Source organism: Caretta caretta, chromosome 4 (genome assembly GCF_965140235.1).
Source record: "Caretta caretta isolate rCarCar2 chromosome 4, rCarCar1.hap1, whole genome shotgun sequence".
NCBI lineage: Eukaryota > Metazoa > Chordata > Testudines > Cheloniidae > Caretta > Caretta caretta.
In genome coordinates, this window is record NC_134209.1 from 94,415,882 (window position 1) to 94,560,060 (window position 144,179).

The 144,179-nt window shown below is 40.7% G+C and overlaps 1 long non-coding RNA gene across 1 annotated transcript; it reads right to left on the bottom strand.

Moving 5' to 3' along the window:
* Positions 1-64,531: 64,531 nt before the first annotated feature.
* Positions 64,532-105,178, bottom strand: LOC142071776 (uncharacterized). Its single transcript, XR_012667970.1, has 3 exons — positions 105,153-105,178; positions 104,977-105,037; positions 64,532-64,604 (listed from the first exon to the last, which is right to left on the bottom strand). It is a non-coding gene; the product is annotated as an uncharacterized LOC142071776 (long non-coding RNA).
* Positions 105,179-144,179: the final 39,001 nt, after the last annotated feature.

The following is a 144,179-nucleotide window of genomic DNA, read 5'->3' on the forward strand; positions in this document are numbered from 1 at the left end:
CAACGGGAGTTAAGCCAACACTGAAGTTAGTAGTAAAACTCCCATTGTGAATGTCTTTGGTAGGAATTAGGAAACTGTAAAAGTCTTTGCTAAGACTTGGAATAAGAATGTCTGGTGTGATTTCTAATGACGGGAGTTGTTCTTGGTTTGGGAGAGCCAGAGATAAATCTGGCCAAGAATTTCTGGGTTTAGTCCCAGGACAGTAAAATTAAGATTCAAGAGTCTGTATCCTGTTTTCCATTATTTTCAAACAGATTATCATACTGTTTTTTCTTAAAAAAAAAAAAAAAACAACAACACCCTCCATTTTGGCCACATTCCTCTACCCCTTTCTCCAATCTCTTTCTAAGCTGTCTAGTTCCTCCTTAAAATTTTTTTTAACTGATGCATAATAGGGGATTATGCTACCTTTCAAAACCAACCTCCTGGCTTCCCAAAATGTTGCTGGAGAGAGTTACTAATATTCATATTTTGATATATTTATCCACGGTAAGCCAATTAATTTATGAAACCTGGAGAATCTACTAACTGATTGAGGCTGTTCCATTATCTATTTGTAGATGCAGAAAATAAGGGCATGGTCAGAAAATGTGGTGTTCCATATTCTAGCTCCAGAGCTAAAACTATATGGTGAATCTGCTGAGCAGCAAACTTACTATTAGAGAGGCAATGTGGCTGAGGTAATATCTTTTATTGGACCAACTTCTGTTAGTGAGAGAAGTTTTCGAGCTACACACAGCTCTTCACTCATATTCACACTTTTTGGGGCATCCTTTGATATTTGTCCTTACCATAACCAGCTTCTGGTAATTTCCTCTAATTCCCTTTTCAGATGTGAGAATTTTTCCCCCCCGGTGTTCTTCTTTTTCACTTTGAATCCATCATCTTACCCCATCTTACATAAACATTAGAGCAAAAACTGATGCATTTACAAATTGTCTGTGATAAGCTTGAAGTGCCAATCTGCAAATGAACCAAAAGAAATGCGAGTCATTCCAGACAGAGGTGACATGCCTCCTCACTGATTGTGTGCTGAGGTAATTTCCACTGAGGAAAAAAGTGGAGAGGGGAAAAGAGAAAAAGTTGTGATAGCATAGAACCAGACAACTCCTCCGCTACAGAATGTTTTATCAGGCTCTTGCTCCCATTACAGGTTCATTTATGGGTTTTCCAATATTGCAAAAATATTGTATAGGTTTGGTGAGAAAGGGAAACTATTTCAATGATTATTAACAGGTTTCAGAGTAACAGCCATGTTAGTCTGTATTCGCAAAAAGAAAAGGAGTACTTGTGGCACCTTAGAAACTAACCAATTTATTTGAGCATAAGCTTTCGTGAGCTACAGCTCACTTCTGAAGTGTATAGATTCACTTCTGAAGTGAGCTGTAGCTCACGAAAGCTTATGCTCAAATAAATTGGTTAGTCTCTAAGGTGCCACAAGTACTCCTTTTCTTTTAATGATTATTAAAAATGTGATTTGCATTTACAGAGTTAAAAAGGACACTTATGACCGTTCCGGTCTTAGCTTACCCGTGTTTCAAAACCTCTTTCATATTAGTCAGATGCTAATGCTTTTGCAATGGAAACTTCTTTAGAGTGTCTGATTCCAGAGCGAGCCCTTTCTCTGGAGAGGATGCTCTGTCAGGTGGCAAACAGGAAGCTGAGCTTGAAAGCAAAAGCTGGAGTGCTGCTGGAGGAGAAGGAAACTAGTAGGGGAGAACAGGCTTCAGTAGAAGCTGAGGAGCCATGTGCAGCATAGGAAGCTGAGCTGAGAAGCAGTAGGAACTGGAAAACCACGTGCAGAGCAATCATTGAGTGACAGACACTGCAGCAGCTTACAGAACTTGTTGAGAAGCGGCAGAGAGCGAGCAGAAGCCCTGCACCCCTGAAAGTTGTGTAGATTCATAGATTTTATGGCTATAAGGGACCATTATGATCATCCAGTCTGACCCCCTGACTAACTAGGCTTGGAAGGATTAGATTTGTTGGTAAATGTTGATTTCACCATACACACAAAGACTAAACAAATATTTCCATTATAATAATTTTAGTTTACAGATATGCAAAGAAAAATGCTGTTTGAGAACTTAGAGTTGATTTAAGGATGTTTATGTAACCCACACACCTCCTGGGTGTGGTGTTCTGACCCATCTAGTGGCACCGAGACCACTTACAGAGAGAGTTAAATGAGTCTGCTCTACAGCCTTAGTTAAGAGCCAGTTGACTTTTAGCTCATGCACTGAACTCCAGAAATCCCAGGTTCGAGCCCACCCACCAATGACTGCGGTCTTTCGGCGTTACACTTACTTTGTACGTTTTGACAATTTGCCTTAATGGTTATAAAGCTTGAACCTTAATGTCTATTGTCATTACACAATTACTGATTGACCTTCTCCGTTCTGATCCCCACATAATTTCCCACGGCTGTGACAATTTAAATCCGGTTTTAAAAGGCTTAAAAAGACACAAAACGTACAAAGAATAGAAAATCAAGTTCTGCCAAGCCTAATTTGTAGAATTTCACCAAGTGATTTCTGCACCAAGCCCATAAATTTCTGCTTGAGCTAGATCTTTTAGAAAGGCACCCAATCTTGATTTAAAGAGTTCAAGTGAAAATCTACCACATCAGTGGCTATGTTGTTCTAATGGTTATTACCCTAGTAAAAATTTGCCTTTTTCTAGTCTGAGTTTGTCTAGCTACAGATTCCTTCTATTGAAACTTATGCCTTGCTCTGGAAAATTAAAGAGCCCTGAAGTCTTGTACCCATATGAACTTGGATCAAGTCACCTTATAACCTTTTTATTCAGTACCATAAACCACACAGACTGAGCTTCTTTAGCCTTTCACTGAGAGGCAGGTTTTCCATCCCTAGGGATCCACCTTCCCCTCCAAAAAGCCTGAAAGGAACTTTTGGAGACACTGAGCCAGCTAACCCAGACTTTTAAAGGGACAGCAGCATGAAGAAGACTATCCATCATACCCAAAGCATGAAAAGTACTGATAAACAGCACAAATGGTGGAACTATTTGACAATCCCTGCTCAAGAAAATTCCAGGATTGTCCTACACAGTTTTGACAACGTAGAAAAGGATGTGTGTGCATTTTTGTAATATTTCTCAGTGAATTCCAGAACACCATTGGGTTGTTGCTGGAACATCAAACACACTGTATCAACCCTGCTGTCTTCTATGAAAAGACAGGTTTTGGAAGATATGTTAAAAACCAAATCACTGCAATGGCAATGAGGCACTCCAACCTGCCCTGAGTTGACTGGCAGGGTTTAATTTGAAAGCAGCAACCCATGTTTTCTCCGTAACTCAAGGGTTAATATATTTTATTATTGCCACTGGGGAATACAGCAACCTCGAATTTTCATGCCACTACAGTGCCCCTTAAAGTTTAAATTTACTCATGAAGCTTTAAGTGGTTTCTGTGTGTGTGTCTGATGTGAGATATAACAGCAGTAAAACCTACAATTTTATTATTTGCCCCACAGAGATAGGAGTCTTTCAGTCTCTGTGTTGACTGATCTTTTTAAAAAAAAAAGTCTTCAAGAATAAAACACTCTGCAAGTGTCTTTGATGCCCATTGTTTGGGTGAGGAGTTGTGGGGAAGCATTTAAAAAGTGCTCCTTTGGAATCTCCTTTTCTCTCTTTTATTTTTTCAGTTATGAGCATTTTGAGGTGCATAGATTTACCATGTGGAATTTGAGGCTTAGAACAACATTTTCCCCGCTCTCTGTTTCCCTAACATGCCTATGGAAGGAAATGGGACATAACCCGCTAGGATGCAATGTTCTGGGACCTTCACTTTCGAAGTACTCACCTCTACCTACAAGCTTTACTGATGATAGAAAGAATTTGCAAAGCTGCTTAGCTGAGCACCAAGATGTCGTTATAGGTGGCCAAGACTGGTTGTCCATGATTTTAAAGGAATTGTTTAATAGAATATATTGCGTTCCTATTTTCTCAGAAACATCGGGCCTAAATGTTAGGTGTTCTTATATCCTTGTTCCCTACATCTCTGAGCTCCTAGAAAGGAGCTTGTTGCCAGGATAACCAATGTTCTGGTGACCTTAGAACAGTTGGAGTAACTCCTCTGTTTCATGTTCATTAGGTCATTCTTTAGCAAGTCACAAAGGCTTTGGATAGCATAGTGATGGAGCCTATACTTCTAAATGTTCCCCTGCTTGATGAGACCCAAGAAGCTATAGCAAGTCTGGTAGACCTCGTTGGGAAGTAAAACTTGTTTTCTCCTTCCACAGCCTCCTGAGGAAGTAGTGGCCAAACTTTGTAGGCTGCTCCAGGGCCTCCTCCCCTCCTACAAATAAGGATCACAGTCTCTCCTCCCTTCCTTACCAACAAGCAATTCTTCTCTCCTTCCCTATAGCAATCTACCCAGATCCTACAAGCTGCTTCCCCAAACCTCCATCTGACTGTCTAGCTGTCTTTACCAATATGTTAGGTCCTCTGCCTGTCTTGGTCAGAGACTCGCTCTTGGGCTTCCTGTTTCAGTTGATGCCTCTTTCGTAGCTTAGCTGCTGGCTTAGCAGTTAATGGGTAGCTGATTTTTAACCCACGTCCTTATATTTAATGCAGTATGCCCTGTCCACAGCTAGTGTTCAGGTACCACTCCATATAGCCTCCTAACCATTATGAAAATCCCAGTTGGCTGCTTAAACCCTTGTCTGTACTACAATGCCTAACATCTATGCACTGCCAGGCCTATACACCCAGAGGTCCTGGCCCAAATTTAGTGCCCTGTAAAGAAAAATCTCGAAACTTTCATCAAGTCAGCTATGTGCTGGATAAGTGTTTAAAGTCCAAGTTCGGTAGCTACAGATCTTTGAATATCCAGGCAATGTCAGTCCTATGTATTGGAGTATTCACACAGCACTAACTAAATCCCCAAAGTTCTATGCCAGCATGCACTGATCTTACTTTGATTCTCTGGGCACAGCGGGTTTTGCAAAGTCCTGCTCAAGAATCTGGAACTTGGGGGCATTTGTTTTAATTAATTCACACATTCCAATTCCTCCACTTGCGAGTCTGGTGTTTTTTGGCTACAAACTGCTTTGTACTCAGTCCTTGTTCCCTGCTATTACTTCCAACTGTAATTAATTCTCTGACAGTCACTAATATGAACCTTACCTTTCTTCACACCTTACCCTCCAAAAAAACATATTTAGGTACCACAATACAGTGATCTCCCTCCAACCATCAGCTTTCACTAAATTAGTTGTGTTGATTCCTTTCTTTTTCACCGTGTAAGTTTCCCGCAGTTCAGCGTTGAACTATTTCACAGTTCCTTTAGGCTTTCCCTTTGTGGTGTGCCTGTTGAGTACATTTAGATTTGCAATGAGAAGATGACATAAACAGTAGACAGCTTGTGAGCTAAAGCCCTTGAGCTTTGAGGGGCTTGTCTGCCTGAAGGGAAAACATAGTTCACTGTAGCTTTACTAAAGTTCCATTTTGTTAATAAGTGTATAACATGTAGTAGGCTAAATGAAAAAAAATGAAACTCTGTTATAATTCCTAAAAGGACCTCAGGGATGTGTTAGACTGACAGGACACCAATTTGTATCTTTCCTTGGACATTATACTGGTGGAACATTAGAATCATTTTATAGGGGTGAATACTATAAAGTTCACAAGCATTCTCTCAGCTGGAATAGATTTTGGAATGTAGTTACAATGAAAGCACAAATTTTACCCTTTATCTATCTGTTATTTCTATCTTTTATGAACCTGGGAATAGACTGATATTCCTAAAATACATCAGAGCAAAAGCAATTCTCAACTCAAAGGAATGAATCACTGTAGTGTAGAAACCATCGTAAAACCCACCTCACTTATTCTGTTCTTAATTAATTATCATGCTTGAGTCTACTATTCTCCTATTTTGTATAATAAATTGCATATCATATCCTAAACATATTAATTCCTTCTTGCTGATTCTTTTAAACTTTTTTTTTGTTGTAAATTAGTTTTGGCACAGGAGCACACATACACTACTCCCTACCCCCATCCAAATTTCAATAACTAATTACTATCTTTGTTGCTCTGCTGTTTGTATTATCAATGTTAATTCCTGCAACAAAAAAACCCTGGGTCTGATCCTGTCCTCAATAGGAGTTGACATTGACAAAAGTTATTTAATACCTGTGGTAAGAGAAGTAAGCTTATTGAAATTACTAGTTATTATATTATTTGTTTGTTGGTGGTTTTAATGGGTCCCACTCAGGATTGGGACTCTATTGTGCAAGGTGCTGTACAAACAGAGACAGGGAAAGTACTTTCACCAAAATCCAAATAATCTAATTTGAAAAATAAAAGATGCAAAAAACAACAGGAAGGACTGGTCTTAGATTGCCCCCTCTTTGAGGTATGTAATGAGTGTGTTTGTATCATGCCTAACACTATGGGGCCCAATGCACATGGAGACCTCTGGGCACTACTGCAAAACAACAAACATGAGCTCACCCTGACTATTGCTTAACCCAGCCACTCTTAATTGGCTGATTTATCTCTATTGTGAGAGAAATGGAACATTAAAAGACATTTGAGGGGAGGGTAATGGATATAAACACATAGAACATTCAAACTTATTATTTAATTTGTCTTGTTAAGAAATAGTTCAGATTATACATGACAAGAAATACACAGTTAATGAAAAAATCTTTTCACCTAAACCAAAGCTAGTTCCAACTTTATTATTTTTTCTAGCAGATGGCATGTATAGAATGGTCACATCCTTTCTCAGTTCTTTACAAATGACCCCAAAACAAAGAACTGAGACAAGGCCAGCCTGTCTGAGGAACAAAAAAATGTTTTTACAAGAAAGCACTGAAGAGTGAAGAAATAGTAGTAGTACCATCATTAGTTATTATTGTTTAACATTTGTATGTAAGTGCCATATGTGTGCATTGCACTTTATGCAGAGAGTAAAAGACTAAAGGGTTTATATTCAAAGGTTCTGATTCTGCAACTGATTTAGTAGAAGTAGATTGCTGGGCTCATGGAGGGAGTCATTACAGGATCAGGGCTTATATCTTTAGCATTGCACAGTTTAAGAAACATAACATAGTATAGAACAATAAATTAATGCTTTTTCCAATGGAAATTTCAGAGGCTATGTAGGTAACGTACTTGCCTAATTTAGGAACTAGCCATGGCACCAAGGTCAAGATCCTTCCTCAAGTGCAGCTGAATATTTAACAACCAGTAAATAATCAGAACTTCAGGTTTAGGTCTCCTTCAAAAGACATTGCCTTATCACCCACTGCCACTACCATGGGGGATTTATTTAATAAGGATTTAGAGGGAAGGGTTCCACTTGATGAACTCTAGTGCCACTCTCTGCAACAGACAAGTACGCTTTCCAGGTCTCCCATCCACAGACTAGCCCAGCCTGACCATGATTAGATCTGACATCATTACAGTTCAAGGTGGATTAGCAAGATTAGTAAGGTAGCCAGTTATTAGAAGAAGAAAAAAAAAACTTCAAAAAAAATTCTAAAAAAAAAAAGAGAGTTCTATTAAACACTTTAGAGAAATACTTACAAAGCTCTAGACTTAGTACCCCAAAAACCTTCAAATTTTCTTTTTTCCTATCTAGCTCCCAATCCCCATATTCATTCTTTGTCTTCTCCTCTTCAATTTCAAAACTCATCAGCATTACTACCTTCAGAACCTGACAGGAAAAGTTCATTTGGGGCATTTTCTATGTTATCAGCTCAGCTCATACAGCTGCAAGCACAGCTGGAGTTGCAATTGCCACTGATTTCCATTAACAGTGTGGAATGCTCACACGTGGTGTTTCTGCGGTATGTAAAATCCCTATATTCTCTCTTGTTTTTTAATTAACAGAGGACAATTTATTTGTAATGTTGAAACTTAGTTCCCAGTGCCCATTCAAGAACAGCCAAAATTAGTTAATGTTTATAGTAGCTAAATTCTGACCTCAGATCAGATGGGTAAGTATCACAATGTAAAAAATAGCTACTGCTCATTACCAAAAATGTACTCACATGTATGAGCTCGGGAGACTGGAAATAAACCAGAGGAGATTCTGCCTCAAGATTATGGTTTGAATATGGACTAGATCAATAATAAATGGAAATTGTTACTAGCCAATAGCTGTTAATTGATCTCTGTAGAGTGGGTTGGTGGTCCTAGTATACATCTATCTGCATAATACTTGGTACTAAATGTTATACTTTCTGGAAGACTCAGAAGGAGATAAACAATGGAACAGTCATAGGGGCTAAGCTACCCTATCAAGCTCAGGCCTTGTCTACACTAAACTTATAAAGGTATTTGAAAATATTTTCAAGCACACTTGCAAACTATAGCAGTTTCTGTCTGTGATTTCTCTGGTTGCTAGCCATTCACAAAATGGTGGATCTTCTCAATTGAGAGTAAAATTAATTAGTTTTTAACTGCACCAACTGACCCTATGGTTAGCTTCATCAGGGATAAGGCTGACTCCCTGAATCCCACTATAATGTTGGGTAATATTTTCTAAGAGTGGTCATGTTAGAATCTAACTCTCTCCCCTTTTTTATATTACTACTGTTATTTCTGATAAAACAGACTCCACAGGGTAGGAAAATAACATATAAAACTATCATTTATTTACCATTTGTGACAGGGTGTTGGACAAGGAATGCTTAATCAGCCCTGTGCCATGCCAGCCCCAATTAAGGGGAATAGATTGGAACTGGCTGAATAGACCTGTGCCTGCCTGGCAACTAGAAACAGCTGCCAGCCTAATTAGCCAGGGTCTATAAAGGTTGGAGGGAAGAGCCAAGAGGGCTTGGTGGCTCTAGTTTGCTGCTTGTGAATACTGGCTGCAAAATTCTGTATATAGCTAGTAAGCTGGTGATGGTGGGAAATAGATATAAATAAAGTACACTAGTGATTGTAACAACTGGTTGGTTTGTGAGGGCAGCAGGGTCAGAAGCAAGAGGGCCGCAGCTGTGCCTTACTACAACATTAGACTCTAGTAGAAATGTATATAAAAATTGGAAGGGAAAATGCAAACTAGGCTTGAAAAAACAAGAGATATTACTAAAGGACTCAGTAAAACCTAGATTAGCCTCAAGCATTTAAAACCTACTTAAGCACAGCTGGTAATATATAGCATAGGTTTAGCTAAGACTCTTATGTCTTATCGGATATCCTTCATGTGGAAGGGGAAAAGCACTGTTATGTAAATCCCATCCTCTGGGGAGGAGGGAGTAAACTGACTACATAGGAGTATTCACACATCCCCAAAACTAAGTAGGAGACTCAGTTTCTTTTCAGGTCCCACTCTCTTGTCAGCTGAAGTGCTAATTATGACTGAGGTAACATTCTGTTGTCCCTGGTGCAGGGTTGAGAGGGAGCACACAGGAGACTAGAAATCATTGGCACCTCTGTTAATATATTGTTGATAGTGAATTTCCTGGTAACTTATTGCCCACTGATGTAGGCATGTAACTCCCACTCTCTAGCAAGAGCAGCACTGCTTCAGGGAAACTGTCTCCAAGATGGCCTCCTTTCCCTGCTGATCAGCCCATGAAAGGAAGGGAGAGGACAGGGAGAAGCAGAGCACCAGTGGCTGAAGAGGTTTCCAGCCCAGGAGAAGAAGCTACCACAAACTTGCCTCCACACACTCCTCAAACAGAATAATTCTCACTGTCTGATGTTCCTGCTCTGAGGCAAGTCAGCAGAAAAAAAGTAGTCAGCTGCTGGTCTGGGTGTCGGGGGGAACGCAGCTCTGATCCATCCTCAGCAGTTCCTGAGGCAGCAAATTGAGAGCAAAACACATGGAGGAGACTGCCTCCTGCCGAACCACCAAAATACCTGATGAATGGACCATGGACAGGGAAGTGAACAAAAGGGGGGTGAGGAAAGAGAAAGATCTAGAGTAAAAGGAAGGAGAAGCACATGAAAGAATTGTAGGCTGGTTGAAGAGAGGAAGAGACAACAAAGGTAGGAGCTGGAAAAGGAAGGGAAGTAAAATGGATCTATTGCAAGTTACAAGAAAGGGCATGTGTATGGGAAAGGGGGGTTAGAAGTGGACAGACTTTTAAGTAGAGAGGTCGCACTTGTAATTTGTATTTGAGGCTTGTCCATATATTATGAAACCCTGAACTGATGGGGCCCCCAAAGTTAAAGAGCAACATCTGCAGTTCTGGAAACAGAGATTATGCCTAAATGGGAGGAAAGGAGTCAGCAAGCAGGGAAATAATTTTGGAATGATTTGTAAACCAGGGTAGAAACTGAATTTGATTCAGGAGTGGGCAGGTAACCAGTGAAGATAATGGATGAGATATAGTCACCCTTCCAGGGAGAACTGTATCAGAGCCATGGAAATTTAGACTGATGCATTTAATTTACTGCATTAATATGCAAGTACAATACCTATATAAAAAGTAGAGCACCTACCTTAGAGGTAATGCCAAGTCTCTTACCATTATTACAAGCATAATAATGCTCATAGGAGGGGTCATATAGCCAGTTTATCCAACACTCAGGGACAGTAGCAATGTTGAAAGATATGCAAGCGTAGGTGTAAATATTATTAAAATATCCTCCAAATTCAATATTTTACTGTACATTTATTTTCAACTTTATTTTTACAATAGCCTTTAAATAACATTCTTATTGAATTAATAGTACATAATCTTCTATCAATTACAGAATTATTCTGTCATACATTTATTTTTATATATATATATTTGCATTGTCAAATGGACAATTGTAGTGTTAGGCACATCATAAATCCTGGTCTGGGTCCAGGCAAAAACTTTTCTACAGGCAGTTGATTTTCAAATTCTATGTTGCTTTTTAGAGCTGCACAGCTCCTTTTCAAAACCTTCAGAATATCTATAACAGAACACTATGATAGGAATAATGTTGGTAGGACATGTGATCCTTTACTACCATAGGTGTTTAAAAAAAGACCTCAACCTCATAGAAAAACCTACCCATGGCATTTTTCAATTCTAAGAAAATGGGAGAAAAAGAAATTAAATGTAATGTAGATCCCTCTCTTTCATGGTCTGCTGAACATGAATATACAAGTAAAACAAACTTTTGTATAATCAGCTTAGTGATTGAAACTGGGGGGCGGGGCAAAGAAATCATTTCTAGTTGTGACAAATACTCCCCAAATCAAAATGAAAGTCAAAATTCAGGCGAATATCAGCACTGAACAAATGAAGGGGTCAGCCTGTGACACATACCCTTAGAGCCTGCTGAGCTTTCATATATCTAACTCTGCCCAAAAATCTGTCTAAGAGGGCCAGGGATCAAAGCAAAAAAATATTTTCCAGTCTTAGGGCCTGTTCCTGCAACATGATTTCTACAGAGAGGTGCTGAAGGCACTCAACTGTCATTAGCTACACATTATGTCAGAATCTTACAGAATCCAGCCCTTAGAATCTTCTTTCTTTGTAATATTCTGCTTAACATGTTCTTCTGTATAAAACAATTCATTTCTAGAACACAGGGACAACATGACAATTACTAGATGTAACCAGAGCTGAGTAAATACCTAAATATTCCACTGATATTTGCATGAACTTATAAACAAATGCACTTTGCCTTTGCTTGCATTCATTTTGTTTTTTCTTTGTGGTTAAAAGTCACCCTGTGCAATGAATCTCTTTTAGATGTTAAGTAGGACTGAAATGAAGCATAGGTTCTGAGCTACTGTTTTTTGCACTCTTTTGTGGGTGAATTTCATCTTCTTTGAATAAATATTTTAACAAATGAGTTTCCTGACAGATATTTGTACAAACATATTTTCACTGAACATTGGAAAATATTCACACAAAGAGAAATTTGAATGTTTTAAATATGAGCATTCATACCAGAAATCAGATTCCCCTTCCCCCATCATAGTTATCTAGTCAGAGAACAGAAACAAACCATGTGATATAACTATTCTTTCAACTATGCTGGTCAGTTTTGATTCATAGAATACCAGGACTGGAAGGGACCTCGGGAGGTCATCTAGTCCAACCCCCTGCTCAAAGCAGGACCAATCCCCAATTTTTGCCCCAGATCCCAAATGGCCCCCTCAAGGATTGAACTCACAATCCTGGGTTTAGCAGGCCAATGCTCAAACCACTGAGTTATGCCTCCCACCCACCCCAAATGATTGTTCAGTCATTGAATAGTCACACAACAAACTTCTCATGAACAACCTACAGGTCAAGAAGTACTGACAGAAATTATCTGAGAGCCCACATCTGCCAACCTTGCTCATACTGAGTGGATACTTTCTCTATGCATAGTCCTCTGAATTGTCTACTGGTAGATTCAAGTAGTAATCATCCTGGATAAGACTGGCAGAATTGGTCCCTTTATTAATACAACTGATGAATGAATTCAAGAGAATGTTCACTTTTCTCTCTGAAAACTGTCTATAAGTAGTTTAAGTAAAATTCATGTAATTATTCTGTATGAACTATTCACCCAATTATATGTATGCAAATGCACCAGTTTCATTTTTTGGACTTGCATTTGCTGCTTTGACTGCTCAGACATGAGGAAAAGGGTGTGTGAAAACCCTAACTTTCATGAATGCAGATTCTGAGTGTGTATAATTGAGCATTTGAAAATCTGGGTCTAATTCTAGTAAGAATTAAAATGCATTTATATAGGATGGGCAAATCACAAAAACATCAGAGCACAGGTTTGGATGAACGTCCAAATTACATCTAAAATACATCCAAATCTAATTGATCTGTAAAATGGTGTAGGAAATATCCTGGGACAAGAAATGGCTTTCTCATGATTTTTGCACTTCTACTTTCAGACCGAAAAAGAAAATGAAAACACACATTTCAGGCCGCCGCCCTCCCCCCACCCTCCCCAACACACAAAAGGTTCAGTTTGCATTTGAGTGTAAAAATGGGCTAAAGTTTAGGGGATTCTACTTTTTTCTGAACACCTTCATCTATCCCTATTGTTTAACTAAAATAGTTAAACATCTTGTTTCGTGTTTATTATGCGTTTCACAAATTAATGCATTAACAATCAATAACAGAAAAGAATTTCTCATAGTATGAGTAATTGTTGATACCTCTTCCAACAGAAACTGGAGGTGTGATCAATACAGGGATCTTAGAACTTTTCTAATCCCGTAGGAGGATCTTCACAGTTATAGAAGTTATTATGTTGGAAAGGTTTCAGAGTAACAGCCGTGTTAGTTTGTATTCGCAAAAAGAAAAGGAGTACTTGTGGCACTTTAGACTAACCAATTTATTTGAGCGTGAGCTACAGCTCACTTCATCATGTTGGAAAGGATTTGGTAATGGGCTTCATTTCATGTTCAGAGATCAACATGGAGAACAGGATTCATGGAGAAGTGAATTACTGAATTTATTGACTAGAGATGGGAGTTGCAGCACCTTCTGTCTACATAACAGAGATGCTGGTATATTATGTTTTGCTGCAGTGTGAGATGTTCCTCCCGTACGAGACCTTTGAAATATTCCAATATAGGACAAATGCTGGCCTTAGACAAGGTATGTGATATGTAAAAGGTACGTTTGATACTGTGACTTGATGTTGTTGTTTTCATTGTGAATAATACATTCTGTTGTTAATGGATGGGGCAGAGACTGTGGTGGTGTATTGTTCCTGAACAGGCAGGTGCTCATTAACTTCAGGCATAGGTATTAATAAACCTAAGAAAAAGCCAGTAGAGAAAGCAGGCAGGTAGGGTTAAGGCATTAGGGGATGTAAAAGAAAATGTAGTCTGTCTTGAAATAACAATTAAATTTAATGTTTTGAATAAAGGGACAATCTTAGAAAGATTAGCTTGACTTAAATAGTTCATTTAAATGTTTCAGCTCTGTGATCCAAAGGTTTGACAAATGAAACAATAACCATTGGCTTCAGTTTGCAAGTGTAATGTTTGCACTGATTTTTCCCTTGCTCTAATGCTCACTATTGAATGCCATAATGGAAACTGCTTTATTCCTTCATGTTTTCCACCCTAAATTTCAACGAAAAATTGTGACCGAAAAAGAGATGCTGTCAGCAGCTATTTTTCCAGCCACAGACTTGCACATGTACCCCATATTTATTATCCATCTGTGTTTGTCTGTCAGTCTGTCTTGAAAAATAACAATTTATTTTTGAACTGCTTGTAGCAATATTTAACCACTGAACCCTTTAATTACTTAAGCTGCTGACAAGAAGGGCTCATTCAAATGCAGTGAGAAAATAGCTTTGTAGATGGAAGCTGAATTAAAATGGTAAACGAGCAAACGTTTCCCTCTTTGATATGCTGCCACTTTTACAGCAGAATGTGAGTAGCCACAGCCAATTTCATAGATGCTGAAGTTACCCAGTTTATACTTGATGATGATGATGAATAGTTTACCAAAGAGATCTGGCATGCTTAAAATTCAGTTTCTAGAATTACCTGCACAAAAGGTGTCTGTTAAAACTATGTGTTTCACAACCAGGAAGAGGGCAGTCAGTCTCTATGGTTGGAGCAAGAGTTGGGAGTCAAGCCAAATCCGGTACCAGGAGGTCAGATTCCAGGACAAGCCTGAGAGCAAACCAAGAGTCAGGCTTCAGGAGGCAGGCAGGGTCAGGTTACCAAGAAACCAGGGTCAGGTACCAGGTTATGCACCCAAGTCAAAGAGCAAAGTCAAGTACAAACCAGGGTCACAATCTAGGGTCTATTACCAGCTGAAGTAGAGACAGACAGGAAGATTTCATTGTTGCTCAGACAGTTTCCCATCATGGCTTCCTGGTTTAAGTACTGATACGAGCCAATCAGTGGGATATGAGGGGCTGCCATACAAGTCCTGCTGGGCAGTACTTCCTGCCAATCCCAGCATCACAGGGTCCTCCCGTGGGAGGTTAGCCTAAACCTCTGGTGGTGATGTGGTAGAATCAGCAGTGTAGAGCCCTATGGTCTCAGCTTCTGGCCCTGCTGGTTCTTACAGTAGGGAATAAGCCTATATATATTGGATGGAACTGGTTAATCAGATGTCATTCTTCTGATTGGTCCTTTGCCTCTTCTTCATAATTTCGAGTTTGTGTCAGCTTTCTTCAGTGTATTGATCATCCTCCATTCAATTCTAGCTTTCAGTAGTATGCCACTTCTATGCATGTGCAGTGTGTAACCTAACAAATTTACCAGTGAGTTGGCTAGTAAAAATTAGTAAGTGTTCCTATTTCTATGTCCATTTTAATTATTTAGGGGTCTAGTATAAGGTTGAATCCATCATTTTTCACAAGCACTTTATTCTTAGTACAGTTAGATGGATAGAGCACAAGTATTTCAGATCTAGACTTTAGTTTTGAGAGATTTACTTAACCTTACCATGAGTGGATACCTTTATCAAGTTGTTCCACAGAAATAGTCCATACACTATATGTAAAGTGCAAAGTTTACCCACTTGCTAGAGTTTGGTTTTATCAACAAAGACATCAATCTGGTAACATAAAATTCCACTCAAATCATCTTCCCAGGCTCTGCAAATTTCACCCACAGGACTGCCCAGCCCATACCCTAGATCCTCTCTTCCCAGAGAACTACACCATTATATCCATATGGAATAACTATCATGTGCCTTAATGTATTGTCAAAAACCACTTAATCCTTTCCCAGCAAACTGCTAATGGGGTGGAGCTTTCAAGCAAACACTGCAAAACTATTATATAGCTCTCCCAACTCCCAGAATCGTGCCCAAGGCAAGCTCTGTTTTCTGCCTATTGACAATTCTTGTGGTGTCCATATTATTGTTAGGTCTCCTCTTTCAGCCATCAGTTCATCCTATGACCTCCTGGGTTCCCCTGGAAACCAAGGGGAGACTGAAGATGTATCCAGTCTCATCTCACAATAATGGCCCAGTTTAGTGAGAATGCACCGCACGCTGAGTCAGCCTCACTTATACCCACTCACAAGAGAATTACTACTGATGGATATGTCCCACAGTTCTTGCAGATGTGATGAACCTGAACAGGTTCTGTCTCCATGAAAGCACTCAGTTTGTACCAAACCTATGCAACTTCACTCCACTCTGCTGCTACCATTCTCTCCTCTATTTGTATGAGCACAGCACATCCCAAGTAACGTGGCCTCCCTCAATTGTGAAGGGAATGCTGCAAGCTGCCTGGAGGGCAGAGCCAGGGGGGCCATGCCCCACACCCCAGAAGCAGAGGGGTGGAAGAGGAAGTATAAAAGGCCGGCCCAGCAGCTCAGTTGAGAGGCAGCTGCTGAAGGAGACAGATGTTTCTTCCCTACTGCTGGAGTGGGATGCTAAGGAGAACTGCTGCCCTGTATAGCAGCCTAAGCTTCCAGAGAGCCCTGCCACTCCTGATGCTGAGGAGCTGCTGCTTCTACCCTTGGCAGTGTATCCTGGGGAGACTGAGGATGACCCCTGGATGCAGGAACACCCAAGGGACAAAGTAGGAAGCAGCCCAGGGAAACCAGGCAACAGTCTGGTTGAGAACTGGCCTGATATAAGGTCAGTGTGTTGCAGGTGGATTCCCGTTGACCCAGTGGTGTACCACTCTGCCACTGTTAGGGCCCTGGGCTGGGATGTGGTGGAGTTGGGAGGGGGTGGCGTGTCCTCCTTCCCACCCCATCCCTGGGGTGGCAGTACTCTCCCACCTTAGGCCAGGAGGCCTGCACTCCTTTGGCATCCCTACCTCAGTCCCATAGACTGGACTGGTGCTACAGCTCTGCCTTGACTGCTTGCTGCCCCACCCTGCTTAACGGCTGGGCAAATAAACTACTACTGCTCTGCATGGGTTGCAGGCCAGAGCCCAAACTATTTACAGCCTTGCCCTGCTAGAAGGCTGGGGCCCATTCAGAACCGCTAATTCCCCCCCCCCCTTTTTTTTTCTTTGTGTGAAGACTCTAGCAGATCAAACTACAAGGAGATGTGGCCTCCCTCAGATGCAGACTCAGAGGGCTGGCCGTTGCAGCTTACAGAACCCACAACACCACATTTCTACATTAACATGCCCCAGAAAATAATGCTTTTGTATGTGCCCCCAGCTTTTACACAAAAAGCAGACTACAGAAGGAGCTGGGTGGCTTTTCTCTAGAATGTGAATCAGTGTTCTATGTGGCCTTGCTGAGGCTAGGACCACAGATCTCCCCAATGTCACAGTCCACCATGGGGCATCATTTTTATAATCCCGTTTCCTACAAGCAAGGCAAACTTCTTCCTAGAATCTGAGTGAAGGTCCTTTGAGTCCTTGAGCTCCCCCTTAGAGTCCTTGAGTTTTCGCAGGGTTGGTTGGTCCATCCCATAGGCTGTCCAGTGTGGAATAGCTACTGTGTTGCTTTCGTGGCCTGCCTAGTGGCTCAGATTTCACAGAGTCTTCATGTGCCACACACATACAATCCGTCAGCATACACAGCTGGGACCAGCACACACTCAGATCTGCACTCTTGCAGAGAGATTGTCTAAAACTGGTCCAGTACAATGAAGTCTATCATTTCTCCCACTGACTGAGACTGAACCCATGAGTTGTACAGTTAATCAACCACTAGGCAAAAACATGCGGCTGCACACCTAAAGAAGAGGCCTCACTCTCCATTCTTTATTACTTCTGAGATCTCCAATCACTACAGAGGATGGCAGCTTCATAACTGTGGCACAGGGCCCAATACTCGTTTGTTTCGTGTTTTAAAAAGCTGATGATAAACGGATGGCCTAGATCTATTTCTACTGATCAGGAGTGGCTACCCTTTCAAGGATGACCAGGGAGGCTTTGGTCATCACCTGATCCCAGAAGCACTAACTGGTACCCAATTAGTTAAAATGAATGCAGATTTAATGAAAATATTTGAACCCTTTAATTAAAAGATTCTAAATTCCCCTATTTCTCCATAGTGATCTCACTGAAGTCTGTCTTATCACAGAAAGGCAAATATTCTCTTTTTACCTGTCGCTGCTGTGGATTCTTACGTATACTTTCTTTAAAAAAGGCACAGCTGGAAAGACTTTTGGAATTAAGCACATTTAAAGTAATTTCACCTGGAATCTATTTATTACCTAAAATGAATCCGATTAGTTTTAAAACAACTTCCTGGGGCCTGCTTGTCCTTCAGTCAGCTTGGGTGCAACCCCTATGTGTGTGAAACAAATACACAAGTGCACACACATCCGGAGAGATAGCTAGAATCAAAGTTGAACTATCTTCATGATAAAACTTTTAAAAGTCACATTTTACACTTTTATATCCAACCATTGATATGTTTGGATTTTTATGTTCCAGGCAATGGTGCACCCCATTAGAAGAACTGGCTAATGACTCACTTTCGATGTTGTAACACTTGTTATAGGAAGATATTTTAATTAAGCTTTAAAACTCCCAGTAACTAGTGAAAGAATATTTGGGACCAAATTTTTGAAAAATAGAGTTCACAATTTGTATATCCAATATGAGTTAAAATGCAGACATGGGTAGTTGTGTGGAGAGGGACTAGTATATATGGTTACCCATTTTGACAAGACAATTGTCTGTTTGTTCATGCAGGCACCTATTTTGTGGGTACAACTCAAGAGTTTGTTTTTAAAATACGGCCCTTGGTTTCTTAATCATTAGTTTTAGATGCTGAGATGTGTGAGTCACCCTTCCGTAATATGCAAAATGTCTAGCATTATATATTGCACAATGTCCCTGCCCAAGTTAAAAACCATAGGAGGAAAGTTTTCATGAGGAAACCACTGAGCAGATTATCTCACTTTATGCTATCATGGGGAAGCAAGATTCCATGCCTGCACCCATGGACAAGCCAAAAATTCCATAGGATCCTCAATGCAAAGGCCCTGAAACCCCAATGAGGTTCTGACCCATGGCATCTTCTCCTGCTTTGCAGCAGCAGCTCCTGAGAGACGTAAGGAACAAGATCCATGAAAAATTTGCTACTTGAAGCTATATTAACACTTTCAAAGAAGTTGCACAGGGACAGAGAAAGGAACAATGCATCTCCCCAAGTTCAGTCCCCCACTATTTGCAGATCCCAGACTGTATGTGGAACCCTCTAAAAGACCTGGGGACTGAAAAGGGAATCTGCCATGGAGGAACTTGACTCTTTCTTGCAAACAAGTGGAGATCCACATGTATAGCAAAATGTCATGTGTGGATCTGAGTTGTCACAATGTGGTCTATTACCACCACATCTGATATATATCTTTTACTAGTTGAGAGGGACTGAGTTTTGTTCTATAGAAATTAACTTCTTCTACAACTGGAAGAAGGCAGAATTCAACTAAAATAATAATACTAATAGCACAAACTTTTAAACCAAGATATAGCACACATACTGCAAAGTGAATTACTTATTCAAGCAATGCTTAGTAGTTAATTACAGAATCTTTTATTGGTTTGTTTTCCACTATGCTTTGTGTGAAATTCATTCACTGTATCGGTCTATGCACTATTCGAGTCCATTTAAATCTTGACCTGGACTGCAGCACAGAAGTACATTTCACTCTCACAACTTAGTCTGAACTTACTGTGAGCTCTCTATCCTCCGGCTGGCACTCATGAGTTTTCAACAACATTTTCTATAGAATTCTAATTGGTGTATTCAGAGTCAGCTCTCTTCATGGGTGGAGGTCCAAAGGGAAAGCATTAATCCATGTATGCATTTCTATTTACCTATGACCATACTATGTATGTATAATATCTGTTCTGTACATGATGCTGTCTCATGCTGACTGTAGATTTCCCTAATGTTAGGTATCTACTGTTTTAATTACATTCATGACCTCAGCAGAAACAAGTATAATTTATACTTTCCCTGCTTTGTTGGCAAAGGCTTATCTGTAATCTTTTATAATCTTTTGTTTCCCCACTCTGGGGTCCTATGTAAGTGAAGAAAGGGTGTATATGTCATATTGGTAGGTAAAACCTTCAATCCTTCAGGTGAAACATTGAAAGATGGGTTTATCACCATGGAAGATCTTAAAAATAAGGTGTACACCTGAAATTTGTCTCATTGTCAACAGAAGTGTCTGCATGTACCGGGATACCAGGAGGAAACACCAGGCCAATGGGAGCTGCTGGAAGCAGCAGCCAGTACGTCCCTCGGCCCGCGCTGCTTCCAGCAGCTTCCATTGGCCTGGAGCAGTGAACCGCTGCCACTGGGAGCCGCGATCGGCCGAACTTGCGAACGCAGCAGGTAAACAAACTGGTCTGGCCCGCCAAGCAGTGGAACAAGTTTGGGAACCACTGGTATAGATGTTTGCCTGTTGTCCACAGACAACAGGAAATCATCTATCAGCACCACCACTTCTATTTCTCTTCCATCACATAGCCTGAAATTAATTTGGGAAGGATCTAGCATACTGGCTTTGGATAGATCTACTTGGAGATGGCTGTTCAGAAATGCTCACATATGGGTGATTGCAGTTAGCAAGATCTGTCATTTTCTTTAGGATTGTCCAGACTATAATGTGCTTTAATCTGGGCAGTAGAGCAAGAGGGCTGTCTGGTTAGTGGCAAATTGAGTAGTATTCTCTCTGTCACATCTAGTCCACAGATCAGGTCCACGGTATGTCCAGTTATCTGAGTTTGATAGTCTAAATGTGAGAGTCCTAAATGAGTTAATGCTCCTGTTGCTTGTTGTTTCATCTTGTTTTTATAATCTGAAAATACTGCATTTTTAGAATAACAAAAGTGCAGTCTGAGGTTCTGTTGTGAAATGGGTTAAGGGGACTAGTAATTTAGGTGTCCCTTCTATTTAGACAAAACAATAGAGGAGGAGAAAGAGAATACAAGCAGGGGCTGATGAAAATCATGTAACTGCAGGGATGAATACATATCTTTCTCAGTTCCTCCCACATCCCTCAGAAGGGCTCTCAGAAGCCAGAGCTGAAGACATGTCTTCCTTCTCACCCTTGTAACTGAGGGTAGTAATAAGACATTGCCACAGGAGCACTTGCAGCTAGAAGGGGTGAAAAGGCCATCTACCAATACTCCCTGAAGTTATGGGGTATTTAGAAAGGACATATGGTTTTCTGCTAGTCCAGGATAAAGAAGTGAAACAGTAGATTCTCTTTGACCTGAAAAAGAGATTCCCACTGGAAAACGAAACTGCTTTCTGACAGAAATTGAAGAACTTGGATACCAACAAGGTAGTCTCAGGTTATAGTCACTCTCCAGTAATGGCTTCATTATACAAGAATGTGTATTATAATGGACTCTTCAGGCAACCTGATTGTATTTTTAGCCATTTGACTAAATAGCTAGATGTTTTATCTGTTTGGTCAAACACATAAGTGATATTGTCATTTGATAGCATTACTGAAAGTTTCAGATATTTACCTTGAAGCTGGTTTGGCAGGACTGAAACATATATTATGTAGACACCGATATTTGTATGCATACCAATTAGTGATGGCTGAAAATGGTGACCATTTTTTCATGATTTTTTTTTGCCAAAATATCAAATTTTTGAAAAATGTCAGCTAGCTTTAAGACCAATGACAAAATTAGCAAATAAAGGGCACAAGACTAAACAAAGAGAGCCTAGAATAGGACCAGACTAAGTGTAGCCATTGGTTTAGTCCCATTTATAATCTCTGTGTATAGGCAATCCTGTATCACCGTCTGTTGTTACTAAAAGTCACTTACTGTCTCTGGAAGGCTATATTTCCACAAGCATTCTTGAGTGTGAATAGAAATGTGTTTCTCCATGTGACATTGCCTGATGCACAAACATAAGGCATAATTCAGTGCTCAGCTGTGAAAGGATGCTTCTGCCATTGCTGCAGGGAAAAATAAATAAACTGCAATTATATGGCTGTTGATGAACAGAATGATGTTTTCAGAAACAATCTAGTAAAAGAAACCTTGGGGTGAGGGGGGAAAATATCCTTTCAGAGAGTCTTTAGAGCAGGATGTCAAATTGCAAAGAAAGAGCTAGACTGAGACCTTAAGTCACAGTCCAGCAGAAGCAGGTGTGACAATGATTATATATATATACACTACTAGCAGCTCCTGGAGGCACCAGCACTGAGGCTTCCAGAATATCTCTGGGAATGCTGTGACAGAGTCAGCTGTTATGACTTCCATGAAGCCCCATGCCTTGGTGACACCTCCACTTCTTGTGAGCCATGAGTTACAAGGAATGAGACTGTACCTGGCTTCCACTTAGGTGGCAAGGAGGTGGGACAGCACCTAAATATTTAGATATTTATTTTATTTATTCTTTTTTAAATGCACCCATCAATGTGCCCAAATGCTCTGGGTGCATGTTCATTTAACGACAATTTAATCTCTACCAGATTGCTGATTCTCACAGAAACTCCTCACTTGGTCTCCCATTACTGTGCCCCTTATCTCACTTAGAGAGACAAGGTGAGTGTAGTAATATCTTTTATTGGACCAACTTCTGTTCATGAGAGACAAGCTTACCTAGAGCTCTTCTTCACTTGACAGTCACACAGGGTGAAGCACAAATTAACTCAAACTGAGAAAATTTAAAAATCTAAACTAAAAGTGAGAGACCCAGATTTGATCTCTTGCTTCCTGTCATCCACCTCATGCCATGGAAAAAAAAGTATTGTAAGTGTAACATAATACGGTATAATATAATTTACTAGTTATCGTTATATAGTTATGTAGGTGATGTATTAAGACTACTGCTTATCATGATGACTAACATCCTGACCCTCCACCTCCATCTGTCTGTATCCACCTGTTACTCGTTGTCTTATACTTAGAGTGTAAGCTTTTTGGGGCAGAAAATGTCTTTTTGTTCTGTTTATACAGCACATAGCCCAATGGGGCCATTGTCTCCTAAGTTCTATAATAATAAAAATAAAAAAATAAGTAATTATAGTTCTTCGGGCCCCCCCCCACCGCCCTTAGGTGAGGTGTGTTGGGAGGAAAGTACCTGAAAAGAAAGACAAATGAAGGAGAGGGGATATTGCTGGGAAAGAGAAGGGTGTGGGCAGCGGGGAGAAGGGGAACACAGAGGATGGGTGGAGGGAGGCTGATGGGTAAGAGAAGGGGTAGGAGGGAGCTGGAGCAAACACCCAGTCAACACAGAGGGAAAAGTCCAGAGTAAAGGCTATTCAGACCAATCAGAAACTGATGATGGGTGCTGGCCCAATTTGTATGTGGGGGGGTGCTGAGAGCCATTGAACCAAACTGTAAACCTTGTACAGAATCAAAACTGTGTCAAGCCAAGGGATATGGCAGCACCCCTAGTTCCAGCACCTATGAATCTCGGGGGAGTTGGGGGAAAGGTGTAACTGCAGTGGTGTTACTACCTCCTGTGATGCAACTGTACCTTCTACAAATGCTTGTCTCTGCTCCTTCTGACTTTCTGGATGGCTCCTGCAACCAATTTCTCTTATCCTAGAGTTCAGCTGGCTTGGGGAAAGAACTGGACTGCATGCACCATGGTGCCCCTACAGGAGGGGTCTCCCCTGCACATTTCTCAGACCACGGCCTTCAGAGGAGGTGTAATGCCAGAAGAATCTCAGCTTCCCCCTACCACTTCAGTACAGCTTGTACCTGCTGCAGCTGCTTTAATCCATAGAAATATTTGCACTGGCACAAAAGGAAGGCTATAAAATAACATTCAGCCCAAATCCTTAGGGCCAAATCCTCATTTGAGTAAATATGCATGTGATGACACAAGTAAGTTCTATGGTGGCTGACGCTGGAAGGAATTTGCACCATCCAGCCATGTGGCTTGCCTCTGCTGTTTCTACTCTGCAGTCTTAAGGTTGTAGTAGCCCCTGCTACTGCTGCTCCAAGCCCTCCTTTTCCCATGTAGGGGAAGGGACTGGATTGTGGATCTGATTTCTTTTAGATGCACCACACTCATTCCCAAATATCCCCTCTGCAGAGGTGTCTGGTAGGGTGCAGGAACCATACTGATGCCACGACACTGAGACCCCTCTGCTCCTGCATTGGGAAGCAAGATTTGTCCCTTAACTGGGAACAACATATTTTTGAGTGTTCAAAGTCGGTGTAATTGGTATTAATGGGATCAGGAGTCCGGCTCCTATTCCTAGGCTATAAGGAACTTCAAACACAGGTATTGGCCAGGTACTCAGAATGCTTGACCTACCCCAACTGCAGTGCTATATTTTGCCTAGTTACATCACATCATTCTGGGGATTACTCAACCAAAAAACAAGTGATGTCACTTCTAGACTCTCACGAGGTTGCACTTCCATAGCAAACAAGCTGGTAACTTCCTGACACGTGCCATTTATGGGGTAAATCAAATGTTCATGAAGTAGCTGCTGACAGCAGGGTTTTCAATCCTTGTTCTCCTCTAGTTTTTAGTGCTCTTGGGAACAGGACATTAATAGCAAAACATACCATAGCACAGAGAGTACACTACAGAATGGAACTCACTATAGTTTAAAATAAGAACTAGAATACAAGGCTTCCCTTACACACAACAGCACTTTGAGCCTCGTAGGCTCATATGCTTCATAAAACCATGATATCCTCCCTGAAGACAGACACACACATACTTTTATTTTTATTTCAGAAATTCATCTTTTATTGTAAATGACTGCATTTAAGTCCATGTCACTGCAATACTCATGGGTCACTGCCAACTATAGACAGGGATTAGCTTGGAACACAACTTGATATTTAAGAAATATGACAGCATTCTAGATTTTAAACAAAGGGCGTTTCATGTGAAAACAATAGCTCAGGAAGAAGGAGTAGTTCACAGCAGCCATGCTGGAATGGTCACCCCACTATATCTGATAAGAGGAACTGAGCACAAGGATTGACTCAACAGTCAATCAGTAGTAAACACAGAATAAAAGCTGTCTGTTGCAATCAGCTGCAGAGAGCTTCTAAATAAAACCCTTATACATCATTGAATAACGTAGAATACACTGCTGACCATTCTTTTTTTTCCTGTGCATGTCCTTGATCGCCGTTGACTATTACCTGAGCTGATTCACAGGGGGGAAAAAGGTTGTTGATATTTTATCCATCATGAGTGCCAGTTAGGTGCTGTTTAATTAGCCAGGTAAAACTAAAACTAACTCAACTTCTCACCCAGACCTCAAACTAAGTTAAACCAAGCCCAAAACTTCTACAGGAGATTATCGGGAGAGTGACATATCAGTGTTCCTTAATCAAACTAGTTTGAATTTTAGTAAAACTTGAAGACTTTAAACCATGATTTGAGGACTCCAGTTACTCAACCTATGGTTAGGGGTCTATTTCAGGAGTGGGGAAGGTTCTATGGCCTGCAATGTACAGGAGGTCAGAGGAGATGATCACAATGGTCCTGCTGACCTTTAAAGTCTATCTATCTATGAGTAAAAGTTTGGACTTTGTTCTGTTTGGGAATGGGTCAAGGTTCAGTCGAATCTCATTATAACCAAACCAGGTTATCATAGAATATCAGGGTTGGAAGGGACCTTAGGAGGTCATCTAGTCCAACCTCCTTATGCATCCAGAGTTGATAACATCCCACACAGTTTACTCTGTTCTAAGTGTAGTGGTATCTAAAGGTTAGTCTATTGTAAGATTATTCTAGGGGAGAAATTTAAACAGATAAATTTAGCACAGTTCTTCCTGCAACAGGCAGAGCTCCCTTTTGGCTCACCTACAAGACCCACTGTTACTGAACCATAAAGATCCCAGTTCAAGTCTAGACTGCTGTAATATGCCACCTCACACCGGACGATTGCAGCCCTCAAATGGGGGTGCTCTATTAATTGATGAAGTCTGATATAGTGGAAGAAAAGATGGAAGTTAGGTTGATATAACTGTGTCAGTCAGGGATGTGGATTTTTCACACCTCTGAGCCACGTAGTTATATTGATGTAAGTTTATAGTGTAGACCTGGCCTTTTAACTTTCTGCTTCATTTCACTCAATAAGTATTGTTTTGGGAGTTACTGGGATTTTTCCCCAAAATTGTTTATTACTAATTTAAATTGTAGTTAGGAAGAATTCAAGCATCATGAAATGAAGAAAAAACAGGGCAAAGGATCTGTACAGTAACACTATAGTCTAAATTATAAAAACTGATGGGTTTCAATTGCTGAAACCATATTCCGTCCCATTCCCTTTCAGCTCCAGATCTCATCTTCCACCTACAAATTGATAAATAGAACAAAATAGATAATTAAATAGTTGAAAATGAGATCTTAAAATGTCAAATGAGATAATATACTATTCTTTGCAGTGTACTATGCTACACTATTACTATACTATACTATACTATTCTCAACAAACATATGTGTGCTAAATTTCCCAAAAGTATTAGAATTTCTGGCTAACTTTGGTACTCATTAAATCTGAAGATACTTTATCATCAAATCTGCACCCTTGTGTTGGAGTCAAACTGTATATGATGATCTCAGAGAAATACTTACGTGGTCTATTATATTCTGCTGATTTACATTATACTCAGTTTTATACTATATATTATATTTTGGATCTCTAGAATCCAATCAGCCCAGAAGCAAATTGTATTGTATAATTAAAGTGGGTATTGTGTACGTTTTGACTTAGTGAGTTTAAAATCCACAGATTAATAAATATCTTCCTATCCATCTCAAAAAGCATAGTTAAAAGAAGCTAAACTGTCTTATACTTCATAAGTGGATCAAATTGATTTGAAATAGCAATTTCCTAAAGCTGTGCAGAACTGATGTAAATCAATTATTCCAGACGAATGAAGCCCACAAACTGTTCAGCTATCTTGCAGCTATCTGTTCAGCAAGAGAAGTTCCTAATTTATTATCATCAAGACCTGCTTTGAACTACGATCTCCATTTTTTTTGCCAAATTGTGTCTGAATGGCATATTATTAGGAAGAAGTCGGAGGTAAAACTAAGCTATTACTTTTGCTCTGGTTTCGATCTGATATTTGCAGATGTAAATTGCATGGTACATATCAGATTAACATGTTGCTTCTCAATAATAGCTATATATTTCAAAAAGAAAAATGTGCTTCCCACTATTCTCTGGGTGGCGAGGGGAAACTTTTGCCCCAAGTGTCATCCCTAGGAACTTCCACTGGAGTCAATAGGTGCTTCACGCATGCATCAGAATCGTCACTTAGCCCTAGATGCTTTCCCAGTACAAGCCTCTGTCAAATAGTTGTATAATTTTAACATATATTTTCAGGAGGATGGGAAACTGTATTGGTGTAGAGGATAATCTGGCTGAATATTACACAGGGTGTTTAGTAATGGTTGGCTATATGTTGTGAAAGAAGAAGAGGCAGACTGGGCAGAACTGAGGAGCACATTTTTCTTTTCTGATTAGAGATGGATGAGAAGAGAGAATTGGAGGTTCTGGGGTGCCTAGATCTAGGTACAGAGACGAGGGACCAGAAGATGCCAGGGTACGTGACCATGTGGGAAGACATAACTTGAGCTATTGTATTTTGATATTGTTGTAAAGTGTACTGCTTTGGCAACATGGTGAGAATTTTTCTAGTTTTATTTAGGACACGAAAAAGGCCTGATCACACCTGTTTGTCCAGCCATTCTATCCCCTCTGGTGCCAGGCACTTATGCTGGCACCTGTCTGGGGGTCATCTTCCTCTGGCCAGTTGCCAGCTCTGTGGCCTGATTCTTCCAGCAATACTGCACAAAGAAGTCACGCTGCACCCAAGGCAAGTACCATTTCTATCTAGCTCCAGTGTTACTGTACTATTGAAGCACACATGCAGGCAATTTAGATCTGGAAAGCATTCTTCACGGTGGATTTATAGTGTATTCTGCTTTTCATGTCTCCCTGATCCCAGAAGCATACCAAATTTTCTTTCTTGTTGTTGTTGTTGTTAGTAAACCAACAAAACCACTGTAATTCCAAATTCCTGACATGGATGGGAAAGCCCCCTCTGGAAGTCAAAGAGCTGTAAGTCTAAAATAACTGATGATCCAAATACTACCATATAGGAATATCAAATTTCATTGTGGGCTTGTGCCTCTTGGTGTTAGTTTGTTCCCAGTTATCTTGATCCCTGATCCAGTGAGTTCATTGAGTTCCCACTGCTCTGATTTGATTCCCAAAAACTTACTCCCTACTAGGGCATCTTGTCTCCTCTCTAGGCTTCCGTGACTATTCTTCTAACTGTTTCCATAAATAATTAATTTATTTTTAAAATTATTTTTAATAAACAGTCTTTATTTAAAATGAGGTAAAAGTGGCCCCATAAATTAGTGCATCGGCCTATTAGTGAGTCTGATCTTGTTCTCATTCAAGTTAATGACAAAGATCCCATTGACTCCAATAAAAGCAGACATAGGTCTAGTGATAGTAAAAGATCAGTTCATAATTACTGCACTGGCCTTGATTAAGCTCATGTCTGCTTAGTGGTCTTTTTTCAGAGGGTTCTTGACAAGGAATCAAGAGATATGTGGTACAATAAGGTGCCCTAAATATTTTGTTTATAAAGAGAAGAGAAGATGCCCGCTGGCATTTCTAATCTTCAAATATTCTTTAACACTAAAACATAGAGATTGAGGTCAAAATTAATCCTGACATTGGGTGTCTAAACACCAGAACCTTTGCAAGCAAGTCACAGGGTAAGCAATTATCAGGTCCCATCAAACTCATTGTTACCTGGGTTCTGAGAGGATCTTCTCAAAAGATGCTGGGCAGTTATCATGATGAGACCACAGCTTTGTTTGGGTCACCACTTAAATCTCATAGGACTTTAGGGACCTGATCCTGGAAGCTGCTAAGCACTTTGAGGTTCTGGGACTCCTCAACTTCCATTGAATTCAGTAGAGCTGAGAGTGCTCAGAACCTTGCAGGATAGAACCCTCAAAGGGTGCAATGTTTCAAACACCTTTGCAGCTGTCTGAAGACGCCTAGATACTGATATCTCAGCAACTCTGTTTCATTCTTCTTCTTTTCTTCTTTTACTGAAAGTAGGATCCTAGCCAAAAGCACCCCAAACAACTTCTACCAGTCCCCATTAGGCTGATAGTCCTTGGCATATCCAATATATTCTCCCTGGTTGATATCAATCTCAGAGGTATTCGTTTTTTATGTCTTCCCTGCGTCCTTTCTTAATTATAGATGACTCAAGAGGGGGAAAGGTACAAAATCATATATGTTATTAAAATAAACATCTGAGCTAGGAAAGAATTAAAGCTAATGAGAATAACATCTGGTATTGTATGAAGGGTTAATAGCTCAGTACTTAAGACAACTACTCATAGGTGAGCAGTTAGTTCTTCACCTTGCATTTAACCTGAGGTGCACTGAATTCAAATTTACCTCCTTCATGTTTCAGAGCAACTATGCAAACAGGGATAGCTCACTTCCCAGAGATCACCAGACATATTGACCCCAAGCCCAGGGAAGTTGAGTGGCATATGGCATCTGCTTGGAAGCAATTGTGACAGAGCCCATGCTCCACCAAAAGGATTGTAGTGAAGCTTCAGAATGGCTGGGAAATTGAATACAAAACTGGCTTTTCTGGACTTCTCAAACTGTTGCTAAGATGTAACATTTGCTGCTGCAGTTGCTGTTATTAGCCGTCCTTGCTCAAGGCAGTTAATGGGAATTGTGCTTTAAAAAATAGGCTATTATTCATGTGTATTCACTCATAGTTCTTCTCTCAAGGAAATATCCCATTGCTACATCCTGAATCTTTCCTAGTACCGAGAAACCTTGACAATACTATGGTAGTTTGTTTGCTGCCTGTGGCTACTTCCACCAGTTCCAAGTTTCAAATATGAAAGATTTTCTGTGAGATTTGCAGTTTCCTTTACATTTCCTGAATATATCACATCTCTTCCTATATTTTTATCAGGATTCAGTTTTTTCTAATTTACTATTCAGGAAATCTTGATGCCCTACAGTATTTCCCACTGTTCCCAGAATATTATATGTCTGTTACTGGCATCTGCCCCTAGAATTAAATAATTTTTAGATATACAGTATCGCCCTCTTGTGTTCAAAAATTTCTCCTACCATTTTTAGAAGTTCTAACTTCTACTCCACTGACTTCTTGGTTCTTTCTGCTTAAACAAAAATGTATATTTTTTTCATCCTTAAATAGGTTTTCTCATTACTTTTGTAAGTCTGTATATCACTTTCTGTACTGCCTCCCAGGAAGATGAGGTGTAAATTTTGTGCCCAGATTCATATTTACTTTTACAGGCAATCTTGTGCCTCTTGACATATGCTGTCTTCATCGATTTTTGAAGCACTTGGAGGAGAGGAAGATGATCAGAACAGTCAACATGGATTCACCAAGGGCAAGTCATGCCTGACCAACCTGATTGCCATCTATGATGAAATAACTGCCTCTCTGGATATAGGAAAAGCAGTGGACGTGATATACCTTGACTTTAGTAAAGCTTCTGATATGGTCTCCCACAGTATTCTTGCCAGCAAGTTAAAGAGGTATGGATTAGATGAATGGACTATAAGGTGGATAGAAAGCTGTCTAGATTGTCAGGCTCAACAGGTACAGATCAATGGCTCAATGTCTAGTTGGCAGCCGGTATCAAGTGGAGTGCCCCAGGGGTCTGTCCTGAAGCTGGTTTTGTTCAACATCTTCATTAATGATCTGGTTGATGGGGTGGATTGCACCCTCAGCAAGTTCACAGATGACACTAGGCTGGGAGGAGAGGTAGATATGCTGGAAGGTAGGGATAGGATCCAGAGTGACTTAAACAAATTGGAGGATTGGGCCAAAAGAAATCTGATGAGATTCAACAACGACAAGTGTAGAGTCCTACACTTAGAGTGGAAGAATCCCATGTACTGCTACAGGCTGGGGACCAACTGGCTAAGGGGCAGTTCTGCAGAAAAGGACCTGGGGATTACAGTGGACAAGATGCTGGATAAGAGTCAACAGTGTGCTCTCATTGCCAAGAAGGCTAATGGCATATTGGGCAGCATTAGTAGGAGCACTGCCAGCAGATTGGGGGAAGTGACTATTCCCCTCTATTCGGCACTAGTGAGGCTATGTCTCCCGTATTGTGTCCAGTTTTGGGCCCACAACTACAGAAATTATGTGGACAAATTGGAGAGAGTTCAGTGGAGGGCAACAGAAATTATTAGAGAGCTGGGGCACAAGACTTACAAGGCGAGGCTGAGGGAACTGGAGTTATTTAGTCTGTAGAAGAGAACAGTAAGCGGGAATTTGATAGCAGCCTTCAACTACCTGAAGGGGGGGTTCCAAAGAGGATGGAGCTAGGCTGTTCTCAGTGATGGCAGATGACAGAACAAGGAGCAATGAATGGTCTCAAGTTGCAGTGGGGGAGGTCTAGGTTGGATATTAGGAAAAACTATTTCAATAGGAGGGTGGTGAAGCACTGGAATGGATTATCTAGGGAGGTGGTGGAATCTCCATCCTTAGAGGTTTTTCAGGCCCAGCTTCACAAAGCCCTGGCTGGGATGATTTAGTCGGTGTTGGTCCTGCTTTAAGCAGGAGGTTGGACTAGATGACCTCCTGAGGTCTCTTCCACCCTAAACTTCTGTGATTCTATTATTCAGACCAAGCCCATACAATGCAGAGTAATAGTGAGGTGATGACTCCTTGGCCTTAACAAATTACAGAAACAGTCCAGATCTGAGCGTAAGTTTAGTTGAAGAAAGACAAGCACATTAAAAGGATACAAGCCAGTGAAGTCCCACTAGATGGCATTTTAACTTGAATAACAAAAGAAAGATGTAAGGATAAGTGTATGAACAAAAACAAAATTACATGCATCTAGGTCTATGTAACCCTTCTTCCAGGTGGAGCTAGCAGCAAACAGGCCCAGGTTCAATATCTAGGGGTTCCTTTTCAACAATGCAGCACAGAACACTCGAGCCCCTACCCAGTAACCTCGGAAAATTACACACCACCCCTGGGTGCCTCTGAGAAGCAACACTTCCCCATTCACAAGCATATAGTCTGAGTGTAGAAAAGAAACTTTTAATGAAAGGAAGGAAGTCACCTAACATTAATTAGGGAAAATGCCACAAGCAGGATTCATAGTCATAAAACTGTGAGCAGGACACCCATTCCAGAGTCCGTGAGGCAGTGTCCTCTGCCTCATGTTCTTGAGTTCTGCAATCAAAAGTTCCTTTTCTGTGCCCCTCTCTGCTCCCTACCATACCCCACTCACAGTGGTTGTCTTTGGTTAGTGAGGACCCAGGGTTCAGAGGTTCATCTGCATGAGTTCATCTCCCACCTGGGGAAGAAGGCACCTTGCTTACTCCACCATCTGAGCACTTGTGCTGGCTGGCCGCATTGCCACCTGCTCATTCCTCTCCACTGAACACCCTGCCAGCTGCTCATTTGCCTGGTGGCTGCTCACCGTCCAACTGTCAGTCACTTTTTACTGCCACCTGCCTCTCTGCTGTGTCCGCTGCAGGTCAGTCTCTTAGTGATTTTTCAACTCTTTGCAGGCTGGGCAGAAATGCTGTCCCACCACAAGTGATTTCAGCTCTCATTTGAGTACTTTAAAATAACAAAAGGCGCATAATGAAAGCTATTTAGTTCTATCTTTGAACAGTGGGAAGGAACAGGTTAAACCAGACCAGGGACCCTTAGGGAGAGTCCACGCCTCCTGGCTGGGACATCTGTCCCCACCCCTCTTACTTTATCAGGGGTTTGATGTTCGAGCCTCTGGCTTAACGAGGTCCTTTCAGCAAAGGGTGACTCCTCATTTGGGACAGGTTAAGAACAGTTATGCTCCCCTTTAGTCATACAATAAAGACAACAACACTGATAACATTTCACTACCCCTGCATTCAGTTTTAAAGTGATTTGTAACCTAACATCAGCCAAAGTTGATCACTTTGAGTACCACCACTGTATCTGCTGCCTATATAACCAAAGTAGGTGTGTTCATGTAAATACAGTTTGCTCCTGACTGTCTTGTATGGAGGACCATAAAGAACACCACCCAGTAATCCTCTAGGCCCTGTTTTCTGGTAAATTCAGAAAACTCTGGATCTTTGGGAACGCTTGGAAAAGAATCGCTCTTTTTCCTTCCTCTCCATTACCAAAATGATTCTGGAAGACAGAATAGGTACCCCAATGGTGGGATTTGAGACACATACTGGCCAGCACTGAGTTAACTGCAAAGCCATGTGGAAATCTATGAACCCTTTTGCTCAGTGCTAGGTCACGTTAACTCATCTCCCTAGAGCTGTGTTAGTACAGCACTATCCTGATTAAAAACATAAAATAAAAATAACCATAGCTGTGTACCTTCTCTCATAGCCCCCTTTCCCTGTCTACAACCAGGTAACAAGATTGGTTAACACACATGAGCTAATATTAATAAGGGATTTTAACTTCCCTGATGTCTGTTGGAAGACTACTGCAGCAAAACATAACACATCCTGCAAATTTTTAGTGTGGATAGGGGACAGCTTTCTGATTCAGAAAGTTGAGGAAACAACTAGGGGGTCATCCACTTTGGGTCTGATTTTGACCACCAGGGATGGAAGTTGGGAGGAGGTGATCATGATCTTACCGAATTCAAGATCTTATGGAAAGCAGGGATCACCACCTCAACATGAGTCAGCAATACGATGCTGTTGCAAAAAAAGCAAATGTAATTTTAGGTGGCATTAACAGAGGCGCAGCATGAAGTCACAGGAGGGGATAGTGCTGCTCTAATCAGCACTGGTTAGGTCGCAGCTGGAGTACTGTGTCCAAATTTGGTCACCACTGTAGAGAGAGGATGTAGCGAAACTGGAAAATATCCAGAGGAGAACAACAAAGATGATCAAAGGGATGGAATGCAAATATATGAGCAAAGGCTGAAGGAATTGGGTGTGTTTCCTTTGGAAAAGAGGAGATTAATGGTGGATATGATAGCAGTTTTCAGACACAGTTTTGAAAGGCTGCCATAAAAAGATGGAAAAAAGTTGTTCTCTTTTACCACAGAGGGTAAGACAAGAGGCAATGGGTGCAAACTACAGCATAGCAAATTTAAATTAAATCTCAGGACAAAAGTCCTAACCGTAAGAACAGTAGAACAATGCAACAGACTGCCTCGGGAGGTTGTGGAAGCTTCTTCATTGGAGGTATTCAAAAGAAGGCTGGATAGCCATCAGTCTTGGCTGGTTTAGACACAACAAATCCTGCATCTTGGCAGGGGGGGTTAGACAAGATGGCCCTTGTGATCCCTTCTAACCCTATGATTCTATCTCTGATGCAATTCAGTATAGGGGCAAGTCAGGAAAGTAGCCACTACCTCCAGCAAGAGGATGGAGTATTTTCTATTCTCGAGGTGAAATTCACCCCATGCAGAAGGCAACACAAAGACTATGCACCGTTAAAGGTTGGTGAGTGCTTGTACTCTGATACTCATTTACATTAATGCCTCTTTAAACCTAGCAGTATAAAGGGACCTTAGTGCAAATTTCTGCACCAGGCCCTGTTCAGGCTTTGGTGAAATGCCCTAAAGACAGTTGTGCCAAACATAAAATAGACCACTGTCCAATAAACTTACACTCAAAAGATTTAGCAGTTAAAATACAGCATAATACACCCAATTTTTCCATAAGAAAAGAGCATATACATATAGATTCATTTAGAATGAACTCTATAATTTGGAAGAAATCTGAAGCTCTCCATGGCAGAACACAGTGAGTGTGTCCCCATTGTAGCATGTGGCATCTGAACACAAAATAGCAGCTCAACAGCAGTGAGGGGGACATCTCTTCATATATATACATTACACAGGAAACAACTCAATACAGATACAGGGTGCTAAGAGAACAGCTGGTCTTCTGTTTGTAAATAGAAACCTGAAGGCTGAATAGTCACATGTACTGCCTCAAACAGCTGTGGGGCTTATACTGAGGTCCTCCATCATATGAGTGAGAGACACAAGACCGTGATCTTTGCTTATGCTGTTTGTGAATCAGGTATTATCTCTACCCTACTCTTTTTTTCTCCCCAGGTCAGTCAATTGGCCAGGGAAAGTCTTGATATTGGTTATCCTTAACTTTCTTCATGTGTTTATATTGACTTAGATAAGTTAGCAAGAGACTGTGTATAAGTTAGGGAAGCATCTAGCAGTCAGGGGGGAAGTGGTTGAAAGTGCAAATGAATTAAAGGTCTCTAATCTCTGGTGATAGTACATTTTCCAGTAAGAGGCTGGGATTTAATTTATTTTGTTGTTGTTGTTGTTTCCAATGAAAAAAGCAAGAGTCCTAATGACAAATATTTTCAAAGCAAATCAGTGAAAAACTATTTGTGAATGTGGAATGGGACCAGGAGTCATTCAGAAACTGAAAAGTCAGATTTCAAAGTGAATCATTAACATACTGCAGATTGCTTGTTTAATCCATGGTCTTTCAATGTGTTTGAAATTATGCATCTAATTTTGGTTTAAATGAAAAACTTGGATTAAAGTTATAAATATAAAAATAGCAAACATTTCTTATTGGTATTCCTAAAACAGGCAAGTTTGGGGAGAAAGTCAACGGAGGGAAAGACGGTAATCAGGCATTTCTTTAAATTTTATTTGTATTGGATTTTAGTTAACACTTAATGACAGTGCTTCCTTGAGGCACATGGCTTCTGCAAAGTGGTCAGATAGGCAAGATGCTGTGGTCCTTAATCAGAATTAAAGTTAATGGGTTAACCCGCTGAGCAAGGGTTGCAAGAAAGAACACCACTGTACAGACTACTAAGGGCGAGAACCTGTGGCACTGTGTTTTTTACGATCTCTTACTTGTGCCTTGTGCTGTTGAGTGGCTCCATTTTGGGGTGCCCAACATGAGTCCCCCTCTAAGGGGCTTGATTTTCAGAAAGTGAGTACATACAGTCTGAAAAATTGGATCTCTCCAAGTTGTCTCAAGTTAGCTATCCAAAAATGGAGGCACCCATAAAGGCTAAATCACTTTTGAAAATCGTGGCTTATGATTTTATTGGTCTTGTATTTTGTCAATCACTTTGGGACATATTACACCATGGATTCTGAAGCAGAACTCCCTTTTGGCATGAGTTATGAAATCCATATGATGTGATATAGCCCTATTTTGGCACTTAACAAATAATTAGTAATAATGATGAAATGACACTTCATGGGACCACTACATTTTTCCAGGTTCAGAGAGAGGCATTCTTTGATACTAATGTACAAGTATTTTTCAAGATTGAAAGCGGAGTGTAACATTTTTATTTAGACGTCATGCTACTTTTGGTCTTGAGATCCTACAACTTGTACAAGTAGTCACACTGCAGTTAATGAGACTACAGAAGTGAATAAGATTTATTCACGTAAATATCACTGGACTTAACACTGGATTGTTTGAAAATGCAACTAAGTTTATAGAAACATAGGATTTATGTAGTATTCATTATAGATCTTCAATTAAATGAGTTAAATGTCCTTTCAAGATACTTTTTTCATTTGTTTTCATGGTATTACATATATAATTATTTATACAGATGTTACAATTAATAAAATCTTGCCAAAAATCATACAATATATGTTGCCACAGTAAGTACTCTCTGTAGGTCAAAGTTCTCTGGAGTATTTTACTCCAATTAATGTCTTAAGAATATTACTGTCAAGCTATATTATTGTCAAAACGTTTTTGAATCACAACCAAAACTAATTACTTTAAATAATCCCCTACATATATTTACCATGTTTCACTTGCAAGATATATACAAGTTTCCATACATTTCTCAGCACTTTGGTATTTTCAACAAAATGATGGATTGTACAGAAACACAGAAGCAGTTTAAATGTCTGTAGCCATGGTTATGTTTATAGAAACATATATTGGGATACATAAGACATAGCATTTCCCTTGTTTATTGATCAACAGCATGATCATTTCACACTTATACGACTACCCGTACTGTAGGTTTTCACTAATAAGGGTTCTTCTTAACGTTCGTTTGAAAGAGCCATGATTCAAAAGTTTTTAGGCACTTAAACAGTGAATTATGTAAATATATTCAGCATGAGCATTAAAAGTGGGTATTAAAGTCTTCATGAGAAAATATTACTGCTTCTTATGATAATGTAGCTGAAAAGGTTCATATTCAGTGAATTTCCACCATAGGTTATGTCATAAGGGATTAACCATACTTCTGATAAAACTACTTGTTGACACTGAATCAGGTATCAGTGTAAATCCTTAATACAGTCATAACAACAGTTACACAGTCATTGCCACATCCCTTTTGATTTTACTGTAATAGGTGCTAACAGATGTAACATTAAACTAAATTCGGCTCAGGTAACATGGTCATATGTTATGTCATATGTCTAGCCAGGGGAAGACAATGTGGGCATTTATTTTCTTTCTTTCTTTCTTTCCTTTTCTTTTGCCAATTTTAAAATAATCCTACGTGTTTTTCAAATATGCATATATCATCAACATGCGTAACAGATTAAAATGGACTGATTCTTGGATTTCACTGGGTCATTGCTGCAACAATAAGCAGAATACTGAACTGCTGATTAATTTGCATTATGAGTTTTATAGGCAAAAGTCCAATCAAAACCCTCCCTGTGTAATTTCCTAAGGAAATACTTATACAGCCACAGCTTTGTCAACAGTCTGATTAGAATGGTTTCCCATACTATAGCAAATATTTAGTGGGAGACATTGTCTAACCAGTGAAATTGACATGATGACAAAAATAATTCCCTTCTGTAAAAAATTGTATTTTACCACACATTTTACAAAAAATAACACCCACCCACACAATGGATTTTAGCATAGTTACCAGTTATTTCCAGATAAAGTTCCTCTAGAAAAATGTAAAATTATAGTTTGTGCTGCTTCTTACATCGATATTATACTCAAAATGAACATTTTGAGATCTAGAAATTAAATGAAACAATGTAAATTACATATACCTAAAATAAATTCATTCTAACATACAACTGCCTTTCAAATTTGTGGCATAACCCAGATAGTCTATTGCAGTGGTAGGCAATCTGCAGCTCATGGGCCACACACGGCCCATCAGGGTAATCCACTGGCGGGCTGCAAGACAGTTTGTTTACATTGATGTCTGCAGGCACGGCCGCCCGCAGCTCCCAGTGGCTGTGGTTCGCCATTCCTGGCCAATGGGAGCTGCAGGAAGTGGCAGCCAGCACATCCCTGCAGCCTGTGCCACTTCCCACAGCTCTCATTGGCCGGGAATAGTGAACCGCGGCCACTGGGAGCTGTGGGCGGCCGTGCCTGTGGACAGTCAATGTAAACAAACTGTCTCGTGACAGGAAGATTACCCTGTCGGGCCACATGTGGCCTGCAGGTTGCCCACCACTGGTCTATTGGATTCTAAACAACTTGCTCTTTATGACTTTATTTCCTGTCCTAAATATTTGTATATTTTTGTTGTGCTCTAGAAAACACCTGCTACACTCCCCTCAGGGTTAGAGTGGGCTGTTATGCGGATTTCCACAATACCAGCCCTTTTTAAAGTCTCCTTCAGTTTCCACAGAATTTAAACTTTCATTTTAAAAAGTCCTTTGACGTTTCCAACCTATCATACATCTCAACCTGCTAAGGCCTAAATGTGGGATGCAATATCTAACAAAGACCAAAAATAAAGGAGGCCCAAAAACTTTTCAGGCAGTCAACATTAAATGCTGTTGGATTCTTTCCTTTGATGTAAATAACTCTTTCTATACTCTCCATTTCATGATTCTTAGTTTCTGACCTAAAACATTTTCAGTGATAAAAGTTAGGGAGAGTCACAGCAAATTACAGAAACACACATAAATTTGAAACTGGATTGAGTGGCATCCCTCAAAAGGAAGGACACTTGAGAGGCCTGGCACCAGCAGCAATTATGATGGCAAAGATAATATCCCAAGAGTAAACTGACAGCAAACTGTCTGTTTGGGACTGTGAACTCACAGTCTGAGACACAGTGGTTAGGTATTGCCTATGTGTAGATGGTTTTGTTAATGAAGGAGTTTAGTTAGTTGTTTTCGATCATTTCTGTTCCACTGGCAGAATTAGGTTAGTTGCTTTGCTGATAGAATTGATTTACTTTAGTCATTGTACAGTCCTCAGAAATATATGTTTTAAGTCTCCGAGACTAGGGCCTAGATTTTTAAAGGTATTCAGACATGCTCTGCTCAGCATTGCAAGGCTTAAGTCCCATTTTCAAAAGTGATTTAGGCAATTAGGAGCCTAAACCCCATCGGTTTTCAGTGAGACTTAGGTATGTCTACATGGCAAAAAAACACAAAACATGGCAGAGAGTCAGTCTGGATCTACATGGCTCTCACTAGAGCATTAAAAATAGCTGTGTAGATGTTTGGGCTCAGGCTCTGAAGTGTTTGCAAATAGGATGTAACCGTCTAAGGGACGTTTACATGTACATACTGTGCAGCAAGCAGGGGTATAAATCAATGGAGCTTCAGCACGTCACACACTAACTTTCTGTGTGGCCCCTGCTGCTGCCCACTGGAAGTTCCCCAGTGCACTTCCAAACTGCAGTATGCCAATGTGCCCTAGGGAACCTTTAGTGTGCAGCAGCAGGGGCCAAGCAGACTGTTACTGCACTACATACTGGAACGCTATAGATATATACCCCAGCTTGTTGCGCAGCAAGTGTTCAGGTAAGCATACCTTAAGTCACTTAGGCCTTGCAACCCTGAACACAGCAATGCCTAAATAACTTTAAAATTCTGTGCCTCGTTGTATAGGAGTTCTCTAGCTGAGTGCGGGGAGGTTGTGCCAGTTGCTAATTGGTTGTTGTTTGGTTAATGGAGGGAAAGGCAGAAACGGCCCAGTTTATCATATTTTGTATGTACATACCATTTTTACCATTGTTTATTCATAGAAGCAAACTGCAAGAGATACTTTCCATTTTTTCTTCCCACAGAATAGGTGTGTGTTTTTATTTCCATCTTGTAAGATGGGAAGGACACAGACGCACTTCCCTATGTGCAATAACTGTACAATACCTAAAGTAAATCAATCATCCCAAGTTTGATCAAATCTTTGTAAGAGCCAAGCTAACCAAGAGATGCAAAGATTCAGACTTCGCACAAAAACATTTAAACAGAGTTAAATTAATGACAAATCAGAAAGAGGTCATTTCCATTAGCATCATTCAAACCACTCACAATAGCTTTACTTTAGTACAGTCCTAAATAGAACAGGCAAGGATTTGAGAGGCATAATCGCTTCCCATAACACTCAGTGATTCAGCAAATACGGAAACCACTGCAGAAGGAGGGCCAAACCACAGGATCTGTAGCCAGTCTGTCTGTAAATGTTTTGGAACTATTTAAATAATGAATAATAATAAACTGCCAATGGTGGCAGTAATGGTTCCTGGAGGAAGAGGCTAATTATAGCCCACTCTCCCCTGTCAGGGAATTGTTTTACAGCTTTGGGGCATTATTGATGTACTGGAGTAATGTGTATTTAAAGATTAAAGCCAACTATGAAAGCAGAACCCAGGGGGGCTTAGCAATAGAAACTCCAGGAAAGATTGAGACTATGTAAACTTCTCATGTTTATTCATTTTGGGCCTGATCCTGTGAAGTGTTGTGCTTCATTAACTGCTTTGAAGTTGATAGGAGGTGATGGCACGCGACACGTTGTGAGGTTGCTGGAAAACGGACCTGGAAGCACTGTGGAACTCCATGGATTCAGGACGGAATGCACCACTTCCGATCTCTAAGAAGATTATTATAGTGTATGTTATCAAGGTAGCTCTTTTATGCTAACAGTATTGACAGCCAAACAAAAAATACAAATGCTGCTAACAATCTGTCCCTATTCTCTTATAATTCATATTGCTGTGTTCTGTAGTGATGGCCCAAAACACTTGCAGTTTACTGTAGGGTTATGCTTTGCGGCATTGTGCTCTTGTAGTTGGGAATGGTAAAAAGATATCTAGAAAACTTGTTAGTTAAACGTTTTTGCAATTGACAGCATGGTTAATACTCCCAGATTTTCCAGCAACAGCTCATTTCTAGGCATCCTTTCTGTTGATTCTCAGCTTTTCCAAAGCATTGTTTTTTCTATGCTGCATTGTTGTCACATCATATGCAGATTCACTACATTGGGAAAACAACATGCATGATTTACTAGGGTTTACCTGTAATCCTTCTAGAACCAGATGGTAGCAATTAATCTTGACAGTAACCTGTACTACAGCTTGGTTTGGAATAGAAGGGCAACTAAGCCTTCGTATTTAATGTCAATGGTACAACACACACAGTTGTCTAGATCCTCCACTGGTTTACATTGGTGTACCTCAATTGATGTTAGTGGAGCTACGCCAATTCACACCATTAGGTTCTGACCCTTCAGTTCAATCGCTGAACTGCACAGGAGTATGCTTATTTTTAAACACGCGCCTACTATAATGCAGGAAATTTTTGGTGACTTAAAGCCATTTTTTAAAATAAGACAACCCACTTGAAACTCCCATCTATCTAACACTGTCACACTGGACATAAACGGTGTTATTTTTTGACTATTGAAATAAATTGTTTCTAGAGTGGAAGAAAATTGATAGTCACAGCATTGACTCAAGCCAAGTTAGAAAAGAACATAAACTATTACCAACTATGCATGAACAACCTTGATGAGAATCTTGGTATTGCCATGACTATACCAAGCACTGAAAATGTATTCTTTAGGTATGTGCAGAAGCAAAAAGCATACTAACAAAACATTTGTAAAAATTGGTTTACATTTTATGGTGTAGTTTTTATCCAGGATGCAGGAAAACTCTTGTTCTCATTAGTTTTTATTTTAGAAGAAGAAGAAGAACACAGAAAAAGCTAGTCTAATTTTCATAAAGTTTCACATTCATACAAAGAGAACATCTCTCCAACACGTAAAGTCCATTGGCTGGTAGATAAAGAGTAGATAAACTAGCAGCTAAAATGTCTGTTTTATAGTGCAAAGGCAGTGATTTCCAATCCCAAAGATGTTGTGCTTTTATTAGAAATAATTCATATATTTTATTCTCTGTCAAAAATAACACAATATGTTCACTTATCTTGATCATCTCCAAATGCTCTGGATTTAATTAAACTATTTAAACAACTATTTTCTTTATTCAAGAAACAAAACTTTAATATACAGCATTACATCTGTTTTTCATAAGATCTTAAATGCATGCTGATCTTGCTCTGTACTAGGGAACACATTATAAGCCTCGTTGTCAATGCTGTATTATTAGCATTATTTTAATACTCAGTATATTTCTGTTGTATCATTCGAATATTATGAAAGCTTTCCACACATCTGAACATCTAAAAAATCCTTGGGATGATGAGCAAAGAATGCTTTATCTATTGATCCACTTTGGCTTCACCCTTCATTCAAGCGTTATTTGAAAAGTCCCATGTTTTATCTTGGCTGTATTAATTTATTGACTCTTTGGGAATCATATAGTTTGTATGTTCTGTAATGTGGGTTCATTTATAGTACTATATTAATCTGTATTAGTAATGGACCTGGTTCCCAGTCATTTCTCAAGCAAAATTCCCATGGAAGACAAGGGCTCAATAACTAGAGAGGGCAGAATGTTTAGGGACAGATTTTACCTGGACCTTCACAGTGGGAGAGAGTGAGGGTATGAGAAGCACAGCAATTGGTCTCCCTACCTTCCTGGGGCCACAAATCACCCCAAGGGCCAAGTCTCAACTTCCTATCTGCACCAACCCTCCAAACCAGCGAGCTGCACAGATGATGCATAACGTCCCATCCAAAGGGATGGTGAAATGTGTGCACTTCTCTCATATGCTAAGGAACTGGGGAAGGGATGATGCCTTTTTAGGCACAATCCCTCCCAATGCTTTCCCACTGCAATGCAGCCATGCACCATTGTAACAATGGCCTGTCCTTAACTGCAAAATTTGGCCCTTGCTGTCTTACATTATAAAGGTAGGGAATTCAAATATCATTAAGCTTTTTCCTTTATGAATAAATGACCCCAATATTCCATCAATGAAGTCATATCTGTATTAATTCTTGTAACTTTTGTAAACGTAAAAAATACCTAATTCAAAACGTTTAATATATTTAGAGTCAAATTAGTGAAATAAGTTATCACATCTTTACTGTATGGAACTATCTCTAGGAAGAGTTACATTGTAAAGATCTAGCCATGCAAATGGCCATGTTTCCTTGGCTTCCCCGTGAGAGTTCATAATCCACACATGGTAGTTTTGGATTAGGGAAAGGACACCAGGTTAGAACTAATTGTGTCTTGTCTGGTTAAAATGATGCCGGACCCCAAACATATAAAGGGTGATTAAAGCGTGAGGTTCAAATCTCTATTTGCTGTCAGATAAAGTCACATTGCTGTAGCATCCTGGGACAAAAAATTATCTCTCTATAGCGAGGTAGGAGTCTTTGCTAAATCCTCTCTCAAGCGTAAAAAAAAAAAAAAGGCAAAGGAAGCAATCAATGAGTTCAAATACAATTCAAAACCCTATCATTTGGCATGTACCCTCCATTCATATCATATCACAGCAAAGATTAGTACCAGATTCCACTATTTTTCAATTATTTTATGGGCATTTCTAGGGCATTTCACTATTGGGAAAACATCTTGTTTCATGCACTGGATTATCAAGATGCTAATGAAGGCCTGATGTTGTGAAGTTCTCCAGAGAAGTGCTGAACCCCTCCAGTTGCCATAGTAGGGACTTCATTGAACGTCAATGGGGCTTAAGCTTCTAAGTCCCTGAGGCTCTTTTGAAAACATTACCCACAAAGCACAAGTCAGGAGGGCGATGCAAAGCTGGCATAAATTTATTTTTGCATTCCCCCAATTCTGAGTCACTTTGCACTGGGCCTCACGCCAGCATAAGTTATGCCAGTTGCCAATGACCCCAATACAGCAGCTGGGGAAGCCAAGTCACACTTTCTATGCTGACATGAGAGGTGATGTAGAAGCCGCTACAATGGCTATATCCATAAAAGGATCCTTTCTGAACTGGGATGATCTGAATGCAGCCAGATTTCCCTGTTTCTGTGGCACAGAGTAGCTGCACCATAGCCAAGAATCTGACCCAGGGATATTAAGAATACAAGATAATTCAGATCAATACTATTAAATGCACCACACTTCTTAGTCCCTATCATTTACCAAAGTTCAGGTTAGTTTCCTTACTTTTCTGTGAAAAATCAAGTTTTCAAATCTCAGTCTCGATGGAATCTAACTTCCAAGCTTATTATTTTCACCATGACAAACAGGGATATTGGCTGAGTTTAGCAGCAAGAAAACCTGAAGATAATTAATGATCATTAATGAGCTCTGTCCTCATTGGAACCTGCCTGTCAGGGACAATGGCTAGGACTTCAGGAGGCAAAGAAAATTCTCTTCTCTGATATTTTCATTACAGCAGATAATTCAGGATCACTTTTCATTAGTTGAACTGGAAGGTGTCACTTGAGCTTTTAGAAGTACTATCCTCATTATGTTGGATTCTACTGGAGAGGTGTTTTGCATCAGTGAATCCCCATTAAAGGTCAACTGACAACACTGAAAAGTTGGCGAAAGAGATATCATTAAATGTAACATTATTGATCAGTGTGTAATTGTCCCATTAAAATTCATGAAGTTGCCAATGATTGCTCTTCGCCAATAAAAAAAACTTACTGGGGGAGTGTGTATTTGATGTTATATCATACATCTGGGACTTTTACAAGCAGTTGCTTTTTTAAACAGAAGTTAACTTTTATCCAGGGACAAGGCAAGCATGCTTATCCAGCTTATCTGCTTATCCAGCATTTCCACCTTCTAAAATAATTTGCAGTGAAGCTGTAAGAATCGAAGCATGTGCTATTTCTCACAAAACTTAGCTTTGGGTTCTTGCCTCCTATAAGCAATGACAGAGGACAGCTAGTTAAATTGGGATTCATAGGACTTTCACCTATCAATATTTTTATGCGCCATCATCTTCCCCATGAAATCCTGCCCTTCTTTCCCATTTATATGCCACATTTGCTCCATGATGCTTCATCCCATTGCCAGGGTGACAGGCAGCCTCCCCATTCTGTTGCTCTTAAACAAACTGCTTAGTGGGGCTGCAAAGTGATTCATCACAATTCTCCTCCCCCAGGAAGATCTCAGCTTGTCCTGTTCTGATATGTGAGACCCTAATAACAGCCAAGAATCTGGGTGTCTCTCTCTCTTACTTTTTTTTCCATTTACTCTTGAAAGAAAATTAATCATCTGCAACTCATTAGTTTTTCAAATATTTCTAATGTTCCTGGACTTCCCAAGTATTTTACTTCATTTCACGCAAATGGATACAATTAACATGCTATTTACATTGTGAGTGAGGAAGACTGTAAAATTTCTATGCTGTTTCTATTCCATAGCACTGGAATCAATGTAGCTGACACCATTAAAAAGTTTCTAAACAGCCTGTGTTTCTCCTTGGGCCTGTCAGTGCCAACTATAGGGTTTGAAGGCAGCTCATGTCATCATTGACCTCATTTTGTAGGCCACAAAGGCTAGAGTAAGTTATCGAGCAATCTCAAGCTAATGCCTATTTTTCTTCCTAATTACTTGAAATTTAGTCCATTGTCTAACTAGCCCATTTTGTTCTTTTTCCACTGTGCTGCTTAAAAGCCTTGCAAGGGTAAGCAATGGGGAGGAGCAAGAGACTTCAAACAGCAGCAGCTGTCTATGGAGATCAGCTGCTAGAGGTGAAAGAAACATGCCCTGCATACACCAAAAGATATCTGCTAGCTGTGGGAGGGAGAAGATTCTGTATCCCCACCAAGGAATCTTCCAGGTCAACTTGGAGAAAAGCAAAGGGAGCTATGATGATTTAGGCCAGCCAAGAATCTGATACTCTTAATGCCCCCCGCCCCCCCTCCACTTCAAAGAAATCCAAAACTGGCAAAGCATTGAGGGAACAGGGAAGCTATTCTGGGAAGATCAGCAGGCTGTTGTTTTGTCCGACCAACTCACTGAGCAGTGTTCCATCCACAGGAAGAGCTGCCAGTCTGCCTTTCTCCCTTTGAGAGAGGAGATGAAACAAGACTGACTGAGTTGCACTAGCTTCTCTCTTTTCCCCACTAAAGCATGATGGGATGGAATCCACTATTCTGAGGGGCTTCCTGGTGTCATTTTAATCATAACTGTTATTTTTTTTTTGTTCTTTGCAAAGCTCAGCTAATGTGCTCAGGCGGTCTAGTTTCATCCCATCCTGTAGCTGGCAGATTTTGATAGGGTTTCCTCCCCTCCCCTTCCCTCCATAACAGTTCTTAGACTGCTGAGCCTGACTTCAGGCAAGCACTGCCTACCTCTGCTAAGGAGAGCTGTGAGTATGAGGCATCTCTCAGAATCAGGTCCAAAGTGAAGATCAATAGGGAGAACTGTCCAACTTGCTCTAAAGAAAAGCATCTTTAAGGAACTATCTGAAACAATCTCAGAACTGTTAGCAATTACCTTTGAGAACTCATGGAGGACGGGTGAAGTCCCAGAGGACCAGAGAAGGGCAAATATAGTATAAATCTTTAAAATGGGAAACAAAGAGGACCCGTGAAATTATAGACTAATCAGCCAAAATTAAATAACTGGAAAGATACTAGAACAAATTATTAAACAATCATTTTGTAAGCACCTAGAGCAGCGGTAGTCAATAGGTGGACCACAATCTAGTCCACTGCCAGAGGCTTTTGACCAGACTGCAAAACTCTGGGAGGCTGTGGGCAATTAGTGCAGGGGGAGAAGAGTGACTGGTTGGTGCTGGTGGGCTTGGGGGAGCTGGTGCCCAGGGCTGACTCATAACAGGAGGGGGGAAGGTGTCCCCCCTGCCCTCCCTAAATGAAGCCCCACCAGGTGCACTAAGTGGGCTGGGGCTGCAGGCCCGCTGGAGGCTGATAACCGTTATCAAATATGTTAAGGGCTGTTATAAAGAGGATGAGAATCAAGTGTTCTCCACGTCCATGGCAGGCAGGACAAGAAGTAGTGTGCTTAATCTTCAGCAAGGGAGATTTAAGTTCAATATTAGGAAAATTTTCAAAATACGAGGATAGTTAAGCTCTGGAATAGGCTTCCCAGGGACGTTATGGAATCCCTGTCATTGGACAAACACGTGTCAGGGATACTCTAATTTTACTTGGTCCTGTCTCAGAGCAGGAGACTGGACTTGATGACCTTTCAGTATTGCCTCCTGCACAACATTTCGATGATTCTATCCTTATATCCTGCTTTAAATAACTTTTATTTATAAATGTCTTGACAGCTTTCTATATTAGAAAGATGCAGCTATACTGTAGGGAAATCCCGCACATCATATTCAGTTTCTTTACAAGGACAAAACTACAAGTAGAAAGTGAATTCAGGATTTCTGACTGGTATTTTTTTGTTTAAATCATACAGTATATCATACCCTGGGATGTTAAGGAATATATTTATTTTTGACCGCTATTATCCTAGTTCGGTAGGTTGACAGACACCTCTAATCCAGTCAGACACATAATGTAAACTCTAATAGAATATAGGAGTACAAGCTTTGTGCTTCATGAAAAGCTTTTGTATCTGTATTAGTTTACTGCCAAATTGTAAATTCAGGCTGATTCATAGTATCATTCTTCAGTGCACGAGCAGCATCAATCACTCAAGCTTTATTGCATCAGCTTTTGTTGTAGCACAGTTATATATCATATTAAAATACACAACAAGAATGCACAATGGAAGTACACAAATCCATAGTATAATACACAATAAAATATATCATAAAAAGACATCACTCTACTGTATGGATAGGGCTAACATTGCAAATGCTAGGTAGCAGCACTGTTGAGCATATTTCACCATTATCTTACTAGCATTCTCCATAGTCTTAAATTGCACTATTACCACTCAGGACTTTATATCTATTTAACCTTTCAAGTTCTGCTAATAACAAACTAATAACAGACATTCTTCACTTCCACCAAGTAACCAGCTAAACATTTCTTTCCTTACTCATATTTCCATATTTACCAGGAAAGTATTCAACCAGTTTCTCCTATAGATGATCTACCACACTGTCTCTTTTCACGAAGGTGTTCCTTCAAATGGCATGCTTTGCTTATATCATAGATGAATGAAAACAAGGTTGAAGAAGACCTGCTTCTTCATTTGTACAGTTGCTGGCTATTCTGTTTTTGTTTTGTACTTTAGTTTCTCCCTTTGATCCTTCATCCTCAGCTCTGAAAGCTGTGGGACATACTTGTCCTAATTTCCGACAGTCCTCTTTTGAAGAGGAACACACTGGGGCCACTCCAGACATTTTGTACTTCTCTGGTGGTGTAAAGCAGCTAGATACCTGAGACCTTCTAGAACCCTGTGTGGGACTATTTTTGAATCCCACTCCCACTATTACAGCAGTGGGTGCTGCCCAGGATCCCCGTCCCACACAGGGCTCTACTACTTTCCCACCACCACCACCTGTGTAGGAGAATCCCTGGGTGGCACAGTGCCAACATAGCAGCTCCTGCTCTATTTCTGCCCTTCCTCACCCCTGCCCAGGCGACATTACATGGGGAAGGAGGGCATAGCTGGGGCATCCTTCCATCCCCAGATGTCAGAACACCTCTCCTAGCACTACAGGCAGTCAAATTTAAAAGCTACTCTATTTTACACCAGAGAATGAGTAGGTGACAGATGGCCTTGGGAGCTGGGGAGCATAAAGCTGGAGTAATATAATCTTTGTCTTACCTTTCTGGTCCTACACCAAGCACATCTCAGCTGAACCAGAAAGCCTATGCCATAGATTCAGGGGTATAAGTCTTTTCAAATAATTCCAACAGCAGTAGTGAGGAGTGCTTACTTATCTATAGCATACCTACAAACAAGGCACCTGATTCAGATTTCACTTACTCCACTTCACACTGGTGTAATTCTTGTGGTGTGACAGAGTTACTGATAATTTTCACTAGTATGAGATCAAAATCCAGCCCAAAGTCTCTGGAGCTGTGTTTTCCCTGGATTGATTTGCTACAGGATGTTGTTTATCATATTTGTTTGTTTAAACAAAAAGTAATAAACATCATACTTGAAGTTTTTTCCCCCATGAAAAATTCTGTTTCTTTGTTATAAGCTCACCTCTCTTTTACTGTCCATGTGAATTGCATTCTGACTGTATGCCTTTATTTGCGTGTGTGTTACACCGAAAAATTTGTTGGTCTAGCTGCTGGTCCTGATAATGTCTGAACACTAGACCCATTGGACCAGTTGCTGTACCTCAAGAAGCAGCCTTGGCAGAAAACTGCGCTATCAAATACTGTTTCTTATTAATTTTTTTTTTTACTTACAGTAGATAGAAAAAAATCACTATCTAATTAATGTAATGAACAGCTTGCCATAATATATTGCCTCTGAAGAATAATAAAACATTGATTGTTATGTTCTATAGGAGTTAAAAGGCTACTATCAAGATATTTTTCATCCTTTTTAGTCCATTTTTCCTCTCTGTTTTATAATACTTAGAGATGAGAGCCGAAGTGTTCAGTTCTGGATCTAAATCTTCTCAAAATGTCACAGTGTGTTTTTTAGCTCAGCCCACTTTTAAGATAGAAGCATCCAGAACATTTGCATCCTAGCCCGGATCTATAGTTCAGAAGCTCATAGCTGTATTGACCAAGAGCTTGGGGTTCTCCTATTATAGAGAAAAGAAAAGAGGCAGCTGCAAAAATTTGGATTTGCAGCCAAATCTGGATTCAGACTTATCTGTAATAATCATCCTCTTGACACTTATTATTGCTGTGGTTTTGTGGGATTGCTCATGAACACTAGGGCTGCTGAAGTCTTTCCCAAGGAGGGGTGGAGAATTAGAAAGAGCACTGGAGCATTTGTTTTATGTAAGTAATATAATGATTAGATAGATTTTGTGAGGGAGTATAAAATAAATTAGACTTTAAAGTATTAAAAGAATCATAGAATAATAGACTTATTATTTTAGATAGGTTTACTCTGAAACGGAGAAAGGCAGAATTGTAGGTAAAGCACTAGACTGGGATTCAAGAGCCATGAGTTCAATTCCTGGCTTGCTGCAGATTTTCTGAGTGATTTGGGACAAGTCAAGTGCTCACGTGGTGCACTTCAGTGGAGCTGCGTGGAGTTACTCCAGTCAAAAATCTGTTTTTTTAATTCCGCTGTGCTTAAATTCCTCATCTGGAAAATGGGAGTAATAATACTCTCTTGTCTCTTCCTCCTACCCTTTGTCTTCTATGTTTGGATCACAAGTCCTTTGGGTTGGGGACTGTCTCTTGCTATATGTTATATAGTGCCTAGCTCCATGGAGCCCTCATCTCACATGAGGCCTCGAGTCCCTACTGTAAATACAAATAATAATAATAATAAATAACAATTCTGTGAATAATACTAACCCTCTTATTTGCTTATCCCTTTCCTACATTTACACATACACACACATACAATCCATAGAGGTGTCTATTCCATGACTGGATAGAAAAACAGATTGAGGAGAAAACTGCCCTTTCTCCAACCTGTTAATATACCACTTTGTTCAGGTATGCACTGTAGTTTTCATTGCAGAATTTCTACGGAATCTGAACAAAATTATCCCTTAAAATTATCATGCTTCAGTCGATTAACATAATGCAGCAGGAGCGAGGGACTCTGCTCTCTGCAGATATCAGACCCATTACCCAACAGAAGCTTCTGTGGTTAAAGCAAACCACAAGTAAAAGCCTAAGCTGAACATTTTGTAGAGGTTGCTTCAAATTAAGCCTGAGGCAGCCCTCTGAACTCAGTGAGCTGCTACTGGATCATACTACACATTATAGTCTTTCCATGGCATAGGACTATTGGATCTTGTTATGTGCTCACAAGAGACCTGCTCCTAGTCTTATGCACAGCAGTGTGAGTCGGGGTAGCACCATTTAAATCAGCAGCATTACACCTATGCAAGGCTGCTGAACAGTAAATAAGATCACAATCATGCCCAAATGTTCAATAGGAACTAGTCTGTTCATTATTTTCAGAGATGATTGATGAGATATTCTGTTTTGAAATCCCATTCTTATTGTCTGTGGCATAGCAAGTGATCCCAGCCTGAAATCTGAATTCAGCTTTTATCAGCGCTGTAGAATAGTCTCCGTTTTAGAGAGCATTTAGGGACCAGAGATTTGCTTATGGTATGCAACTTCACCAGAATGTTTAATTATTTAGCATATATTCATGGGATTATTGGGGTGCCACTGTTATGGAAGGATGCTCCCCATCTGCAGAATCACACAGCGCTTAATCCTTTGTGTGCTGCAACCATAGAACATGTCTAGGACCTAACTTTTCCTGGAGGAGGGCCCTTTGGTTTCAGTAGCTTGTCAAAACACAGGGCATATGGTCATAGCACTACACTTCGCTGGATATACCCCAGATGTCCAAAGGCAGTATAGTAGTTAAAAAGTTTGTCACTACCCATGCATGTAATTGGAACTAAAGAGTGACCTGGGAGCATTTTTTTTAGTATTTTAATTGAGTTTTTTATTTGTATGTCAGTTCAAATGAAAGCTGCACTACATGAAACTTCAGATCAAAGCCCCTTAGTTCTGGATATGATAAATTAAGGTGGGCTTTATTATCTCAGAAAGGCCACCTAATAAAACAAGGGCCCAAGTAAGCTTGATGGGCCTTAATTTTCTAGCTCAGGCCTTAATTGCTTGCAGTCAGAAAATAGTTTCTAAAAGTTGACAGTAGTTAGTGAGGCTTTAGATGTACTTTTCCTTACTTTGACAGCTTAGAATTGTGATGTGAGGAGACTGCCAAGATTCCGTAGTGCAATTAAGTGACAAGCAAACTTTAAAGGGATTTAGAGTCAGGCTCTAAGTTGAAAACCAGGTTCATGTCTGGATTTAGATTTGATTTCAATGGTATGCCTTCCTGTTTGTCTGCCCTTGAGCTTTGGCCACTCCAGCAACAGACACTGAAATTAGATTATAAAAGTTAAATTCTATAACAAGTTCACAATGAAAATTTTTACAGGACTCTGGAGATTTTCTTCGTTATCTTTGAAGTAAAGTAACTTTCCATATTTGTGACTTTTTTCCCTATTCTAATAATTGGATTGTCACTCCATTTTGCTATCTTTACTTTTGTATATACAGGTTTGCACTTCTTACATTTGCAACTCTTCATTTCTGTGGGTTGGTTTGTTTGTTTGTTTTTTGTCTTTGTCTTTTGAGCCATGTCCCTATTCGATTTTCCATTTCTCTCTATTTTCCATTTCCATTCCAGTCTAAGTTACTCATTTAACAGCTCTCCTTTTTCCTACTCCTTCAATTCTTTCTTTCTATCTCCATTCCAAACCCTGGCAGACACTAACTTTTTTCCAGTTGCTCCTCCCATGTCTCCTTTTTCAGTTTTGACCTGTTCAGCCTTTTCTTTTACTACCTAGCTGATCAACCCATGGAATTCAAAGAAGGAAAGAAAAGTACAACTATCTAGGATGGAGCATTTTCCTGTGCTTGAAAGGCTTATTTCAGAAAGGTAATGGTTTGCCTTCAGTAGTATGTTTGTCTGATCTCCTCTTAGCATCTGTCTATCACATTTCTCCTCTTTCATTTTGTCTAATTAGTAATCATTTTAATAGGCGTACACACCTATGTACAATTGTTGAACTATGGCAGAAAACAACAGGTTCTCACCCTGGAGAGTTTACAATCTACTGGATGCTTTGTATGAAAATGTTGTACATTGAGATCAAATAGGTAAACAGCAATGATGAAATCCTGATTCCACTGACAGCAACAGCAAAACTCCTTTTGACTATAACGGAGCCAAGATTTCACCCTAGGAGCCTGGGGGTGACACTCAGGGGCTGTTTCTACCTCCTTATGCTGCCAGAGCAACAGCAGCAACAAAAACAATCTAATAGAAAATTAAGCCCTAACAATTTGAAAATTCAACCCATTCACTTACTGCAAAAAACAGACAGACATGATCCTGCATATGGAAATGTTCCAGGCAGCCAGATTCTGCCTGCTTCCTTGTGATAGAGTAACTGAGGGTTCCTTTCCTTCTGTTCACTGACAAAACAGTCTGCTATGATTTGATATATTAGTCTTAGTCTCTTCCAACATCCCCTGACTAAAATGTTTTTGCTTTGAGTCAAACATGTCATTTCTCTTTTAAATACAAAGATAAATGAATAGTATGTAAATAATTATGGCAAACAGTGCTTACTTATTGAAATAGGAAAGTCATCCTCCCTTGATAAAAGGATTATATTTAGCAGACAGATTATCAAAGACTGGAAAAGTAACACCTCTCTGAAGTAAAGGGATTGTATGCGTCACACTGCACTGCAAGTTTGCGTATTTAAGACAAACAAATGCGTCAAATATTCTGAGAGTCACTAAAAGCAAAATAATGTGAAGTGCACATGGGATCCCACAGAGAGGCTTGTATAATGCTTACTGAACCTCAGATTATAGTACTGTGAATCTGCTCCCCCCCCCAAGAAAAAATCACCTTTCACTTACGGCACTTAATGCTACTCTGCCCCTTCTGCTTTTAACCTGCTTTAAGAATTAGGGCTTGTCAAAATTACAACTGTAATTGAGTCAGGGGACTCAATTCCCATCTGGTTGCTCCCAATGCCATTACAGCATGGTTTCAAAGTTAGCTCCCATCTACTCTATAATAGCTCCACTGCAGCTCATAAACCATGTTGTAACTGCATCATAGGCCACAGAGCTTGGAACCGAGTCCCTTAACTCAGTTATAGTTGTAATGTAGACAGTGTCTTACTCAGTTAGAGCTCAAGCTAAAATAGCTGAATCCAGCTACAGCAAATTGAGATGCTGTACCTCCTGCTGATGATCTTTTGTATTTAATATCATTACAAAAATTTGTTTGCTTTCTATGTCCTCTCTATTTCCCAAACATAAATATACAGTATTCTAACCCAAGGGAGGAGAAATGTCCTCTTTATTAATTAGGCTCCCTGACTCTGAACTAGAGAGATTCTGGGCTAGCCATACTCCAGTCCGTAGCAGAAGGATCCCAATGGTAGAAAGACTACTTGGGAGAGTGGGAGACTCAGTGGCACAAGCAATCTGCCAACATCCCCTCCACCAAACCTGCCAGCAGCGGCTGAGGAGGGGAAGTGATGCAGCCTTTTAGCAGCATCCACTGAAAAGACTTCTCTGGAGCTCATAATAAAGACCCTTTACATATGTAGATAGACTGAGTATTTGTTAATGTTGCTGAGCTGGTAATTAAGATTTTGTGTTATAAAATGAGGGAGATTGTGGTATTTCCCCTTATCTGCTGAAGGCTAAAGAAAGTTCCTTGTGAAGATGCAGAATCTGTCACTGTCAATAGAAACATGCTGTGTGGGCAATAGGGTAAGAGGTGTCTCATGACTTGCCTTTTTTTGTAAGAGTAGAAGAATTCATAGAATCATAGAATATCAGGGTTGGAAGGGACCTCAGGAGGTCATCTAGTCCAACCCCCTGCTCAAAGCAGGACCAATCCCCAATTTTTGCCCCAGATCCCTAAATGGCCCCCTCAAGGATTGAACTCACAACCCTGGGTTTAGCAGGCCAACGCTCAAACCACTGAGGAGTTTGCACTGAGGGAATGTCACACCCTTGCAGATAACCTGTGTGTGGAGGTGGGGGGACTTATGGTTACACAGGATGGAATTTCTGCTTTTCTAGGGCTCCCTGGGTTTTTTTTTAAACCGATTTATATACTTCAGCCAGTAAGAATTTGCTTAACAAAAGGTTTTATAGTTAAAAGTCATTATAATCTGTCATTTACAGCACACCAGACAACAAAACCAAGACGGTTGCACATTTTTGACATTTGTCAAAAGTTTCAATTCCTTGTGTCCCGCGCCAATGGGTTTCAAGATGGAGAGCTGTGCAACAGCGAAATGAGGGCACCATCCCTGTGGGGAGGCTCTGATTCAGATCCATTAAAACAGTGGGAAATGGCAGTCATCTTTACTAGGGACAGCCTCACAGCAAGGCTTTAGCAAATAGCAGCCATCTTCCCTGACGACAGTCTGTCATTTCAATTCTACTAGACACGTACTCCTTTCATATCCATATCCATATCCACAGACCAATTCAAAAGGCCATAATCTGAAAGGAAGTGGCATTAGTCATGAAGAACAGAAATCTGCTGAAATTTTCTGTTTAAGCACTTTCCATTCCCACCACCAACATCTCAAAAGGGTATGATTTGACCCTTGTCACTTGTCCATTTATCAAGGTTTCACAGAATTGACTTTTGGGCTTGGGTCATGTGGAAGTTTTATAATATAGTACAGAGGAAGACAGCAAGACTTGAATCGAAAATGTTTTCAAAAGGGAATTTAAATATGCTGCACAGGATAGAAGGAAAGATTTTATAGATGTTCTTCATGCTGGGATTTCCGATCCAGGATGTTCCTGTCATAGGTGCTGGAGCTAGGGGTGCTGGGTCAACTGTTGCACCCCTGACTTCAAGTGGTTTCCATCATACACAGGGCTTACAGTTTGGTTCAGTGGCTCTCAGCAACCCCACTATACAGATTGTTCCAGGACCCTTGGTTCCTGCTAGCAGAGTCATTCTAGACTTTAATTTCCTGTCACTGATTATGGGCCAGGTTCTACACTCCTTTCTTGAACTGAGCAATGTTTACTCACATGAGTAAATTCCCACTGTAGTGAGTAAGAAATGCAGAGTCAGGCACCAAATTTCTGTCCTTACTTACTAACTACTGTAATTTACTAGTTGTATTAATGTCTGACTAAATTTAAAAGCCAAGAGTCTGTTTTCATGGTTAGAGATGAAAGTGTAACTATCCATGAATAGGACATACTACAGCTAGGACAGCTTGGGAAAATCCACTTTGAAAGCAAACTCTTGATGCAAATGAAAACTTGCCAAGTGTGTGAGCCCTCTGGGTAAGCTTAATTGAAGATTATATCAAGCCCTACTGTGGAAAAAAACCCATAGGAAGAGTGATTTTGTGTGGGAAATTTTTTTTATCAGAAACTTGTGGAGTTTCTCCACACATCATATGGTCAGAGAATAGGGTTTACCTCCCTGCATAGTGAGACAGGGTGAGGCCCTTCAACCCTGGAAATGTGCTGAAATCTGCAAGGAAGTTAGTTATACAGTTCTTGGGCCACTACAGAGGCCTGGCCTATTTGCATAGAATGTCAGCCACTCTATATTACTCTCTAGATCCTACCACCTCCTTGTGGTAGCATATGCCTGCTCTCTAACCCCACTTCCAAGATGACTGGAGTTCAGAACAAGTCCTCATAGGAAATAATGACAGTCAATACTAAATCCCATGTAGGATGGTTCTCCTTGGGCCATGATCCCCTGACCCTTGCAACAGACTGGGGATGATATCTTGGCCTCACTGAAGTCAAAGGGAGTTCTGCCATTGACTTGACTTGAATCCGGATTTCACCTGAGACTCTCCCACGTGTTATTTGCACAAATGGGATTCCATGGACTTAGAGGGGGGAATATGCTGTGTAAGCTCATATCCTCCTCCTGACAGATTTTGCTCCATTACTGTAGACTACTTTCACATCCTTCACACCTGAAATAGGCAGTAGTGAGTTCTGCCATTGGGATATCTAGAGCATCACTGCACTTTGAAAAATATAAGGAAATAAAGTCAGAAGAAAGCAAATGTACGTTCATCCCAATTCCATGCACCAGAACTCATTCACAAAGGTCTCAGCCACCTGTAATCCATTCAATTGTAAATTTAACCAATTTTCTCCAAATCTGGTAGCTGGATGTTCACAATTAATTGGGCTAGAAATTAAATTTTGCCCACAATTGACTGAGCATACAAAATTGGGAGCACAACATTAATAAGTCAGCTTGAGGCCCATTTTAAAATGGGGACCCATCCCATTTACTGCTCTGTTGGCTGCCTTTCAGAGACCTGGAAACAGACTGGCAGCTCAGCAGTACAGTAGAATAATTTTCATCATAAACAGCACAAGTAAAGAGCAATGAATAGGTAATGTTAGAGAGGCTTACACGTTCAGTGTCACATTTTGGTAAACAACAAGCTGCAGCTCTGATAGACCTATTGGATGTCTACTGTAAATTATCAATGTTTCTCCATAAGAAGAGTCAAGAGATTCAAAAGCTTGAATGGCTTCAGACAAGGCCATAAATATTGGTCTGTTTATTCCACTCTTAACCAGTTTTTTAAAACAATCTTTCTCTTGCCCACTTCAACCTTCCTCATACCCAATACTTCTCCCTCCTCCTTCTCAACACACCCAGTTACAGTACTTCATCTTTCCCTTGACTACTTTTATTTTCCCTCCAGCTCTTCATCTTGATAGGCTTGATACTCATCTCTTATTTCTCTTCTGCCAGGCTAGTACAATCAGGTTTGAACTCATCATTCTGGCTGGGACACGATGATTCCTATTTCCCCCCCCCCATTCCCCACCCCACCATGGCAGCGCTTCTTTTTCATTTTCAGCCACCCACTAACTTGATCTATGATCTGTTTTGCTCTTACACCTTCAAAACTTCTTTTGATGATATCCAACAGATCCATGGTGTTGGTTTCATTAAGTTTAACAGCTTTTGCTGGGCCAGCTAATTATTTCAAATGTCATCAACCCTGGGGTTTTGCCTCAAAATGAACAGGTATTCATGATTTAAAGAGAGCAGCCATACCAGATGAGTGCACCAGATCTACAGAACCCAGGCCTTAAAAAGGATTTGCAAGATGATAAATGTAAAGGTAAGTAACAGTAAAAGGCACTTTCAGGAAGCCAAAAAACTGATTGAAAGGAGTTCTTGTCCAAAGAGATTTGAGCCTTCAAAAAGGTCTGTCTTCTTTTCAGTGCTTTGGTTTTATTGTTTTTCTAAATTGGTTCCTAAAGTGGTAGGTAGTGTTGCCATGCACCGTTACACATTTATTTCGTGTTGCCCCAGAAAGAGCTGCGTTTAGTGGGCCCTGAAGTAACTCCTAAATTTATGCTGCAGTTTGCAAAGCATTTTTATATTCTTCCAGATGACAAGTGCTATATAAATGTAAGTTATTATCATCCCCAGGCCAACTTCTCAAGTATTCTGAAGAATCACGTATTTATGGTTCAAGCAATAAAACTGTCTCTGGCTTTTGAGTCTGATATAGGTGGGGGCCCATTCTAGCTAGGTATGGCTTTTTGGTCATCTCAACCCAATATGTGAAACCTTTTTCTCCCAAACTGCAGAGTAAATAAATTAAGAACTCCTCCTTCTCTTGAGCCATCACCTAAAACTTGCATTGAACTGGTCTTTTTTTAGGTCTGGAAGCATTTGGAATATCTATAGCTATATAGATATTAGTGGGCAAGGTTCTAGCCAAGACCAGAAGCAAAAATGCAGAAATGCCAGAAGAGGGACTGTGTTCATTATATTTCTAGTCAAGCTGGAAGCAGAATTATTAGAGATTTCACTGGAAAGCCTTTTCTCATCACAATACCTTCCCTTTTCTGCAGACTCAAGTGGTTCAGAATCTTAATGTAAAGTTTGATTAAAGCATCTGAATTTTTGGGCGCTTAACTGAGCTGAATCACCCAGTGTTTTTAGGTTCACCCATTATTGTCTATTAATAAGCCCTTTAGAACAGTGGTTGTCCTGTTTTATGTAATTATATTTTAAAACATTTTCAGCAGATGCAGTCCTTGTCATCAGCCACATGCTTTTCACTACCCTGCAACATCTGCATTGGTGAAACTAGGCCACAAAAATGTCCTCTGTGTTCCAAACCTTCACCACTGCTATATGCATGCTGTGCAACAGCATCTCATAGGCTGTGAAATAATTAAACTGCTGTTCAAATGCATAAACTTTAGTGGCACAACAGAAAAATAGCAACAAAACTGGAAAACAGACAACTGTCTGTTCATATAAGCTATTTAAAACCTATTTCTTTTTTGTAAATAGAAGTATTTTATCTTATTGTGTTTATCTACACTGATTAAAAAGAGTGGAAAAATATAGTCAGATAGCTTTGGAAATGTAAGTACTGTGGGACTACATAGATTCTCTCTCCTTAAAAATATGAATATGTCCTCCTAAAGAACTTACCTTGGAAGGGAGGCCTTGGATAGATTTTTCCTCTTTTCTGGGCTTCCGCTATAGAAAACCCTTCTCCCTTTGTAGAACTGTTCACACTTGATGGGGATCGTCTCTTTGATGAAAGCATGAAATCTTCAAGTCTCCTGTTCCATCTCATCACAGTTCTTGATGAATTAGCATTTTTGTTGTTAAAATACAGTAGTGTGATTTTTGTCCCACTTGAGTTGTAGCTACCTAGGAATATAAGAACTGCCATACTAGATTAGATCAACTGCTTATCAAGTCCAGTATTCTCTCTGTCTGACAATAGCCAGTGCTTTGGAGAAAGGTGCAAGACATCTCATGATGAACTACTATCACCTGCCCATATGAGAAGTTTCTTCCTAACTATGTCAGTTAGTGATAGGCCCTATAGCATGAGGGTTTATATCTCTTAGCCACATAAGTGTCCAGTACTTGTTGGAATCATACTAAGCTCTTGATAAGATATGTCAATGTGATGTCATGATAATAAGTTCTGAAAGTAAATTAGGTACTGTTTGGGAAAGTATTTCGTCTTTTTTCAGCTTTAAAATTTGTGGCCTTTCCCATTTTTTAAACATCCCCTCATTCTTGTTTCATGGAAAGGAGTACATAAGAGTATCCTATTTCTTTTGTCTAAGGACAAGTACCTATGTGGTTCTAGTTAATTAAACTTTCTTTTACATTAAATTTCTAAAGCGCCAATTTTGTGCTGATTTGGGGTGCTTCTCTAGCTGCTGGTTTCATGGTGTCTCAGACAGATTCTTTTTATGATGCAGCTAAAACTGATTCCCTATATAAACGTAAGATGTTTTCACTGCATCTTTTAAAAGTGGTGTCTGATTTGACAAGGAGCATAACCTAGCTATAAAGGAAGTCTATATTAGTTACTTCAGTATCCATAGTAGACTCTGAGCACAAGTTTGCAAGCCCCCCAGATCACTGTGTTAGTTACTTCACAGTCACAAAATAAATATCCTCTGCCAAGAAACATTTTTATTAGCCTAGCTGCTGTATTGAAAAGCAAAGCGAAAAAAAGTAGAAACAAGGTACGTGACCTAGATCAATATTTGGATTAATGTCTCCCATTCCAGCTAACAATTAGACAAGGCCATCAGCAGTATGCAAAAAAAGAATCAAGTTTTGGCAATATCAAATAAGATTTTTCTTACTTTTTATCCAACTGAAATTTACAGAGGAAGAATATCCGCACAAACTACATACAAACCATTTACTTCATAACATCACTGTTCAAGGTCATGAAGTGAAAAGACTGTCAAAAAAGATACAACTGATAAAGTTGCTACAATACAGCTATGTTGCATATAAGAACATTATTGGTTAATATACCAGTTTTGATTTCTTGGGTAATTTGAAAGGCATTTTAGCTACTTATATTTATCACACAAGGTATGCGTAAAACAAGGGACAATTTTGCTACTATTTGCTGCTATTATCAGTCTGGTATGTAAAATATGTTTGGCCGTTTTTTAAACAAGCATCAGTGCAGACATTCTGACTGCATTTGATTGTAAGCACTTAGATAGTGGTGTTCTGAAAAGGAAGTATGGGTCACACTGCGGCCAGATGAATGTAGAGCTAGTATTACTGGATGTGTTGCCTGAATGCTTAAAATCATAAAAAGTAACACGTCTTTATGAGGCTAAAACATATAATTAATGGGCCAGATCCTTGGTTGATCTATATCAATCATCCTAGCTCTGTCTATTTACAACAGCTGAGGATCTGGCTCCAACACAGAGAGTCTAAAATCTATAGTCCTCAATTGCGGAAAAACTCCCATCAAAGTCAATGGGCGTTTTGCTCAATTCAAGACCACAGAATTTGACCACACATCTTTAAGAAGTCTAAAATCTGTGAAGACTCTGGACACTATTCCACACAGTTCCATCTCCTCCAGGGTGAATAACTTACTGTCATTGATTTCAGTGGGAGTTACTCAGATTTTGCAGGGGAAAACAAGGGCCCCCAAATGTCTCCATGTTCACCTGTTAGAGAAATGTACTAATGCCTTGCCTAAGGGTCTCATGTAGCAATACCCTCTTAGGTGGCAGCAGACTCTGATAGGTTCTTTGTGGAGATGCCTCTGCCTTCTTTCACTGGAGGTAGTATTTGCTCTTTAATCCCTGCAGGAAAATGAGAGGATCCGGACCATAAAAAACTAAAGATTCCCTACGATCCACGGGGTGAATACAGGACCACCTGTAGAGAAGGCTGTGCCTCTGTAGCAGCTCTGGGCGCTTGAGGTTCTACCCCAACTCCCTGACACTGTTGCTTGGGAGCCATGCTGTCTGGCCCTCTCTTGACCCACAGCTCTTCATTGCTTTTAACACTCAAAAAACAGAATGTGCAAACAAACAAGTAAAATCTTGGGGCTTCACCCTGGAAATATTTTCAGTGCGCACATAAGTAACTTTGCTCACATGAGGAGTCCACAGCGGGTATAATCACCCGAATAAAGCTACTTATGTGTGATTGCAGGATCTGTTCTTTACACAATAATCCCCCATTCAGAAACAGAAAGTGCATGAAAGCACATATAATGAATCAAAGACATAGAGTCATATTATGCAATAAGTTTTAAGCAATGGGGAAATTGGTGTCGCAATGTAGTCCAGATTCAAGAAATGTATCTTTTTAAGGGCCTTCCCACATCCAAAAACTGCAGCTCATTAGTTAAGTTTATATCCATTTTTCTATTACTTAGAATGTGTTTGAAGTCTTACTAAATATGCTGATAGAAAATAATCACTAGAAAGAAATTCTGGGTTAAAGTGTGATTATTGTCAGAAAAGTGACTTTTTTTAAAATGGCATCTTTTTATGTATCTGTTCCCCATGAGCATTAGGATCACGTCAGCTTACTGACAAAAAAATTTTTTTACTACTGTTAGCACTATAAAGAGCTAGGACAGGGTGAGTTGAATACTATTGTGTCTTTCCCAGAATTGCTAAATAAATTCCAACTGCAATTTCTTTATTATTGATGGTGATGTAATAGACAAACACACACACAATTCTCGCTTTTCAGATACCAGATGGAATTCTGAGTGCAGGCATTTAGGAAAATCATCCTCAGACTTACAAACTGAACAGATTTGATATGGAAGTCGTTAAGAGTGAATAACGAGGGGTCTTCACAATGACAGCTTTACAGTCACTTCAGCAGCGTCACTTTAAAGTTGAAACATACATTTTGTCTTACAGCAACTGGGGCATGTTTCATAAAATCTGGTGCAAATACTTTTCTTGTGAAGTTTTGTGCTTTGCTTTTAGTTTCTTTATGATGTATTCCTTTGTTACAGGACACTCTCATTTTGTTCCTAAATCTGTCTCTTGCCTATGTGCTTGTTCTGTGCTCTTGTTGTTTTCCATGCTGTTGTTCTCTGACATGCTTTTCTTTCTCAGTTTCTTTAACTTTTCTCTCTCACTTCCTTTTGTTTCTTTGTTTTATCTTTTACATCCTATTTGTCTGCCTTTCCTTTGTTTGTCTTTACTCGCAGGATACAGAATATGGCATTTCTAGGATCCCAGAGCTGGGCTGTATTTGTTTATAAAGAGTTAAATCCAACTCCAAAGAGAGGGCAGAGGATCAAGGCCTATCACATCATTTAAGCCGCACAGAGTATGTCTACACTGCAGCCGGGAGGTGTGATTCCCAGCATGGGTAGACAAACTGGAGCTAACTCAGCTTAAACCAGCACGTTAAAAAATAGCAGCATTGATGTTGCGGCACTAGTGGTGGCTCGGGCTACCTACCTGAGCTCAGACCCTGGGAGTTGGGCTGGCCTGGATTTGAGCGGCTAGAGCAAGCTGCTACCCAGTCTGTCAACCCTACTATTTTTAGCATGCTATCTTGAGCTGTGCTAACACAAGTCTGTCTTCCTGGGCTGGCAATCACAGCTCTCAGCTGAAGTGTAGACATACCCACAGAGTGTTGCACAGGACAAGAGGACAATAGGCAAATCATCTAGGCATGGTCTTGTGGTCCATGGAGAAGTTCCTCACTAGTTCTGAAAGTCTAGCATGGAGATTTTGGGGGCAAGCTGGAAAACAGTTCCCTGGATTCTCAATGCCACATCGCCAGTGACCTCAAACACTTCATAGAGGCTGTGTAAGAATTCTACTACCCGCCTCACAGTCTTCCTAGGGCTTGAGGGATGACTTCCATTTCCTCCATTCTCCCCAAACAATTCCAGATGCTTTGGTCTGTTCATGGGAAGGGGCAAATGTCACCCTAACAGACACACATGAATTTACATTATCAATAAAGAGCCCTGTTTGGTTAGCTGTGACAAGACCCAGTTTAGGAATTGTTATCTATTGGTGTTTCCACCAAATTTTTGAAAAATAATAAGAATTCAATAATAAAACCTCATTATTAGCAGACTAAATAATAAATGTTGCCATCATAACATTTCTCCCACACCATAAACAAACACTAGTAATTAAATAATAATATTAAGCAATGTCTCATATTTCATTAGAGTGATTATATATATATATATATATATATATATATAAAATCAGTCTAAATAGACTATATATATATTGTACATTGCTTAATATTATATATATATATTCTCACATTGAAAATCGGCAGAAATAGGTTGACCAGCAAAAAAACCAGATATATTATCTAAAATTTTCAACTTTCAGGTGTCTCAACCACTATGCACCAAATGTTCCCTTCCATCGCAAGGTAAGAAGGGAAGCAAATGAATGCAAATATGGGTGGAAAAGGCCGTGAAAACAGCAGGAGGAGAAGTAGAACTGGTCAGCAATGTTTCAAGAAAACAGTTCTGTCAGAAAATGCCAAATTGTAGAACAAAATGTTTTGCAGAAATATCTTGAGTTTGATGAAGATTCAGCAAATCAAAGGAAATCTGCCTGGGTTCCTGCCAGCTTGCTAGGTGGGCTGCTGGGGAACCTGGGTTTTTGCGGTCTGTAGCTCTGGGGCAGACACTTATCTGAGCTGCCCTGGAACTCGGAACTCTGATCTACAAGGCTCCATAGCTTTGGAGCAGACATCCATGCTGGGGCTTCCAGGCTCCCTGCTTTGGAGCCAGAAGCCTGACAGCCCTGAGTGTCACAGCTCTAACTTGGGCTTGACTCCCAGTTCCACAGCCGCAGGAAATGCTGAGTACCCCAGCTGAATCTGGGGCTTTAGGACTTCCACACTTTCAGCTGTGGAGCCGGCGGCTTTGAAGTCCTGAGGTCCCCTGCCTGGCATAGTCATCGTGGCAAGGCTGCCCTGAAGCCCCAGACTCTTGGATCCCTGTCAGGGGTTGAATGAAAATGACATTCTTCTCAATTTTACCACTGTTAGTAGCAGCAATTAAACAGACAAAAGTATCACTTCCACTCAACCACTGTCATGGTCCTGGGAAATTAAACCAAGTCTAGAAAAAGCAACATTTCCTGCATACTGGAAATCTCACATTTTGGCCAGCTCTCGTAGTAGGTGCACAGAATGTACTCACCTCCCCAGGAGCTTGTGGAAGCTCTCTGTGCAAATACTCTTTATACGATCTGTGGGCCTTTGGAGGAAAATGGAGCTGGAGTGTAGCCGCTCTGCATGGCATGATCCCCTGGTAGAGCAGTGCACTGCAAATGGCAAAGTGTGTACTCTTTAGTGCTGTGAATGAATCATGCCTGTTAAGAATGTTAAGTCCAAAAATCTGAAGATTTTAGGCAAATGACAACGTCTTTGTGTATTTGAAGATGAATATTAAATGTTTCTTTCATAAAGACAACAAAAATTGTCCCAATTAGCAGAATTTATGGCCAGATTTTCAGAGATATTTAGGAGCCTACAGATGCAGATAGGAGACTACTAGGATTTGCAGAAAGGCCAAAGCAAGTTAGACTCCGAAGTCTCACTGAAGTCAATGGAAGTTAAGCAATTTAGGTGCCTTTGAAAATCCTGTTAGGTGCCTATCTGCATCTTTAGGCTTTTAATCCTTATAATCAAATCTGTCCGTTATCCTGTACATCAAAATATCCTTGTGAGAAGGCCAGCAAACATGTTTTAGTCTTCAAAGTACTGAGACTAGTGTTGCACCAGAATACCTAACACCTTCTATACTGGAGAAAGTCACCCTGCCACCCTGTAATCCGCTAAAGTTATGTACTTCCTTAGAGTGCCCCTCATCACCAAGATCTCACTGTTGCTCAGCATTCCTCCAGGTAACACGTGGAAGCAGTGCTCTCTAGCACCCTCTTGGGCCTAGATTTTTTTAAAGGTATTTAGTGATTGCTCCGTTCAGCGTTGTGAGGCTTAAAGGCCAGAATTTCAAAAGTACTTAGGTGCCTAAAGATATAGATAAGCATCTCATAGGATTATCAAGAGTGCCTTGGTGCCTAACTCCCATACAATTCAGCCAGACCCCAAGACCTCAACTGGCCCGCAAGGTACGGCATAGTGTCAAATGTAAATCTCCATCTGAGTTGACTGGAACTATGAATGAACATATGTGTGTAGGATTAAACCTGTAACTTTGATGTGCTCAGGTTACAGTCAGGTTCATTAAAGATATACCTTTACTCCCACAAAATCTTCCATTGTCAGAATCAAAGCTGCAATTAATTCTGCTGGTAATTAGAATTTAGCACCACAATGCATCTCAAATTGCACTTTTAGACCTCCATCCCTTATTATAGTGCCACTATTTATACAGTAATAATTACCGGAGTAGCTATATTTTACTCTTAAATTATAAGTTATTTTAGTGTATCTGGGCCCTGTATGTGTGTTGTGGAGAGACAGAGAAATTCCCAGTTGCAGCTCGCAAGTGGCACATTAATGAAATAAATGGAACACTGTTAGGGGCAGTGATGTGTGTGTGTGTGTATAAAATCTTAAGTATAAAATCAACCTTATAAAATTCTATTTGTCCACTCATCCACAGCAAGTACATTGGTTTGTTGATTTTTTTTTGTTTTGATTGGGTAAAATACAGAGGGCAAGATGAGAGTTGGCCCTCGTGTGGTTGCAGAGTTGGGGGGACTAAGGAACCTCACTGCCTGACCCCCGTCTGAGCAGCCTGTGTAAAGAGCTGAGCAGAATGGGGCTACTGCCAAGGTTATCTTTCCTCCCTCCTGGTGCAACTCACCTGAAAGGGAACAGGAAAGAGTTGGAGTAACCAGCATCATGGCCACATCCCACCCTCAAGAACCAGGTAAGGGAGCTGGCCAGCCATATGAGGTGGGGATATGTGCTTTTCTTCCTGCCCTTTCCTACAAAAACTCCCATGTAGCAGTGTGGTGCTGCAAAATGCCTTTCTACAGACTGCTCCTAAAAAAGTCTGCCCTGCAAAATTCATTATCGATCATCAGGGTAAAGGGCTGGTAAGTAAACTTTGTGCCTAGACTGGTAATTTTTCATGAGAGTTTTCCTAAGCTGTCTTAAACCCTGTTTTGCCGATAATTGATTCATAACTATTACAATATAATAAACAAATAATATCATAGAATAGTATATGATCACTACAAAGGGGATCTTAGGAAGAAGTAAAACAGGCTGCAACCTTTCATTGGCCCAGAGTTTTCAGTTTCTCTATTTATTTTCAGTAACTCATTTCTGACTTAACATTCTGCAACTGAAGCAACTGAGCTGTTACAGTTCATTACCCCCATTCCCTAGACATCCACGATTCATCCTTGTTTATTACTTGGCCATACAAATCGGCTCTTGGTTCACATTTGGAATAAACTGAAGGAGCATTTTTTTAAGTTATAAAAAGACTCTATGATCCAGGAATGTACAAAAATAAGAGATTTGCAGGTTTCAGACCCTTTCCCCCCATTCCTTCTACAACCCCCCCCACACACACACACCACACACACACCCCACACACACCTTTTGTCATAGATCCATAATATGTAGAGCTAAAAGGCCAAACAGCCACTTAATGTGGACAGTGATTATTTTTCATAGAAATGTTCCTTTTCTTATTATTAACCTTGAAACTTAAGAAGAATGGAAGGCCTGTTTAGAGCCTGAGCAGCTAAACCAACCTGAAATTCCCAATTGCCTACTTCTTTATAGCTAATTTCAGAAAAACATTTGGCAAAAGACCTCTAAGCTGGTGACCTCATAAGTGAGAATGTGTGTTCTGTTTCTCTAAACCTGTAGCAGAAAGCCAGGCAGAAGGAGGTGGGAGAAGGTGCTAAGCAAAATCGGTAGAGTGAATCAGGGTAGCTTTAGAGATAATACTGTTATTTTTATCTTAATAAAATACAATATTAGAAGACAGTTACTTTCTATGTTCCTTTACCTTTGTCACGTGACACCGTGCGTACTCAGGAGTAGAACTGGGTGAATCAGATATTTCAGTTTGGTGGCAGTTCCGAAAAATTGGGGAAATGTTCTGTTAGTGAATAAAAAATGTCCCGTTTAGACCTGTTCTAGAGCAGAGATGTCTCCCCCATGAGTCCTATAGCTACTAGGCTAAAGCTAATAAGGGTGGAAGGAAGGGTACAACAGTACTACCACCTCCTCCTCTGCTGGCCGTTTTGTGAACACCTGAAGCGATTAGTGTCAAATTCATTAATAGTTCTGACTGACCAAAACTGCATTTTTCATCAAACAAACTCTGTGTGAAAATTTTTTTCCAGCTCTACTCGGGACTTGAGAAAAGACCAAAACAATAATGCAGAATGTAAATGATATAACAGACTTGTTGTCAGATTTAGTTTATCATGACCCAAAAATGAACTCTCCCATACCCTCCCAGCTCCCACATCCATTCTCTTTTCCTATTACCACCACCACCATTCAGTCTGTCACTCAGGCATGTAATTGAGGAGTCATCCAAGCCATGTACAAATCCTGCTGCTCCATCCTCTGCAACTTTCTTAAAGATCTGTCCTTTTCTTTTTGCCCCTACCAGGGCAAATCCCTAGTTCAGAATGTCAATCTCCTGTCTCATTGCCAGATTCTCCCTTACCTCCATGACACCCATATTGCTCCACTCCAATCCATGCAGTATGCTACCTTTAAATTAAGTTTCTTTGTCCATTGCCCTAATCATATACCTCCCTCTCTGAAACCCTGCATTTGCCCCTACTCTTCCATCACATCAAGTGTCTTTTCCTTACATTCAGAGCCCTATCTAACTCTGCCTCCAGTACCTTTCTGATTCATTTGGTGTTGTCCTCTCACCTCTACCATTCCATTTTCTTTCTGCTTTCTTCCACTCTGCCCCCACAGATGGGACATCATTTTTGTTCTGATCCAAAAGGCAACTACCCTCTCCCCATTCAGATCCCTCCTGAAGACCCAGCTCTATTGCGACAACTACAAGAAGTTAGCTAACAGTGATCAGACTGAGGTACAACTGAGGATAATGTACAAATCTGAAGAACTACTGAGTTGTGTTATCAAACATTATATTATTGAAATTTGGCTAATCTCATCATGATGAATAACTTGTATGTTGTAACTTGTTCCCTTACCCTTCACTGTCTGTCTGTTTTGTCTTAGATTGTGATGTCTTTGAGGCAAACCATGTGCCTCTTAGGTGTGTACAGCACTCAGCACATTGTGGACATTATTGGAAACATCATAATAATCTTCATTCCACGCCACAGGATAATCAGTCATCAAGCTCAGCCATAAAGGAGGACATCTCTATAACTATCCAGGACTTGGAGAAATTATCACACCCACTTGGGGTGATCTAACGCCCACTGAAGTCAGTAGTAAAGGTCCCATTGACTTTAATGGGCTTTTCATCAAACCAAAATTTGGTCTCTGAAGACAGTCATTTTGAAAATGAGACTGAAGCCATCAAAAATAATGTGGAAGTTACTACCTCAAATTTCCATTGTCTTAGAGAGAAACCAAATTGCTGGAAAATCAAATTTGATCCTGGGATATGCTGGCAGTCATCACACAGTACTGTCTGAGAAAGAGGCCTTGGAAGTGACTACAGTCCTGCGGAAAATCCTCTTTTGTTTATCATTTATAATTAAAAGATAATTTAATTTATATTGATGAATACAATTATATTCTACTAATCTTTCCCATATGGAAGTTACATCATTCTCATTTCCTGGGTACCTGAGCCCCTGCTACCTGGGTACCTGATATTAGTGTAAACAGGGTCTGAATGAGCTCTCCCCAACTTCTAGTGATGCACTGGGGGAAAAAGATCTCAGGAGCAGACCCTATTTTCATACGGCAGCAGCAGAAATGTATTTAACCTGCCCTGATTGAGGGTATCACACTAATCAACTGAATAATAAACTGAACCTGACTTGCTAAGCAAGGGTAGGAATGCAAAGGTGAGAGAGCGGCGGGGGCAGGTTCTGATTATGCCTAAAGAAGCCTAGACACCAGTGGACCGTCCCCTCGCCAATGTTTAAAAATACACTGAGTGCACTCAGGTAAGAGTCCTTGTTTCTGTTCAGAGATTACTAGAGGTAAAGTCACTGATGAACAGACCTGGGGCTAAACCTTCAGCCTGATATGAGGATAGTGTTGCAGTAGAAGACAATGAAGAGGCAGTAGCACAGAGGTTCCCCACTACGCAGTGAAATCACCAAGAGCTGGGCTCAGGGGGGGAACCTGAGAATGTGGCATTCCAGAAGTGGCCGTGAGCAGCAAGCATTAGCTGTGAACAGTGGCAGAGATGCTGTTATCTCTGCTGGCCACCAGTGAACAGTGGCAGCTGTGAGCCAGGTGCGGAGGGGGTAGCAGGAATGGAGGCACTGCTTGACACACATGAATGCATCTCTGAATTCTGGGTCTTCACTGATGAAGAACAAGCACCTGTGAATGGGGTGCAGCAGAAGGAAAGAGGAATGGCATGTCAAAAGAGGAATGGGGTGCAGCAGAAGGAAAGAGGAACATGCATCAGACTTTCGCACTGCCAGGTGGGGAACTGAGACAAAAGGACACTGCTCAGTGTAGTGTGGGGTGGGTGTTCTCACTTTCAAATTGAGCTTGTGGCATTTTCCTAAATTAATGCTGGGTTCCCTTTCAATAACAAAGTTTTCTTTTGTTACACACAGACTCAGTGCTTGTGAGTGAGGAAGACTTGCCTCTGAGAGGGACCCAGGGTAATGTTTATGTGTCCCAGATTACTGGGTAGGGGCTTAAATCAGTTCTCTTTTGTATTGTAAAGAGGAACCTCTAGATATTGAGCCCAGCTCTTGTTGCTGCTAACTAAACCTGGCAGAAGGATTACATTAGCAACTGTAAAAGGATTTAATGAATGTCTATACAAAAACAAAATGTCCAATCGGAAGCTCCATGCTAGTCTACTTCATGGATATCAACAAAACTGGACAATGACAAAAGAAATACATTAAGAACCATACCTAATTAGGGGTCAGTGTGGAGTTGCATCATCACACTAAGAGCTCAGGCAGGCCTTTGCCCAAAGATCAGTTTTTATACCACCCCTTCAGAGGTTACAAAAGGCATTTCCCCTCTGTGGTCAGCCAGCTCTGTTTGCTAGGACTAAAGGGTTGGAGTCATGGCATCACCTACATCTCTCCACTTTTGGGCAACAGTGCCAATGTTATACTAATAAAATAAAAACCAGCAGGATCTTATTAAAGGGAATAAGGCAAAATGCCACATTTATTGTGAATACAGAAAGAATCATAGTAAGCAGTTATAGCTATAACATTCCATTGAATTTCATATTTATTCACACATTCATTCATACACACACAGAGGTTCTGCAAGGTTGTTATCTTAGTCACCAGCCTTAGAGTTGCTTGTGCCAAGCCACTGGCCAGGTGGCCTGGACACGAAGAGGGAGCAGGGCCTTGTCAGATGCTCATCCGATGCTCCTGGAGGTTGGTTTGCAGAATCAGACTCCAAAGTTCTCAGTTTCTAGTCCATTTTTATAGGAATTTATTCCTATTATAGTCTATGGGAATTGCTTCATCACGCTGTTGCTGAATCATTCAGCAGATGGCACATTCCTGATGGCTCCATGCTGCCAGATGTTATCTTGTTCTTCGGTTCTCCCATCCTTGAGGCTGTTGGGTGGATTCCAGTCTACCCTCCAGGGGTCCTCTGGTTGTTTCCACTTGACGCCTTCTTCGGCCAATCGACACTGGATTCTTAGGCTAGCACCTCCCTGATGATTCATTTATTATCCACACCAAGCATCCATCCACATACATCCTCTATCTCTATTTTAATCACAATTGTTAACAAAGCGAGATGAATACAACAAAAGGGCGGGGAGTCTCTGTGTGCTGTTTCTGTTGTTACAAATTATTGCTTTGAGATTCTCTCTGTGTGAGTAGTTGTTGTTACAAAGTATTGCTTTGAGAACAGACTCTGTTTTAGGAACTTGCAAGTTTCACACAGAGAGGGAGAAAAACAGTAAAAATAAAAGAGACCAAAAACCAAGAGACCTGTTAATTAGTAATACCCTGGTATTTCAACTATGGGGAATCAAATTCATTTGTGATTTTAATACAGAACTTCTTTAATATGATCCAACATAACACCAATTCAAATATTTCTTGGTGTGGGGAGGAAATTCCAGTCCCTCAACAGGCAGGGACCTTGTTCTGGTCCCCGCTCGCTCCCTCCTCCTCTTCCCAGGGGGACCCAGGGCCTCTCTGAGCTGGGGAGTCTCCCCTCCCTCTTACCCATACAATGAACAAGTTGGGGCCTCCCCTGCGTTCCACAATACAGGAACAGACTATCCGTGTGCCAGATTGCAAAACCATTTAACCTGGCTGGTTGGACAGAGGGGCAGCCAAGCCAAATTTCAATGGCGTAGCAACCCCGTGCACCTAGTCATAACACCACACATTGAAATTTGGCCCAGCCACCCCTCTGTCTGTATGGAGGAGCAGCTGGGTCAAATTTCAATGGCACTGCAACCATGTAAATGGGGCAATACTCTGAGCCCTTATGGCAGCACCTGTACTGATTTAATATGGGATTACAGTTTAAGAATGGTTGGGCCACGGACTTCCCCTGGTTCTGTGGCCTATGGAACTTTGAACAAACGCAAAAACCTTGCAGGAGGCATTCACTTCCCCAGCCCCCACAACTGGTAACCCTGCTTTTGGAGTGGCTTGCATACCATGCAACACTAACAGGGAGTTATACACCTATTCTAAGGGGAATACAATTTTAACTGGCCTCTGGGTGCAGACCACTGTGCACACCCACGCCCATCTAGCAAAGAATGCACAAGGTACAGTGCTATATCTCACTAAACCCTGGATTACCAACAAACAAAGCAGTGAGTATTTTTAGAAACATATGGCTCATAACTTACTTTATATCTTGTGCATTCTTGCTATTATTGTATCATGTTAAATTGTTTCTCTATGAAAGATCCATCTCACATATTTGATTATTTGAATCCAATTTTAATTTAAAACTTGCTACTAGGTTCCTTTTTCCTTCTATCACAATTTATAATTTTATTTCATTTATATATAATAACAATGAGTCCAGTGGCATGATCAATTTAACAGTCTAAGGTTTCTAGACTGCAAAATCAGACAAGTAAATTAAGCAACACATTGTTATTTGATGTATCTATAGAAAAATCTACGGGAATCAAATGGAATGAAGAAACTTCTATCCAGAATTAATTTATATCAAAGACACTCTGAAGACTGTTAATTTGCTCAGCAGCATCCTCTAAGAGGCACCTACTCAGCCCCATTAAGTCTGCTTTGTGCAGCTCCAGCAGTACAAAGCAGCCTGACAGCCAGCTTAATTAAGCATTTGAGGATTCCACTTTTATATGGGAATCCTCCTGTGGTGTACATCTGAAATAGGCTTAGCTGTCAGTTGGTTAGGGAAACAACATGTGCGTCTATGCATCTACATTTAGGTCATGCCCGCCTGACGTACAAATTGATTAATTTTGTTTCAGTATATTTTATTTTAACTTAATAATTAAGAATCAGATTGTGATCCCCTTATTCATGTTGAATAATACTTTAATTCCATGATCAATCCCTTTGCAGTCAATGGAATGGCTTGCAGAGAAAGATAGTATATCTAGTTTGATGAATGGCATCACAATTTGGCCCTAAAGACATGGATTATTCCTTCCACAGCTCTGCGCATAAAAAGAATTTCAAAGATGGAAGTATGGAAGTTTCCTGAATAATATGTGAAGATCTATGGGTCTAGTCCTAAACTAGTGTATGTTGGCATAGCGCCATTGAAATCAAGTACTCCAATTTATTTCAGTTTACACATGTAGAAAATCTGGCCCACAGCATTTACCAAAGTGTGTAGACCAGTGTAAGAAAAACCTTTCAAGTGTGTAAAAGAAATTATGGACAGGAGGTCAACATTTAGGTCCTAATCCAAGAATATAATCCATTCAGACAGAGCCGTGTCCACTGCCAACTCCTAATTAAGTCAATAGAGGTCCACCTTAATAGATTAGGATATTATACGGTGATCTAAACAGTAAAGTTGAGTTGAACAGGACAGTTTTTGGTCCTCTAGTTAACAGAGAGCGTGCTTTCAAAAGTATTTTTAAAACATGATTTTTGTAAACAGAGTAAAAGTGAAGATTTATGAAACCATAGCAACAAGGACAAATACACGAACACATTTCCCTCGCTTTAGGTATGTCTCAGAGTTCTATTTGACGGACACTATTTAATCATTTATATTCTCTTTGGAGGTCCCTTTTATATTAGGTCCATTTTTTCTTGTCACAAAATGCTTTTTGAAATTTCAGTAAAAACTATCACAGTATGTGTTTCAATATAGCCACTCAGGAACAGTTTTGATTCTTTACACGCACACATTACAAGAGTTGTCACAGTTATATTTAGTACTGTGGTTCATTTCTGGACTCATGAACAGGCAAAGCAAAGACTTTACTCACAAGATTTCCAGCTTTCTCCCACAATGATACTGTGCACATAATATAGTACGGAGACTAGCACAATAGTCTTATGTTAGGTTTTGCATTATTATTATAAAAAAGAGTGTATTATGCTTTCATATGTCATCTTACAGGTGATTAATATTTATATCAGCCATGCATATTACATTTCCATTTCTTAGCATTAAAATTGGCATTAAGATTGGATGAAATAACTCATTTTCTATTGAAATTTGACATAACTGCACATTAACTACTGTTATTGTTGTAAACATGTAAATCATTGTAAGAGTGTTTGTTTTCATTGTATATTATAATATATTAGGCACTTTATATTCAGCATGTGTTGGATTTGAATATTTAATTTAGTGCTTATAATTCCTGATGAAGTATAGGGAATTTGAACCTTTTTAATTTATTTTAAGATTTAGTAATATAAAGTGACAAAAACATGGTTATCTTTAAAGGTTGCTGATTTACATTCAAGTTTATATATCAAGGAAGTTTACAATTATACAAAAAAAACAAGGGACAGATTCTCCATTGTGTTCTAGCTCCTTTGCACTAATCTGGAACAAAGAGCAGCTGGATCTGGCCAGCTGAGAATGCCACTAGCATGAGAGAGTTCTCAACTAGTGCAGACCCTTCATAGTCAGCCAATCCACCACCCCTACTGGGGCATGGTACATTGGAGCCATATCAGGGGCAGAGAGGAGCATGAAGAGTGTGGAGCACTTCTGGGGGAAAAAGTGTCATATGGGCCACTGAAGACTGTTGGCAGCTTGTGTAGCTTAGAGTAGGAGATAGGGGTCTTCGTAGACATTAGAGAGTCTGTGGCACTTTTTGTAAGTCCTTAACCAAAATTTACTTTCCTTTCCCGCACTTTTGTGCAGTATGTTGTGTGAGTTTTGCCATTCCCTCCACAATGATGATGGGGATGATGACTTGACAGCAGTATTTCAAACTGTCTGCAACCCATATTAAAAGGAAATATTGTTGGTACCTTTTCCCTTCTTTCCATGATTGATATGTACATAATGACTACAAAACATAACAAAAACAATTTGGCAGCTAAAACTTCAAATGCTGTTGAAGAGCCAGCTATTGACTCTCTACAAAACACTAAGAAATAAGTAAGAAAAAAACAGTGAGTGTAAATTAAATTGACTTGAGTTGCATTTTATTACCTCTTGTGTTGAAACAAAAAGCTTTACAAGCTTTAAATTAACTATACCACACTCTCACAACTGCCCTTTTACCAAAGATCAGGCCAGTTATGTCCATCGGCTGACTCACTGTATGGGGCTGGTAACATTGGTTATTGCTTGTCTCGCTGATAAGAAACTAATTTTTATATCCAAATTGTTTAAAAAATTAAATCTATAAAGAAGCATTTCAAGATTAAGAAACAAGGTAATTTGTTATCTTATTTATGGACTTTCACAGCAACTATTGTTTCCCTTCAATCAGACTGGTAGAAGAGTTTACCCTCCCACTGCCTCTGCTAAGTGGTACCTGTGCCTACAATTGCTAAAAAACAGATACATTTTTTGCAAACATTTTCAGAGACATTTTATCCTGCTTTTTGCATCAAAATTTCAAATTTTGAATTTTTTAATCTGCTCGACCCCTGTGTTAAAGATCTCCGCCATAGGCTAGTTCTTTTTGTTTGTCAACCAGACCACTTCATTTCGTTTTGCTGTGGAGAAAAAAGCTTAAGCTATTTATTTAATTAATTGGATTTATTTATTCCTATCAGTTATCTATGTAAGTTCTGGGTGCTTTATGTAAATGAAATGCATACAAAATAGTATAAATATTTACATCCAAAGATTTCTCTCCCATTAAGAATTCTTCCCCTTCAAACTATCCAGCATACCCCCAAACCTTTTCCTTCAAATTTCTCTTCCTCAACCTCTCATATCAGAAAAAAAAATAGAAATAGTAAGACCTTGCAGTATGTCCTGAAGGTCATCAGCTCCAGGATCAACAGAGGAATCAAACTCCAGAGTTGAGGGACCTTTGCAGAAACAAACCTACTACCAGCCCTCTCCCGTTTAAACTAAGACCTGTTCACTTGAGCACCTCTGCTGCTAACAGTTGCTGTGGAATCAAACAAGGAGAGAGGGAGTCATTTACATAGCTAGGACCCAAACTTCTTTGAGAAACCAGCTGGTAGCCAATACAGTTTGGGTACAATACTAGTTAGTAAGTGCACAGCTTCGTTAGGCACCAGTGGCACTATGCAGCATCCATTCACTGGATAAAGCAGTAGATGAAGCTTCCAAGTGATCTCAGGTTGAGCATTAAATAATCCAACTTTGATGTGACACGGGAAGGGTTAGTCATAGAAGTCCAGCTGTGGAGGAAAGAGATGCATCCTTCTTCCCAACACACATGAAATCATACCCTTGGTTACCTTGCTTTCTGGACATCTGAAGAGCTAAAAAATCCCCATTATGCTGAGTGACAAGTGGAGACATACTCCCCCAGTCATGGAAGCCAGTACCAACTTTGCCATTTCTTCTGGTTGCTCCCCAGTCCAGAATCAGTATCACATTCTTATTTGGGTGGAGCTAACCGGCTAGGCCTATTTCCTCAGTCTCAGGCAGACATCAGGTAAACTGCTCAACTGCACCAACTAAATGTGGAGAAATGAAGTCACCTTTGCACCCATTATATTTCCCAACAAAAATCACTGCCACCAGCAGCCCCTTTTTATATTGGCCTAGTCCTAATATTGGATTTAACAGTAACAGTTGTTGACTTTTATCTCCACTTATTTGGAAGGCGGGGGAGGAATGGCACACCAAAGAGCCACCTCAGGCACCCACATAGGCAAAGGGAAACATCCCCTTAAATTATTGCTGGCACAATTGGCTGCCCTTACCAACTGACCAACTACAACTTAACAATTGTTGTGTAACACAATACAGCAATAAATAGTAAATAGAACAGGCTGCACAGCAAGCATGTAGAGTTTGGGATTACAAAATGCTCTCTTACCCATAGAAAAAGCAGTAATAGCCCAAGTGGGTTTCCTTATCAAATGAATCTCTCTGTCTACCACTTAGTAGTAGCTCTATGATAGAGCCTAATAGTAACTGACAGTAAATGTATAGTAACAGGCAGATCTAAAGTATACTGCCTTTTGAGGAGTATTTCTGGACTCAGGAGAAGTTGACTTAACTAAGCAGCAAATGGTGGCTCAGAACAGGTGACACACAATGTGGTGTGTTTTTGGTTTTCCCTAGAGCGGATTGGAGGAACACAGTTCCCACTCGTGTGTGCATGTGAGAGAGAAATAAATGTGTAGGTTCTCTGCATGCACAGATACATCACGAAAAGAAACAAACAACCCCACACCAAAACACCCTTTAAGAATGGGAGGAGGCAGCATGTACACGAGGCAGCCTCATGATTGCTGTGGGAAAGCACCTATATTCCCTCAAAATCTGGGGAGGACCTGAGAGAGATCCTTGGCCCCATGACAAATTGGGAGGACAGACCCTGGAATGCCGTCCCAGCCCACCCCTACTCCCTACCACTGGAGGCAACACATTTAAGCTATTTTGTGTAGGCTACAAGTATACCTTAGCTTATGATACAGGCCTCCTTTTTAAAGCACGTTGAGATCTACAGATGAAAAGAGCTGAATCAGAATTCAGTATAATTATTATTACTAAGGAGTTCAGAGGGGCACTTTTATGCTATGAAGTAGATTGAGTAAGCAAACTCCAGGAGTAGAAGTGCTCTGTTGTCTCATTGCCTTGGAGAGGAGTAATGTGGTATGATATTACTGATACTGATTACAACATCAGTTGTTGGGAAAGAGTGGAAGTAGATACACTCTACTCATAATCTGTGTAATTGTTCTTTTATAAAGCACCAAATCCTGCCCCCTCCTGTGTGAGTGAAAAAGGCTTTGAACCCCCAGACACCATGTGCTACCACTTGAGAAAGTAGGTATTGGGATTTGAGCAACTCACACATCTCTGCTGCCCACAGAACTCTTCTCTGCAGGGGCTCCCTGTGCCCCAACACACAGAGGAGCTCAGAGGGAGCAGCAGGCTGAAGCAAGAGGTGGGGAGGTTAGATCAGGGACTTTGTGGGACCCCCTGGCAAAAAGGGAGTGCCTCTGCTGCCAGAACTACTGCCCTCCTGAGGCTGCTGTAGAAGATCCTCCTGCCAGTCCAGGGCCTTAGGGGGAAGAAGTCTTTGTCCAGAAGCTGCAGAGAATAACAGCACAGTCACTTGGCCAACATTCTGGGGCGAGGATTTGTCCTAATAAGTGCAATATCAAATCTAGACTTTTTCTTCTGCCAGAAAACTGGTAACAAGTAAAAAAGTGATCTTGCAATAATCTTACATAAGTTCTGCTTATGGCCACGTGCATAGATTTCATGTCATTGGCAATGTGAGTGATTACAAATAAGTACTTTTCAAAATTTCAAATGCAGCACAATGATTGAAATAACTGAAAAACTTTTGGAGCCTATCAAGAAATGACTGGATCCTTTTCGGTGCCATGCTTTATGAATTGGTAGGTTTTTAGCAACTGAAATACTTCCTGAAGAGACAGGAAAAAACTCTAAAAAAATTAAATATCTAGCCAATGTTTGCCTGAAGTGATATGACATAAATCAAGCACATAGGACTTTGCCTGACATTTAATGTATTTACACTATTTTGGGCCAACAGCTTTAAGCAGTCCCAGCTCCTTGTCACATTATTTCTGTGGGTAATGCAGTTCGCGAAAACTTGTTTGAAGAGGTATTGGTGTATAAAGATTGGAGCAGGAGACTTACCTCTGCCAAAGCCTCACTGTGCAACTTTGGCACATTAGATATTGTACATCTCTAGATACCTCACTTTTAGCGATTTGCAGAGAGGGTATACTTACCATACAGATATTGTGAGTTTTAAAGAGTAAAAAGCTTGTAAAGCACCTTCAGATCATTAAACAAAATGTACACTATACCCCTAAAAATACTACATGTTCTATAGCAATAACCCAGGAATATCACTATTTTAAGTTGTCATAATTTAGACTATTACTGTAGGATACTGTTATATTTTTTAAAATAGTAAGTACAGCGTCTTATTTGTAATTTTTAAAATTTGGAAAATATCATCTATTAATCCTGACATAGTGGGTTCTATTCTCCTCTCCCCCTCCCACTGAAACTGGCTCCTTTGCACTGCTGAGGTGGCACAATGGAGCCAGAGTCTGGTCACAGCTGGCTACCCCAGCACAGGAAACAAGTTAAGGAGAACAGTAACATGTCAAGGGTGGAAATGAAATGCAAAGTGTCATACCAACTCTCAGCTGGCATTCAGTGTCTTATGGACCACAGCCATCTGATGTAAGTTAGAGAGGCCCCTTGGTGCTCTAATTTACACTAGAACTAACACAGATCAGACCATATAATCAGAGAGTCATAACTGGCTCTTTAATGGCTCCCACTCCCATTATCCAGCACCAAGCAGAAGCAGGACAAAATCTGGCCCAGTGTCTTCACAAGAGTGTGTCACAGACCCTAGCGAGCGTCCCTTACTGTTATGAGGGAAATCCAAGCCTCTATGCTCTGATTCCCCAGGGTGTCTCATGCCCCTGGAGCCTGAATGGAGTCCAGCCACTGTCCCAATTTCAGGACCCTAGGCACACTTTCAGAGTACAAACCTTCCTCCTCTCTGGCACCTGCCTGTGAATGTTAGAACCCACTGTCCAACCACCTCTGACCCTTCAGACTCCCCAGTAATTGAACTCCACCCTAAAGGTGTGAAGCTTCTGATTTATAGTTTAATACTTTCAGGAGCATGCAGGAGTTGTACAGCATACATGCATTTTACAAAGTGTGTGTGTGTTTGTGTGTAACATCTTCGTGCTCTTTACTTAACATATAAAGCATCAGAGAGTACAAATCATACAAAACAGTAAAATGTCCTAAATGCAATGTCCCTCACTAGCTTACCCTTCCTTTGGGAGATTGTCAGTGAGATCAGGCAGGTCCTCCACCCCACTGCCTACCCTGTTCTGCAGCAGTCTCCCGCATCTTAATCTGGTGCAAAATGGCTCTCTCCCCCCTGGAAAAAATACCCTTGTGCCAGCACCAACTTCCTAATATGAGCACAAACCCCTGCCTTTGTTGCCAAGGTAACTTCACCTCTACCAAACAAGTTCTTCTGGGCAGGGACCATCTTTTGTCTACAGTGACTAGACTTCCAAGGACTGGTTATTTAGGAGTCAACTACCCTCAATTATTCTTTTGCCACAAGCCTTTAGAATTTTCAACTCAACATGGAGGCAAACAGACAATAGAGAAAGCAAAAGGGTGCCTGTCTGAAATGGAGTTTGCTGCCTGATACACACACATATAGGGTTCATAATCTCACACAGAATTCAGAAATTGTACAGATATATTCCCAGTTCATCACAGCATGCCACATGCAACAACATAAGATCCTCAAGGACTTTCTTATTTTATTTTTATTCGTACATTTTTTTCGGGTCAAATAATTAATAAAATCTTATTACACCTAACAAAGTCCAAAGTAAGTTTCCATCAGCATGATTTGCTTGAAAAGGTAGCAATGGTTGCAATTTTACTTCAGCGGGCAATTTATTTCAAACATAGGCTGTTGTAGTTAAAATTGTTTCTGCTGCCTGTATCTCTACTTTTAACTTAGCACATTGAAAATCACAACATTCAATGATGATTATTCATTTAATCTATTAATATGAAACCGTGACCTTCCACCCAAACTGAGATCCTCTTCATGGATACTTTTCCTCTGGTCTTTGATCTTGAACCAAAAATAACATTTGATCTTGGCAATATTCAAAAATAGTCTATTTTGTATTAGATGAGAAGAGACAATCTCCTACTGTTTGAATAACTCTCTGGTCTTGATTACTCAAAAAAAATCTGCTGGATTCAAACATTTCATTTTCACTAAGCTTGCTCTGTCCTTTTATACTGCAGAAGCTGCTAGATGAACTGACAGCAGCTTTCACATCAACATGAAGAGTGTTACATTGTTTTATGTTGTGAACCATTGTCGGGCAATGTGATTCACCTGACTGACAAAATGCCATCTCTCCCTGTAAACAGTTTATTAATGTGAGAACATCTGTTTTGTGCTGAAAAGGCTGCTGACAGCTTCTGCATCTTTAGCTGCTACCAGATTGAGGGGAAAATATGATATCAATGTGAGTACTTATGTCCTATTAACTTTAATGGAAATAGCAAGCATACCATAACAAGGGAAGAATAGGCACAAAGAAGATTCAAACCAAATCAGAATGGATTTTAAAAGTAAATCAAGCAGAATGTTCCAAGAACAAATGAATAACATCTGCTCACGTTCTGAGACATTTTAGTTGCCCTGCCCTCCATAGCTGAGGAACTCAAGGATGAGTTCAGCTGTGCAATTCTTGACATTTTATCACATAGGACTCTTGACCATCTAAGTTCACAGGGATCCCATCTAACTGTCTGAAGACAGCTTTTCTACTACCTGAGCCAGAAGAGAACCTCTGGCATTAGGTATAAGCTGTGCTAAGTTTGCCTCAGCTAAAAACAATTTCTGAACATATCTTACTCCCCTCAACTTGAGGCAACGTTATGCCTTTTCTTATCAAATGCTTTGCTGTAATCAGTGCATGTTAGACCATTCTATTGAGCTTATTCCTTAAACATAAGTAAATCAGTTGCATCATTCAGCAGTGCAGTTTTTTTAAGAATGCTAAGGATCAAAGCCAAGCAGCTTACTGAGTTGAATGCAATATTATCTAAGGCAGTTGGGGGGTTAAATCTTGTCATTGCATATAACCTGTGATCCAAGACATTTGTTGCGACTGGCAAGATAAGAAGTCCATAAGTGTTCACATTATGTACATTTTCAGTTCGATACTGAGAAAAAAATTGCTATTTGTTTCCAACATGAGATCTGTTGACCAGATTGCCCATGAATCCATTCCAAACGCAGGTGCACAGTCAAGGTGCAGCCAGTTTCGTTACTTTTGTATCAATCATCTGCACCTGGCTTCTGGTTCATATTTCATGCCATGATAAATTTAAACACCGTATCAGTCTTCAAGTTAGAAAACACAACATTTGATAAAATTGACTTGAATAAGATGCAGAGAGACAAATTCATCCCTGGTATAAAACCATTTACTTCAGTGGAAGGATTTGATTTAGCCCACAGAGTAAGGCTTTGATCTTTTGTACATGCATGTATCCATTTCCCAGCAGATTATCTAGGCTGGGCTCTATTGTGATCTTCAATTATAGAGTTTATAAGAATCATGCAGCAGGTGGTGGTTAACTCAGTGTGAATTTTACCTCTCCTACAGTCAAGGGACAGTGCCTACTTTTCACCTTTATAATGCACTGTGCAACTTGGTATATATAACCTTAATGGGTCTTTTTTTCTGAAAACTATAAACACATCAAATTTAAGGGTCATTCTCTCAGAGTTTTCTATGAAAAGTTGAGCAACACTGAGTTTGTCTTTAAAATTGCCAGTGCATTCTATCCAGCTTATGCTACTACTCCTTCTTGTGGTCAGGAAGTTACTGTTGCATCAATACCTTGTGTGATGGAGATGGATACACTCCAGCCTTTTATATGGGTTTGTTGGGGAATGTAATACAGAAGATAAGGAGGCAGCTGAGCATCTCAGGGGTATCCAGGTAGGTTTTTAAATAAAAAAAAATTGACAATCTGATTTCAAGATGGTGTTGAGTAATGGATAACATACAGCTTTATAGTGATAGCGAATGTAGCATCTTTTGATGCAGGATCATCATGAGACAATGCTGGTCAGGCAATGGACTAGCAGGGATTGATTTGAAGAGATTACATTCATTCTCTGCAGGAGGGTTCCAGACAGGTATTTTTTAGGGTGTGTATATTAATTGTTATTAAATGTGCATAAAGAAACTGGGAGAGCTGATAGGGAGGCAACAGCATCAATATGCTATTCATCATATAGATAATGAAATCCAGAATGGTGTTACCATCTCATCTGATCATGGCAAGTCAGTCTCAGTGCTGTCCTGCTGCTAGATGAAGAGTGAATGGGAAAGAGGTGGTTGAAACTCAGCCCAGATTCCGTGGACATAGAGCTCAGAAATCCATTCGTAGTGAGTACTTCAACCGATAAACTCAGCCTTTCTTTTCTTGTTGTGAATTGTCCATGAAAAAGACTTTGATTTTTATTAATATGTTTGCAAAAAGAAAAGGAGTACTTGTGGCACCTTAGAGACTAACCAATTTATTTGAGCATGAGCTTTCGTGAAGTGAGCTGTAGCTCACGAAAGCTTATGCTCAAATAAATTGGTTAGTCTCTAAGGTGCCACAAGTACTCCTTTTCTTTTTGCGAATACAGACTAACACGGCTGTTCCTCTGAAACCTGTCATTAATATGTTTGTTATTCAAAATTGCTCAATTGTAGCCTTGTCTATGCAACAAAGATTACCTGTTGCCAATGTAAGATGTCAGAAGTGGGTAGAGCTGAACTGGTTCAGAGCATTGTTTAGATAATAGTAGAGAAGGGGCAAACATTTTGCAATGTTTCAGTAACTGAACAGAAGAGGAGGCAGTTGACATTGAGGGCCTGTGTGACTCTGGAAAGTTTTGGAAGGACAACTATTATTGCATGGAGGAGCAACTCAAGTCAATGTAAAAAAAAACAAAAATAAAATTGTGTGAGATACATAATAATACTAAAGACCTTGTAATGATCTCTCTAAGAAGTTTGTGTAGTGTATTTGGTGTAAGTATTTGAAAACACATGAGGGAAGTCCAGTAGACCAACTTACTGCATTTAGGAGAGAGGAATTCTGCTAAGAAACAGAAAGGGTAACACTTGGTAGCACAGACGCCATGATCCAATGGATCTGAAGCATGGACAAAGAGCTGTGAACCAATAGAAGGCTCCAAGAGAACATGGGAACCAACAACAGAACTTACTATGATCAAGAGACATTGGAAAAGGTGGGATGAGGTCCAGAATCCCCAAACTTATTTATATTTTTTAAATGTTCCTAAGCTAATGAAGCTACCAAACTGGAATTCCTTTTCCCTTAACTAAATGCAGAACTAGAAAATATCAGTTTACTCATGCCTAGAAATATCTCTTGAGACCTGCAGTACAATATGAACCAGGCTCCGATCAGGCAAATGGAAATCAAGTCATTAAAAATATTAAGGATGGACCTGTTTTCCTTAATCTTGGACCCACTTAAACTTGAATGATAGAGATAACGATTTGTGTTCCAGTGTGGAGACATTTTGAACAAAGTTGCTGAAAGGAAAAGAGAAATTATGACAACAAATTCAGCACTATCTATATTTATGGTATACACTTGTGCCTGCCTAGCTTTTGAAATATGTTTTTCTAACCCTTATACAAATACTCAGTTTCATTTTGCTAGAAAAAACAAGGGTGGTTTTTCGTTTTGTTTTTGTTTTTAAAGTGAATCACCTTGCAAAAAAGCAAACGTTTAAATTGCAAGACCAAAAAAAAAAACCCCCCACACTTGTTAATTAAAGCTGGTTTTGCAAACACAATGGACTTGCTAGTTTCATAAAACTTAACAACACAAGGATTGCCTCCAATGAAAGCTCCATGTTGGAATGAGCCTCTGAACCCACTTGTAGTCATTATTACAATAAAGGTCCTAAGCTCTTATACAAACAAAAAAATTAAAACACTATTTATATCACTTCCAGTTATGAGTCTGCAAAACTCCATTGTTGTCCACATAAGTAAAATGACTTTAACTGCAGATTTATACAGATATGATAGCACTCTTCTTGCTGTACTTCCAGGGACCTGTTGATATTGGTTTTGCACACTTACATTTCCTTTATTCCCGCACAAGAGCATGGGTATTGGATGATGTTTTGGGTTTAAGAGTGGTTTATGGTAGGAAGATTAACCCCCTACGTTTACTGAACGGGTACCAAGTTTTAGTCTTGCCACTCTCAAAGTTTAGGGGAAAGTGTTTTGTTTTGTTTTTAAAGTGGGCTGTATCTGTACAAAGCATATCACATAAGTTTTGTGTATCTCTAAGCCTTTTGATGCTGTGTTTGTATATCTGTTCAGGAAAGTTCCTATGGAATGTAATATAGAATAAATCAGTAAGTGTCTATAAAATGAAATAGAAAATGATAGCCTTTCTATGTTTTTTTAAATCATCCTATAGAATTCTGTAGCAGAGGTATAATTCACATGGTGATTAAAAAATCCATAAAAAAGGAAATACGTTTCTATTGAATTCTATAGGAATTTCCCATAAAAGTGCTTAATAATTCTAACAATAGTACCTGCTCTGTTTAACTCTTACCATATTATGGTTCTCTGCTTTTTTATATCAGTTTAGTTGGATGGTTTCACAATTTCTTAATGATATTTGATGATTGGGATAATCCCAAAGGTATATTTGCAGGTAATTGCAAGTCTTGTGTTTTTTGCTCAAGTGTAGTAATTACTAATATCTCCATGAAGCATTTTCCCTTAAGATAGGATGATTACAATAATTATCTTCATCTATGAAATTACTACTCATTAACTATTTGGATAGCCATATCCCCTCATTTGAACCTAAATTTCATTCTTTTATTAACTGCCTAATAATGAAAAGAATGTCACAAACTACATCTCTCTCCTCCTTTGGAACGGCTATGTAGAAACACCCCAAAGACCTGCAAGTATGTACTGCTACCTAGACAAACAAACGGCTTTGTTCCAAAAATGTTACAGCTTCATGTGAGCTGCTAATGATCCATCTATCTACGCATGCAATATGACAGCTGATTTACTTGGAGAGGGTTTAGAGGGCAAAGACTCCACTAGAAAGAGGGGCAATTTCAGCAGTGATGTATAAGGTGGCATAAATCAGACCCTGTAACAGGTTCTAAGATTCTGTATAGGAATGAAGGGCTTTTCTGTCAAATTACACTAACCTCAGATACTAAAACTATGGATTAAAATTCAAGATATGAGTGAAGCTTCTAAAGTTAGATCCAGTTAGCTTAACTGGGATATAAAAGGGGTAGAAGCAATGGCAGATTTGAATGCAGTTATTTTTTTGTACATAATTCTACATTTGTAAGTTCAACTTTCATGATAAAGAGATTGCACAGCAGTACTTGTATTAGGTGAATTGAAAAATGCTATTTCTTTTGTTTATTTACAATGCAAATAGTTGTAATCAAAAATAAATATAAAGTGAGCACTGTACACTTCGTATTATGTGTTGTAACTGAAAACAATATATTTTAAAATGTAGAAAACACCCAAAAATATTTACTACATTTCAATTGATATTCTATAGAGCTGTCAAGAGATTAAAAAAAAATAATCGTGATTAATTGTGCAATTAATCACACTGTTAAATAATAATAGAATACAATTTATTTAAATATTTTTGGGTGTTTTCTACATTCTAAAATATATTGTTTTCAGTTACAACACATAATACGAAGTGTACAGTGCTCACTTTATATTTATTTTTGATTACAACTATTTGCATTGTAAATAAACAAAAGAAATAGTATTTTTCAATTCACCTAATACAAGTACTGTTGTGCAATCTCTTTATCATGAAAGTTGAACTTACATATATAGAATTATGTACAAAAAACTGCATTCAAAAACAAAACAATGTAAAATTTTAGAGCATACAAGTCTGCTCAGTCCTACTTCTTGTTCAGCCAATCGCTCAGACAAACAAATTTATTTACATTTGCAGAAGATAATGCCACCCGTTTCTTGTTTACAATGTCACTTAAAAGTGAGAACAGGCATTCTGTTGGGCGGGGGCGGTTTGAGCTTTGGCCTGTTAAACCCAGGGTTGTGAGTTCAATCTTTGAGGGGGCCATTTAGGGATATGGGGCAAAAATTGGGGATTGGTCCTGCTTTGAGCAGGGGGTTGGACTAGATGACCTCCTGAGGTCCCTTCCAACCCTGATATTCTATGATTCTATGTAGCCAGTGTTCCAAGGTATTTATGTGCCAGATGCACTAAAGATTCATATATCCCTTCATGCTTCAACCACCATTCCAGGGGACATGAGTCCATGCTGATGACGGGTTCTGCCTGATAACAATCCAAAGCAGTGTGGACCGAGGCATGTTCATTTTCATTATCTGAGTCAGGTGCCACCAATAGAAGGTTGATTTTCTTTTTTGGTGGTTTCCGCATCAGAGTGTTGCTCTTTTAAGACTTCTGAAAGCATGCTCCACGCCTCATCCCTCTCAGATTTTGGAAAGTACTTCAGATTCTTAAACCTTGGGTCGAGAGCTGTAGCTTTCTTTAGAAATTTCATATTGGTACCTTCTTTGCGTTTTGTGAAATCTGCAGTGAAAGTGTTCTTAAAATAAACAACATGTGCTGGGTCATCAGCAGAGACTGCTATAACATGAAATATATGGCAGAATGTGGGTAAAACAGAGCAGGGAACATACAATTCTCCCCCACGGAGTTCAGTTGTAGGGACAGGATTTTATAACTGTACTATAAAAATTGATGTAAACTTTGAATTAATTCTGTCAGCCACCCTTTTTGAATAACAGAAAGGAATGACTCTCTGAGACTGGGATCTTGTTTCCTATATGCATTATAAACTTCCCTCTAGTCATTTCTTTGGTTTAAGGTTTAGTGAGTAAAAGACAGAATCTTGTATTGTGTCTATGTTCATTAGATTAAAGGAATGTTAAAGGCCTGAGCCACAATGTAAACTGTTTTGACCACAAGATTTAGTGAAGTTTAATTTACAATGTATTCTGCTGAATATAAAATACTGCTGTCTTCTCTGTGAGAGATTGTTTGTGTGAATGAGGAATGCATGCATCAGGAAAAGATAAGGTGTGAAAGCCATCACAAATGTCCAGATGGTCAAGAAAAAGTGAGAGACTTGGAAACACCAAGAGACAATCAGAAAACATCCATTGTTTCAGATGCTAAACATGTTAACAGCAATGACGCCCTCAGAGGTGAGGTAACCACCCCCGAAGGCAAGACAACAAATAGGCGATAACGATGGGAAGCCCAACAATAACCATCAAATGATAACAGCGGAAAACCCCAAGATTACCACCACTTAAGGACTAATGATTACAGGATGACATTGCAAAATGCACGGACTCAAATGGGAATTTAGAAGTATAAAGCTGGGGTGTTTTGCCATGAAACTCTGGGTTCAGTCCTGCCAAAACCTCAGAGCACCGCAACCAACAGAGCCCAGCTTCTTACTCGTGTTCAGTCTAACTGGCCATTAGATTGACTCGAGCTACAACAGAATAGTAACTATAGAAATATCAACTGGCAGGACTATGTGCATGGTGTGTATGTGTGTGTGACTGAAAAGCACATGCTAACTGTTGTATTTTCAGTAAATATGGCATATTTGCCTTCTCTCTTATAAAAGATCCTGTGTGCTTTGTATGGCATAACACAGTCACAATTTTAATTAATGCATTTTTTTTAAACGAGCATCACCGGCATGGGAGCATGTCCTCTGGAATAGTGGCCAAAGCATGAAGGGGCATATGAATGTTTAGCATATCTGGCACATAAATACCTTGCAATGTCGGCTACAAAAGTGCCATACAAATGCCTGTTCTCACTTTTAGGTCACATTATACACAAAAAACAGACAACATTATCTCCTGCAAATATAAACAAATGTGTTTCTCTTAGTGATTGGCTGAACAAGAAGTAGGACTGAATGGACTTGTAGGCTGTGAAGTTTTACATTGTTTTGTTTTTGAGTGCAGTTATGTAATCAAAAAAATCTACATTTGTTAGTTGCACTTCCATGACAAAGAGATTGCACTACAGTACTTGTATGAGGTGAACGGAAAAATACTATTGCTTTCGTTGTTCATTTTTATAGTGCAAATATTTGTAATCAAAAGTAATATACACTTGATTTCAATTACAACACAGAATACAATATAGATAAAAATGTAGAAAAATACAAAATATTTAATACATTTTAGTTGGTATTCTATAGTTTAACAGTGCAATTAAAACAGTGAATAATCGCGATTAAGTTTTTTGAGTTAATTGCGTGAGTTAACTATGATTAATCAACAGCTCTAACATGAATTGATTGCGCCCTTTCTTGTTTCCATTTCTTATTTTGAAAGATTGAATATATTCCATCAAATTAATAGAATCATAGAATATTAGGGTTGGAAGAGAGGTGGTCAGGAGGTCATCTACTCCAACTCCCTGCTCAAAGCAGGACCAACACCAACTAAATCATCCCAGCCACGGCTTTGTCAAGCCAGGCCTTAAAAACCTCCCTAGGTAATACATTCCAGTGCTTCACCATCCTCCTATTGAAATAGTTTTTCCTAATAGCGAACCTAGACATCCCCCACTGCAACTTGAGACTATTACTCCTTGTTCCGTCATCTGGTTCCACTGAGAACAGTCTAGATCCATCCTCTTTTGAACCCCCTTTCAGGTAGTTGAAAGCAGCTATCAAATCCCCCCTCATTCTTCTCTTATGCAGACTAAACAATCCCAGTTCCCTCAGCCTCTCCTCATAAGTCATGGACTGTACCCCACTAATCATTTTTGTTGCCCTCCGCTGGACTCTTTCCAATTTTTCCACATCCTTCTTGTAGTGTGGGGCCCAAAACTGGACACAGTACTCCAGATGAGGCCTCACCAATGCCAAATAGAGGAGAATGATCACATCCCTCGATCTGCTGGCAATGCCCCTACTTATACGGCCCAAAATGCTATTAGCCTTCTGTTGACTCATATCCAGCTACTTTTCCACTGTAACCCCTAGGTCCTTTTCTGCAGAACTGCTGCCTAGCCATTCGGTCCCTAGTCTGTAGCAGTGCATGTGATTCTTCCATCCTAAGTGTAGAACTCTGCACTTGTCCTTGTTGAATCTCATCAGATTTCTTTTGGCCCAAACCTCTAATTTGTCTAAGTCACTCTGGATGCTATCCCTACCTTCCAGCATATCAACCACTCCTCCCAGTTTAGTGTCATCTGCAAACTTGCTGAGGGTGCAATCCACACCATCCTCCAGATCGTTAATGAAGCTATTGAACAAAACCGGCCCCAGGACCGACCCTTGGGACACTCCACTTGATACCGTCCTCCAACTAGACATGGAGCCATTGATCACTACCCCTTGAGTCTGATGATCTAGCCAGCTTTCTATCCACCTTATAGTCCATTCATCCAGCCCATACTTCTTTAACTTGCTGGCAAGAATACTGTGGGAGACCGTATCAAAAGCTTTGCTAAAGTCAAGGAATAATATGTCCACTGCTTTCCCCTCATCCACAGAGCCAGTTATCTCATCACAGAAGGCAATTAGATTAGTCAGGCATAACTTGCCCTTGGTGAATCCATGCTGACTGTTCCTGATCACTTTCCTCTCCTCTAAGTGCTTCAGAATTGATTCCTTGAGGACCTGCTCCATGATTTTTCCAGGGACTGAGGTAAGGCTGACTGGCCTGTAGTTCCCCGGATCCTCCTTCTTCCCTTTTTTAAAGATGGGCACTATATTAGCCTTTTTCCAGTCATCCAGGACCTCCCCCCATAAGTTTTCAAAGATAGTGGCCAATGGCTCTGCAATCACATCAGCCAATTCCTTTAGCACCCTAGGATGCAGCACATTCAACCCCATGGACTTGTGCTCGTCCAGCTTTTCTAAATAGTCCTGAACCATTTCTTTCTCCACAGAGGCCTGGTCACCTCCTCCCCATACTGTGCTGCCCAGTGCAGTAGTCTGGGAGCTGACCTTGTTCATGAAGACAGAGGCAAAAAAAGCATTGACTACATTAGCTTTTTCCACATCCTCTGTCACTAGGTTGCCTCCCTCAGTCAGTAAGGGGCCCACACTTTCCTTAACATTCTTCTTCTTGATAACATACCTGAAGAAACCCTTATTGATACTCTTAACATCCCTTGCTAGCTGCAACTCCAAGTGTGATTTGGCCTTCTTGATTTAGTTTCTGCATGCCCGAGCAGTATTTGTATACTCCTCCGTGGTCATTTGTCCAATCTTCCACTTCTTCTAAGCTTCTTTTTTGTGTCTAAGATCAGCTAGGATTTCACTGTTAAGCCAAGCTGGTCGCCTACCATATTTACTATTCTTTCTACACATCAGAATGGTTTGTTCCTGGAACCTCAATCGGGATTCTTTAAAATACAGCCAGCTCTCCTGGACTCCTTTCCCCCTCATGTTATTCTCCCAGGGGATCCTGCCCATTAGTTCCCTGAGGGAGTCAAAGTCTGCTTTTCTGAAGTCCAGGGTCTATATTCTGCTGCTCTCCTTTCTTCTTTGTGTCAGGATCCTGAACTCGACCATCTCATGGTCGCTGCTTCCCAGGTTCCCATCCACTTTTGCTTCCCCTACTAATTCTTCTTGGTTTGTGAGCAGCAGGTCAAGAAGAGCTCTGCCCCAGTTGGTTCCTCCAGCACTTGCACCAGGAAATTGTCCCCCACACTTTCCTGGATTGTCTGTGCACTGCTATATTACTCTCCCAGCAGGTATCAGGGTGATTGAAGTCTCCCATGAGAACCAGGGCTTGTGATCTAGGAACTTCTGTTAGTTGCCGGAAGAAAGCCTCGTCCACCTCTTCCCCCTGGTCTGGTGGTCTATAGCAGACTCCCACCACGACATCGCCCTTGTTGCTCACACTTCTAAACTTAATCCAGAGATTTTTCTGCAGTTTCATACCGGAGTTCTGAGCAGTCATACTGCTCTCTTACTTACAATGTAATTCCCCGACCTTTTCTGCCCTGCTGTCCTTTCTGAACAGTTTATATCCATCCAGTTTATATACTCCCCATGCTATGTTGCCCAGTGCAGCAGTCTGGGAGCTGACCATGTCTGTGAAGACCGAGGCAAAAAAAGCATTGAGTACTTCAACTGTTTCCACATCATCTGTCACTAAAATTAGAGTTTTGTAGTCTAGAGTTTAACATTTTCAATATGCTTCCTTTTGATTTGCTAACCACTCCATTACTCCCTATTTAAATCTTAATTAATAGGTGGGGAAACAGTAGCATAGCCAGCCAGTGAAAATCCAGGATGGAAATTAAAATAGTACAGCATGCTGGCACACTCCACAGAACATATCGGGCAGTAAAAAGCTGATCCTTCATTCCCATCACAAATTTTGTAGTAGGAACACAAACTGATAGAGCATGAATCTGTTCTCTTGACAAACCTTTTTCATGGCAAAGAACATAATTAAAATGTGGGGAAAGTAGTGCACAAACTTAAATCAATCATTTTTAATCAAGAAACATTTTTTAACTTGTTTTCCTATGCAGATACAGTATGAAATGTAATTTAATCTGTAGTGGAATCCCCAGTTAGACTTATAAAATATAAAAAGAAGAAACATGATTATGTAACTACTTTATCATGTCAAATTCAGCTAAAAAGAGCATTTCTCTCAAACATTTTATCATGAAAATTCCCCTCAATTTAGTTTCTGACAGGGTGTTGAACTCTCCCACTGAACACAACGTTGGAATGTCTTACCTCACAGAAGCCCAATATGGGAAGCTAATGAATTTATTAGAGATGATACAATCATTTTACCAATTTAGAACTCACACTTCGGTTCAAGAATTAGAATATAACTTATAAATTTGGGCTAAAGTAGAGTCCTGGGCTGCTGAATGGGTTTTTAAATATATTGGATCTTATGTTGCCTTAGAAGCAGGACAAGAAGTACTTTAAAACAAATATTTATATTGTTTGTACATCACTGGTTCCTATATAATTACAAATGAGTACAAATCCTGAAGTCCTTTCTCAGTGTTCATGGAACCCTTACATAAACAAAACTCCTCTATTGACTACAATTTATACCATGGTATATTAAAATTAAATTCCACTTAAGAACAAAATGAAGAGGGGGAAATATTGTTCAGATGTTGATAGTGTTTGATGGATTCCTAAGATTTTAAAGAGTATTCTAAATTTTAGGAAGCCCAAAAGACCTCTGCTTCTCCTATCCCCAGAATTTATAGCATGAAATAGAGTATACCTATGCTACTCATTCTATATAGCTTTGTGTAACTTTGTGCATATGAAGTTAAAGGTGGACTGAAAAGATGTTTTTCAAATAACTGTAATAAACGATTTTCAATCCCGAATTACTAAAAGTGGAATTCACCCTTCAGAAGGTCTGGATCATCTTCAGGCTTTGTGAAGAGAATTAAGTGGGAGGGGTGGACTGGAATTCAGCCATCCAAACTTTGGGCAGGCTACGCAGCCGCAAATCAAGCCCTTCACAACCATTATTCTAGTTATTGCCGGGAATAGCAGGTAATCTCTGTGATGTGGTTTTGAACCGATGGCTGAGTCAGTGAATGCAGGGCCACCACAGACACAACCTCTGCAGCACTCATCGGATACTAAGGCTACATCTACATTTGGAGCTGGGTGCTTGATTCCCAGCTTGCACAGACAATAGTAGCGTAGCTCCAGTAACATGGGTAGTGGAGGAGCAGCAGCATGCGCTGGCTGTGCAGAGTACAAACAGAGCAGAACCCCATGAGTGCATACTAAGCATGGCTAGCCTGTGTGGCTACCACCTGTGCTACTCCTGCTAAACTCCTATTTTCAGTGCACTAGCTCGATGAGAACTCGCACAAGTATGTTAATGCAAGCAGGGAATCATACCTCCAGCTCCAAGTGTAGACATAGACAGAGGCCTCTCATGTGCATGTGAACTTCAAAGAGAACATTTAATCCCAAATATTTCAGGATCAATTATTCTTCCACTTACCTATTAAGGCTGCTGTAAAAGTTGATATTACCAAAACTTAATTGCAAAACATTCTCCGTATGCATCCTACTGTTTTAAGAGGCATATCATCAAATATTGCATGAGGAATGGAACTCTCAACATTAGGCCTTGGCAAATAAATGTAGGATGAGATGCTTTTTTGAGATAGTTGCTTTTAAAATGTAAATCTATTCGTATTTTTGAGCTGACAAATGTAGTGTTTTCTGGTATTGGTCTGGAACCTTGAAAAGTTTTAAAATATATTTTCAAAGCACTTCAGTTCACTTTAGATCATTCAATAATTTAAACCGCAGGTTATTAAACTTGAATTCATTTGCAGGCTGTGCTCTGACTGCTCAGTCTGATTCATAGTCCCTAGATACTATGGTGATGGACACTTTAAAGCCCATGGGCAGGCAGGCAGAAAGTGGCTGGCATACAGCAACTGAGAAAAAACTTGGTGATGACTGAAGAAACCCTCAAAACATCATAAAATATAGTGCCTTCTAAATCATAAGTACTGTATGTACATTCTTTAAAAAAAAGCAAGCACCATCAAAAAATAGTCCTATGAAACATAGCAGCTATAAAAATTCTCTAAAATACATTAATCTAAAAAACAGGAGTCACAGGCCAATAAGCTATGTACTCTATGATCTCTTAACTAATCCATAATGACCAGCAATGACCTCCATGAACTTTAATTGCTCAACCAGTTCAATACTCTAGTGCTACATTCAAGAGCTATGACACTAGCCTTTTTCAGGTTCTGTAGCTGTTAAAATCTTTAGAATGTGGCTTGAAAATTGAAAACCCCAGGGTTTAAAATAGTTGTAATTTAATCATGTAAACTAATTCAAAGAAGAAAAAATGTGAGATTTCATGTGAATGCTGCTTGCAGGTCATGACTACAACTACCTCTTCAGCAATAAATCCATGGTGTAAATCAAATGTGCCATGATGTTTGAAATGAAAGTTCACTCTCACAAAACAACTCTTTGCATGAGGAGGTGATATGCTAAGCAGATAACCTGAGATTCAGGTTTCTTGGCTCCTACAGCCTAGAAGACTATGTAGGTTCCAGAACAGGAAACACAGCTGTATCTTGGAGGCAAGAATGTAAACAAACAGGAAGAACTGGTGAAAGCATTACAGGGCTCAAAGATCTTTCCATATGGGCAGTTCTGAAATCCCAGTAGGTCAAATGCAGCATTACACAGCCATAGCTCACCAATACAACAATTCATGGCTACTGATCCTTGGCAAGTATAGGGTCTCTCCAAGGATTTTTTGATACGCAAACTGTGCTATGCTGGTTAACGAGCACAACTAAGCAATGTTAACCTGAAGTCTGATGTATAAACAGAAGGGTTTTCACACTGAAGTAAATATTGAGGACAGCCAAAGTCACTGCAGAGTAGTGTATACAAATGGAATTTAATACATACACACACACACACATACACGCTTAGGTGGTGTATACTGGTGTAGCACCACTGAAGTTATGCTGAGTTATACCTGCAAAGTATCTGGCCCAGAATTCCAGAATCTGATTTCAGTTGCACTGCTGTACGTCCAGAATAACTCTACTGAATGAGCCAATGAGTTACTTTGGATTTACACTGATACAACTGAGGTCAGAATCTGGCCCACGGTGTTCATCCGTATAGCTTGAGGGAAGCCAAAGAGACTACTCTGCTGCAGTTTTTGAAATGTCTTTTAATGCAAGCTTGACTGTTTTGCACATAGCTGAGACACTGATAAGGGGATTCGCTTTAACTGAAACTGTTTTGTAACTTAAGAGAGCTTTCCCTGCAGGATTACACCTCAACCTGATTTGATTTTTCCTGATATTACAGGCTTCAGCAGAGAAATGAAATTGTGCTTTCTACCTTGACACTAAAGCCTGAAGTGACAGCTATGAATCAGGGTAAGGAGGAAGCTACTCAGAAATTACTATCCTTATTTCATTTTTGAACTCTGAGTCTAAAGTGTTCCTTTCTGCAGATGAAATAGGTTGGCATTCTTGAGAACAGAAGCATATATTTATGGGGCCAGAAACTTGAATAAATACTAGTTTAGGTTAACACTTTAGTTACTGAAGGAAAGTTTAATTGGAGATGAGTTTTCTAATTATGTTCCCAGAATAGACTGTGAACATCTGGCAAGGACAATTCCTTATTACAAAGGGTTAATATTTTAATCAGACAGTTATGATGAATTATCTTTAGATGCATAAAGCCTGATGGTGATCTCACTTACATTTGTGTTTTCTCAGACTGAGGGTCCTGACCCCTCAGGGGGTCGCAAGCTGTCAGCCTCCACCCTCAAACCCTGCTTCACTTCCAGCTTTTATAATAAGGTTAAATATAAAAAATATGTTTTTAATTTATGGGGGGGGTAGTGCTCAGAGGCTTGCTGTGTGAAAGGGGTCACCAAAGCAAAAGTTTGAGCACCACTGTCATAGACATCAGTGGAATTATCCCAATTAAATGAAATCAGGCTCAGGCTCACTGGGTCCTTGTTACAACCTGGCTATGTCCCTCTCTCTGGACAGGTTCTAGTCTGTTGTAGGTGGACCCTATCACTGGATCCCACATGCTTCTAACCCCTCTGAGTCTCGGTAGTGACTGGTCACTGTTTCTAGGTCTGGGTCTCTCAAGCACATTCCCAGCTGCAGATTTGCAGCCTGGGTGACTTAGACCCTGAAACCAATGTCACAACTCTCTCAAGCCTCCATTTGCTTAGGCACGTTTCCCCTGGAGACCACCTGGCTGTGGGAGCTCTGGTTTCCAATTATATCTTCTAGGGACAACATAGCAGGAAAGCACGTAACACACAGCCATTTTGTAACCACAGCCACTTTACTCTTGAAAGCATTAGAGAGCTACACATCTTTGAAAAACAACAAAAATCCTGTACACTTCCCCCTTGGTCTGATCTCATCTCTCCTGTTAATCCTGCGTTTGGTCAAGGTCTTTAGAGAAGGCAGCTCTTCCTGTCTTCTTGTCCTGATGGTCTTGAATGTCATGGTGGTGTGGCTTGGTTCCCCTTTCTTAGAAAAGCATCCTCTTTTTAACACCACCTCTTTTCCGCATTTGCCTAAATTCATCAGCTGGGAGAGTTCCGGGCTCTACCCCTACCCCCATCAGTTTCTGTGTAGAGACACATTCAACTTAAATGTCCCGGGCAGTAGAAAACCCATTGTTCCAGTATGGGATAGTAATTCAACGTTGATGGCTCTCGACTGCTGTCATAGCTTCTAAGGCAAAGTCTTTCCACTAGCGGCTTTTCTACACTTAAAACACTGCAGCTGCACCACTGTTGTGCTTCACTCAAGACACTATCTATGCCAATGGCAGAGGTTCTCCTGTTGGTGGAGGTACTCCACCACCTGAGCGGTAGTAGCGGTGTCAAAGGGAGACTTCTCCTGTAGACCTAGTGCTCTCTACACTGGGAGTTAGGTTGGTTTAACTGTGTTGCCCAAGGGTATGACTTTTTCACACTCCTGAACAACATAGTTATACCAGCCTAATTTCCTGGTGTAGACCAGGCCTAGTTGTCAAGCCCTTGTCACTTAATGGATGCTCTACTCCACAAAGGAGGTTGCAATACAACTTAAAGGTCATACACCAAAATGAAGGTTACAAAATGAATTGAAGTCACTGAAGCAACATGGGATCACAATTTGGAACAGGCATATCCAACAATCTGTCACTGTCCTATTATCTCAATGAGTTACAAAGCAGTTACTCAGACAGTGTAGTGGAAAAATATGACCTATATAACATCAGAGCTTACAATGGTCTTGAAGTGCTAAGACTGTCACTTCCCCAAATTTGCAATAGTGGGTAAAATTTCAGAACTTGGAGAGCTAGCTTAAACAACCCTGCCAGTGACTGTCTTGTCTTAGATCCTCAAGACAGATTTCCTTTTTCAGTGGCCATGTTTGCCATCCATGTGACCTAACACATTTTATGTATGTCCTGGTCCCAAATCCTCAACTAGTGTAAGTCAGCTTCATGACAATTTACATAAGTTTTAGATCTGGCCCATTTATGTATCTGTGATCTAAAGTGATTACCTTTCTTATTATCCATTATATATATATTCAAATTGTATAGTGAGGGGAAAATGCAGTACAACATACAGCAGTAGTGAAGGTATCAACAAAAGGTGAGATTTTCAGATACACCTAAAACAGTTAAAGCTTTCGTGGGTGAATACCCACTTCATCAGATGCATGACATGCATCTGACGAAGTGGGTATTCACCCACAAAAGCTTATGCTCCAATACGTCTGTTAGTCTATAAGGTGCCACAGAACTCTTTGCCGCTTTTACAGATCCAGACTAACACAGCTACCCCTCTGATACTAAAACAGTTAGTTAGTCAGCATCCAACTCTCATTAAGTTTAATTCCTAACTCTCTTAGAAGTCATTTGGAAATCCCAGTTTAATTGTACAATCTACGAGCTTGACTCCTGGAACATTTTCTAAATTAGTTCTGCTTCTCTTTAGGAGCACAGAAAGAGAGAGAGAGAGAGAATTACATTCTTATGTTAAAAGAAAAGGAGTACTTGTGGCACCTTAGAGACTAACCAATTTATTTGAGCATGAGCTTTCGTGAGCTACAGCTCACTTCATCGGATGCATACCGTGGAAACTGCAGCAGACTTTATATATACACAGAGAATATGAAACAATACCTCCTCCCACCCCACTGTCCTGCTGGTAATAGCTTATCTAAAGTTGCTTATCTAGCTTATCTAAAGCTGCTCGGCAGCTCTCCAACACGACTTTCTACAAGCCATTACCCTATGATCCCACTGAGAGTTACCAAAAGCAACTACAGCATTTGCTCAAGAAACTTCCTGAAAAAGCACAAGATCAAATCCGCACAGACACACCCCTGGAACCCCGACCTGGGATATTCTATCTAATACCCAAGATCCATAAACCTGGAAATTCTGGGCGCCCCATCATCTCAGGCATTGGCACCCTGACAGCAGGATTGTCTGGCTATGTAGACTCCCTCCTCAGGCCCTACGCTACCAGCACTCCCAGCTACCTTCGAGACACCACTGACTTCCTGAGGAAACTTCAATCCATCGGTGATCTTCCTGATAACACCATCCTGGCTACTATGGATGTAGAAGCCCTCTACACCAACATTCCACACAAAGATGGACTACAAGCCGTCAAGAACACTATCCCCGATAATGTCACGGCTAACCTGGTGGCTGAACTTTGTGACTTTGTCCTTACCCATACCTATTTCACATTTGGGGACAATGTATACCTTCAGATCAGCGGCACTGCTATGGGTACCCACATGGCCCCACAGTATGCCAACATTTTTATGGCTGATTTAGAACAATGCTTCCTCAGCTCTCGTCCCCTAAAGCCCCTACTCTACTTGCGCTATATTGATGACATCTTCATCATCTGGACCCATGGAAAAGAAGCCCTTGAGGAATTCCACCATGATTTCAACAATTTCCATCCCACCACCAACCTCAGCCTGGTCCAGTCCACACAAGAGATCCACTTCCTGGACACTACAGTGCTAATAAACAATGGCCACATAAACACCACCCTATACCGGAAACCTACTGACCGCTATTCCTACCTGCATGCCTCCAGCTTTCACCCTGACCACACCACACGATCCATCGTCTACAGCCAAGCTCGGCGATACAACCGCATTTGCTCCAACCCCTCAGACAGAGACAAACACCTACAAGATCTCTGTCAAGCTTTCTTACAACTACAATACCCACCTGCAGAAGTAAAGAAACAGATTGATAGAGCCAGAAGAGTTCTCAGAAGTTACCTACTACAGGACAGGCCTAACAAAGAAAATAACAGAACGCCACTAGCGGTCACCTTCAGCCCCCAACTAAAACCCCTCCAACGCATTATTAAGGATCTACAACCTATCCTAAAGGATGACCCAACACTCTCACAAGTCTTGGGAGACAGGCCAGTCCTTGCCTACAGACAGCCCCGCAACCTGAAGCAAATACTCACCAACAACCACATACCACACAACAGAACCACTAACCCAGGAACTTATCCTTGCAACAAAGCCCGTTGCCAATTGTGCCCACATATCTATTCAGGGGACACCATCACAGGGCCTAATAACATCAGCCACACTATCAGAGGCTCGTTCACCTGCACGTCCACCAATGTGATATATGCCATCATGTGCCAGCAATGCCCCTCTGCCATGTACATTGGTCAAACTGGACAGTCTCTACGTAAAAGAATAAATGGACACAAATCAGATGTCAAGAATTATAACATTCATAAACCAGTCGGAGAACACTTCAATCTCTCTGGTCACGCAATCACAGACATGAAGGTCGCTATCTTAAAACAAAAAAACTTAAAATCCAGACTCCAGCGAGAAACTGCTGAATTGGAATTCATTTGCAAATTGGATACTATTAATTTAGGCTTAAATAGAGACTGGGAGTGGCTAAGTCATTATGCAAGGTAGCCTGTTTCCTCTTGTTTTTTCCTACCCGCCCCCCAGATGTTCTGGTTTAACTTGGATTTAAACTTGGAGAGTGGTCAGTTTAGATGAGCTATTACCAGCAGGAGAGTGAGTTTGTGTGTGTATGGGGGTGGGGAGGATGTGAGAAAACCTGGATTTATGCAGGAAATAGCCCGACTTGATTATGTAAAGAGTTGTCACTTTGGATGGGCTAGCACCAGCAGGAGAGTGAATTTGTGTGGGGGGGTGGAGGGTGAGAAAACCTGGATTTGTGCTGGAAATGGCCCACCTGATGATCACTTTAGATAAGCTATTACCAGCAGGACAGTGGGGTGGGAGGAGGTATTGTTTCATATTCTCTGTGTATATATAAAGTCTGCTGCAGTTTCCACGGTATGCATCCGATGAAGTGAGCTGTAGCTCACGAAAGCTCATGCTCAAATAAATTGGTTAGTCTCTAAGGTGCCACAAGTACTCCTTTTCTTTTTGCGAATACAGACTAACACGGCTGTTACTCTGAAACCTATTCTTATGTTAGAGAGAGAGAGAGTTTCTGGGGGGTGGGGAAAGACTGATTTGGAAGGGGAAAACATGTTCATCCAAATGAAAGTTTGGTCACACTTCATTGACAAAGTCTATTGTGTGTGGTAAGTAATGAGTGAGTTTAAAACAAACCCAAAAAATTTAATCTTCGCTCCACAGAAAAATGATACATTAGCGGGAGTAAAACTACCATCAGATAATATGCATCTTCTGAAACTTCACAGTTTGCTTTAGTTGGGATTTATATGAAAATTTCAGAAAATATATTTGGCACAAGAAGACCTGCTATCTGTATGGCTGACATCTGACTTGTACTGCAAGAGTTCTAGAAATTATCCTCTCTTTCCCGCACCCCTCCTTTATCTTTTTGCATGAACTGTAATGGAAAATTATGAAATACTTAAATCCATGGTGGAGGGAAATTATATATTTTTAGCATTTCGTTATTTATGAATTATTTCATAAATGTTCTCTGCAGAGTTTACTTTTTCTTTTTCATTTTCCGCTCTAGCATATGTATTTCTTCCCAGCAAGTTGCCCCATCTTTATCTACATTTACCTGGTAGCTACATAAATTTAGCAGATTCCCCCTCCCACTTTATTAATCAGAGCCTGGAAAAATTTAAAATTTTGGTGACAGTCACTGTTGAATTTTGTAACTGAAAAATTTCAATTCTATGGACCAACGTTTTTCTCCTATGGCCCCTCCTGTCTCCTTTTTGTAGCCCTTTGCACTCCCTCATTTCTCTTTGTTGTCCCTGCCTCATTATTACTTCATATACCTTTTCTCTCTATTCCACCTCTCTCCTGCTTCTTTGCCTCCACCCTCTTTGTTATCACCTTCCTTCTTATCCCTCATTCCCATTCACTCCATCTCTTTGGCTATGTCTACACTATCAATTACTTTGGTTGCTCAGGGGTGTGAATAAGTGAATAAGGGTCAGTGACATAAGTTACATCAACCTAAGCACTGGTGTGGACAGCACTATGTTGGCAGGAGAGCTTATCCCGCCAACATAGCTACCACCTCTTATGGAGGCAGGAGTTATGAAGCCTATGTCTCTCCCATCCACTTAGAGCGTCTTCACCAGAAGCACTACAGTGCACATCAGTGCAGCTGTGCTGTTGTAGATGCTGTAGTCTAAAGAATAATGCTGTGTCTACACAACTCCCTCTTGTATGTTGTAGTCTATGTTAACTAGAAATTAGGTTTTGGCCTAACTTAGCTTAAGTGCAGAAGAGCATGGGAAATTGAGAGTGCTGGTGTGAGAGAGTTAGAAGTAAATTGGAGACCATAAGATGGGAAAAGTGAAGTTAGCAAAGGCATGACCCAAAGTTGTATTGTGGCTATGTTTTGGTTATAACTGGTTTCTGTGGGGTTTTTAGTGAGTGTTTGAGAATTCTGAACTGCTATTACAATGATTTCTATATTGATCATATGGGAAGGATATGGAAGGAATAGCCTAGCTAAATTGCAGGAAAGCTCTGCCGTAAATATAAAGGGAAGGCTAATCACCTTTAAATCCCTCCTGGCTAAAGGAAAAACCCTTTCACCTGTAAAGGGTTAAGAAGCTAAAGATAACCTCGCTAGCACCTGACCAAAATGACCAATGAGGAGACAAGATACTTTCAAAGCTGGAGGGGGGGAAAACAAAGGGTTCTCTCTGTCTGTGTGTTGCTTTTGCCAGGACCAGAGCAGGAATGCAGGTCAGAACTCCTGTAAAGAGTTAATAAGCAATCTAGTTAGATATGTGTTAGATTCTGTTTTGTTTAAATGGCTGATAAAATAAGTTGTGCTGAATGGAATGTATATTTCTGTTTTTGTGTCTTTTTGTAACTTAAGGTTTTGCCTAGAGGGATTCTCTATGTTTTGAATCTGATTACCCTGTAAGGTCTTTACCATCCTGATTTTACAGAGGTGATTCTTTTACTTTTTTTCTGCAATTAAAATTCTTCTTTTAAGAACCTGATTGCTTTTTCCTTGTTCTTAAGATCCAAGGGTTTGGGTCTGTGTTCACCTATGCAAATTGGTGAGGAATTTTATCAAGCCTTCCCCAGGAAAGGGGGTGTAGGGCTTGGGGGGGGATTTTGGGGGGAAAGACATTTCCAAGTGGGCTCTTTCCCTGTTATATTTGTTAGACGCTTGGTGGTGGCAGCAATAAAGTCCAGGGACAAAAGGTAAAATAGTTTGTACCTTGGGGAAGTTTTAACCTAAGCTGGTAAAAATAAGCTTAGGGGGTTTTTCATGCAGGTCCCCTCCTCTGTACCCTAGAGTTCAGAGTGGGGAAGAAAACCTTGACAAGCTCCAATTGACTACAAAAAGTAGGTTGAAAAATTATAAGGCTGGTACTTCACTCTATTAATCACACATTAATGCACTATTTCATCTTTGAGTATAAATATAATTGTAGTATTGTATAAGTGGTAATTGTATGCTTGGTTACTTTTAAAGAAAGTTTAATTTTATCCTTCAAAATGTTCCCTAATTATCCTCTACCAAATACATTTTCTGTAACCAACCTAAGAGCTCAAACCAACAAAACCAAGTTGGGTTTTATTATATGCTTGTCTTTAACAACTTAATGTTAATTATAAACATTTCAACAGAAAGTTAAAAAAGTTACACTTTCTCCTTGCATCCCTGGAGTGTTCTTCTTTAACCTGAACGTGAACCACCTGCTCCCCTATTGTTTGCCTTCCCCCTGCAAGCTATGGTATGCTGCGTGGCTTCCATTAAGCTCTTCCTGTTTTGTATTACCATAGAGACAGAAAGTCTGAGGTATCTATTAGAAGAATAGCAAAGACACACAGGACATCTATGATTCCCAGAAGAAGGCAGAGAAGCAGCAGGAAGGACTCCAGAACACTGTAGGCTGAAGATGCTGGGGGCAGTATTCTGCTGCAGCAGAGACATTCTGAAGCTCGGACTCTGTTATTTTTTCTACATTTTCATGATCACAAAGAGCAATCTTCCCATCTACTACATTTGTTCACATTTCTGTGACGATTCTTAAAGGTTCTTTACCTACTTTTAGGAGCATTTAGATGCCACAGGGATAAGAATTATGACAGGATTTTCAAAAGAGCTCAGTGGGGTGACAAATCTTTCCCACTGAAGTCATTGGTAAACTCCTGCTGACTTCAATTGGTTCAGATTTAGGCACCCACTGAGTACTTTTAAAAATCCCATCCTAAATAAATAACTTAAGATGGATAGATAAGCAGATAACTAATGGCCATGCTACTTACTGTACCTGATTCCTTGAATTAAGGTGTCAGTTGTACTGTATTTCTCAGCTGATGACAAGCAGAACTAGGAGCTGACTAGCAGCCCCAACACATTGTTTTGGTGCCAGCTCTGAAGGGAGAGTGTGCAGTGTTGCCAAATCTGATGATATTTGGTGTTTTTCCTCAAAGTCCCAGCTCTTGAAATCAGCTGATTATGTGAGAATCTCAACTTTAAAAAAAAATTGTTTCTGTACCCCATGGTTGCAGAGATGTGAACCCTTAAGACTCGAAACCCAGAAGGTAAAAAAAAGAACCTCAGATCTATTATTTTTTAAATGTCATGATTTTTAAGCCAATCTTGTTATATTTTTAGGGCCTGACCTGATTCATGGTTTTTCAGTGGTTCAATAGTCTCCTGTAGGCTGTAGTATTTTGGTAATTGGGTTTAGGGTGTTGGTGGCCTGTCATATACAAGAGGTCAGACTAGATGATCTAGTGGCCCCTTCTGGCCTTAAACTCTATGACAATTCTGAGGCTGACATCTACAATTCACCACCTAGACTATGTTAACCTTTGGACTTCATATCCCATAAATGAACTCAAACCTTATTATCAAATGAGGCCCTCATTCAAAGTCCAATGAAATGAATAAAAAGATTTCCAGGCCCTGAAATCTGATAAAGTCAGCACAAGGTAGGACAACAGCAGTCAAAACAGAGGTTGCTCATCACAATGCCTAATACTAATTAAATGTTTTTTGTCTGTTTTGGGAGAAGGAGGCTGGTTTATTATAAAAAAAAAAAGGCACTGTTCCGCTGTAAAACGATAAGTATTCTGTTATATAGCAATTTAGATTAAATTTAGATAAAATGTTTTTCTTTTTCCACAATAAATTTTGTTTACATATTTTAAATTGTTCATATTGTATACAGTGACATATTGTAAAATTTTGAAAATAAGAACAAAGAATAATCATGAGGGAGTCAAAAGGCAATCAAAAGGAATCTGTATTTTACAAAAAAAATGAATCTTCAGGAATTTTCCTACCTGTTAATCTTGCATATGAAGGCTGTATCTGAATGAAAACCTAAGTTGCACAGTTGTCTCCCTGTAAAACAACCAGAGAAACACAGAAACAAGAGATGAGGCGGCAAAAATATATATATATATATATTTTTTGCAAATAAACACACAGCAAAATTAAGAAAAAAAATCCAACCAACATCAGTAAAACAGACAAAGAAAGAGCAAAGAAAGCAAAGCCCAGAATTTTGTAAATCATCTGCAAACTATTTAAAGGAATAAGGGTCTTATGATTCCATCACCAAGGCAACCCCAGAGCCATAATTCAATGGCACTGACTCCTTGTTCAGGCTGAAAGTAGTTTGAGCTGTACAAAACTTCTGATTTTCACTCTGCAAAAACAAACACAAATCATGCAAAAAACACAGAAATGCAGGTTTGTTTTTGCTTTGTTATTTTTGAAAAACATTACAAGAATTCCTTTTGCTCAACTCTGACCACTGGCACGATCTCTGTTAAAAAGGTACTAACTATACCATTCATGTCTGATCTGATTTAATGCAATGTGTCAAGAAGTATTATGACAAGGGAAACTTAATGACGGAAGCAAAATAATTATTCAGCCTCCTAAGTAGCACCCTCTGTAGGAATTTTCATGAAATGGTAACAGTGGGGCATCATGTCAGTAATTAATATTTCCTGTAGATATGCTGTCCCCACAGATTTAATTTGCCCATAAATGTTTTCTCAAGTATCTGTAAATTAACTCAACTCTGCACTTTTCCATTTGAAAGCTCACTATCTTTTCCACAAGGTTTGAAAGATGCTTTGAGAAGGAAACCTACAGCTCTTTAGTTCCTACTAAAATGTCATACATCATTTAAAGTGAAGTCTAAACATGGCCTAAAGTATAGCCAAACCTTGATGTTCGACATGTGGATTCTTCAGTTAAATCAATGCCAAGCAGAGACTGACTACTTACACTTTTACCACTCTACTTGTTTGTTCATTCATCACAAAACTACTGCACTCATGGACATTTCCTTACTGCTCTGTTCACAGACTAGGGCAGAATTAAGTTCTGTTTCTGACATTGCTGATATTATATACAGATAGATTGCTTATAAGGCATCTAGGTCTGTGGTGCCAAGCTTCAATTTCTGCACAATTCATTTTCTTTGTATTAGATTGACTAAAAAGCTTGGAACACAAGGTTTTGGGGCTTCCAAATACCTCATCAGAAGTATCAGCAGATAGCTACTAATTACATTGTTACTTTTTTGTATCCGGTGAATGTGAGTGAACCAAGTTTCACAGCCAGGAAGTTAAGATTCTCCCATCAACCCTCGCAGCACATAATAAAAAGATAATGAAAGCCTATCTTCCATGTAAATTACTCATAGAAGAGAACACCAGATAGTAGACAGGAGAATTAAGCAAGTTTCCTACACAGTGAGTTACCAGCTGAGCCTGCTGTCAGTATGGATTACAACAACACCAAACTGTTGTTTCTTATGTTTTAGATGACATTTCATTTAATTATAAAATATGTCCTAAACACCTCATAAAAGTAATAAATGACACCGGAAAAGAAAGCACCACATTAAGGAACACAAGAAGCTAGAGCTAAACCAGATACCTCCATAGTAGGTGATGGCATATCTTCAGAAGTACAAGAGATATCACCTGAACAAGAGTTCACAGAGTATTATCAATTTGCCAGCATGCCTGTTTTCACCTCACAAAACATCTGTACTCTCAAAGAAACTTCGGTTTAATCCAGAAATTCCAACTACTCCCACACAGTGATTCAGGAGACTTGGAAGAGCTTTTCTGCTTATTTTGTGATTGGGAGTCCTTCCATGAACAAGAAAATACTGAGGATGCCACAGCAGGGGAACCTGTTCAAACTCCCAGATTTCTCTCGCAAGCAGAATACTCCAGAAAGGACACTTATTTTAGTACTTGAAGATAGTAAGTGAAGGTCCAAATAAAGCAGGATGAACTGCAATCAGGACCAGGACAGAGAATTTAAGTTTTCAGAAGAAATATTATAGTGCAAGACTTTTAAAAATGCCTAAGTTGGGTTACCACTGAACGGGTGTTAGGGGCCTTATTCCTTCACCCACTTACTTCCCTGGTCCTTCTCGTATGAGCAGAGAGCAACAATACCCGAAGTCCAAAGATGCAAACAATTCGATGTTTATTGGGGTGAACTTCCAGCAAGCATAATTCCAGTTTCCTTCCTTAGTGTCCCCCTTCCCAGCTCTGACACCACAGAGCCTTACCTGTGTCCCTGTTCCCATTCCCCCCCCCCCATTAGCAAAACATGATTCTAATTTCCCCACCTCCATTCCCTGTTCCCATTTCCCCCCTTAGCAAAACATGATTCCAATTCCCCACCCCCATTCCCATTCCCCCTTACTTCCTGATTGACTGCAAACTACATAGTAAAACTTGAGTTCTGCTTAGCTATCCCTTAACCTATCATTTTACTGAAATTTAACTAACCAATCCTAACATATTGTAACATGATTATTCAACCAATTATATCCCACCACCTTAATTAGTTTACACCCAGCAAAATTAATTATACAGCAGACAGAAACAATCACAGAACTAGACAGAGACCATGCAAATAAACAATAGCAAAGTGGAAACTATAATGACAAAACCATACAGAAGTGACGATTTCACAACTACATCTATAAAGACATAAGGGTTTCCCAGCTGTGTCTGTTGATAAGTGAGTTCTTACCAAACAGAAAACTATCAAACTAAATTTCCTTTTACATCCTCTAGGCTCTTCCCTTTGTCTGGAGGTGATCAGCTTATCAGGACAGGATTGTATTCCTAACAGCCCAATAGCACCTTATTTCAATGTGACTAGTTTGGAATGTGAGGATGTGACCCTTCACTTCCCAGCTTATGGCTGCCTCTACTGTTTAGCCAAAGAACTTAGCCTAAGAACAGGGCCTCAGACTGTCACAGTGAGAAAAGACCTTTACATTGGCAGTGATTTTGATTCTTTCTTTTATACCTCTAGAACTAGCTAAGTGATAAGAATATACTTAAATTCTTAGAGTATAGGCCTTTACAGACAAGCCTGAATATCTATATCCTAACAATGGGAACTGAGGGAGCTCACGACATTTGAAAATCAGGCCACTTATATACTTGCCAGCTATGGATTTAGGAACGAAATTAAGGCTTTTTTCTTTTCTTTTCTTTTCTTTTCTTTTTTAAATCTTGTCCGTAATCATTCTTAAAATAAAGGGGTAAGAGCTTTAATAATTGTGAACAAAATATATATTATTAAAGACTTAACACTCACAACTATAAGCCATCAGTTGTAGGCATTACTAGCAGAAGGAACACAAAAATATAGAAGTAAACTTTTCAAATTTAATTCCTTAGCATGCCCTATTAGGGACATTATATACTACACAAATTCCATCCAATATACAGACCAGGCAACCCTGACCAGACAATTATCTCAGACAATGCTCTCATTACTAACAGAGGAGGCTTCTGGCTGTGTAAAAAACATTCTCACACCAGTTACCCACTTACTTAGTTTTATCTTGCATGCTCCTGATTTTCTGCACAAGCTGACTCCCTACTGGTCACAATGGCTACAGCTAGGCTGCAACTATCAACTCTATTTAGACAAGCTAACAGCTTGCGAAAGTTCACCAGAAGAGACTAAATAGCATCATAGAATAATACTGTGAGGTGCTCAGACTCTGGATTGAACCACACTTACTTTATTGTCAGGAATTAATCTACAGAACCGAGATATAGCAATAGGAAGTAAGCCAGCACCTCTATATGCCACCATTTGTGTGAGTGACTTAAGAGTAAATGTCCTATTGGCACAAATTACCCAGCTTTTAATATACCACAGATCCACCAATGACATTTTTCTCATCTGGATGAACAGTGGGGACAAATTAAACGAATCTCATAAACCTTTCAACTTTTTTTCTTCATAACAGTTAAAAAGAAAATTGAATAGCCTCTCTGCTCTCCAGACAGAATCAGCTTCCTGAACAGAATTTTCACCTGAGAGAGGGGGATCTTCTGCATGACCCTGAAATCTCACTATGTTTAATTGTAGATCATAGAATCATAGAATATCAGGATTGGAAGGGACCTCAGGAGGTCATCTAGTCCAACCCTCTGCTCAAAGCAGGACCAATCCCCAATTAAATCATCCCAGCCAGGGCTTTGTTAAGCCTGACCTTAAAAACATCTAAGGAAGCAGATTCCACCAGTGCTTAACATTGCTAGTGAAAAAGTGTTTCCTAATATCCAACGTAAATCTCCCCCACTGCAACTTGAGACCATTACTCCTCGTTCTGTCATCTAGTACCACTGAGAACAGTCCGGATCCAACCTCTTTCAAACCCCCATTCAGGTAGTTGAAAGCAGCTACCAAATCCCCCTCATTCTTCTCTTCTGCAGACTAAACAATCCCAGTTCCCTCAGCCTCTCCTCATAAGTCATGTGCCCCAGCCTGCTAATCATATTTGTTGCCCTCCGCTGGACTCTTTCCAACTTTTCCACATCATTCTTGTTGTGTGGGGCCCAAAACTGGACATAGTACTCCAGATGAGGCCTCACCAATGCCAAATAGAGCAGAATGATCACATCCCTCAATCTGCTGGCAATGTTCTTACTTATACAGCCCAAAATGCTGTTAGCCTTTTTGGCAACAAGGGCACGCTGTTGACTCATATCCAGCTTCTGGTCCACTGTAACCCCTAGGTCCTTCTCTGCAGAACTGCTGCGTAGCAGCTCGGTCCCTAGTCTGTAGCAGTGCATGGGATTTTTCCGTCCTAAGTGCAGAACTCTGCACTTGTCCTTGTTGAATCTCATCAGTTTTCTTTGGGCCCAAACCTCTAATTTGTTGAAGTCCCTCTGTATCCTCTCCCTACTTTCCAGCATATCTACCACTCCTCCCAGTTTAGTGTCATCTGCAAACTTGCTGAGGGTGAAATCCATGCCATCCTCCCAATCGTTAATGAAGCTATTAAACAAAACAGGCCCCAGGACCGACCCTTGGGACACTCCACTTGATACCGTCCTCCAACTAGACATGGAGCCATTGATCACTACCCCTTGAGCGTGATGATCTAGTCAGCTTTCTATCCACCCTATAGTCCATTCATCCAGCTCATACTTCTTTAACTTTCTGGCAAGAATACTGTGGGAGACAGTACCAAAAGCTTCGCTAAAGTCAAGGAATAACACGTCCACTGCTTTCCCCTCATCCGCAGAGCCAGTTATCTCGTCATAGAAGGCAATTAGATTAGTCAGGCATAACTTGCCCTTGGTGAATCCATGCTGACTGTTCCTGATCACTTTTCTCTCCTCTAAGAGCTTCAGAATTGATTCCTTGAGAACCTGCTCCATGATTTTTCCAGGGACTGAGGTGAGGCTGACTGGCCTGTAGTTCCCCGGATCCTCCTTCTTCCCTTTTTTAAAGATGGGCACTACATTAGCCTTTTTCCAGTCATCCAGGACCTCCTCCCATAAGTTTTCAAAGATAGTGGCCAATGGCTCTGCAATCACATCAGCCAACTCCTGTAGCACCCTAGGATGCAGCACATTCGACCCCATGGACTTGTGCTCGTCCAGCTTTTCTAAATAGTCCCGAACCATTTCTTTCTCCACAGAGGGCTGGTCACCTCCTCCCCATGCTGTGCTGCCCAGTGCAGTAGTCTGGGAGCTGACCTTGTTCATGAAGACAGAGGCAAAAAAGCATTGACTACATTAGCTTTTTCCACATCCTCTGTCACTAGGTTGCCTCCCTCAGTCAGTAAGGGGCCCACACTTTCCTTAACATTCTTCTTCTTGATAACATACCTGAAGAAACCCTTCTTGTTACTCTTAACATCCCTACTAGCTGCAACTCCAAGTGTGATTTGGCCTTCTTGATTTCGTTTCTGCATCCCCGAGTAGTATTTGTATACTCCTCCCTGGTCATTTGTCCAATCTTCCACTTCTTCTAAGCTTCCTTTTTGTGTCTAAGATCGGCAAGGATTTCACTGTTAAGCCAAGCTGGTCGCCTGCTGTATTTACTATTCTTTCTACACATCGGGATGGTTTGTTCCTGCAACCTCAATAAGGATTCTTTAAAATACAGCCAGCTCTCATGGACTCCTTTCCCCCTCATGTTATTCTCCCAGTGGATCCTGCCCATCATTTCCCTGAGAGAGTCAAAGTCTTCTTTTCTGAAGTTCATCCATATTCTGCTGCTCTCCTTTCTTCCTTGTGTCAGGATCCTGAACTTGACCATTTCATGGTCGCTTTCTCTCAGGTTCCCATTAACTTTTGCTTCCCCTACTAATTCTTCTTGGTTTGTGAGCAGCAGGTCAAGAAGAGCTCTGCCCCTAGTTGGTTCCTCCAGCACTTGCACCAGGAAATTGTCCTGTACACTTTCCAAAACTTCCTGGATTGTCTGTGCACTGCTGTATTGCTCTCCCAGGAGATATCAGGGTGATTGAAGTCTCTCATGAGAACCAGGGCCTGTGATCTAGTAACTTCTGTTAGTTGCCGGAAGAAAGCCTTGTCCACCTCTTCCCCCTGGTCTGGTGGTCTATAGCAGACTCTCACCACTGCATCACCCTTTTTAAAATTATTTTAGTAAGCTGCAGATCAGTATATTTTAAGAATTCCTTTGTACGCAACTGTGTCCCTCTTTTTGTATGCAGCATGCTGCACGCTTGGATGATAAATGTAGTGACTGACTGACACTGTATAATTAAAGGTGACCATTTATATCATTATTGCTACCTCACGTATGGTATCAATATCATTTATATCATTATTGCATGTCACGTATGGTATCAATAGAAAAGTTATGATTAAGGCTAAGATTTTGTCATGGATATTTTTAGTAAGTCACGGACAGGTCATGGGCAATGAAGAAAAATTCATGAAAACCCGTGACCTGTCCATGACAAAATGGAGAGCTGCGGAGACCCCACATGGCCTGTGACGGCTGGGCAACTGCGGGGGCCCCCACACTCAGGGGGGCTCTTCTGCCCCCTGCAGCGGTCAAGAGCTGCTTGGCTTAGAGCTGTCTACCGCCCACGGCGGCTGGGAGCTGCAGGGTCCCCTCACCACCCATGGTGCCTCGGAGTTCCAAGGGGCCCCTGCTGCCTGGGTAGACGGGTACCCCACAGCTCCTGGCCACCACAGGCAGTAAGGGGATCCTGCAGCTCCCAGCCACTGCTGGCTGAAGTCACAGAGATATCCAGAAGCCATGGATTACATTAATTCCGTGACCTTTGTGACAAAAATCATAGCTTTAGTTATGATTTGCTAAATATGATAATCCTATTTATATGCATGCATCACCTTTTTATATGAAGTTATGAATATTGGCTACTCATTTGAATCTCAAAAATGTGTTGCATGCCTGGGTGACACCCTCCCAGACAAATTTACATCAGGATTAGATAGCCATGTGTTGGTGGCCCATTAAGGACACTCAGCTCTCACAGTGGGCCATTGAAGACATTATGCATGCTCAATGAGTCTTTCTTAGACATGTTTCACAAAGCACTGAGGCAATGGCTTCCCAGTGACTCATCATGGCATGTACGGACATGTGACGAGGATTTGGATTTGTGACCTAAGACTCCACCTTTTGCCAGTAGTTTTCCATGCTCTTGGACTGAAAGTATAAAAAGGAGACTGTGACATCACTTCTTTGTCTTCATTTCCTCTTTCACTTTCACTGCTTTCAAACAGGGAACTTAATGACACCCCCCCCCCCCGCCCAACTCCAATCTGTTGATGAATCCAGAGAGATTTTTTACAAGATAGCAGATTTGATATCAATGCTATAATCCTGACCAGCAAACTCTAAAGATCAATTGTAATGTATATGATTTCTTAACCATTTAATAGTCTCTCCTTTTCATATAATTAAATCTTTAGTTTTAATTACTAAAAGATTGGCTACAAGCATTATTTTTGGGTAAGATATGAGTTATATGTTGACTGGGGGTAAGTGTCTGATCCTTTGGGATTGGTAGAACCTCATGTATAGTGAATTGGGTTTTCAGTAACCTCTCATCATACAAGACCAGTTTGTCTGGAAGGGAACCAAGGGCTGGAATGCCTAAAGGGGACTGGTTTCTTGTTAACCAGTGTCATGCTACAAAAGCTCTTTTGTTACCAGTTTGGTGAATCTCATTATAAAATAAACCACCAGTTTTGGAGTGTACCTGCCCTGTTTCTTGCAGTCTGCGCACACTGACATTCTTTTACTATCAAACATATTGGGAATTCACGGACATCATTAAACCTTAGTACTTGCATTGTTTTTATTAGCCTTTGACATGATGACAGAGTGAGAAAGTTTTGCCATTGGGAGTGAAAAATCACAAAGTTAATCTCGCAAAGTATGTGGACCAAATGCCTTTTAATCTGGAGATTTAGCTGAACATAACATAGACCCAAAGCAAAAAAACAAACAGGCTTACTGCAGTGAAGTGTTTGATCCAGAGCAAAGCACTAAGTGAAGATTATCAGACTCTTAAAAATGAAATCAAGCTATTAAAAGCCACTGGATAAGGGAACGGTTCTTTTTATTATTCTGCTACTATCTTATTTGATGTAGCATTAAATTGCCCTTTGGGTAAAGCAGAGAAAAACTAGTATGGGAATGTCTTGTTTTTAATGTTCACTTTCATCTGTGAACCACAAAACCAATTCATCAATAACAAAACAAGTTGAAATGGTGTATGCAGTGAACATAGCACTCTGCAACAACTGCTTCTTCCAGATAAGACCCAAGGATAAAGTGTGTCCAGAGGGAGATGAAAGCAAGTCAACATAAGGTTCCCATAAGGCATAGAAGCATTTTACTTAGCATGAAGGACTCTTTATCAAGTGCATTTGTTTAGATACGTTATAATCAGACCAATGGAAAGCCTGATCTGCACTTTACAATTTTCCCATTAGCACCGAGTAAGGCTTTAAAATGCAGTAATTTGATAACAAGTTCCTTAAATGCCACGCAACATGTACAATTTACTCCATGAACAATGACATGATTCCCCTAAGATAGGTTTAATAAAGCAAAGTAAATCAGAGATTTCTGTTCATTATTTTTAAACGTTCAGGAACAACTGCAGGAAATGTGCAACTTCCTAAATAGGTTCCACCTCCAGCAGTTGTCTAGACCAGATGGAAGAGTGACAAGCTCCGCTTAATATGTCATAGCATCAGCTCAATCATAAAACAGTGCCAAGCAAATCTCTTTGGAATAGGAGCCACCTGTTTACTATAAATACACCTTTTATTTCCCAAAGTTCAGCATTAATTTATGATGTGCAATGCAAAGAAGCACCCCGTCAATTCCACAAATCAATCAGCCTACTTTGAAGAGTTAAGGCCTCAATTTTTATAGTCACACTTGGGCAATTTTAGAGCCTTCCATTTACGAAGTTTCCTCACGGATTATTCAAAGTGCTATTTTCCCATAGAGTTTCTCTTATACATTATTATTTCGGTTTGGTTTGTCTTCAACTTTTAATTGGTAGCTATTAGAAACAGAAATCTGTGATGGCTTCTGTTTTATCTCAGTGGCTGAGTGAGGACCGCTCTGAAAAGCTAAGAACTGGTTTCCTCCAGTAGCTATAATTTTCCATACACTGAGAAAAGAATATATTATGTGTTGTCTGTTGCAGTTCCCTTAGGAAGATGTGTGAGGGTCTCCAGACGTCTATAATGATTAGACATTTGTGTCTCGGGATGGGAGAAAAATTATTTAATTAGGAAATATTATAAGCTATAAATAAAACTCAAAGCAAATATTTAGGGTTACAACATGAGTCTATAAATCCAATGGAGGAGAGGACACTGTCACTCTCTCACTTACTTCCTCTTAACAGGACATTATGGTATGGAAATGGAGGACTGTTCCTATTCTAGTTGCCACAAGAAACTCTAGTATTTTTTTTAGTTAGTTAGTTAGTTAGTTTTCCCATAGCACACATTTTAGTACTGGAAGGAGTTAAACATGAATCTGTTTTATTATACTTACCTAAAATTAACTTTCTTCTTGGCTAAAAGCACTTTGGAGTTTAACATAGTTCATTTTTGCTACCATATTATCCAGATTAAATATAGTGCTAGATTCGAAATAGACAAGCATGTGGTGTGAAGGACATCCGAAAACTAAAAAGCTTTTATTTCTAACGATTTGCAAATAAGTCACTTTGACAGATCTTTAGCTACCTACAGATTTCCAATCCTGCTGATGCTTTGCTTAGACGACTTTCATTTATAAAATGTCTGATGCTATCCATGTCAGTATCTGGTCATTCATGTGATAACCATTATATTAGGGGACAGGGATTTCAGCCATTAAATTTCTGTGACATTGACTTCAGGAGCCATTGTGATAGATGTCATCCTACTCAGAAGTGTAATGTTCTTCAAGGTGTAGAAAAAAATAACTTATAAGTCCTTGCCAACACTAAAAGGCTACAGTGGACTGTATCACCCATTACAAGACTTCCTTGATGATAATGTGGGAAAACTTTTTTTTTTCACAAAAGGGCTGAGAGGAAAGGCCCACCAGTATCAGGTTTATGTGTGTAAGCAGATGCAACAAAGGATTGGTTCATTTTTAACTAGCACCTACAGGTTACCACAGCAGCTTTTTGTGCAGGCAAGATTTGTTACTGCCCATTTTGTCTGTCATATTTATCAGAAAACCTTGTGGTTCCCAGCTGATATGCATCAAGATTTGTGCCATATTTACTCTCTGGACAAGTGTTGATACATTTGTTTTCCATAGTGAAATATTTTGACAAAATGGCACTGAAAAATTGCTATATGTCGTGTACATTTCATGGAGAGTGTTGCTAACTTTTGTGATTGTTATTGTGAGACTCATAATATTTATGGTTTTCCTTAGACCCCCAGCTCCTGCAGTCATGTTTATGTGAGAATTTCAACTTTGTAGTAGGAGCAAACTGTCTGGTAGGGTTAACAAATTTCCTGTCAGAAAATTAATTGTCTCATTTTGGCTAATTGAAATGTTTCATTCTGGAATATCTTCTTTTGCCTGTGCAGCTGCAGAGCCTCATAGGAGGTATAGGTCCACGTGTCTCCTGCCCCCATTCTCCCCTATGGGCCCTGCTTCCTGGCTGGACTCCATCTCCCATGTTGCACAATAGTCTCTCCTTGTGGCTGAGCAGCCACAGTGAATCATAGTAACTGTAGATCATGAGACAAATCAAAATTGGACTGGAAACTAAAATTCCCATGACAAACTGCTGCAGATCAACCATAGAGAGAGACCACAGTCCATTATGGGAGATTGAGTGCATATGGGAGAGTGGGAGCTTTAAAGCGCTCTGAATTGCTGCACTCAGGGGGGTGATTTTTCACACCCCCTAAGACAGGAAGTTAGAGCGCTATAAAATGGAAGTGTACCCAAGCCCAAAGGATAGGAATAAATGGTCAGTTTTCAGAATGGAGAGAGGTAAATAGTGGTGTCTGTACTGGGCCCAGTCCTATTCAACATATTCATAAATGATCTCAAAAAAGAGGTAAACAGTGAGGTGAAAAAAATTGCAGATGATACAAAACTACTCAAGATAGTTAAGTCCCAGGCAGAATGTGAAGAGCTAAAAAGGATTTCTCAAAACTGGGTGATTGGGCAACAAAATGCTAGATGAAATTCAATGATAATAAATGCAAAGTAATGCACATTGGAAAACATAATCCCAACTATACATATAAAATGATGGGGTCTAAATTGGCTGTTGCCACTCAAGAAAGAGATCTTGGAGTCATTGTGGATAGTTCTCTGAAAACATCCACTCAATGTGCAGCGGCAGTCAAAAAAGCGAATAGAATGTTGGAAAGCATTAAGAAAAGGATAGTAATAAGACAGAAAATATCATATTGCCTCTATATAAATCCATGATACACCCACATCTTGAATCCTGCATGCAGATGTGGTCACCCCATCTCAAATAAGATATATTGGACTTGGGAAAGTTTCAGAAAAGGGCAAGAAAAATGATTAGGGGTATGGAACGACTGCTGTGTAAGGAGAGATTAATAAAACTGGCACTTTTCAGTTTGGAAAAGAGATGACTAAGGGGGATATGATAGAGGTCTATAAAATCATGACTGGTGTGGAGAAAGTAAATAAGGAAGTGTTATTTACTTCTTCTCATAACACAAGAACCAGGAGTCACTAAATGAAATTAATAGGCAACAGATTTAAAATAAACAAAAGGAAGTATTTTTTCACACAACACACAGTCAACCTGTGGAACTCTTTGCCAGAGGATGTTGTCAAGGCCAAGACTATAACAGTGTTCAAAAAAGAACTAGATAAATTCATGGAGGATAGGTCCATCAATGGTTATTAGCCAAGATGGACAGGGATGGTGTCCCTACCCTCTGTTTGCCAGAAGCCAGGAATGGGTGACAGGAGATGGATCACTTGATGATTGCCTGTTCTGTTCATTCCCTCTCGGGCAACTGGCATTGGCCACTGTTGGAAGACGGGATACTGGGCTAGATGGACCTCTGACTCAGTATGCCCGCTCTTATGTTCTTAAAAGCTTAAGGGCTCAAAAAAAAAGAAGGCACATTAAAAAAAATTCCCTACATTTTAAAAAACAACAACTAATTTTGGGGCAGGGAGGCTGACTCGATTTTGAACACTTGGATTTGGCAATACTGTATGGAGGAAACTGTAATTTTCTCTTGCTGTGGATCAACAAATTCAGAAATACTCTTCACAGCAACTAAATATATTAGGAACTTTATTTTTCTCATAGAAGATTATTAAGAACAGCTTAACACCTGCCTTTGTCAGTGGAAAATAGCTTAATAGTAGGAAGAGTAGCAATTCTCATGCACCCCAAGACTAATAAAGGCATTAATATGGAGACTAAGAAGTCAGAAGTGCCTCAGGTGGAGCTGATTATGACTCCTGTAAAGGTTTCCCCTTCAGAAGAAAAGAGGACTGGTTGAGGCAGGGATGTTCTCCCTGAAATTGGCTCATAACTGATATAGCTAGTAGAGTTTTAGAGCTATTTAAAACAAGGGTGACCATACAGCAAATGTGAAAAGTCGGGACGGGGGTAGGAGGTAATAGGAGCCTATATAAGAAAAAGACCCCAAAATCAGGACTGTCCCTATAAAATCGGGATATCTGGTCACCCTATTTTAAAACCCTTCTGTCTACCCAACGAAATGAGTGACCAGTTAAAAGTGGATTCCTCTAGAAGGCTTGGTTAAAGCAATTTGGTTCCTGGATTTCATAACTGTTTACATTTGAGGTAGAGTGAATTCTTTGTTGTAAATTTTGTTTGGCTTGGACATATGCAGCCTCTGAAAGGGACATCACACCTAGTACTTCTACAGCCACCTTCAGAAAACAGGTTTCAGAGTAGCAGCCATGTTAGTCTATATTCACAAAAAGAAAAGGAGTACTAGTGGCACCTTAGAGACTAAGGGTATGTCTACACTACGGAATAAGGTCGAATTTATAGAAGTCGTTTTTTTAGAAATCGGTTTTATATATTCGAGTGTGTGTGTCCCCACAGAAAATGCTCTAAGTGCATTAAGTGCATTAACTCGGCGGAGCGCTTCCACAGTACCGAGGCTAGAGTCGACTTCCGGAGCATTGCACTGTGGGTAGCTATCCCACAGTTCCCGCAGTCTCCGCTGCCCATTGGAATTCTGGGTTGAGATCCCAATGCCTGATGGGGCTAAAACATTGTCGCGGGTGATTCTGGGTACGTATCGTCAGGCCCCCGTTCCCTCCCTCCCTCCGTGAAAGCAAGGGCAGACAATCATTTCGCGCCTTTTTTCCTGAGTTACCTGTGCAGACGCCATACCACGGCAAGCATGGAGCCTGCTCAGGTAACCATCACCCTATGTCTCCTGGGTGCTGGCAGACGCGGTACGGCTTTGCTGCACAGTAGCAGCAACCCATTGCCTTCTGGCAGCAGACGGTGCAATACGACTGGTAGTCGTCCTCGTCGTGTCCGAGGTGCTCCTGGCCACGTCGGCTGGGAGCACCTGGGCAGTCATGGGCACAGGGACTAAATTTGGAGTGACTTGACCAGGTCATTCTCTTTAGTCCTGCAGTCAGTCCTATTGAACCGTCTTATGGTGAGCGGGCAGGCGATACGGACTGCTAGCAGTCGTACTGTACCATCTTCTGCCAGGCAGGCAAGAGATGAGGATTGCTAGTAGTCGTATTGTACCATCTTCTGCCAGGCAGGCAAGAGATCAGGATGGCTAGCAGTCGTACTGTACCATCTTCTGCCGAGCAGCCATGAGATGTGGATGGCATGCAGTCCTTCTGCACCGTCTGCTGCCAGTCAAAGATGTAAAAGATAGATGGAGTGGGTCAAAACAAGAAATAGACCAGATTTGTTTTGTACTCATTTGCCTCCTCCCCGTCTAGGGGACTCATTCCTCTAGGTCACACTGCAGTCACTCACAGAGAAGGTGCAGCGAGGTAAATCTAGCCATGTATCAATCAGAGGCCAGGCTAACCTCCTTGTTCCAATAAGAATGGTAACTTAGGTGCACCATTTCTTATTGGAACCCTCCGTGAAGTCCTGCCTGAAATACTCCTTGATGTACAGGCACCCCCTTTGTTGATTTTAGCTCCCTGAAGCCAACCCTGTAAGCCGTGTCGTCAGTCGCCCCTCCTTCCGTCAGAGCAACGGCAGACAATCGTTCCGCGCCTTTTTTCTGTGCGGACGCCATACCAAGGCAAGCATGGAGGCCGCTCAGCTCACTTTGGCAATTAGGAGCACATTAAACACCACACGCATTATCCAGCAGTATATGCAGCACCAGAACCTGGCAAAGCGATACCGGGCGAGGAGGCGACGTCAGCGCGGTCACGTGAATGATCAGGACATGGACACAGATTTCTCTGAAAGCATGGGCCCTGCCAATGCATGCATCATTGAAGGGTTCATGTTTAGCTATTCCACCTGGAAGCAGGCAGGGCACACCCTGACTGTTTTGTAGGAGCAATGCACACATTGCTCTATCCAAGGACAAGGGCTAGATATGAACCATGAGAACTTGATTGTTTGGACAGCAACTGTGGGAGGCTTTCTTAGCCTGGGCTCAAGGCCTGAGAACCAGGATTGTAGTAGATAAAGGATGGTAACTAAGTATATTAATCAACGTCATACATTCCTTTGGGTAGCAGTGTGTAATGCTTAGGGGGGAGAAATATAATAAAAGGAGAAGATGGAAGGCGGGGGGGCAGAACAGCCCATCTCCGCTGACCAGCCTGCTTGCTTGCATAAAGCTGTGTTCTGTCTGTCATTGAACCGCAACACATCATGGTGCTAATGGGGCAGGTTCATGCTGTGGAACGCCGATTCTGGGCTCGGGAAACAAGCACAGACTGGTGGGACCGCATAGTGTTGCAGGTCTGGGACGATTCCCAGTGGCTGCGAAACTTTCGCATGCGTAAGGGCACTTTCATGGAACTTTGTGACTTGCTTTCCCCTGCCCTGAGGCGCATGAATACCAAGATGAGAGCAGCCCTCACAGTTGAGAAGCGAGTGGCGATAGCCCTGTGGAAGCTTGCAATGCCAGACAGCTACCGGTCAGTTGGGAATCAATTTGGAGTGGGCAAATCTACTGTGGGGGCTGCTGTGATGCAAGTAGCCCACGCAATCAAAGATCTGCTGATATCAAGGGTAGTGACCCTGGGAAATGTGCAGGTCATAGTGGATGGCTTTGCTGCAATGGGATTCCCTAACTGTGGTGGGGCTATAGACGGAACCCATATCCCTATCTTGGCACCGGAGCACCAAGCCGCCGAGTACATAAACCGCAAGGGGTACTTTTCGATAGTGCTGCAAGCTCTGGTGGATCACAAGGGACGTTTCACCAACATCAACGTGGGATGGCCGAGAAAGGTGCATGATGCTCGCATCTTCAGGAACTCTGGTCTGTTTCAAAAGCTGCAGGAAGGGACTTTATTCCCAGACCAGAAAATAACTGTTGGGGATGTTGAAATGCCTATATGTATCCTTGGGGACCCAGCCTACCCCTTAATGCCATGGCTCATGAAGCCGTACACAGGCAGCCTGGACAGTAGTCAGGAGCTGTTCAACTACAGGCTGAGCAAGTGCAGAATGGTGGTAGAATGTGCATTTGGACGTTTAAAGGCGCGCTGGCGCAGTTTACTGACTCGCTTAGACCTCAGCGAAACCAATATTGCCACTGTTATTACTGCTTGCTGTGTGCTCCACAATATCTGTGAGAGTAAGGGGGAGACGTTTATGGCGGGGTGGGAGGTTGAGGCAAATCGCCTGGCTGCTGGTTACGCGCAGCCAGACACAAGGGCGGTTAGAAGAGCACAGGAGGGCGCGGTACGCATCAGAGAAGCTTTGAAAACCAGTTTCATGACTGTCCAGGCTACGGTGTGAAAGTTCTGTTTGTTTCTCCTTGATGAAACCCCCCGCCCCTTGCTTCACTCTACTTCCCTGTAAGCTAACCACCCGCCTCTCCTCCCTTCAATCACCGCTTGCAGAGGCAATAAAGTCATTGTTGCTTCACATTCATGCATTCTTTATTCATTCATCACACAAATAGGGGGATGACTACCAAGGTAGCCCAGGAGGGGTGGTGGAGGAGGGAAGGAAAATGCCACACAGCACTTTAAGCACAGCACTTTAAAAGTTTACAACTTTAAAATTTATTGAATGACAGCCTTCTTTTTTGGGGGCAATCCTCTGTGGTGGAGTGGCTGGTTGGCCGGAGGCCCCCCCACCGCGTTCTTGGGCGTCTGGGTGTGGAGGCTATGGAACTTGGGGAGGAGGGCGGTTGGTTACAGAGGGGCTGCAGTGGCACTCTGTGCTCCAGCTGCCTTTGCTGCAGCTCAACCATACACTGGAGCATACTGGTTTGGTCCTGCAGCAGCCTCAGCATTGAATCCTGCCTCCTCTCATCATGCTGCCGCCACATTTGAGCTTCAGCCCTGTCTTCAGCCCGCCACTTACTCTCTTCAGCCCGCCACTTACTCTCTTCAGCCCGCCACCTCTCCTCCCGGTCATTTTGTGCTTTCCTGCACTCTGACATTATTTGCCTCCATGCATTCGTCTGTGCTCTGTCAGTGTGGGAGGACAGCATGAGCTCGGAGAACATTTCATCGCGAGTGCGTTTTTTTTTCTTTCTAAGCTTCACTAGCCTCTGGGAAGGAGAAGATCCTGTGATCATTGAAACACATGCAGCTGGTGGAGAAACAAAAAGGGACAGCGGTATTTAAAAAGACACATTTTATAAAACAGTGGCTACACTCTTTCAGGGTAAACCTTGCTGTTAACATTACATACATAGCACATGTGCTTTCGTTACAAGGTCGCATTTTGCCTCCTCCCACCGCGTGACTACCCCCTCAACCTTCCCCCCTCCCTGTGGCTAACAGCGGGGAACATTTCTGTTTAGCCACAGGCAAACAGCCCAGCAGGAATGGGCTCCTCTGAGTGTCCCCTGAAGAAAAGCACTCTATTTCAACCAGGTGACCATGAATTAGATCTCACTCTCCTGAGGATAACACAGAGAGATAAAGAACGGATGTTGTTTGAACGCCAGCAAACATACACTGCAATGCTTTGTTGTACAATGATTCCCGAGTACGTGTTACTGGCCTGGAGTGGTAAAGTGTCCTACCATGAAGGACGCAATAAGGCTGCCCTCCCCAGAAACCTTTTGCAAAGGCTTTAGGACTACATCTAGGAGAACCGCAAATGCCAGGGCAAAGTAATCCTTTCACATGCTTGCTTTTAAACCATGTATAGTATTTTAAAAGGTACACTCACCAGAGGTCCCTTCTCCGCCTGCTGGATCCAGGAGGCAGCCTTGGGTGGGTTCGGGGGGTACTGGCTCCAGGTCTAGGGTGAGAAACAGTTCCTGGCTGTCGGGAAAACCGGTTTCTCCGCTTGCTTGCTGTGAGCTATCTACAACTTCCTCATCATCATCATCTTCTTCGTCCCCAAAACCTGCTTCCGTATTGCCTCCATCTCCATTGAAGGAGTCAAACAACACGGCTGGGGTAGTGGTGGCTGAACCCCCTAAAGTGGCATGCAGCTCATCATAGAAGCGGCATGTTTGGGGCTCTGACCCAAAGCGGCTGTTCGCCTCTCTGGTTTTCTGGTAGGCTTGCCTCAGCTCCTTCAGTTTCACGCGGCACTGCTTCGGGTCCCTGTTATGGCCTCTGTCCTTCATGCCCTGGGAGATTTTGACAAAGGTTTTGGCATTTCGAAAACTGGAACGGAGTTCTGATAGCACGGATTCCTCTCCCCAAACAGCGATCAGATCCCGTACCTCCCGTTCGGTCCATGCTGGAGCTCTTTTGCGATTCTGGGACTCCATCATGGTCACCTGTGCTGATGAGCTCTGCATGGTCACCTGCAGCTTGCCTCGCTGGCCAAACAGGAAATGAGATTCAAAAGTTCGCGGTTCTTTTCCTGTCTACCTGGCCAGTGCATCTGAGTTGAGAGTGCTGTCCAGAGCAGTCATAATGGAGCACTCTGGGATAGCTCCCGGAGGCCAATACCATCGAATTGTGTCCACAGTACCCCAAATTCGAGCCGGCAACGTCGATTTAAGCGCTAATCCACTTGTCAGGGGTGGGGTGGAGTAAGGAAATCGATTTTAAGAGCCCTTTAAGTCGAAATAAAGGGCTTCATTGTGTGGACGGGTGCAGGTTTACATCGATTTAACGCTGCTAAATTCGACCTAAAGTCCTAGTGTAGACCAGGGCTAACCAATTTATTTGAGCATAAGCTTTCGTGAGCTACAGCTCACTTTATCAGATGCATTCAGTGGAAAATACAGTGAGGAGATTTATATGCACACAGAACATGAAAAAATGGGTGTTATCATACACACTGTAAGGAGAGTGACACTTAAGATGAGCTATTATCAGCAGGAGAGCGGGGGTGAGGGGGAAGAAAACAGTTCTTCGAATTGGGTCATCATGTTATCTGAATAGTTTTTGCATTGATTTGATGATGTCTGAAATGTTAGTATCTGCCGTACTTTCTGGAAATACAACTGCTTTCATGAGTGAACTAATTCTGAAATGTGTGGGCTACCTGCAACTCCCACTGTATTTCATTACATTCAGCACCTCAGTATTTGACCAGGTATTCTTAATTATTCAGGGATGCCAGAACAATGTTTATAGTGGGGGTGCTGAGAGCCACTGAGCCAAACTGTAAAGCCTGTATATAATGAAAACCACTTCAAGCCATGGGGTGTGGCAGCTCCCCCACACCCTTAGTTCCAGCACGTATGTAATTATTTGTAATAACATTTATTAGTAAAGCCTCAGAAGAGTACAAAGGTGTCTTTAGAGGCAAGAGCTTTGTAAGAATTTATAATCCCCACCCAAATAAACATTTTCTGCCAGTTTCATAGGCCCAGAGATATAGATGGTGAGGAGATTAACATGAAAACTGTGAAGAAGAGTGTTTTTTTAAAGGAGGGGTTTAAAGAACAGAGAAGGCATTTGGGAAGTTTTTCAGGGACAAGGGGCAGCATAATGAAAGGCATTAAGATGAATGGAAGATGATGATAGGCACAGTTAAAGAATACATCACCGTGGCTCAAGCTACTGATAGGTATTCTGGTCCATTGCTCTGCAAAAGCTTTGCTGTGAGACTGGTAACTACGGCACTGACAAATGTGGAAACATTAAAACACATTGAGTGTAAAACATCAGTAAAGTTTTCCAGTCACTTGAGGTTTGCATAAATTAGTGAAAATTCACTTCAGAGACAGACTCTTGTACATCCAGGAGTATTTGGTAAAATATTTTAAGGGTTATTCCTTAATATTTGTGAGTAACCCTGCCACTGTTCCTTTACTAGAATGGGCAAACTATTTTGGAGACAACTGTTTCAGATCTCATCAGGCTCCCCCTTCTGGAAGCCTCAAAGTGGCTTTTCACCGAAAGTGAAAGTAGCTTAAAAGCCCAAGAGAACGTGTTAACATGTTTGCCTTTCTGTTACATCATTTAAAAATCACTCTTCGGCACTTTACCAGATTAAAATATTTCTCTCAACTTTATTTTTGGGGTTGAGTACTTAGAAATAGAAGTTGTAGGAACTTTAGTCTCTGCACACTTCATTTATTGTTTGGATTTGGGCACTCTCTCAATCAGGATCAGGGCACCATTGTGCTGGGAAATGTACAAACAACTGGGAAGACAGTCCCTGCTCTGAAGATTTTCTCTCTAATGCTCATCAACTAATAATGAAATGGGGCATCTGCCATTTTATGGGCCATATTCAGCTTACATTTGCACTAATGCTATCTCAATGACTTCAAAAGATGTACCCTTTCATTGACCTTATGAGGTGTACTTTATATAGAATCAGCCATCTTAGTGTTGAAGGGTTTGGTCATAGTATGTGTCTTCAGTACTTTACAAGACCTTTCTAACTTGTGAACCATTGTTAATCCAGCCACATAAGGCTACCGTTTGAATCAAAGAAAGATATTCCATGTGGAATAGATTGTTTTCCTAACTTCATTTCCTACTCTCCACTGTGCTATGTCAGGCATGTGAAGCTATAGGGTTTGGCTACCCCTAAGTTCAGACTGAGGGGACATGAATAGCAATGCACATAAAAGTGCTGCACTATAATTCCCTTTGTGGATGCTGCAGGCGAGAATTTAAAGCTTCTGAGTTTGCACCAATGTAGTCCTCTTTGAAGACTAAATTAGAAAAACCACTCTGATGAGGTTTACATCAGTGTGAACTCAGGACCTTTAAGTTTGCACCTGCACTAAGATAGCCCAGTCTTGTTTATTTTTAACGCACTGTTTAGTGTTCTGATAGTTTCCATAGAGATGCCAAAATAATAAGGGTTTACTTTTGCCACAGCCCTGAAAGACCCCAAGTGGGACACACTCTGTTAAGAAGACCATACAGAATGTGTTGTTTCTTCACAGGAATGGAATCCCCAAGCTCCACCTACTGGAATAATCAGATATCTGTAATTGCTCCCTGTGAGAGTTACCATACTACTGTACCTAGCCCAGATAAGTGAATGAGCTTCTGGCCTTGTTTCTGCACTTGTCAGACGAAACAGGGGGAAAAAATAATAAATGTATAGCATGCTGCAGACATATATAAAGTTAGATGTACTGAGCTGGAATGTAATAAAGCTGAAATGATCTAGCATTGCTGTATATTGTTTTGACGTTATGGGCTGGATTCTGATCTGATTGACACTGGTGTAAATCTGGAAGTGGTCAACTGAAGTCACATTGGAGTCTCAGTAGAGAACCTCTGGATTTCCAGCGATGTATGAGAGATCAAAGTCTGATCTCCATGCTTCTTAAAACATTAAACTTAACACTTAGTCATTCTGCTAACGTATACCTCACCTTTCTCATAGAAAATAGTTGTTGAATTACACCATTTTTACATGTATAGCTACTTATGAAGGCAGCCTATGTCACAGCCCTCACACAGCAGAAAAGCCTAAACATAAACTTACTGAAAGAGCACAGAGATGAATTTAGCTAATGCCACCTCACTAATTTGAAGGAACAATGCTGAAAACTTGCTTTGTTTACCCCTACAGTTTGTCAGGCCCATGAACAGATTGGAATAATGGATCATTTCATTCACATAACAGATACGTCTCACATAAAGCATACTGTACTGTTTAAAAGTTTTCTGCATACATTTTCAGTATGACTATAAAAAGTATTAATACATATTGCCTTTTTCACCTTTGCAGAGAAAGCAAAGTAGCTACTTTCTTTTCTGAACATCAAAAGGGACAATACAAATTAGTTATAATCAAAGAATAAAATTAATTTAGAGAAATTTCTATAACTTATTTATAGGACTGCACCCAAGTCAGCTCGTGTTGTGATCACATGCACTCCCAGCTCAGAAGAACTGGATTTTGTTAGTGCTTGGATGGAAGGAATGCAAGGGAAACCTAGATAAGGTTAGAAATGGTGCTAATAATGCAATGGATGACACTCCTCCTTTTGGTGAGTACTGGCCAATGTTCCAACCTGGAGTCAGGAACCTGAAACGCATGCACACACCTCATTGCCAGCGCACACTGCCACTGCCTCTGTCCTTCATCTTCATTACAGTCCCATTTGTAGCAGCATTGTCTTGAAAAGAACTGGGAACTTACAGGGTGGGAATGATCAATGCTGTAGTCCCTTTTACCAGTCACAAAGTGTTGCTCCAGAACTGGTCATGCATCCTCCTTTCTCAGTGACTGGTGTGCTCTCTGACCTTTATGGGTTGTTGTTGGTTTTGTTTTTTTTTTGCCAAGACTGCAGCCCAGATCGCCACAGGCCTGACCCCTCTAAGTATTATATATGCATATTCTAATAAAATAATTAATGAATACATCACTTTTATATAGCACTAACAAACAATCTTGACATGTGGCTTTAATGTACTTGTCAGTATGTCAGCCAACTCCAGTCTAACAGTCTAACAAGCTGATCACTTATCACAGTGGAGCATACTTTCAATACACATGTAAACCATGTCTGTTGTCAAATTCCAATTTCCAGAGCATCAGGCCATTAGAAGCAAACTCATTGCTGTTAACTTACCATCAGGTATCCTTGGCATAAAGTTAGTTCCCAGTGCTGGTCTAACCCATTGCTCAAGTCTCTTGGCTCTCCAGGGGTCTCCAAACTGTTACAACTGCTCTTTAGATCCCACTAGCATCTCTCAGCCCCATACTACTATCCTAATATCATTCCTTTAGATCTCCTTAAAATGACTCTGGCTCACTTTCACAGTGGATTCTGGCTCCCTTATTCTGGACATTATTCTTTTTAGTTGTCAGGATCAGCTGCCCAGCATCTCCAGAGCTTCCTCAGACATCCAATGCTAAAAATCACTTGAGGGGATGACATTAGCAAGCCATTATCCAAGACCACTCTACCTGTAGTCCTGACTCATACAATACTATATATCTGTTTGCATTGTTGCTTCATCTGAGACCTGCTTAATGCTCCTACTTTGTGATGGGTTCAGTCACAGAGACTGTCACCTGATGTGCTGAAATTACCTCTGAGCCCGTTTTCCCTGCCAGCTTGGGACTCCAGAACCCTGCCTTGTTGAGCCAGACATACTAGCCTGCTGCAACACAGACTCAGGGTCTGGGCCATGCTCCCAAATCTGCAGAATTTAACTAAAAACAGCTCAGCAGGTTACCTTTTCAGCACCCAGACACCCAGTTCCCAATGGGATCCAAACCGTAAATAAATCAGTTTCACTCTGTATAGAACATATACAGGGTAAACTCATAAATTGTCCGCCCTCTATAACACCTGATAGAGAGATATGCACAGCTGTTTGCTCCCCCAGGAATTAATCACTGACTCAGGGTTCATTAATAAACCAAAGTGATTTTATTAAGTATAAAAAATAGGATTTAAGTGGTTTCAAGTAATAACAGACAGAACAAAGTAAGTTACCAAGCAAAATCATGCAAGTCTAAGCCTATTACATTAAGAAACTGATTACAGGTAATACCTCACCCTCAGAGATGTTCCAATAAGCTTCTTTCACAGACTAGACTCCTTCCTAGTCTGGGCCCAATCCTTTCCCCTAGTACAGTCCTTGTTAGTTCCAGCAGCCATCTCAGGTGGTAACTAGGGGTTTTCTCATGACTGGCAGCCACCTTTGTCCTGTTCCACCCCTTTTATAGCTTTGGCCCAAGGAGAGAATCTTTTCTCTCTCTGAGTCCCCATCCCTCCTTCTAAATGGAAAAGTACCAGATTTAAGGTGGATTCTAGTATCATGTGACACGGTCATATGTCCTGTGAGACCCTAGCCTCCATTCTTCCTGGGCTGTCCCACAAGTACACAGGAAGGTTTGCAAGTAAACAGAGCCATTTATAGTTATTGATTCTGAAGCATCTTTAATGGCTTCCACTCAATATGTTTACATCAGTAATACAAGTGTATATCTTATTCTCCTAACTCCAGACATAGAAATAATACATGCAAACAAATAGGATGAACACACTCAGTAGATTATAAGCTTTGTAATGATACCTTACAAGAGACCTTTTGCATAAAGCATATTCCAGTTACATCATATTCAGATTCATAAGCATATTTTCATAAAGCATATGGAGTGCAACATCACATACTTATTCTGCAGATTCATCAGAGATGAACATCTTGTTCAGCTCTCTGCTCCAAATTAAAGCCTCTTGTGAGTCTCCCGCCAATTTCCTGAGCCATACCATGGCCACCTCTGCCACGCCTCTCAGAAGATGGCGCATGTGCTACAATGCTCAGGGTAGGCCATGTCAGCCCTCAATGGGGTCTCCCGATAGCACTGAAAAGATAGGGCCACCATGACCAACTGTAAATCAGTTTTTCAGATGGATCAGTGCTACAGTTATTTATTCATTTGTTCTCCCTCCTTGCAGGACTCAACTACACATTCCTTTTCAAGTACATTTGTTTCAGTCAGGGTTTAGGATACATTTAGAAATTCATGGTGAGGCACTATCACTGAGACTGCTGCTGCTCACCTGCAGCACGCATGTTACAAATTATTTTGGCTTGTTATCGCTACATCAGCTCTTCTTAGCCTTTTCTAAGTTCAGTCAGCAAAGGGTTTCCTCAGGTTGGCAGCTGGCACAAACATTAGGCTATTCTTCAAAATATGTTCTTTTGATGATGAACAGGGACACCTGCAGAGCCTGTGAGAAAAGTACCTATTAGAGTGACAGGTGGCCAGCTTCCTTTTTTGTGTCTCCCTTTTCATTATCTTCTGACGTCTTGGAGACAGATTTCTTACAGAATGATAGTAGAGGACAGGGAACTGGAGAGAGAGAGAAAAATATATAGCTGACATAGAAACAGAACATGTGTTTAAAAATTGAAATACCACAGGTTGCCTTGTGGCTTATCACTGCAGAGGTATTGGTGATTTAGAACTAACATGTGTGATATCTCTACAGAGCCTAGACATAACTTTTAAACACTGACAAATATAGCCTCTTTCTTTACTTTATTGTGCTTTAAAATGTGTGCTGAATATTGAAGAATCACAAAAATGCACCAGAATTTTCTTAACAGTGCTCAGTTTTTATTAGAAAACAAAGAAACATCCCAAATAGTGAGACATAAATTGATAATCCAGTTCCAGCTCAAACTAGCCTTGACTGACTATTCCTGCAATGCATACAGCACCTGACAGCTTGGGCCCTGACTTCTCTACCAAGAGCCCAGCAGCAATAAGGTTACATTATGTAACTCTGAACCTAAATGCATCATTCACTCACATTCTGCTTAATTAAACTAAATGCGTACACTCCTGAAAATAATTTACCTTGTATTACCTGGATTAATATGTATTACACAGCAAAGCACATATGACACGGGATCTCTTTTTGCATCATTGCAGCTTACAATCTCCATGCATTAATAGCAATTTTTAACTAATATGCTTTGACTGTGCAGGCATTGCTTTGGGTGCATTAGTTGGCAGGATCCTTCTGAAGGTCACAGATACCTAACCAGAAAGAAAATAGGTCATATTCTGATCTCAGTTATATACAAATCTGGCCCATCCATATGGCCAATGGGACAGTCTTTCCATTGATTTAAATGAGCTTTGCATCAGCCCCTATGTTGGTACTATCTACTGCCCATGAGTGTAGCTCCATATTTCAGGGCACTAGTAGCTACCTAAAGATCTCACTAGAAATTTAGCCTTTCAAATGTGGATTGCTTTAAACAAAGAACTAGTACTTTTGTTTAATTTTGAACTCAAAGGAATAAAGACACACAATGGTATATTAGGCTACATATTTACTGTACATATCCCCATAAATTCTTTGAAAACTCATGAAAAGAGCAGAGTTCTAACAGACAGATTAATTACACAAATTAAAATACAATGAATTATTGAGCGAGAAAGAGAAAGACCTGAATTTTGTTTAAAGATTCAGTTTGCTTTTGATTTCTCGTAGGACCACATGACCATAACTATGGTAGATGGACCTCAAGACTGACTCCTAAACAGAACAGAACCCATAACATCTAAACATCAAAGCCACAAAATAAAAATATCCACCCAGAAGATGTATGACAAGTTGCAAGACAGTAATCAAATAATTTACTTTACTCCAAAACCCATATGAGAATGGATAAGTTGAATGACAAAGAAATGTCAATGAAATTAACCTTCCGAAACTATGAAATCAGAATTCAATGGCCTTTTCTGTAATTCATTGTATAGCATCCATTTGTATAACTCAAGCATATTTTCATTGTCCAGGCATAATAAGAGTATTGATTATATTTGTTATAAAAGCCCAATCCAATACCCATTTATGTCAATGGGAGTTTTCCCATTAGCTGGAATAGGCCCTAAATCAAGGATGATATTTCTGGATCGCCAGATGTCTACTATAATGGCAGTCCAGAATCAAGAGAGTGATTGTTTTATAATGAATGTGAAAGTGCATGTATGTGTTTGTGTGTTGTACATAATAATGGTGTGGAGCTATTTGCACTGAAATACTCACAAGTGGTGATGTATGAAATCTTTTAACATCTTGCTCAGTAACTTTACACAAATAAAACCCGCCCAGGTTTACTTCTGGTTTATCTTGGCTGCATGGGGAGATTTCTCTTTAACAAACTCTTCACCTTGTCCTAAATATCATAGATTTATATCATACCCTAATTCAGTGAACTTTTATAGAGTCCTGCACTTCATACAGTACCAAAATGGAGTGAAATCTAGTGAGCTAAGCAGGAGATGCTTAACACTGCACAATAACATCACACGACAGTATTGAACAGGAAGAGCATAGTCCAGTGACTAATGAAGTCAAAAGAAAAATTCCCACTGACATTAAAGGCATTGGACTGAGCCTGAATGAAAGAAAAAGATATCGAATTGAAACTGTCTGGGAATGCTGCTAGATGGAGTTTAGCTACCCGAGTTAAAATTTGACCACATCAGCAGGGTTAACACCCCATCTCTTACAAAAAATGCTATGGGATATTTAATGGCTAAAAATAGCCTAGACTTCATTTTGCAACTGTTCCATAATTACAAGCATAACAAGACAACATAACAGGGCAGTATTAGTGTCAGGTACTGTGGTGTGGCTAAGAAACATCACACCAGCACAAAAAGGGTTAAGTAGAGCCCATGGGCTCAGTTAGCCCTATGCTGCTACACCTGCAGCTAATGCCAGGCCTGTAGGGGGATGAAAAGCAGAGAATTTGTCTCAGTTCAGGGCTGACTGCCAAAGATGCAGAAGCAAGCTATCTCCCTTCATGAGGGGATCATCACTAGGAGCCTGAGAGCTCGGACAGCCACCAGGGAAGAAGCACTAAGGAGCACCCAGCAGTGAGTGAGCTGATTTAACCATAGAGACATTGTGGGCTTATGCCCTTCCATCTTGTCTGTACCACCCAGAGGGACCTGAGGAGGTGGCAGGATGCCACAAAAGGTCCACAAGGGGGCACCAGAGACTGTTTGGAATATTGGGGCCACGTCCCAAACTGAAGAAACAGAGGTAGAAAATAGCCAAGGGCAGTGGACTTAGACTTTCTGTCAGGAAAATCCTGTCAGCTTTGCTTTATGTAAGGTCCTGGGCTGGGACTGAATGGAGAGAGATGGCCCTAGTCCACCTACCACATCTCCTTAAGGACTGAGACACCTCTGCTAGGGAAGCAAGGGTCTAGAAGTCAGGTGCACCAACTATTAGGCAACCCAGCCCTCCAAGCATCCTATTACAGGTACGTTAAATTTTCAAATGTCCTATACAGACAGGTTCTCCCAATAATCAAAAGAATATAATGGTTCAAAATATAACATCAGGACAATTATATTGAAAATAACTAAGTTCAAAGGACCTACTATTGTTATAAAAGCTTCAGTCTACCCATTTAGCACACATAGATTTGTTGCCCATGACATAATTCCTACAAACAAAGTCCCAAATAAAGAAACATATTAAAAAAATTTAAAGTTATAAGAACATACGAATGGCCATACTGGGTCAGACCAATGGTCCATCTAGCCCAGTATCCTGTCTTCCGACAGTAGCCAATACCAGGTGCTTCAAAGAAAATGAACAGAACAGGGCAATTTATCATATGATCCATCCCCTGTTGTCCAGTCCCAGCTTCTGGCAGTCAAAGGCTTAAAGACATGCAGAGAACGGGGTTGCATCCCTGACCATCTTGGCTAATAGTCATTAATGGACCTTGTCTAGTTCTTTTTTGGAACCCCATTATAGTTTTGGCCTTCATAACATCCCCTGGCAAAGAGTTTCATGGGTTGATTGTGCATTGGATGAAGAAATACTTCCTTTTGTTGTTTTTTAAACCTGCTGCCTATTAATTTTATTGGGTGACCCCTGGTTCTTGTGTTATGTGAAAGGGTAAATAACACTTCCTTATTCACTTTCTCCACAGCTTCATGATTTTATAGACTTCTATCAGATCCCCCCTTAGTCGTTTCTTTTCCAAGCTGAACAGTCCCAGTCTTTCTAATCTCTCCTCCTATGGAAGCTGTTCCATACTCCTAATATTTTTGTTGCCCTTTTCTGCACCTTTTCTATTTCTAATATGTCTTTTTTTGAGGTGGGCCACCAGAACTGCATGCAGTATTCAAGATGTGGGAATACCATGGTTTTATATAGTGGCATTATGATATTTTCTGTCTTATTATCTATCCCTTTCCTAATGGTTCCTAGCATTCTGTTAGCTTTTTTGATTACCACTGCACATTGAATAGATGTTTTCAGAGGACTATCCACAGTGACTCCAAGATCTCTTTCTTGAATGGTAACAACTAATTTAGACCCCATTATTTTGTATGTAGAATTAGGATTGTTTTCCAGTAAGCATTACTTTGCATTTATTTATCAATATTGAATTTCATCTGTCATTTTTTGCCCAGTCACCCAGTTTTGTGAGATCTCTTCACAATCTGCTTTGGATTTAACTGTCTTGAGTAATTTTGCATCATCTGCAGACTTTGCCACTTCACTGTTTACCTGTTTTTCCAAATCATTTATAGGAACGGAAATACAAGGTAACTGAAGTTGCCACGATAAAATACCCGTAAAAAAATATCACAGAGGATCAAATGAAAATTCAGACTTTTGAGCCTTTTATCTATACCAGGAGCAGACTCTAATTTCAATTCAATTTACCTTACAACATAGCTGCCCAAAATCTGTTCTGAAAGAAAAATGCTTAATTTTATTGATGTCAGTTTTAGAAACAATGCTCCCAATAGGCCAGATTGTCCTCTATAGTAACAGAGCACATGGAGAGGAAAAAGTGCTCCAAAAATTTCTCCAGAACAGTGAAGTGTAAACTGCACTTTTTTGCCTCCCGAATTTCATGCAAATTTGGATTGAGCACAGCAGCTAGAGGCAGGAGCTTCAGTACAGGTGAATTACAGGATGTGAAAGCACTCTCACTGTGTGCTTTTTATTATAAAAGTAAATACTATAAAAGGACCCTCATTTATGACTCTTGGTCATCCAGCACTCAACCAGTTGCCCATAATTATAGCAATTGGCTAAGATGTGAAAGATTTCTATTATGCAAAAGATAGAGGTGGTGGCTGGTGGTATCAAAACAAGAAGATTGACAGACAGTAGGAGTATGGAAGATGAATGGATAATGGAAATGCAATCCCAGGAGAGATAATAACCCATATCAATTGCAGTAAATTAGAAGTATAAGTGAAGAAGTGCTCACCTGATGGATAATAACATTTATATGCATTACTGTGTACCACAATTAAAAAAGCAGCACATATAGCATTAATACAGATGTATCCATTAATGTTTCTTAGCTCTGGAGATGTATCCTTATGGGGCATATGTTGTTGTAAATACAGAATATGGTTATATTCAATCATAACAGTTAATATTGCAATAAAATCAATAGGATCAAATAAATGTCTGACATTTAGTGGCAAGTGTTTCATGGTGCCATTCTAAGTGACATAAAGCTGCACATCAATCAGAATATATCCCAATGCAAACAGGTTCCAACATATGCATATCATCAGTATGATGTCAATATGGTATTCATATAACAAATAGCTCATGTACAGCATTTGTCACTCATCCATTTCTTATGTAGCCAAAGTGCCTCAAGGAGCAACGGCTCCCACAGCAGCACCAGTAACCAATCTCTGCTTTCATTCCCTATTCAGGTTGCACCCCTCAAGGAGAAGGTGTTTACTGCCTCTGAAGGGTGGCCCAGTCTACCATACTCACAGAACCTAGCATAAAACAACACTGAGGAGCTAAGGCCATACCCAAAGATAGCCTTCCCTTCTATACTCTTGCCCCTAAAGGAGCTCGGCAATTAACTCCCACACAGATTGCACTCTGAAATCAGTTGCGCTATGAGGGGAGGATGCTGTTGAGGGCATCTGCCCTACAGCTCCTCTCCTGTTTCCAAGACAGCCCATCCTTTCCAATCCACAGAGCCCTAACAATGTAGATGTCATGATCACTGGCTTCCTCAAGCTTTCCTGGAGTACCAAGTATGCACCAGAGTTGCTGCATCCTATGATGCATCAGCTTTCCATCAATATAAGTGAAGTGAACTATTCATATTACAGAAAAGGACTCAAATCCATTCAAATATGAAGTAATTCCCCTGACTGTGTATGTCATTTCTGCAAAAGGACTCATGTTTGCCTTAATCCAATGGGACATTTAAGAAGATCATAAGAATATAAGAATGGCCATACTGGATCAGACCAAAGGTCCATCTACCCCAGTATCCTGTCTATCAACAGTGGCCAATGCCAGGTGCCCCAGAGGGAGTGAACCTCTCTCCTGCCATCCATCTCCACCATCTGACAAACAGAGGCTAGGGACACCATTCCTTACCCATCCTGGCTAATAGCCATTATTGGACTTAACCTCCATGAATTTATCCAGTTCTCTTTTAAACCCTGTTATAGTCCAAGCCTTCACAACCTCCTCAGGCAAGGAGTTCCACAGGTTGACTGTGTGCTGTGTGAAGAAGAACTTCCTTTTATTTGTTTTAAACCTGCTGCCTGTTAATTTCATTTGGTGGCCCCTAGTTCTTATATTATGGGAACAAGTAAATAACTTTTCCTTATTCACTTTCTCTACACCACTTGTGATTTTATATATCTCTATCATATTCCCCCTTAGACTCCTCTTTTCCAAGCTGAAAAGTCCTAGCCTCTTTAATCTCTCCTCATATGGGACCTGATCCAAACCCCTAATCATTTTAGTTGTCCTTTTCTGAACCTTTTCTAATGCCAGTATATCTTTTTTGAGAGGAGGGGACCACATCTGTATACAGTATTCAAGATGTGGGCATACCATGGATTTATATAAGGGCAATAAGATATACTCCGTCTTATTCTCCATCCCTTTTTTAATGATTCCTAACATCCTGTTTGCTTTTTTGACTGCCGATGCACACTGCGTGGACATCTTCAGAGAACTATCCACGATGACTCCAGATCTTTCTCCTGATTAGTTGTAGCTAAATTAGCCCCCATCATATTGTACATATAGTTGGGGTTATTTTTTCCAATGTGCATTACTTTACATTTATCCACATTAAATTTCATTTGCCATTTTGTTGCCCAATCACTTAGTTTTGTGAGATCTTTTTGAAGTTCTTCACAGTCTGCTTTGGTCTTAACTATCTTGAGCAGTTTAATATCAAGAACTTCATGATTTCCAGTATTTACTCTGCTTCCCCTCTTAGCTATCATTTAATTAGCTTTAAGCATTATTCCAGTGGATTTTTTGACAACATCCCCACACAACACATTCCAGATTGTAGTTCAAAGGTTTTGTTTGAATTTTTTATTGCCTCTGGCAATATTTGACTATGTAGGTTTGGGTTTATATCATATGAAATCTTCCCCATGGTTGTGTTTGCCTTTAAAGTAACTGGAAAGGTGAAGTGCACTATGAACTGCAGAATGTTAAAAAAAAAATTGTGTTTCATTTGTTAATATTCCTGAAAACCCTCCAAGCAGTTTCAAATACCATACAGTATATTTTTCCAGACGTCCCTTGCAATCTTCCTCTCAAGAACAGTCTCCAATTTCTTAAGTAGAACATAGTGGCATACCTCACTACAAAGCCTATTCAAAAGGCTCGATGACTATTCAAGGTCTCTCTGGAAAAAAAAATCCATTTGAATAAGGCTGCAGCCAAAGGTTTTCCTCCAGAGTTATCTGTATGTTCCTCAGTGAAAGAATCTTACTTTTTTCCTCCTGAAACCTGGATAAAACAAAGCCACATTGTTATATTGACTAAAAATCACCCAAATAGAATGGAAAGTTTTGCTTATTGGCAAGGCCGTGGTGCCTCACAATTTCTATGACAAAGAAACATTCCCACAATGTGATTTTGGAAGACCCTTTCAGAAGCTTGAACTCTAGCACAGTATCATTATTATGGTAAAAAGGGACCTGATTCATCAGAGTTTTTACTCCGTCTTTTTAGGAAGATTGGAGAGATTCAAAACACTCAGTCCTTTATTTAAATTCTCTGTCTGTATCTGTATGCTTGTGTAGCTGCATGTCATGGAAGCATTTACAGCATATTATCACTAGTTTGTTCAAAAAATATTTTTAAAAAGTATAGCTATGCCTTCAGATCATACGGATGCCATTAGAGCAGTAAAACAACCCAAGAAATGTTATTGGCTCCTAAATATCTGGCAATGTAAGTACACAGTTAAGGAAAATTCAACTCAACATAGATAGATTTTTGAGCAGAGTCCTGGGGTCTGTTTTTGTGTTGTACTCTGAATGGAAGGGAGGAGGAATATTCATGGTGTGGACACACATTGAAAAGCTGAACAGAGTTTTATTAAAATAAAACTTTAAGTCACTTACACTAACTTTTCTTTGTGCTCCTTCACTTCTGAGGTCAGGGATCGCCTCTCTGTACAGAGCTCATCTGAACCTTCATTTGCCTTGATTCCCTTTGGCACTTGGCTTTTGGAGCTGTGCAACAGTATATCCCATAAGGGGTAAAGTCCTGCAGTCATCCTAAAGGACACAGTCACCTCTACATCCTCACTAGCACCTATATCTAGCTTCTCTTTTTCTTCCTAGCTTTAGTTTGGAACTATCCCTCACATTTAACTTTCACTTTGAACAAAACATTCAATTTAACATTGTTTTGAACATGGGATATGGACATCTCTATAATCTAGATGTCTAACTGAGTAGTCAGAGCCAGATTATGCAGCCATGAGACAGGAATCAAGAGTCGGCTGGGTCAAGAGTCGGCTGGATCAGAGGCAGGATGCACACTGGAGATCAGAACCACAAGTCAGATGCCAGGAGTCACAACAGGTCAGGATGCCTCTGCAGAGTGGGAGGCACAATGCACACAGTCCAAAGCAGGCTGGAGCCCAGTTGTTCAGACAGCTTCCTGTTCCTGCAGCTGGCTTCAGTAGGGCCAATGAGCCAATCAGTTACTCTGGGACTCTGACAGACCTCAGAGACAGAGCCTCAAACTGTGGCAGGGCTTCATTGGTCCCAGCTAAGCAATTATATGCAGGCTGCCAGGTGGAAGACTGGAGCTAGGGTTGCCAAACCTCCCAGTTTCACCGGGAGTCTCCTGGAATTGGGCTGTATCTCCCAGAGGCTACTGAAGCCAAACCAGGAGATTTTAAGCCACTGAAAATCCAGCGGCTGAGGGGAGGTAAGGCAGGCTCCCTGCCTTCCCTGGCTCCATGCCACTCCTCAAAGCAGCTAGCACATCCCTGTGACCCCTGTGAGGGCAGGGGGCCTCTGCGTGCTGCCCCCGCCCTGAGCACCAACTCCACAGCTCCCATTGGCCAGGAACTGAGGCCAATGGGAGCAGTGGGGGCACACAGAGACTCCTGCCACCCCCAGGGGCCTCAGGGACATGCCAGCCACGTCCAAGAGTGGTGTGGGACCGGGGCAGTCAAGGAGCCTGCCTTAGCTCCGGTGAGCTGCTGACTGGGAGCCACCCAAGGTAAGCACTACCCGGCCAGAGCCTGCACCCCTCACCCTCTCCCGCACCCCAACTTCCTGCTGCAGCCCTGAGCCCCGTCCCAGAGCCTGAATCTCAGAACCGTCCTGCACCCCAACCCCCTCCCCTAGCACTGAGCCCCCTCCAGCACCCAAAGTCCCTCCCAGAGCTTGCACCTGGCACCTCCTCCTGCACCCCAACCCCCTGCCTTAGTGTCAGCCCGCAGCCCCCTCCCATACTCTGAACCCCTCGGCCCCAGCCCAGAGCCTGCACCCACTCCCATGCCCCAAACCCCTATTCCAGTCCAGTGGGTGGAGTGAGGGTAAAAGTGGGTGAGGGTGAAAGTGAGTGAGTGACAGAGGGAGGGGGGATGGAATGAAAGAGGCAGGGCAGGGAAAGAGACTCGGGAAAGGGGCAGGGCAAGGGTGTTTGGATTTGTGTGATTAGACAGTTGGCAACCCTAACTGGAGCGTGGCTACTCCCATGAACCCTGCAGACTTGTGAAACCATGGGTCTCAAAGCCAGTAACCATTTCTGACAATAGGGTCTCATTCTCCCATGGCCCTACAGTTGCTTTCCAGCAAGCATGGAGTTAATTCCATGTTTCAAACTCAGGTATATGTTCTAGTAGAATAACAAGATGGAGCTTGGAAATGAAGGAACACACAGGCCCTGAGAGAACACAAAGAATGAGCATGATCCAGTAAACAGGCCATATGACTGGGAGTCAGGAGACTACTTTCCTGTTCTCAGCTCTGCCACTGACTTTGCTTTGTAACTGGGCAAATTGCTTCACACCTCTGTGCCTCAGTTTCCTCATCTTTCCTCTGGAAAGCAATGTTTGCTCTGAAGATAAAAATCACTGTACATTACTTTGTTTTTTTATTATAAACAGATTAGAAGCCTGGGATGGATGAATGGCTACAGGGATTCCAGAAGCCTTGGAAAGAAAGCTCCCAACATAAGATCACAGTATTGGGGTGTATCCTAACCTAGAGAGTTGTCTCATTTGTTTTCTGGTGATGGGAAACCCTTTGGTTCTCTTGTTATAAACACCATAATTTAACACCTCCACACACACACACCCCCTCAAAAATATCTTGGAAGACAAGATTTTGCTGGCTTGAGTTGTTTTTCTATAAATTAATCCTCATCCAACTATTTGCCAAATCTGATATTTCATATTTCAAATATTTTTAAACAGAAAAAGTAATTTCAATCCAACAATTTAAATTAGTCATAGAAAATGTAGAGCCATATGCATTGCTGGAAGCCCTGGGTGAATGGCAATTCAACTCTACCAGATTAAACTCAATCAGTGGAAACTGGTTATCTCAAGGTTATTATGTATCTGTAATCTATCCCAAATCCATCAATTATGTAGATTCCTTAGGGTTAAAGCGATGTAATAAAGTGTCCTGACTCCAAGAAGATAGGTCTGAATTACGTGTCACTAGTGCCAGCACTATATAAATGGTGCATATTCTAATATTCAGCACATATTGCTAACTGCTCAAGAGCCAGCAATAAATGTACAATAAGTATTGGTCTTTCCTGACGGTTACTCCTAAACAATGTAAATGTTTAATTACCCTTGCAGCCTTACACTGGTGCTCAGCCCAGGCTACAATCTGAAACTGAAACTTGTGATTTGGGAATTGGGGTATATGTAAACTGAGGTCTTCGTAGTTCAGTATATTTCATTATTGCAGGATACAGATTAATTTATACCGAACATTTTAAATCTCTTTTGATGTACTCAAAGGCTTTTCCCACAGCAGTCAAGGGATCACCAAGGGCTCTAGTCTCATCCCCCACAGCCTACGTAATAAGCAGTAAACAATTCAGATTGTTAATTCATTCTGGAGGAAAAGGGATTACTAACAATGGAATCTCTGTATAAGAATAGCTGGGCCAGAATTTTGAAGGTCTCTTCAGAAGGGAAATAGAAGCCTCAAATCTTTTTAGCTAAGTTATAATGTACTGGATTCACCACTGCTGCTATGGGCAGGTACCAGCTGCACACCTCCCTTCTCCCCCACACTCCCACCCCATGGGAAATCACCAATGGGGAAAGCAGGCAGCTTCTGTATCACCACCTTCCCTGGGTTAGGCAGTTTAAGAATATTTGTTATTTTACAAAAGTGTATTATGGATCTTTCATTTGCGTTCTGGGCTCTCTGCTGGCAGAGGCTTCCCAGGGTATGTGGTGAATCAGTACATCTCCCACATGCCATTGCCACACCTTCCTCCCCAGGTAGCCAACCCCACTTTCCGGTCTGTGCTCCAGCTGTGGGTACTCAACAGAGTAGATTTGTGGACACTGTGCCCTTCTGCAAGTACCTGTTAGTTGGACTTTCCATTACCAGAAGGAATAGTGCCTACTCTTATTAGAGAAGCAAAGATCCATCATGCAGAGAAAAATTACATATATTATTCCAATAATTAAAAAAAAAAATCTTGCCCAAATTGATGCAGTTGACAGTCTCAGCCTAAAATCATCTCTTATTTCATACAGTATAGTGGCTCATCTACTGTCTGTTTATTAATCTCTCCTGCCAAACTTCAAAATCTTAGTCAGTCAGCTGCGATAATGGGGATCTCTTCAGGTATTTGATCCTGACCCTGCAAACTCTTACTCATGTTTGATAAGAATAAAACAGTCATAGAATCATAGAATATAAAGGTTGGAAGGGACCTCAAGAGGTCATCTAGTCCAACCCCCTGCTCAGAGCAGGACCAATCCCCAACTGACTTCAATTGCACTACTCACACGAGAAAGGGCTTGCAGGTGCAGGCTCTGTCTAGTTATTTAGGGAGACTGAGGTGACACAGATTATGTATAGTTTTTTCTAACATTTCATTTTTACTCTGATATTTTCACTCTAACGCTCTTGTTTTGTCTCCTTGTCATTCTTTAAAAGGTGTTTAAACTTTTTTTCAGCACGTTGTACAATGAATTTAACACCTTTCCCCATCTGGGTGCCTCACTCTTTACTCACATGGGTTCTGGCTCCCAATCTGAGAGTGTTTAAGTAAAGATTATATGGAACAAATTTGGCCGGGATACTTTACACTTTGGAGGGCAGATGGAGGAGACATTTGTGCTTAGCATAACAGTATATATTCAAGAAGCAGCTTTTCCAGCAGCACATAACACAAGGCTGCTGGCAAGTGACAGATAGAGTTTATCCTGAAATCTCAGTGGGGATTCAAACCTGTGGCTTCTTAGCCAATCTGGAGCCTTCATTACCTTGGTGTAATGAAGCAAACACAAGGAAAATGTGATGAGAAAAAGCTCCCCTCCCCTTCCCTTTCCCTTCTAAGTTTCCAGTTTCCAATTCATTATAGATCTCTGTTATTCATAATGATTCTGTTCTTGTCATTGGTTTCATTGGGGCTGGCAGTTCAGCGAGCACACTGAGCTTTTTTCACATTAATAACTAAATAAGTAGCCTATCTCCCTGGCAGCCGATCACAGGGCACCCAGCATACTAACTCAGAAAACAATAGGTGAAACCATCAAGCACAATCAGATCAATCAGCAGTGGGAATCCCAATACACAGAATCTGTACTTCAGTTACCATGTGAAATCGGACATCAGGAACCTAATCTCCAAGACCCCAACTCGAAAGGAAAAGGGACCCTCAACATGTCGTTATTCCTGTGTGTTAGACAGCAAATTACAATCTTTGGGGGGAAAAACTGAGATAAAGTGAACCAAACTAATGGTGCAGTTAAAAAACAGAAAAAGAAATCCCCCTGACTATTAGCAGCCCAGCAAGAGCTGCTGAATCCAGGATGATGAAAGGTCTATGGTGAGCGAAAGGGACAGTGGTGAATTTCTGGTGGTTTGAGTGGCCATGGGGTTGTGGAAATCAGCAGCAAGAAATGTGGATAATGGGGCAAGCAGCTGCCTGAGGGAGGCTCAGGGGAAAAGGATTAATGACCACCGAGACCTGCTTTCCTTCCACTCCTTCCCTGAAATGCCAGACTGCTGAACCAGTTATCAATCAAGAAAGCGAAATGCATTGGTGGATTGATTGGGTTTGATACAGTGGCAGCCAGCTACACTTTTGAATACTCTTTGAAAACAATTTTTACTGTGCAATGCTGGAGAAAGCCAACAAATAATAAAGCTGTCAGAGTACTCACCAAGTGCTCGTAAATACAAAAGCTGCTGTATGCTGCCTAGCAGCTGCAAATGGGAACCATTCCAAAGCTTGAAAAATTGTCAATACTTAATCGGTGCATCTGATATCAATTCTAATTTAAACTTCTGCTTCTTTCCCCCCCTCCCTCCACACACTTTGTCTTTCTCCAGTACAAAACACACAAGAGTCTGATTAGAGAGCACTCTACTAGTATGAGTTGCTGTTTAGGGCAATGTATAGTTTTTTCAGCCCCACTCCCTTTTCCCTGTTTTTGGCAATTTTTTTAAGTCTCTTATTATATAAAGTGCAACTGAAAACACAGATATGTGACAGGAACTGACATCTCAGGTTCAAAGTATCACACTTAGAATGAATTTTACCTGGGGCTATGCAATAACTAATAATGGCCCAGATTCTGAGGTCCTTGCCCACTCCTTACTGAGGCAGAATGCCTTTTGAAGTCAACAGGATTTTGCTTGAGTAAGGGCAGAATAAAATGTGAGGGCCAGGTTGTATTCATATGTGGGCCTTACCATACAAGGGGCTGGAAGAGTGCCTTTGAAGAGTTTTTCCTGCATTCTTCCATCAAGAAGACAGGTTCTCCTCCCGCCTCTGCCATGGAGGAAAGCTTGAAAGACCCCAAATGCCCTGAAATCTCAGGGTCACTAGGCAATCTGTACAGCAGTTGTGTGGTTCTGCAGCACCTCTGGCCCTTCTTCTTGGCAGTTTGATTCAATGGAAACCTCAGTGATGGGGTTTCCTGTGAGCCCTGAACCCCACCTCTAAAAAGTCCTTCCTGCTTATGAAGGCTGAAATGCAACGCACCCTCTGGGAATTTTATACGTCTGAAGGAAATGTACTGGGGGCACGGTGGGTCTATACCCTCCACCTCATCCTCCCTCTGCCTGCCACCTGCCACCCGCCACCCAGAGATCTCTGGTCCTGGACAGAATCCTCCACAGAGTCCAGGGGAAAGAGGGGACAGTGCTGGAGGAACCGACTAG